Source organism: Thamnophis elegans, chromosome 5, assembly GCF_009769535.1.
Source record: "Thamnophis elegans isolate rThaEle1 chromosome 5, rThaEle1.pri, whole genome shotgun sequence".
In the NCBI taxonomy this organism is placed as follows: domain Eukaryota; kingdom Metazoa; phylum Chordata; class Lepidosauria; order Squamata; family Colubridae; genus Thamnophis; species Thamnophis elegans.
In genome coordinates, this window is record NC_045545.1 from 62692631 (window position 1) to 62823634 (window position 131004).

The window sequence follows — 131004 nt, forward strand, 5'->3', positions numbered from 1 at the left end:
CCACCATTAGGAGACCTAGGCCAAAATGGAGACAGATCATTCTGGATATTACTTATGTCTGTTGTAAAAATGTAGAAAATTTGGTCCTGGTTGCTTTTATCAGAGAATTGAAGACATTACTTGATATTCCTTATGGGTGTGGTTCTAAGAACATGAATATCTAGATTTATATTTAACTCCCCCCCACCCAACATTCATATTATTCATATGGCAACAGGTAATTAAAGCAAGTGAAAAGGCTCCACCAGTCAAGAGTAATTCATGATTATAATAAATTCATTTTGATAGAATGATACTGACACAATACAGTTTTGTGCCCTGTTGAATTAAGTTTTTTTCTAAAATGGGGAAAGGTTCATCCATAAACCAGAATTACTCACATTAAACTCTATTTAAAAAGAATCAAAATAAGTTACATTCTTTATTACTGCCCACGTTCCATTATTTTTAATACACTTAATGATAAGAAATACATTTCCCTCCGTCTACCTGGCAGCCTGTCTAACTGGAAACATGAAATATAGCTCTATTAGAGCTTCAGATTGCCTAGCCTGCAAAGCTTACTCTATGTCACATTCCAGGTTTTGCTTCTAACCCTGCCTGGATAAGCCAGCTTGTCAGGCATAGCAGGAAAATGTGAGGTTTTAACTTAGTTGTAATGTGTGCAATAATTTAGCAACCAGTTCTTAGAAACCAAACGGAACCTGCTATGTAACACACCTGAGAAGATCACCATGACAAATGTCATAATGACAAATGTCTGACACTCATTTAAAATTAGTTTTAATAAAGAAACCTCACTCAGGTTCGTGGTTGGTTTACTGCACTAAATGAATTCACTTTGATTTTTGTATCAAAGGAGATGATTACCTCCTTAATCAAAGGCATGAATAAGAGCATGCTGCCAGGACTAGTACCTTCTACATTGCCAATATTTCTGAGTCTGAAGGACCAGCAACATTCAAAAGTAAAATATAGTCACCAGGACCAGTTTTGAGAACTGTTACTTCTCTTACAGTCTCCAAATCACTAAAAGCCATTTTCAATTTTTATTTATTGTTTAGTTATCTCATTCCAGACAACACTGAACTTAAAAACAAAATTAACATAACAATAAATACAAAAAGATATACAATAAAAACAACTGTGCAAAAAGCTTGTGGCCAGGAGAAAAATGTTTAAAATCCTGCCCAATTTCTCAGAGATTACAGGAGCAAACTCATTTCAAGTAACTAAGTATGATTGTGAATCAGACAACTTAACCAGGTTAGACCAGTTAGAGTGCAATGATAAATGAATCTTAGTGACTTTATCTACTTGATACCTAAGATATTTTTAAATATTGTCATTTAATATGTAAGATGAGAAGAGCAAGTTTTCAGCAATCAGGGCTACATTTCTTTTAATTAGTCCTAAGGACTATGATGATCAAAATAATTGTTGCAGGTAAGTTGCAAGACTTGGTCACTTGTGTTTTGTGGGGAATTGAAAGATTTGATTCATTTTGTTACCCTTTTGCTATTTGAGAACAAACACAATTTGGGAAGCTTTTATTTTGAAAAGCAATAAGAGATGCCTTCTTATTTAGCTGCTTAAACTGTTTCTCTGGGGAGCACAGCAAATATACAGCCTCACACATAGCAGATTCTCAATCTTAATTGATGACTCTGTATTAGCAATTTATTTTCAATATGATTGGACTCAATAACTTATGCAATCGATGTCTTCAGGACAGAGATGAAACAATCCCTGGAAAACATGAGGAAGTTCCTTTAGGACAATATATTGTCCTATCTCTACTTTCTGACTTAGCTCTCTGGCTAAGTTTCAGCCATAGGTCAAAAGATAGTCTGGACTGGTATCTCTGGATGAAACCGTGCCAGGAGCTTGGCATCAACAGGCACAATAGAGAGCAAGATGCAATTATGGTAGGGAGAGGTAGAAGCAGATGTCAAAGCTCCACCTTGTGTTATACAGAGGAAAATGTTTGACAGTAGTTTTTTTACATCCAAGTTTTAGTTTGGCTACCAAGGACTAGTTTGGCTGATCTCAAAGCTAAATAAGGTCAGATTTTGTTACTACTTGCATACATATTAGTCAGAGACATAAAACAAACGAAGAAAGAAAGAGTATAAATCTATAATATGATCTTTGTCTGGAAGAAAAGTGCCCAAACTACTTGTATGGCCAGCTCATTTGAACCCCATGAAAATGTGAGAACTTTGCCAATTGATTGGTTTCAGCTTCTTCTCTGAACAAACTCCAGCAAATGTCAGAAGCTTTGAAGTTTCCCATGAAAAGTGAGATGTTGTGGCATCTACTCATTTTCAAATCTTATTTCTTCTCACTGTCCCATTATTCCTTGCCTTTTGTTATTCTAATTTCTCTGATCAATTTACAATTTTCAATCTATTCCATAAGCATACTTTATTTACAGTTTCTTAAATTCAGGATAATAAACATTATTTTATATTAACTTCCCTAGAGAAGAAACTTTGGGCATTTCCACTTCTTCTTATGACCTCAAAGTACTAAGCAGAAGCAACAGAAGTATGAGCCAATTGGCACTCCCATCAGCCAATCAGTAGGAAAATGCAAAATGTCATTCCATTAGTTCTTTCTTCCATAGTTTTGCCTGTTTTTGAAATTATACCCGTCCAGGTGATCACATAAAAGAACAATACAATAAATTGCTAATGTGTCCCCCATCTATGTTTTTAACTACTAAATCTTATTTTTTATTATTTTGCAAACAAACAAATAAACAAATAAAAAGCCTCAAGGATTGTCACAAGAGGAATCAAACTGGATGCAAAGCGCAATTCACCCACTTCTATTAAAAACCATTATGAATATGAGTTGTGAAGCCAAAGGACAGCATATTATTGTCACTTTTATCACATGCTTTTCACAATTATGTCAGGCGTGGGCTTTTTGCTTATTTGTTGTGGCTCTTGTTTACTACAAAGACAAACATGGGAGAACATAGCCAGGATTGTCCCAGATTTTGACTGTTCACAGTCAAAGACCTGTGAGTCTTCCTGGATACATAGAGGTGAAGACAAAGTGAATGGGGGAGAAGTTGGCAAAGTATCGTTTTCTCCTTTTCTGTAGAGGAATCTAGCTTGCTCCAAAGCCCTTATCTTAAGATGGTTAAATGATTAATCAATATATTAATTGCTGCTGCTGCTATTGAAAACAGCAAATTGTTGCTTAGGAAGCAATTGCCTTGAAAATTCCTTGAAGATAGGTTCTAACCCGTGATGCAGAACCTGTGGCACACACGCCACAGGTGGCATGCGGAGCCATATCTGAGGGTACGTGAAGAGTTGCCGTAGGTCAGATCTAGCTCACACGTGCGCACTGGCCAGCTGATTTTCAGCCTTCTGGAGGGTGGGGGAGGCCATTTTCACCTTCCCCAGGCTTCAAGAAAGCCTCCAGAGCCTGTGGACGGGGAAAAATGGGCCCAACAGACTTACCAGAAGTTTGGAAACGAACTTCTGGTAGGTCCGTTGGGTCCATTTTTTGCCTCCACAGGCTCCGGAGGCTTTCCTGAAGCATGGGGATGGCAAAAAATGGCCCAACGGGCCTACTGGAGGTCCAGAAGCTTCAATGGGCCCTGCACACATGCGCAAGGGGAGTGCAGGGTGGTGGTGTTGTGCACGCATGTGTAGGGGGAGGGCATTGCATTATGGGTGTGGTGGGCATGCACAGACACGCAACAGCACCTGCAACAGGACCTTTTGATACCCAAGCAGAAAAATGTTCGTCATCACTATTCTAAACTGAAGGTGTGTGTGTGTGTGTGTGTGTGTGTGTGTTGTGTGTGTTGTGTGTGTGTCTTGGAGGGAGGTACTGGAGTTCAGAATCCAGTGGGTTGCATGGTGCAGAACGTCAATGAAGTATAGCTTGGAGATGCCATACATAACCTGGAGAACATGTCGTACATGTTATAAAGTGTTTAGAGAGTGTTGCCTAAGAACATTCACTAATACTTTCAAATCTGGGTGATCTCTAAAAATAAGGTCCTAGACAGGATAAATGGACTTCTTCCAATAACAAAGTCATTAATAGCAGTAAAATTCCAAGGTGGAATGACTTTTTTAAAGTTATGTTCTCTTAGCAATATATGAAGAATTCCAGGAATAAAGGAAGTCTGTTCCTTTCTATTTCAGATTGTAAAATTACCCAGTAAATAGCAAATGATAAAATTAGGAAAAGAAAATAATTATAGCTTTTTTAGTTGCTTTATTTACAGACACAAATTTATTAACTTGAGTGACAGGTAATCTGTCCATTTCCATCGTGCAATGCTGGGACTGTGCAGTTATAGAGTGAGGCCTTTAGAAAGCAGCTTCTTCTGGGAAATCTAGACAACGTGGTACATTCATCTGAACCACACAGACTGGGAGAGTGGATCAAATGTATTGAATGGCTGTCTTCAGAGTCTAGACAGGAAACACATTTCACTTCCATCGGCCACCAACCACAGGCTTTCCACGGGCAGCTTTGGAGCTATTGTGAAAGGAAAAAACAAATAAGGAATTTATGTGAGGTGTTTTTTCTTTACAAACATCTTAATGAAGCAAAGGGAAGTAGGGAGAAATGGTTTAGATCTACTGTTGCTTTCAACAGAGGACACAAAGAGAGGTTCTTTTCACAAGGTTTTTTTTTTGGGGGGGAGCTCTCAGCAGAATCCTTTCATAGATTTGGCCCAGCCCAAGCTGACCAGTCTGGTTCTCAGAAGGCGGGCAAATGGCACTGAAGGAAGAGCAAGGGCACAGTAAAACACATCCTGTTTAATGCATAAGAAGATAATAGTGTGCTGAGGAAATGGAACCCTAAGGGGGAAATCAGCTTATGTCTTAAAAGCCATAACCATACCCAAAAGACTTCAAGATGATTCTCATCCTCTAATGAGCCTTGGGAACTATAATTTTATGAGGCTAATTCATTTTCAGCATTTTCACCAAATACACTTCTACACTACACTTATGGGATTTTTTTTTTACAGGAAGATGTTAAATGCTGCAGCATGGATTAATCTGTTCCTTTTGCTAAAATTGTAAGGAATGTATGTTAAAAAGTATTTTCTTTTACAATGGGTATGAGATTAAAGGAGGCTTGTACCAGTAGACATTATATATAATGTGGCCTTGCAATGAATGTTTATACTCAGTTGCAAATCAATGTTTATACTCAGTTGCTTTGTAAATTTGTGCTTTCCAGTGTGTTTTACCACTTGTTTCTGATTAAGCTAGAAAATAGGTTATTACTTCGAAATAAATCAATGCTCAATAGTTGACTGAAGGGCCAAATAGAACTAAGATTATCAATGTTGAACTCTTTTCAGGTTTAAGGCAAAAGGAGACAAGAGGGAGATAAGATAAAATGGTTTATTATTTATAAAGGGATCAGCAGTGTTCTAATAATTAACTTATTTTAATTCCGGTTTTCATAAGGTATGCTACTTTATAATTATTTCTTTACTTATTTGTACATTTATTAAAATATTTATTTCTTACCATAAAAACATATAAGCTTGCAAATAACAGGTTGCCCTGGAGATTATCTACCAACCTTACAGAATAATTTCATTTTAATAAAAGATACCAGAGGAAACCCTGTATCTTTTATTAGCTCTCCTCTTTAAAGTGTTTATTAAGTCCTCTAAAATTAAATTGGAAAAAGTGGGATATTAGCAAAATTAGAGAATAACTGGAATTAATATCCCATTATTAGTTGTTAAGAAGAATAAGTAAAAGCATAAAAGAAGTAGTGATATGAAATATTTTGATGCTGCAGCAAACAATTGGTAACTTCCTACACAGCCATGGGAAGCCTTGCTAAGTGTTGTTGTGGAGAAAAAGAGGAGGATGCTTAGTGCCTTGAGTTACTTATAAAGTAATAAAAAGGGGATTTAAAAAACTAATAAATAAACTTTTATCACAAGTCAACTGATCACCATTATCACTATGATCATATTGAAAAAAGATTGCTGGCATTATTAATTGGAAAGGAGCAAACAGGTTTTCTTTAACCAACTAAAGAATACATTTAGCTTCCTGAAATAAAGAGATCACATTGCTTCTTCCTATAACCAGGATTGCTGGTCACTATAATAAGAAGCCACTGTGTTTTCTTTTCTCACCTAGTGATCCACTTAGATCTGGTTTCCCACCTGATGCATGTTATAAGTTGATAATTATTTGTTTTCCACACCGGGAAATAGAACTTCTACAAGCAGGTTTGCCGAGAAAGCAAGCTTCATGAATTTCCATTCATTTTCAATACCCAGGATATACATCAGTGTTTCTCAAACTTGGCTGTTGGGGGGAATTCTAGAAGTTGAAGTCCACACATCTTAGAGTTGCCAAATTTGAGAGACACTGGTATAAATTGACATATATGACTGTTCCCCTGTGTATATATTCCTAAGTGAGTTGTATAACCCTGGGAACTGAAAATGGTGCCCAGCTATACCTTAGTCCTTGGTACTGGAGATTGTGGGGATTGGTCCTGAATATCTAGAGAATGTCAGGTTGAGGAAGAATACTAAATGGGATTTTGCCTATACAGTTTTAACACTGAACATTCCCTTAGGTGGATTGTTCTGTAAACAAAATTGCATGGTGTTTTGGACATAGGCCGTGCATGAGCCATTCGGAAAACATTTTAAAGAGCAAGAATGCAATGTCGCTGAAGCAACAGCTTTATCCAGCTTTAGACTGGCTGCGAAAAACCAACTAGGAAATATATAAACATTTGGTTTAATTCTTTACCCTCTCTGTCTAGCCAAAACATTTGTCTTGTTTCTCTGAAAGGGCAACAGCTGTTCCTAAATTTGAGGACAGATTAAGAATGATATTTATTACCCTGAAAAGATTCGCAGAGATTTCCCAGATTACCATTAGCCTCTAGTATGCCAGTCCTATAACCTCATCTTCTATTGCTCTGACAAAATTACCCTTTCCTCCACTTTCTATAGCAGCCCAGGCTCCCTATATCAGCTTCCAGAGCATCCTCAGATCATACTATCTAATTTGGAAGGTAGAGAGGAAATATCAGTGTTCAATGGTAGAAAACCCCTGACTCTTCCCTGATTATCCAGGAATAAAACTGAAATCAGAGCGTAAAAAGCATTGCCAAAGTTGGCCATCAATAGAGATAGATAAGAAATCAAGATTTGCTATAAAACCAAAGATAACATAGAGTGATGCTTAAAGCCATTCCTTTAAGTATTTGCACAATGCAAACTAGCACAGCAGATCAATACACCCCAAAGGGCACAACATGCTACTTACCCTTTCCTGAAATAAATGAGGAGACAAAAGAAGAAATATAGTTTAGTAGTGCTCAGTAGATTAGTCTAATCAATAAAATTTATATTTGATGAATCTAAAAAGGCCACCAGAAATCAAGACATTCCTAATCAAGATGCCATCTGTTTATGGGTTGAAATAGGAACCTAGAACTATTCCAGTCTACAAGCAGCTATATTTGTTGCTCACATCAATAAGAGAAGCAATATCCATATAAAGATAAAAGAGTTTCCACTTGGTGTAGACTTACTCCTACAAGCTATACATATAACATCAAGGAGTTTTTAGCCTCTTTGTGCCTTTATTCCCCATCTCTAAACTGAGAGTCATAGCCAAGGAAAATGGAAAGATACCAATGTTGGCTGATAGTTCATAATTGAGTAGAATAGTTCTGACATATCAGATAAGACACATAATGTTCTGGGTCTTAGAAAATGAATTATATGACCTAGGTGAGGAATGGTTTCCACTTCAAAGCTGAATTTTGACACCACATAGTGTGGTAAAACTTAACTGAAGCAAGCCATGCCATAGAAAAGTAACAGAAATGCATCTTAATTAATGCAGTTTTCTTGCACTTAGTAAGGATGTGCACTGAAAGAGTGAGAAAAATGATGTCCTGTGAGAAACTAATGATGTTCAGGGATGAAAAGTAAAATAGTTTCAGGAGGTGCGAAGGAACTTAGTGAAAACTGCAGCTGGAGAAGGAAAATTAGAAATGAACATGAAGAAATAGAGAAAAATGTAGGAGTAGGCATAAGATCTACAAATTGGATTGGGATGGGAAAGAATAAAACATAAGGAGAAGAGACCAACCTGTCTCTTCTCAGATGTATTTGACTATAATGTCTCTAATGGTTTAGTACAAGGGTGTCAAATTCAAGGCCAGTGGGCTGGATCCAGCCTAGGGGGAGCTTAGATCTGGCCCATGGCCCTGGAAACAACAATGGACCTGCCCATGGTGCCTCTGCCAGCAAAAACAGACCTTGGAAGGGCCACTGGTGGTCCTCCCGAAATCCGTTTCTGCTGATAGAGGGTTGCACGAGGCCGTTGCAGGCAAAAACGCAACTCAGGAGCCCAATTTTGCTGGCAGAGCACTCAGGCCACCACAGGTTCCCCAAGATGAGTGGCGTTGAGCTGGCCATGAGCCCCTGGCCATGCTCCCCCTGCCCTCCAGAGGTCAAACACAACCCTGATGCAGCCCTCAATGATACCAATGGTTTAGAATTTTGAGAGTTATAATCCAACTTTATTGGAGAATACCAAATTGTTTGGGAGTGGACCTAGTCAGATAATTGGGAAAGATCCACTAATGGCAAAGGTAGGATATTGTTGCTGGCCCATCAAAAATTGTTTCACTCCAGTGGGAGCCTTCTTGATCTCACTCTTTCATAAAAAATTTAATGACCCTTCTACACCCAATATGTAGAATAAATAATAATGGGAAAACAAAATTTAGAAGATGGTAGACAGAAGAGAAAGTGAGAAAGCTCAATTGAAATAAGTGGCAAAGAAATTAAATAAGAAAAGCAATAGCAGTGAATGATATAAGTTGCTAATAGTAGAAGTGCTTCATTCAAGACACCTGAATACCAAGCTACAGGAGGTGTTGTCTTCATTTATTAGCCTTGGGTTGCAACAACAGGAAAGGCAAGAAATGAAGAGCAAAGGATTAGTATAAATGAATGAAGCAGAACAGGAAAAGAAATAAAAAGAAGACAAAAAAGACAGCACACATTAAAACTGGAAAGATTTGTGAAGTGCAAAAGAAAAAAGAGAGATAAATGTGGAAGATCTACTGGGAGTGCTTGATGCTATGAAACATGATGGACCTTTTACTACATGTTCTGAGTACTTACACCTTTTGATGATCACTAATGCGGTTCCGTAGAACATTAATCTGGAAAAGAAATAAATAGGTAATGATGTTTCAAGAAGAAGAAAGCATGGGAGCTACTGTGTCAGCACAGTATGAAGCCAAGAAAAGAACACAGACCAAAGACATTGATTATCCCCAATAGTCAGGAAGGCTTGCAGGCGGTAGCAGATGTTGAAGTGAGAACCAGAAACATATTTGGTTGCTTTATGTTTATTTACCTCGGTCCTTATTTCCCTTTTTTATTATATCCGTTTAACTTTTTCTTACAATATGCCTTCTTTCAATGAAGAGGAGATTTAAATTCACTTGCCTGCTCTACTAATCTCTGAGGGCTTCATTTTTCATATTGCTTCTCCAACGTGTTTCCATTGAGATTTTTTCTAGCAACAGAATGGTAGGTGAATATTCTCCTTTCAGGAGCTTAAAAGGAAAGCTCTGCTATTTGTGGCAGGATCTGCATTTCTTGAAACTCTACTTCCCTTAGCACAGCTCCACAATATTCTTCATTTTGAACATTATGCATTTTCTCTGTACAACCATGTCCTGTTCATGGAGTCCACTCAAAGCATTCATAAATATGGGAGCAATACTAATAATGCCACAAAACTAAGTTGCATTGCTATGTGGGAAATTGAAATGTCAGCCAGTCATAATGTATGTCGATTAAGTTTCAGAATTCCAAAAAGGAGAAATTGCAAAGCAACTAAAGATACATATACAACCGGAACCAACAATTTAATGTTAGTTAACCTACAACATTTCTAATAATTTGAGATACATAATGAAGTTAACAGGAAAAGATCTTGGAACGTTCATTGCCCAAAGCAAAAGAATCATGATACTTCTATTTAGTGGTTCTCAACCTTCCCAATGCTGTGACCCTTTAATACAGTTCTTCATGTTGTGGTAACCCCCAAACATAAAATTGATGTCTCAGTTCCTAAGACCATTGAAAATATGTGTTTTCCAATGGTCTTAGGCAATCCCTGTGAAAGGGTCGTTCGACCCCCAAAGGGGTCCCGACACAAAGGTTGAGAACCACCGATTTAGGAGAAGAATCAAAGGTTGGAGTAAAAGAAAGGGAGAACTGGAAAAACAATATTTATTTAGTTAGGCTAGGCTCCTTAGTTACTGCTGCTTCTGGTACAGAATTCCAATTAGAAAAGAAAGCTTCCAAAAGATTTTTCATGTCCATAACCTTGTTGATGGCTGAAAAGACAAAAGACTGTGTGACCTCACGAGACTTAAACTTGATTATAGGAATCATTGCAAACCAAGCAGGCAAACATGCCAAAGAACAACAGAGTTATCTGAAAAGGCATTGATAGCATCCAGACTTCACAGGGACATTGGAGGACACTATTGAGAGCAGCAAGTTGCATACATAGCTCCACACCATAGATGATGTTTCCAGGAAACAGGCTATACTTACTACTTGCTTAACTCATCACAGCGTGCAGTAAGTAAGGAAATCTGGTTAGGGTTAGAGAAAGGAGAATATTATAGCCTTTCATGAATAAATTCACATTTTTTTAACTTTCACCATCTGAACCTCTGGAGAATTCAGCCATTTCTAAACATTGATTAGTTCCTATCTTTGTATCTCTCCTGAATTATTATTGCAGTTTGCTGCCTAGTTTCCTAACTCTGCATTCTGTGTTGTGGGTTAAGTCCAGAATTGCATGGTCTCTATAGGCTTGGATCTCTCCCAATTCCCCCCCACTTTGCCAATTCTTAAAGTAGCTGAATATATGGGTGTATTACTAGTTTAAACTGCTGGTGCTGACTTTCCACATCCATAAGAATGCCACTCAATCATAATTCATATTCCCACAAGCTTGGGTCACTTATGCAATCAGGATGACTTAATTTTCTCTTATCTTAGAATAGGCACCCCACATTTCAAAGCTTTCTTCCATCTAGCTCTCACTCTTTAGAATTTACTCCATCTTAAGCAATGCAATTTTTAGAGGCCTTTAAATATTTAATATATTTAAATATTTTAAGGCTTTTATGAAGCTAGAAGAACTTTTCATGACAGTACTTGTCAGTTAGTGTCAATTATGACACTATTGGGATTAGATATTGATTATATTAACACTAGTTTATGCCATGCTGTGTTTTTATTGCTGTTTTGTTTAGATCACAGATAGTATAAGTGAATATCAAACGAAAATACTATTAATAAAAATGTATGAAACTTGTATGCATCCAATTCTCAAGGCTCAAGAAATTACAATTAAACATTTAAAAAATGGCAAGCAATTTTTATTGGCAATGTAGTAAAGTGTTTCACTCTCCTCCACCAAAGGCTGAATGAAGAGCTCATTACTTCTATAAAGTATTGCAAAGGAACTATTAAAAGAAACATAAAAATGGTGATCCTGAGAAACAAATCTTAAATATTCATTTATTGATACCTGAATAACACCAATATCCATGAGGAGAAGGAGTGAGATAGCTGTTCATAAATGTTAATAGCAAATTCATTTTTACAATAGAATAGAATAACAGAGTTGGAAGGGATCTTGGAGATCTTCTAGTCCAATTCCCCTGCTTCGGCAGGAAACCCTATACCACTTCTGACAAATGGTTAGCCAACATCATCTTAAAAACTTCCAGTGTTGGAACATTCACAACTTCTGGAGCAGAAGTTGTATTCAGCAGGTTCTGAACAGTTCTAGAGAACTGGTAGTGGAAATTTTAAGTAGTTCGGAGAACTGGTAAATACCACCTCTGACTGGCCCCACCCCCATCTATTTTCTACCTCCCAAGTCCTAGCTGATCGGTAGGGAATGGGGATTTTGCAGTAACCTTCTCCTGGAATAGGGTGGGAATGCCACACCCACCAAGCCATACTACGCCCACCAAGCCATACTACGCCCACCAAGCCATGCCCACAGAACCTGTAGTTTAAAATTTTCAATCCCACCAATATTCTGGAGGCAAATTGTTTCACTGATTAATTGTTCTAACTGTCAGGAAATTTCTCCTTAGTTCTAAGTTGTTTTTCTCCTTGATTAGTTTCCATCCATTGTTTCTTGTCCTACCCTCAGGTGCTTTGGAGAATAGCTTGACTCCCTCTTCTTTGTGGCAGCCCCTGAGATATTGGAACACTGCTATCATGTCTCCCCTAGTCCTTCTTTTCATTAAATTAGACATACCCAGTTCCTGCAACCGTTCGTCATATGTTTTAGCCTCCAGTCCACTCATCAGAAGTGGCAGTGGTGGGAGAATCCGCCCACCCTCCCGGATGCTTCTGGGCATGCGCAGAAGCATTGCCCATGAGTGTGTGCACATACACGAGTGAACTGGTAGTAAACAGGTTAGCAACCCACCACTGCCCCTAATCATCTTTGTTGTTTTTCTCTGCACTCTTTCTAGAGTCTCTTTTTGATATAAATTCTTATGTAGACAAAATGGATCTATATAGGCAGAAGTTAGAAATGTCTTGAGGTTTGTAGGAAACCTCACATTTGCAAAATGGGCCTTCAGACTTGCAAGATTCTGTTAATGAAGCTTTACAATGAATTTGTTTCCTGTCTGGTCTGCCTGGGAAAGCTGACATCCATTTTGCAAGTCTGAAGGTTCAAATCTCCTACTGCCACTTTTACAGCCTGAAAAGCTAGTGAGGGCTTCTTATCCACCTCTTTCCCTGTGCATTGCACAATGTGGGCTAGGCCCTCTCTTATCTGACTGTTATCTAGGCAGCATTTTTTACCCCATTTCTCAAGGCCTTTCTCGTATCCCTATGCCTAAAATATCCTTTGCTAACCTGGGGTGCCCACATACATTGGGAATACAAATCTTAGAATTGCCCTTGCCAATGAGAAATGTTGATAAGTATAGTCCAAGATAAATAAAACTATTCAGTTCAGGGAAAGCAGGTTTAAACTATTTTTCCCACCTATTCAACTGTATCCACTTGAAGCACAGAAGTAACTTCACTCATGTAAAGAGATCTTCAGTGCTGACTTATCATGTTGGTTCCAAATGGAAATAAATCTAGATTGTCTTTCAAATGAGTCATGTCAGATTACTCATGCCCGTCTGTTCTTATTTGATGAAAAAAATATGTCATTTTGTAGTGAAAATAAATGGGGGGGGGAGTAAATACCAAGGTTGTGTTGAAAGCTTGTCCATTTTCGTTTTCAGTAGTGATTTCAGTGCAAAGAAAATATGACTAGAACACCCAAATGAGGAAAATATTCAACTTTCTCTGAGATTAATCATCACCATGATTCCTTTTGTCCATTCTGCTTCAATCCACCCACTTCCTGATTGATATTTCTTGCTCACAGAAATGTGAATAATACCAGCCAATGAAGGATTTTGTCATTTACAGTATTTCATGAAGGCATGACACAATAATATTCCTCAAAGCAAGGGAAGTTAATTGAGCATAAAAACAATTCTTTTTCTTCCTGGATCAGTTGCACAGGTGATCCCAGCCAATTAGGGATCATGTATTTAAAAGAATAACCATCTTCCCATTTAGCTCCCTTGTGTTAATTACAGAGAGGGATGGAAACACTGCTTTCTTGTTGGGGGATTGCTTTGTGGTTTTAAAAACAGTTATAAAAACTTTTACACTGTACAAATGGCAGTACTGAATCACAGGCCTGTGTTCAGCTGTACAGCAAGTTTTATTGAGACATCTGCAATCATTCACTGACAGCTCATTTCCAGGTCAAATGGAAAAATTCTTTGGGCAGATAACTATCCCAAGATAACTTTTATGGATGCATAGCTTGCATTTGTGTCCTGTAGAATGTGTACATTGTTAACAGCACAGTAGGCTATGCATTACTACAGATCTTTTAATAATGCATGCTGCTACATTGACATAACTTGACTTCAATTATGAAAATGTTCTCAAAAAATAAAAAAAGTTCTACAAAGCTCCCAAAAGTTCTAATATTTCTCCTTTAATTTCACTCAGTCTTAGAAGAAGTGACATTTGAATACCCTATATAGAATCCAAAACTGTAAAGAAATTGATATCGATGTTTAGTCTTACCTCGTATTTCTGCCTTTTAAACTTTTCCTGTAAATCAAATTTCTCAGCCTCAAGATCGTGAATGCTCTGCCACAGTTCCTTGGCCTTTTCCCTGATTTGAGAAGACATGACATTAGTAAAAGTAGTAGTCATGCTAGTTCTAAATTAAGTGAAATACATAATGGAAGCATGTTGGTCTAGATCAGTGGTTCCCAAAGTGGGCGGTACTGCCCCCTGAGGGGCAGTGGGATGACTTAGGGGGGTGCTAAGAGGCAAGCGGGCGGCAGGGGGGCGCTAAGAGGCAAGGGGGCAGCAGGGAGCGCTAAGAGGCAAAGGAGGTGTGGAGATGGCCGCCTCACAGGGCGCAATTCTGCCTGGGGCTCTGTTGACCGCCAGTCATCTGACCAGCAGGGGTGAAATTCAGTCTAACGTCCCAAAGACTGGAAGGATTTTTTGCTTGCTTTCTTGCTCAGGAGGCATACAAGGATGTCAGGTGGGGAGGGAGAAGGAGGGCAGAAAAAGAAGAGAAGAGCCTTTTGCCTACATTTCTCCTCTGATATGACTCTGTGTGTGCTGTGCATGGAGAAGAGATGCAGGACTGAACGGGGCTGTCCTTGGGCCTGCATTTCAGGGATTGGGAATTGGTGTTACATTACGCAGCAAGTCCGATGTCACTGCACAAGAGCGCTCGCCTGCCTGCCTGCCTCTCTCGCGCTTTTATTAATGGCTTTACTTCTGACTTCCTTTCCGGGACTGCGCTGTGAGCCGCCTCCACGAGGATTGCACCACAGCACGCGTGTGCAACGGAGCCACCCCCCCAATCCTTCTTGCACCCACTCCACACGGACGCACCACTCTCGCCTGCCTCTACCCCTCCCACCTTAGAAATGCAACACAGGTAAACATGTGGTGGGGGGAAGAGAGAAAGGCTAGTGCCTCTCTGCGTCCTCGCTCCTTTCATAGAGGTGGCCTTAAAAAGCGAGGAGCGGGAGGAAGGGCACTTGGGGTGGTTTCTCAAACTTTGAGTTGCAAAGTAATCTCATTGAAGGCTGAAATATAGGGGAGATTGTGGGAAAGGGATAAGCATTTCCAACATATACTGTTTTTAAAAAAGTAAATAAAAAGTGGTCTAATTACTGTCTAAAGTTGGATATTGTCACATACAGGAAAAAGCAAAGCAAAACAAAATTATGATAGAACAATGTCCCATATTAGAAGAAAATGCTGTCTAAATGTTTCAGTATGTCAAACAAGATGTTTTATAACCAAATGGAGTCAAAACACTGCAGTTTTTTTTTAATAAAGTGCCCTTCCTATCTTGATATTTATGCACAGTGAGACCTTTGTCAAAGATAAACCTGGATAATGGCATCACTCTTATGTTGTATGAGTACACATGAGCTGCAAGGCTTATATTTTGCCATAGTATCATCTACAGCTCCATAAGTACTACTAGGATTTTGACCAGCTGCTGGGCACCAATATATTGAGGAATACGGAAAGACTGATCACGTGGGGCAGTCTAATGAGCATTTCTGAAATGGCAGATACCACAGAACAAAGTCTTCTTCCTTCTCTACCCCCCACCCCATCCTGTTATTTTGAAGAAAAACAAAGCGGTGTGTGTGTGTGAATGATCAGGCATGTACTGTATTACCCAGAATTTACTGAACAGTAAAGTAGTTACTAAATTTTACTGAGTTTACTAAGTTACTAGTTACTAAGGTTCTTGAAAAATGACTATCAGACTTTGAAAAGCTGGTATCACTGGATCATGTTCAACAATTTTGTTGAATTAATGTTAACTAAAAAGGTTTTTAAATTGGATTTTGAATAAATGTGCAATTAATTGTTAGTTTTAAATTTTACTGTTACTATCTTCCTTCTGTCGTGCAAACCACCCAGTCACATGACCCCCAGCCACACCCACCAGGCCACGCCCACAGAACCAGTAGTAAAAAAAATGAATTCCACCACTGGGTGGGGGGCACTGAGGACCAGTTTGTAGCACCAAGGAGGTGGTGGACTGAAAAAGTTTGGGAACCACTGGTCTAGATGTTGCTCCCATGAACTATAGCTAGCATGGCCATTCACCATAGCAGAAGGGACGATGGAGCTTGTATTGCATTCAAATTTAATGAGTTCATATGCTGACTGGTTTTTCAGAATTCAGCCTTTTGATAAGTAGGGAACAGCCTGAACAAACCAGTGTAGCAGTATCTAAGATGGTAAACAGTATTCAGTGGTTGGTTCCTTGGGATAACCTTGTAAGAAGCACTTGCTTCCTCACATTTTCTGGCCCATATAAAAATCCAATCCTATAGAAGAAAACTTGACAACCTATTGTTTCCTTCTTTTTCATCAGTCTACACATCTGGCTCTTGTGATCTGGAAATCACAACTCCTAAAAGCCCATGTAAACCATAGAAGAATTGTAGAAGCAATTCATGCAAAAGTCCGCTTAAACCTTGAAGTCTGATGCACTTTCCAAACAGTAGACTAATTTGTACTACCTCTTTAAGAGGTAGAGAATTATTCCCTCCCCTTAATTATTATGGAAAGTACACTAAAACAAACAATCAAAAAAAAGGAAAAGAACAAAGAGAGAGAAAAATCTCTCCATCATTATTTCTGTAATGTGGTCCACCCTTGGCAGGACACAGTGTTTTCTAAAACCCTCAACCAGTCTCTTGAAGTTGTGTATTTTTCTATGTGATCTTTGCACCCTCTAGCGGTCTTTTCTTTTTAGCTCAGATGCCAGCAATACTGTACATTCTCCGGCCTGACGCCCAACCAGTCATCAGTACAATTATGTAGCACCTATTTAAGATATAATCCTGCTGGCATCTCTTAAGGCAAATTGTGGGCAGTCAAACTGACAATTCTGTTTAACAAACTGTAAACATGTCAAAACCCTGATAAGTTACACAATGAGAAAAACATTAGTATACACCAGAGGTAGTCAACCTTTTTATACTACCGCCCACTTTTGTATCTCTGTTAGTAGTAAAATTTTCTAACCACCCACCGGTTCCATAATAATGGTGATTTATAAAGTAGGGAAGTCAATTAAATTAAAAAAAGGAAAGTCTTCAGTATTGGACAAAACCCCTACAGCCCACCATGAAAGCTGGAACACCCACAAGTGGGCGGTAGGGACCAGGTTGACTACCACTGGTATACACTAACCCTGACTTGGGAAAAATTAAAGAGTCTCTTGACTTGAGCTTGACTTCTGGTTGTCTTTATGAACACATCCCTATTGTTTTCATGGCAACTACACAGAAGTAGTTTGCTACTGCTGTCTTCCAGGTTTTTTTTTTTTTACTTCCCAGTGTAAACCTCTGCCCTGGACTTCCATGATGATTTCAATCTAAATACTAACAAGATTTGATCCTATTCAGCTTTATTAAAACCAAGATTTTTTGGCCATTTGTTTAGGGAACTCTAATGTATGTATGTATGTATGTATGTATGTATGTATGTATGTATGTATATGTATGTGTGTATATATATATATGTATGTATGTTTGTGTGTGTGTGTGTGTGTATGTATATATATATATATATATATATATATATAATTTTTTTACAACCCCTGGTATGCCCAAATATGGGAGGAAGATCACTACTTCCATTCTCTGTCCTTCGGCTCGTCACAAGAGACCATCCAGACAGAAACCCAATATTTTTTTACTGTTGCCTTTTTGTTACATTTTGTTGTATTTGTGCTGTATGTATGTGTATGTGTATACATACATACATACATACATACATACATACATACATATATATATATATATATATATATATATATATATATATACACATACATACATACATACATACACACACACACATATATATATATATACATACATACACATATATATATACATATATACATATATACATATATACATATATACATATATACATATATACATATATACATATACATATACATACATACATACATACATACATACATACATACATACATACATATATATATATATATATATATATACACACATTTTAACACCAGCTTGGCTTTGTACTTTGCCTACGTTGGAGTTAAATTTGCCATACTGCAGTTAAACAATTTCTGGAAGACCATAGATTCCTCACCCCTTTTCAGAGACTGAGTGTATGTTTACTTTTATTGTGCCTCTAGAGCAGGGATGTCAAATTGGCAGATGCATCACATGCAGACCACGCCCACCCCAGTTCCACCAAGGAGGAAAAACGATATGACACATGACATCAATGTAATGCCCCAGGTTTGACACCTCTGTTTTAGAGTATTTCTTACGCCCTTTGTCCCCCAATATTCTGCAGCCATGCAAAACTGCTTGGTATGCATCAATATAACCAAAGTACATAGGATTTACAGTTATTTATCTTTGGACTAGAAAATGGTTCAGCATCAGCTCTTTTTTCGGTTGTAACATGATCATGCCATCCTCTGAGAGAGAGTGACATTAGTGACAGAAATTAGACTACATTTGCTATCTGCCCAGCCATACGTCATATCTAAGAAATAGAAGAAATGGCAGGTAAAATCCAGTTTTCATCTCATTTCTTGCTTTGCACTCCTGAAGAAAAGAAGACTCTCCAGCAATGTCTTCTGACCAAGGAATGAGCTCCCCTCTCACCTCAATTTGTCTTCATTCAAATGATCGATATTCAAGGGTTTACGGCGCTCAGTGAGGATCTTTTTCTTCTTTTCCCGCTCTGTTTGTTTCTTCCCACTTTTCTTCTCTGTCTAAAGAAACCAATTCATGAGTGACATCAGCGGCTGTCCAGTTCAGCCAAATTGCTTCTCTCCAGGGGTGAATCTGAGAAGACACCTATGCATTAAATGGCCATTTCACGGGCAAAATGTTATGTGGATTAAAACTAAAGATTAAAAAAAAGTTTCAAAGGGCAAGCATTGCAAGTGTGAAATTATTTTTATATATTAGTGCAGATCTTTCCAAGAGGAGGGAAGATGCTGAGTTCACAATTTATGAATTTTGACCTTTATTTGCTTGACAAAGCACAGCAATTCCTCCAAGCAGATCTTTTGTTTGAAGGACCAGGTAAATCAAATCCAGTTCAAAAGTTTTAAAAAAAGAAGAATTAAAATAATTGGGGAGCAGAGGCTTTGAATTTGTAGTTAGAAACTGGATAATTAAAATGTGGGTAGCAAATAGCTGAAATTTCATCATTTTATACTCAGATATAATATACTTCTGTTTAAATGACAAGTATTTGTGAAATGTGCCGTCATCCCTATAATTTAATATATACAGAGTTTATACAACTTTTTTTTTGCAATGGTCTGTTACAACAGTTATATACACACCTTCTGAAGGTAGCCTCCAAAATGAAGCATGTTGGAGAAAGCTTTTTTCTTCCTCTCATCCTCTTCAGTCCGCTTCCTGGCTTCCTCTTCCTCTTTTCGAGCTCTCTCTTCCTACCAAAAAAGGAGACATTGATTTCAGAAGAATAGAGAATGTACAATAAAGTCAAATGTGTACCCAATAGATGCCACTAAGAAGACGATAGCAAATAAATGCAGTCTAATTCTTGCCATAGCCAGAACAGTGATAATTCTGAATTAATTCTTGTTTAAGTTGTCCAACTGCACCAAAAGACAATTAGAAAAAGATTTAATAGTTACAATTGGCTTTTCTCTCTATGAATTGAATAGCATTAGATTTAAGATTCCAGTTCCCAGAAAAAGAATTGAAGGATCAGACTGGATGTACAAAACTCTTACAGAACCAAATATAAATGGGACAAGAATTGTCATGTATTTGGAAGTATAGTCAGTAATTGGTCAATTATTACCAGCTGATGAAATTTAGCACTTTATTTTTTATAAATATAGCAATTTATATTGTCAAACATCTAGCACCATCCTTTTCTCTGAATTAAAAAAAAATAAAGTGAATAGTGTATCATGTGGTATTTAATCATATCTTTATACAATAACTATGGGACAATAATTGTATCAAAGCCAGTGGTCACCTCCCAAAACAGTTCAGCTTGATGTTGAGTTAAACATTAATGTGAAAACAATTCAGTTATGTTTTGGCAAGTCAGTGTGAATGGAATATTAAGCATTAACCCAGAATGTTTGCTGACTGATATTATTGATAACTATTGAGAGTGAGAAAAGAAAATTACTTCCACTAGTAACACTTAGGAAACTACACCACAAATGTTGGATAGACTCACAGCCAGACGGGCCTGGCGTTCCTTCTCCCGCTCACTACGGATCCGTTGTTGTTCAGCTCGTTCAGCTCGTCGCTGCTCCTAAATAAAGCAAGCTTAATTTTTAATATAGCTTCCTGAACAGTGGCCCAATCGTTTAGGATTCATGTTAAAATTTTATACTGTCAATGGACAAGAACTGTTGACACTTGCAGTACAATTTTGTCAATTCAATTGAAGTGGCATAAAAGTTATTGTTGCAGATAAATCAAGACATTAATTGCAAATCATTTCTCCTAGCAATAAAGATGCTATATTATAATTAGCAATAGCAATAGCAGTTAGACTTATATACCGCTTCATAGGGCTTTCAGCCCTCTCTAAGCGGTTTACAGTCAGCATATCGCTCCCACAGTCTGGGTCCTCATTTCACCCACCTCGGAAGGATGGAAGGCTGAGTCAACCTTGAGCCAGCGAGATTAGAACTGCTGAACTGCAGATAACAGTCAGCTGAAGTGGCCTGCAGTACTGCACCCTAACCACTGCGCCACCTTGGCTCTTGGTGCCCTGAATGTACTTACTAAGGACATACATTTCTCTATTAATATTATTTCTTACTAGAAATGTATAGAATTGCTTTAGCAATAAAGATCTGCAATTTTCTTTCCCATTTAATACAGCGGTTCCCAACTTTCCTGCTCCATGAACCGGCAGTGGTGGCAGTGATGGGGGGGGAGGGGATGGTTTCACCTGTGCACCAACACTTGCACAAATGAAGCTTTGTGTACTCGCACACTCGCCTGCCGCTTGTGAGATCCAGTTCTCAATCCTTCCCTATTAAGAAGAATTGTGCCTAGAATTACATATTGTTATAATCATCCATTACAAGCTGTTAATAAACCCAGTCTTGATGCTATGTATGAACAACTGCAAAATCAGTGACTTTGATAAAACAGTTAAATAATTAGTAAGAGGGTTAGGAGAATTGGGTCTGACCATAAAGAGTGTCCAAATGAAAAGTATGAAATTCCAACATACAATTCTGTCCTTGAGGAAGATCAGCTCTTCTTCTTCCTTCTTCCGATTCTCAAAATGCGCCTCAATTAGACCTTGTAATTCATTCAGATCTTTTTCCATTCGCTTCCGGTGAATATCCTGCAGGGCAACAAGAGCATGAGCAAGATTTGGCATTGTTCTCTCAAGGACCTCTAGTGGTAAGAAAGAACTAGTTTGGGCCCTGGCAATGGCCTAAGAATACTCACATCAAAGTCTACTCTCTCTCCATCAGGGATCTTTGGAGGGACCAGATTAGGCGTGAACAACCTGAAATTAGAGGAAAACACAGATTAAAATGGGATCATACAATACCTGACCTTGATTTCATTCCGTCTCTTTCTGTATACCTACGAGTTCATTGATTCGGTTGCATTTCTTACATCCTTAGGCCAAATGTAATCCCATTGGTGTTGAGGAGTTTAATTTCCAAATTGAAATAAATTTATCCAAGACAATATAGGCAAAACTCATACACTGTAATATTGTTTTTATATTGTGTAAACTGCACATAAGGAAATAAATTCATTGTCACTTTTGAGATAAAAAAATATTTAATCTAGAAAATAGCATATCATGAAGTAGGTGAATACCTGTATAATTTACATATTGCTTGTTACAACTGATTTTTATTTTTATTTTGGAGAAGCCTTCAATTATATAATCGTCTTAACTATAAGCTACATGATACAGTTTAGATCATGTGATGTTTATCTAATTGGATGACATTGATATAGTTCTTTTTGTAAACAAGAATGATTAAAATTTAGAGTAACTTCATTGTTTCCTAAAATTCTTGTTGCATTTACTGGTAGGTTTAAAAAAAAAGTTTTAAAATCTTTCTTTAGCTGTGAGAAAATAATTTCACAGTGCCATTTAAAAGGCATTATCTTACATTTTAACCAAATGTGTCCATGACTAAAATATTTCTTAAAAACAGGAAAGTCTCAGTATCACATCCAAAATGTTAAAGGAATAAAACCATCTTATCTACAGTGGAAATCTAGAATAGGGCTAAAAATATAATAGCTGGTCTCAGAACTCCCCAAGCAAATTTTATTTTTATTAATTTATTTAAATAATGTTTATGGTCACCATTTCATTGCTGTGGTTATTTATTTACACTGATTGCCAATGTCTCTGTAATTTCAATTTATTTATTTATTGAGGGGGGAGGAAGCACCAAATGGAACGTCACAATGGTTGCCATGGCTCCACCTGTCATTCCAGTTTTATTTCTCTTTACCCGATTTAGATGAAGTATTGAGCAGCTGTAATAACTTCATATCTGGCATTGGAATACTATCCTTGTGAGGGTTTCATCTAAGGCTGCAAGCCGCAACTGCTTTCCATCTGTCTCATCCCTTCTGTAGCTGACATTTTAAAAAATTTTAGATAACTTCCAGAACTACTTAAAAAGATTGTGTATTTTGAGTTATGCAATTCATTTTTTAAAAACGTTTATTAGCTATATAACCATAATTTTATTGAAAATAAAATGAAGACACTTTCCCAAGATATATAAAATAATACAAACAAGGAAACACAACAGCAAAGAAATGCATGCAATTTTGGGTTTTAGTTGTTAGCTTTCTTGTAGTAAAACATTGGTGTAATTTTTTTTAATCAATGGTATTGAATAGTATGGGAAACTGCATTATTGAAAAGCTGATGTAGAACTGAGTCATGAAGAATCATTTAATTGAAGGTAAATGTTGTTCTCATTTAGTCTCAATTTTTATTTTTATTTATATCAGAACAATTCCTAATATTTCCTCCTAATAGAATACCTCTATCTATATATTTTTAAAAATAGAAATATCTTTTTAGTATGAGGTTTACAATTTGAATTTTTCTTTCATATGATAAAAAAGACTACTTTCTTTCATTTACATTGACTCTTTTTATTTTTTGGTCTTATCTTGTTTTATTTTCAATGTTTTATTGAACACTGTATTTTTAAACAACATAATTACTTATATAAAATACATATAAAAGCGGGGGGGGGGGATCTACTGTTTTCAGTGGAATTTATTCCCAGTTAGTATATAAGCCTACAACAGAAATATAAGGGCTTCTTCCAAAGTAGAGAATTACACCTTATTTTTATGTGAATGCTCAGAGGAGGTTTAGGTTGAAAACTGTGTTTATATTTATGAATATAAAGGACAATCACAATTTCATAGAATAAATACATTCATAGGAAATTAAGATAGCCTGATCATTTATCAAACTTTTGAAGCCTAAGTGCAACCAGAACCCTCACTGTAAGAATAAATGACTCATCTGATGACCAGAGAGAATAAGAAACAAGGATAGTTGATACCCTGACCTTAGGAGATGAAACTCACATCATTCCAGTGTTTAATGGTTATGGTTAAATTGATCTAAAGTCTATCAACTTATGGATATATTGAGAATGCAAATGAAGGTCCTGCCATTTATAGCAGAGATTAGACGAGATGATAAAAGTATTGCAAGATTGCAAGAAGGTGCACAGAATATGGAGCTAAAAAGACTTAGTAGCTTAGCTGGTGCAGACAGCTGTTGATGCTGCAATGACATCTCGATAATGGAGGATCCCAAGACAGCTGCTGCATGCAGAGCACTCTGGGATCTCCTTGTATCAGGTTGCTCCAAAGCTTAGTTAATCACCCGAGGATTTCAGGTCTAAAGGACTGTGAAATGGATTGGTTGCAGTTATACTATAAATGGGGCAATCTATGCTAAATAGGACAGATTAAAGCATCTGAGTGACATGCAGCTAAGAGAAAGCAAGCTAAGAGACAACAGGGGTAGGACAGCTGATATTTATGGCTTCCAACTTCAGTCATCATGTCTATGTCTCTATTCTGTTTTTGCCTGGGTTTTGTTCTCTGGAATGCTGCTACGGGGAGAAGTAATTAAACAATCAAACCTTAGAAACCATCTCTCTTTATTTTCTATTTTCCTTACAGGCCAACTATACCCTGAGGAGCAATGATGTAGTTGTATGGATGGCACATTAGTTTTGGCAACAATTTGAGTCCAGCTCCAACCTGAGTATTGGTCTCAGCTGAGCATGAGGATAGCCATGTTAGTTGTCCTACATGCATTGATTATGGGGGTGTCCTTGCCTGGCTGACCCACATGTATTGATTTATGAGGGGTTCCCAGAGTCTTGTGATTTTCTGCAGCATCTGGCTGCATAAATAGCCACATCAGGAGCCACTGCAACCCTCTCATTATTCGCTTAAAAGGTTACCTATAGAATGGAAGACCTGCTGCCACTACATAAAAAGTGCACAGAAGACAACAGCTCCAGTGTCAATTTTTTTTATCTTTTCCTTTTTTCACATTTTTATGAAAGAAAAAAAGAGAACAGAACCAATGGGAAAACATGGGCAGGTTATACATGTGACGTAATGGCATCTCATCTAAATCTATAAAATTCATTGAATGTTGCGAGGCAACTGTATGACAAAAATGTAGTCTAGAAACAAGTTATATTTTAATATATTTATGGTAACATAACACTCAAGGCATATGTACTTACTTGGGTTTGGGCTTTGATTCCCCTGCAATAAAAACAAGTACAAAACTATAAAACATTATAAACACCATGCTATTTCTTTTGTGGATAAGCAGTATCATACAAAAAGGACTAATAAATGCTCAACAAAATGTGGTAGTAGTATAGTGGTATAGTGGTAAGAAAAAAACCCTCACTTTTTTCTCTCCTCCCCAACCCCCTTTCATTAATTCAAGTTCTTTATTGTTTACTCCCCTTTATATTCTAGATCAAAATTTTCTATATGTCTAATCATTACTGGAGGATTTCATGGAAATTGACCTCTACTCCCATCATGACTTTGATGAGTTGAGGCTTTCACTAACTGTTAAAGTGGTCTCTGTCTCAGTAAAGAGAAGGAGAAGACAATTACCAGTCTTAACAAGAGCCATGTGACTAGCAACATTTCCCATTAACAGTAAAGGGTATATTGGTCTGTTTTGCCATATTTTGGCTAGTATACCATAATCAATTTTTACCCCAAGCATGCTGAAGCTATTGTATGCATACTAAGATCTCTGATCTAGAGGCCAACTTAATGTTGCATCCCAACTAGAAGATTACTAGTTTACAAAATAAACAATAAAAACCATGTCTCCATTCGTTGTACTTAGACTTACTGTATATACTACTTCACAGTGCTTTAAAGTCATTCTCTTGGTCCTCTTGATCCATGGATGCTAAACAAGTCTAATATGACATATGAGCTAATCTTTGCTCAGCCTAAGCTAATATAAGAGCTCTGAGAATTTCAGCCAATCACTCACTCAGACTGTTATGACATACAGGTATTTCCTATTTACTTACCTTCTTCTTGTTCTTTAGCTTGCTCTTCTGGTTCTATTTTAAAAGAGGAGTAAAGAACTTGATTAGCACTATAGCACATTGCTACACCACCACTCCCTCTGGATGCATTTTATTGCTCATAAGCTATGCCTGAAATCATTCCTAGGATGCTTTGCAGTTCATCCACTCATTCCTGAGAAAGCTCACATTACTGACATTCTGGTTTGTTTGATAATCAGAGTCAGTAGCATCTCCATTTCTAATTTATTGTAACATCAAAACTGGACTAGATTATAATGTTATGAGCACCTGCAAATATAGATATACCATCAAAGTGACTTTCAATTAATAAAATGCTACTTTTCATAAATATTTCAAAGTACTTGTTCCTTCCGGTGAAAGTGTTAGTATTCCCCTTTTAAAACCTACGTATAAAGAAAGGGGAAATAACACATAGTCAGCATAGAACATTAGATATATAGTTTATCTTTTCATGTTGTGGATATCCATACAACTATCTGTTTTAGATATAATAATTGCTAGTTTCAACAAAACCTTGATTTTCTCAAATAGCATTATGCTTCCATGCATAGGTGAAGAGACCTGGGATGGGAAAAGGGAATCAGCTAATGATTTCATTAAGCACAAATTACTTTCTTCGGTTTCTGAGCTGTCTTATAATACCCATGAAACATAAACTGGGAGAAGTAGGGACGTTAATGATTTATATATAACTGTGAAGCTTTATAAAAATGTAGTTATAGATCTCATACATCTCTGCATTGTAAAAGGGCATATTGTCATACCCATAACCCCCATCCCCAAAAAGTATCACCCCAAAACTGGTTTAGCAGAAAATCACTGCATGCCTTCTGCTATGGCTTCTTCTGCATCTTCCTTGATTTCTTCCACTTGTTCGTCGTCTTCTTCTACAAAATAGAACACCAGAATAACCACCAAATGCAAGTATACAGAGATGAACCAATAAAAAGAAATATTTGAATATATTAGTGTCAGGATATGGAAAGTTGGTGAAAGAAGAAGAGCTGAAAAAGAGAAAAGTCCCCCCCCCCAAAAAAGAGAGAGAGTGGGGAAACAGCAGTCCTGTGGTTATGTGTGACCTTTAGCTCAAATTGATGAGGTCCTTGGTCTGATTTCAATGACCGTTTTCAAGCAAGCAATTCAGACCTCTGAGAGGAGCAATATTTTTCCTCAGTATGAGGAAAGAAAGAAAAGAAAATGTTAGAAACAGAGGAGAGAGAAAGAGACAGGAGGATGTTGAAAAGGGGTGACTGAGAAAGAGGGAGCTTTGTTCAATTTGCTTCTGGTTCTACCCATCACTGATTTGTGATTCCAATAACTCCTAAAGAAATCTGCCCCTCTCCAAAATGCCCATTAGTTACATTTTGATTCAGTTATAAATGTCTTTCATGATGATTAAGGAAAGGAGACAGAATTCTGGGATGATCTGAGATTTCAATAAGGCACTCTTTAAATATCTAGGGCCTAGATATTTAGATTCTAGGCAGATTCCTCAGGATACATCTAAGTGGACACTTCCCACTTCCCCATTTCCAATGCATTCCAAAACAGAATAACTGTTAAATTAAGGAAACAAATAAAGAATAGAGCAAAACAATGTTCAGCATATTAGAACATCTACCAATACAATAAAGGAAAATTATAGGCAAGTTGTACCTTTTTAGTTAATGATTTTTTTTTAATTTAAAATAAGTTAGATATAATCAGAACTCCATAATTATAATGAATGCTGAAGAAAAATGGGCAGAAACATTTTTTTCTCCTTTTGGTAATTTTGCAGTCTTTTATTTCTGCAATATAGATCGGATGAATTAATGTATGCCAAAAATCTAGTGAAGCAAAAAAAGAGTTGCAGACAGAGAACTTTGTGTAGGAGCTTGTTCCACTATCTGACAATTCATATGGTTTGCAGCCTAAACTTATAATTTTTAGCCAGTGATTCTAAGCCTCCTTTATGGAGCAATAGAGAATAAATCCATTCAATCTTCTGTATGATAACCATGTAGATAGTGCCAAGATATCATTTAAGTTAGATCAACTTTCAGTCCTGAAATGGAATATTAGGATTTTCCAGTTCTATCTTATTACACATGAGAATGACTTTTGTTATATGGAAAATACTATTTTCCTTCCTCAGTATTACAGTTCCCATTCTTAGACCTCGTTATGTTTGTGGTTTAAGTAGTCCTACTGATATGTATATTGTATATTTCAGTTAGGTATGGTCCTTCCATACATGAATGAATAATAAATATTCCTATTGTAACATGAAGAAATACTTATAAAGTAAAATGAAAATAAAGGTTCTACTACCGTCTTCCATCTCTATCCATTCTTCCTCTTCTTAATCAAGGCAAGCAGGGTGGTGAAAGGGAATAAGTACAGAAGGTTAGCAAGGATTATAAGAAGCAGTGGTATCAAAATAAAGTATCTATAAACAACTAGGTGTTATGCTTCAGTGCTGGTTTGTTTGTTGCTGTTGCTGTTGTGCACATGACTAGAGTTTAGGTGCCAAGCATTTATGAAGCCAGGCATTAACAAGAAAATGGGATATTAAGCGCTAAACAATCTAGGATATTCACATATTCGTGTACAAACAGATATCAATATTTTGCCATCACTTGGATAGTTAGAAAACATACATGTAAAAAAGAAAACTAATTTCAGACTGAACAGAATTTCAATGTCCTTGTTTCAATTCATTTTATATAAAAGTAACAATGCATGTTTCAAAAACTCCTTGGAAGTGATTCGAATCTTTTGTGAACACAGCCCTCTCTGCTAAAGCAGTTGGATTTTTGTTCAGTATCCTGTGGAGCCTGAAATGGAGATTGGAGAGGGTCTGTGCGTGTCATGTGATTTTTAAAGGGCAACTTTTCAGATTATTGTGGGCAATATGCTGACTCTGTAAACAGCTCAGAGAGTGCGGTAAAGCATTATCGAGCCGTATATAAGTCTAGGGGCAATTGCTAGCAATTGCTATTGCTACTAAGCTAAAGGAGTCTCTTTTCAGTCATAGCCTCGTATTTCTTTTTGAAGATCGGTGCCATTTTTTGTACATCATTATTGTTGAATGAGGAGGAGGAGGGTTGCAGAAGGTGTGCTAAAAGAAAGAAGAGTGGAGTATATTTTTTTTTCAAATTTTGATGGAAAATCATAAGGACTTTAAAAACTATGGTTTCATGTTGTCATTTCCATGAATTTACTATTTTTATTTGACATTGGAAGTTATAATTTGCAATTTTGGGTTGTTTGCTATGGATCCGGTTTTAATGAATTCTGATTGGCTAATAGATACTAGCTGATCTACAAAACTATTTTAATTGCTTATTTGACCACAAGAGGGAGCTAAAGAACATCAAATACATCTAAAACTGAAAGATTGCAAAAATTATTTTTGAGGAGTAGCACTTAGCAATAGCACTTAGACTCATATACCACTTCATAGTGCCTTACAGCCCTTTCTAAGAGGTTTATAGAATCAGCATATTGCCCCCAACAATCTGTGTCTTTATTTTATCAACCCCAGAACGATGGAAGGCTCAGTCAACCTTGAGCCTGTGAGAATCAAACTGCTGGCAATCGGCAGAATTAGCCTACAATACTGCATTCTAACCACTGCGCCACCATGGGTCCTATTTAAATAAAATAATTCATTTTATAGATCAACTATGTTCCAAAGATGTCATGAAAGAGAAACAAGGCGAAGAAATTATTCAAATAATTGGAAGAAAGGTGAGTAATCCAAAGATGCAATCAAGTACAGAAAGTTATCAAAGAATTGAAGCTACTGCACAAGTATTTGACAATACATAGGTCGTAACCCTAATTTTGGAATATAGATCTGACTATATAAAGAAGGTTTAATTACAAGTCCCCAGTGCAACTATAATAAGAAGAGTTGCAAGTAAATCTACAATCCTCAGGAGAATAAGTTTGGGAATCTCCACTTCAAAATCAAAGTGGCATATTGACATTTTTTTTAAGTCATATTGGAGAATCTCTTAAGAAAAGTTTATATTTTATAAACATTCCGAAGAAGAAAAAAGTTATATTTTATCAGGATAAACTGGAGTCATAAACTTAATAAATTAATTGGAGTTAGGATAATTTTCTATTGGTTTGACATATGTAATTAAATGTAAGTTCCAATGCATTGTTTTGTGCTTATAAAGTGGGTTCTAAAATGAAATGAATATGTTATTGTTAATGTAAAAAATGTTGAAATCAAATTTGGAAAGTATTTATGTTGAAGGGGAAGAAAGGAAGAATACACACATATACAGACACCTCTCCCTCTCCCTCCCTCCTTCTCTCTCTCTCTCTCTCGCTCTCTCTCTCTCTCTCTCTTCTTTTTTTAATCCTGCTCTTTTCCCATGTTGGAGAAGGAGTGGCAGAACCTGGGGGTGGAATTAAAAGAGGGATTAGCCTAGAATCCCTACATCATCACAAGCAAGATAAATCCAACCTCCCTTTAATTCCATTAACCCTCACCTAACCCTACGCAGGTGTTAATTGTTAGTTGAATAAGGTATGATTAGCAATAAATCAGTTTAATTGAATCTTCACCTGATCATTCGTGCCTGAAACACAAACACTTATCTCAATCTTTATTTTCATTGTATTTTATGCTATAATAAACCTTAATAATACTTCCATTCAAAAAACATAGAAAGTGTCACAGCACAGGAGAGAAAACAAGTGACATGAAACAAAATACATTCAGAATACAAATGTAATACAAAAAAAAACAAGTACAAGAATCAGAAAGATATGCAATACTAATTATATTAACAAGTTAAATGCAACTTATTTCTCTTATCTGTGATAAGTTGCCTGGACTTACAGTACATTGATAAAACCTCTATGAAATATTTCCTCCAAATCTGTTTGTTTAGATTGTCAGGAAGGATTTTATAAACATATTAATAATAATGATACTTACTAACTTTTGAATGTCTATAATAATGTTATAAAACTGACAGTACTTAAGCCAGCTTGTATTTCTCTCTGCCTATGACTATCTATTTTTTTCTTCCCAGTAAAGAAAAAAAATGGCATAGTTGAATCCTTCCTTTTTTAGTAGAAATAGTATTTGTTAAAAGTACATAGATTTTTGTTCTTGCTGTACAGGAGAAATTGTGCCAAATGAACTATTGCCTTTCCTGTATCACAACACTTTTTGTTTTGTATCTTGGGAAAATCTTGTTTTGTTGTTCACTGTGTTTCTACGTTCCTTTAAGAGACATAAAACTATGACTTTTCTATTAACAACAGAAACTTACCTTGTTCAATACAGTCTTCTGCAGCAAGATAAACCAAGAAAAAAAGGAGAACAACATTAGAGCTTGTTAAGAATATCTGAAAAACCTACCCAACATGATTGTTTTCATTGTCTTACCTTCCGGTTCCCTGTAAAAGAAAAAAGGAAAAAATACTAGATTAGAATAATGCCTGAGCTTTTCTTTTCTTAAAGCAGGACAGAAAACAGTTTTCCCAAAAAGATCCTAGTCATAATCAGCTTCAAGTTAAGGAGTCATGTCAATATCTTGCTGTCAGAACAAAAAGTCTTATGACACAGAAGCACATCAGCTTATTAGTAATCAATGGGCCAAGAAGTCTTTGAACACTTCCATAGCAATTCTTGACATCACTTTATTATTTTATTTGTTAAGTAAATTTATAAGTAAATTTATATTTTTTAAGTAAATGTGTTTGTTAAGTCAATTTATACTGCCCAATGTCACTCTGCATAGTATACACTAAAAAATGAACAATAAACAAAACAAAACAAAATCCAAATTAGATAACATTGTTTGTTTGTTTGTTTGTTTATTGGATTTATATGCCGCCCTTCTCCCAAAGGACTCAGAGCGGCATACAACATAAAAAAACACGTATTACAAAAGTTAAAAAGGAAATTAAATAAAGTATCCAAAAACAAACCCAATTAATATTAACAATAAAAATTTAAAAATTAGATTAAAATTAACAATTAAATTAATCATTTATTTTATTCTGCTCAGGTCAGGCTGGCTTGTTGGAAATCGTTTTGGTGGTTTGGGTAGAGATGAAAAGTTGGGAATCATCAGCATATTGATGATACCATACTCCAAAACCACAGATGATCTTGCCCAGCGGTTTCATATATATGTTGAACAGGAAGGGTGAGAGAACTGACCCCTGGGGCACCCCATAAGTGACGCACCTTGGGGTCGATCCCTCTCCTCCAGTCAACACAAACTGCAACCAATCTGACAGATAGGAGGAGAACCACTGTAAAACAGTGCCCCCCACTCCCAACCACCCGAGTCGTCGCAGTTGGATACCATGGTCAATGGTATTGAAATTGACCAAAAGATTAATAGGACCAGGACAGAGGAACAACCCCTGTCCCGGGCCCGCCAGAGATCATCAACCAATGTGACCAATGCTGTCTCCATGCTGTACCCGGGCCTGAAACTCGACTGAAATGGATCCAGATAGGCAGCTTCATCCAGGTACTGGGGAAGCTGACATGCTACCACACTCTCAACAACTTTTGCTACAAAGCAAAGGTTGGAGACCAGACGATCGTTGGCTAAAGAATCTGGGTCCAGGGAAGGCTTCTTAAGGAAGGGCCTCACCACCACCTCCTTCAAGGCAGTGGGAAAGAACCCCTCTCTCAATGAAGTGTTGGTAATCACCTGGAGCCAGCCTCATATCACCTCCCGGGAAGCCGAAACTAACCAAGAGGGTCACGGATTCAGCACACAAGTGGCAGCACTGAGTCACCCCATAATCCTGTCCATGCCCTCAGGGGTCACAGGATCAAACTCATCCCAAGTCTCTACATGAGTCTCTACAAGATTCATCCCCATTGACTCACCCAAATCTACCCAGTCAGAGTCCAAGCCTATCCGGATCTGAGCGATTTTATCCTGCAGATACTGAACAAATTCTTCAACCCTACTCTGCAAGGGGTCTTTCCCAGTTCCTTGGTTAAGTAAGGAGCGGGTCACCCTAAACAGGGCGGCTGGGCAGTTATCTGTGGATGTAATAAGAGTGGGAAAATGTTGCCATTTTGCCGCTTTTATCACCACTATGTAGGATTTAATATGAATTCTTACAAGTGTTCAATCAGATTCGGATCAGCTGGCCCTCCAACCACTCTCTAGGCTTCTTTCTGGTGTTTCATCTCCCAGAGCTCCTTGGTAAACCAGGGAGCTACCCAGGATCAACACCAGGTCAGAGGCTGCAAAGGCACAAAGTGATCCAAGGCCCCAGTGGCCACCCTATCCCAGGCTTCCACTAGGGCTTCAGTCGAGCTGTGAGCAAGGGATTCAGGAAAAGTCCCAAGCTCCATCAGGAACCTTTCAGGGTCCATCAAGCACCTGGGGTGGAACCATCTAGTCAGTTCTGCCTCCCTGCGGCGATGGGTAGAAGTATGGAAGTCAAGCCTGACGAGGAAATGATCAGACCATGACAAGGGTTGGATAGAAATATCCCCATTAACATTAAAACATATAAGCTGTTTCTGTGAAAATAAGCCCTTGCCAGATAATAAGCCCAATTGGGCTTTTGAGTGCATGCGCTAAAATAAGCCCTCCCCAGAAATATTGCAACACAGCAGCAACCACACTTGCCGCCTCCTGCAACTCAAAAAAAAATAAGACTATGTCTTATTTTCAGGGAAACACGGTACTATATATGAAATCAGAAATATAAAATTGTAACCGAATACTTTGGGATTGATTCCTGGTTGATTTCATGATCACAGTGTCTATTTTGGGGAAGCTGGCTCGATTTATTTGTCCAGAACTCTACCTGGCAGTAACTTCTATAAACATACTTCTACTAAGGTAGATGTCCTATCTCAGAAGTTATCTCATCTCAAACCTCATCTGGACAACTTATTTCAGTTGACTCTGAAGCAAAACCAAAACCAACATCGATTTACAGGTTGTAGGTTCATTGAGATTACAATATGGGATCTTTTTTTTTTAAAGGCACACCCTGTTCTTTCTCGCTGTATTCTTGAGTGATCTTGTGAGATGTTTCTTTATGCAAATTTTGTAATTATATTATACACATACAGTCATTGTGATCATGTATGTGAGCGTTTTCAAATAGTGATTGATGCTTACTCGTAGGTACAGTTCCTAGGCCAACAAACTGCTACCAAACTTCAGCAACATCCTAGAGAATCAAATAGTGTGATTGGTATAAATTGAGGTTCAGGGGCATTAGAAGTTTCTTCTGATGTTGTATGTCTTAAAGCAACTATCTGCACTCACCCAATGGTTAAGAGAGAATGGCAAACTACGGAGAATTCTAGCAGCATCTTCTCCCACCTTTGCAGTGATAATTTAAAAATAAAAATGAAGCAAAATCTTGCAAGTGAAAGGTTAATAATGAACCGATCTGCTTATAAGTACTTTGGAGATCAAGAACTCAGTCTTTTTGTAACAAAGCCAGATTACAGCTGGTTCTTCATTGAAGAGTTACGAGACAGGATGAGGCAGATGTAGCAAGATAGTCTTGATCTCATCTCTAACACTGTGTGACTTCTGTCTGTGAAGCTTCACCACTTTAAGATAAGGTTATAGTGATTTTGGGCTTCACTATTTCATTCCTTTTTCCGAACAGAGAAACTATTTGCTAGAAAGTTAACTAGTTTACATGAATCCATGTTTAATGTTTATATTTTGGACTTCAGAGGAATAATCTTTAGCCTGGAAGTAGCATGAAGACTATTGGATATTTTAATGCATGAGTTCATGTTATGCAGCAACTGGAGATGCAGCTCAAATAACAGGAATAGGTATTGGTTGCATGGAGCCAGGAGGAGCCAGATAGTTCTGAAAGATTTTTTTCTCCCCCCAGTAGTCTGGTGAGGTTTTACAGCTGAAGTCATGACCCCGTGAGAAACTGTTCAGTGAATTGAATTGAGGGTGTACAAGAAACTGAGAAAGTGTGAAAGAATAGGAGGAACCGGGCATCCAAATGGTATGAAGAACTTCCAGAATTGCAAACATAACCAAGTGAAAAGCAGCCCAATGATATGTAGACTGCTGTGACCTTTCAGTGGTTTCTGATTATTGTATTTATAGTTTTTCCTGAAGACAAAATATTTCAAACTACTATAATCTTCCTACTTGTAAAGACTTGTAATTATTACAAAGAATCGGTATCAATTAAATTACCGTTATTTTTAGAATAAACTGGCACATATAAAGGTATATTAGGGGTATTGAATATCCCTAATTATTCCTAGTTGCAATTTAATATTAATAACTTTTGCATCAGGCTCCATGCCTTGTTACCCTCAAAAATGCCATGCCCAGTATTGCTGTGATTAACTCTATCAGTGCTGAAGTCTGTTGCTGGGATTAAGCCTCACAATCATCATGACTCAAATATGAGTTTCCCACATTCACCTGGATAGCCAGAATTGAAGAGAGTGAACTGAATGGACCATTATGTTGATTACAGTGACAGGCAATTTTTATGAACTTGTTCTTTACATGCTTTCCTTAAAGAGGTGTTTTAGAAAGAAATAAAAAAGAGGGCAAAATTTGCAAAAAGGTATGTATATTAATGAGGGACGCGGTGGCTCAGTGGCTAAGATGCTGAGGTGGTCAATCGGAAGGTCAGCAGCAGTCCCTAGTGCCGCTTAATGGAGTGAGCTCCTGTTACTTGTCCCAGCTTCTGCCAACCTAGCATTTCGAAAGCACATAAACAATGCAAGTAGAAAAATAGGGACCCCCTTGGTGGGAAGGTAACAGTGCTCCGTGCGCCTTTGGCATTTAGTCATGCTGGCCATATGACCATGGAGACGTCTTCCGGCAGTGCTGGCTCTTCAGCTTAGAAATGGAGATGAGCACTGGCTCTTAGAGTCAGAAACGACTAGCATGCATGCGTGGAGGAACGTTTACCTTTACCTATATATATTAAATTATATTTATGGGTACCTATTTAGAAATAATATATCATTTAAATGACATTGGAATATACTTTATCTTGGTGGTTATGACAGTGAAAAGGTAATGTAATGCTTGCTCAGTCTACCATCAAGAACTACTGCCGAAGAACAACTTTTCTCCCTCACAAGATTCTTTATGTTATATTCAATTTGTAATGGATAGAATACACAGACAACACTGTCAAATAGAGTCATATCATCTCTGAAATAATACATCCTAGCCAGAGGTAAAAATTAGAGATCAAGATTTAGAAGGCGGCTCAAAGCCAACCCCTAGAGCTACCAGATCCTTCTGTTCCTCCTTGTTTTTTATTCATGTTGCTGATTCTATTTCTTTTTCTCTTTCATGTGCTAGCTTCTGACAAATAAGCAGAGAAAATAGAGGGGGGGGGATAGAACTGACTTGCAAATGTTTTCCATTGTCTTTGGTACTTATCAAAGGCCCTTCAAAAGTATTGCATCAAGAACTTGGTGTCACAGTAATTAGAATGCAATATTGCAGGCTAATTCTGCTGACTGATTGCAGTTTGATTCTGACTGGCTCAAGATTGATTCAGCCTTCCATCCTTTCGAGATTGGCAAAATGAGGACCTGAATTGTTGGGGGCAATATGCTGACTCTGTAAACCATCTAGAGAGGGCTGTAAAGCACTGTGAAGTGATATATAAGTCTAAGAGGTATTGCTATTGACAACCCTAGAAACAGCGATGCTTACCATGCAAATAGCTTCCAAGAAGGGTGGTGGTGTCCTTTCACTTTTGCTGAGTCCATAGACATACAATAGCTATTTGTGTTATAAATGTTTTATTCATTTTCATTTTCAATTTTGTACATTCACTTATATACGGGATATTTGCAATAATAATAATATAATAGTAAGAAAAAAAAAAACCCAACCTAAACACAACTCATAAACCCAACCTATCGCTTTCATACACCCCTTCTTCTCCCCCTCCAACTTTCCTTTCTCCCTCCAACGATCACCCCTCCTACTTCCCTTTCCCCTCCTATCTTCCTTTCTCGCCTTCCTCACCCTCCTTCCCCTCTCATCCTCCTTACATTCCCCTCTTCCTCCCTCCTTACTTCTCCCTCTTCCTTTCCTCTACTTCTCACTATGGTGCATTTCTCTATTCCTTACGCCAAAAAGAAAAAAGAAAGGAAAAAAGCAATAAGAAAAAAAAAGAGAAAAATAAAAAGAAAAGATAAGGAACAACAGTATACAAGTGTATTCTTCTTATTCTATATATTGAAACTATATCTCCACCCACCCACCCACCCCCAATGAACCCCCCTCCCTAACCCCCTCCGACTTCCCAGGTCACACACCCGGCACAGTTCAGTACCATTCACCTTCAAAATATCTTATTAACAATAATAATGAAAATAAAATAAAAAGAACACTCCGAAAAAGAAAAAAAAAAGAAAAACAAAAAAGTAAATAAAAAAAAAATTGAAAAATCTTTTGCATTATGCTCAGCCTCCCATCATTCTTAAAATTTAAACAGTGTGAATCATTCCATTTATATTTTGTCCTCGTCCCTTACTTCTTTGATATTTACCCCCATCTTCCTGTGGACTCTCCAGATAGCCTTTCTTAACCTTATATTCAAATATTAGTTTATACAAAAATCAATTTATCTTCATACTTTCGCTACTCATCTTCCTATCCTTCGTTTCACGTCTCCATTCCTCCCAAGCCCAAATTGCATAAGATTAGGATCTCGCTCTTCACTTTAAAATCCTGAGCTTTTTATGTTATACTTCAAACATGTAAATTCGTAAAATGTGTGCCCAAAATCCATACCAGTTCATTCAATCCCAAGATCCCTTCATCAATATCCCGCTCCACCTTCCTTTCTGCCCCACTCTTCCCAACTCCATTCATCCCAAACCGCAATTCAAATAAATCTTAGTCCCCGCTTTCCTCACAGAAAACACTTCATGCGCAGTTTGGATTGAAATTCAAATAAGTCTTGTAAAAGTCCTGTATAATATCTGTCTAGAATAAGCAATGCTTCTTTCCATTCCTCATCAGTACACAGCTTTACCATTTCATACCAAACAGAAATCCTAAAGTTTTAATCAGTCCAAAAGCTTAGAAAGTATTTTAAAGACGTCGCTGGGTCTATATTCTTTACTCTTCTGCCCTTCCGGAAAGAAAAGGCAACCCTCTGCCTTATAACCACGTGTCCCGCTGCTTTGAAAATATGACTGAATCCTCAGTTTCCGCTCTTCTGCCTCTCCAGTAGGGGGAGAACAACTCCCTCCTTCTTGTAACCAAGTGACTTGCTGCTTATCTTTCCTTCACCTTGTCCTTCCACGTTTCCAAGTGAGTCAAGAAGCCCCGCCTTCAGAGTTTTATAATAAAAGTCCCGAGCTTCCGAAACAGAATTAATACGAAATCTTTGATTTTCAAATGTAACTGTGATTCCAACTGGAGCTTCCCATTTATACTTTATTTGACGATTTCTAAGTTCTTGGGTTAAAAAAGTATAACCTCTCCTTGCTTGCAGCATCTGGAGCGGGATCTCTTTAAAGACAAACAAATCATGGCCATCGATTCGGAGCCTGTTATTGTAAAATTTTTGAGTAATCGCATTTCTGGATTCTCTTGTGAAAAAGTATATAATTATGTCTCTTGGAAGCTGTCGTTGCTCTGCTACACACGAATTCTGGCGATAGATTTTTCGAATATTCCAATCAAAATTGAGTCCCGGACCTCCCACCGCTTGGCTGAAAGCTTCTACAAACGTCTGTTTCAAGTTCTCTCCTTTCTTTTCGGGCAGTCCTCTAACTCTTATTGCAGACGCCTTTCTGTTATAATTTATCATTGTAAGTTGTGTTTGAGTATCTGTAATCTCTTGTTGTAATGCTTGGATATTAGAAGTCAAATTAAAATTAGCCCCCTCCAAAGTTTCCAATTTCGTCTCCATTTCTTCAATATAATCTGTTAAAGTAGACGTGACTTCAAACATATTCGCATTTATCTGGGCAATTTTGGTCTGTATTTTATCGCATAAATCCAACACAAATTCTTTAATTTCTTTTCTAAAGTCATTAATTATTTGAAAGAGAAGCTCCTGTGTCAAAGAATCTCCAGTAGATGGCGTAGGAGACAAAGGCAGCGATTTGGTAACAAGTTCTTTAAGCACGAGGGGGGAGGATTTTTTTGCCTGTTTAGACCTGGGAGACATTATAGATAAAATCTGAGAATAGACAGATAAACAGTGTCTTCAGCTGGTCAGTTCTCCATAAATTATTTGTAGATTTTGCTCATTAATGAGTAGCGGTCTCCGGGGAAATAAAGCCAGTTAATTACGTCATCAATCACCAACACAGTAAAAACGCCATTTTGTATCCCAATTGCGCAGAGAAGTTCAAAGGAAGAACAAGGCTGGTGTTTAGATAGTTAAAAAAAAAAAACACATCACAGAAGTGAGACCCGCTCGTATTATCTTAAAAACAATTTATCATTGTCCTGAGTGTGGGAGTCGGCTGTCTAGGGCTGCAAAAAGGCAGCTGCGAAGAACTGGCTGGAGATAAGAGCTCAGTTACGCTGGATCTATTCTTTGTTCGCAGCCCAAAAAAAAAGGAAAAGGGCTGTGAACTACGAATAAATCCTAACACCTGAGCTTCTGCCTGTCCCTTTCTGCCAGAAAGGGATGATATCTATTGATCTTAATTAGATATACAGACCAGAACTCTAAGAGGGGCTCCGTTGAGCTCCTCGGCGACAGGCTCCTCCCACAGGAAGTCAGACATACAATAGCTATTGTCTTCCTCAGTCATCAATCTTTTTCTCAAAGGATTTATTATTACTCAAACTGTCTCATAATTGTAATTCCTAACCATTGTTTATAAAGGAACCAACCAAAACTGCACTCATTATTATGAGCAATAGCAAAACAATAGGATTAATGGCCTGCTGGCCTTCTAAATTTGAAAAGAATGACAAACATTTATTTTATTCATTTTTCATATTTGTGTTTCAGTCATCTCGGTCAAAGAGGGATTTGCACAACAAAAATCACTTACTCTTCATATTCTTCAATGACTTCTTCAGTGTCTGACATTTTCGTTACCTGTCATTAAAAAAGAAGCAAAATAAAGTTTCAGTAGATATGAAAATGCTGGAATATGCTCTGAGTACCATCTAGAGAGTGCTTTTAAAAACAGAGATATGGAAATTAGTGAAGCAATCTAAATTGGACGATATCTGGACCAATAGTCACCAAATGCCTGCTTGATCCAAAAATGCTATCGAATTGACTGCAAAAAGTAGGCAGATTTAACACAGTTTGAAGGAAGCCATAGTACCTCAGTGTCAAGTGGAACTTCAGTTTTTAATGCACAGTAATAAGCCAAGTGTACATAGAGGCTGTGTGCACTAATGCCGTATCAGCCATATGATACTTGAAATTGAGGAAAAGTATCCTTCATCAACCTGATGTTCTCCAGATAAGACATTTCAACTCACATAATGTCTTCCTGCTTTCTGGGAATTTTGATGTGTTTGGAGAGCACCATTTGGGAAAAGCTGAAAGCTGAGGATGCAGAATTTGAGTGAACCTGTTCAGTGATATAATAGTGACTGGGTGAGTTTCAACAATAGATAAGCATAGCTGCTTAACTTTGGTTCCAAAATAGTGAGACTGCATTCACATATGGGTCAGCTCACTAGCTAATAGTTCATCCATGTAAAAGTCTCCTGAGAAATTAATGGTCAACACTTTAGGCATAAGCTATTTTCCCAAAACTAAAAGTTCAGCATTCGTTATATGAGTTTTTTGAGGTCTTGGTGATGAAATAAGACCCTGTAAGTAGATCAAAACCAAGCCATAGAGGGCTTTATAGATTAAAACCTGGATTTTAAATTGCACCCAGAAGTAATAGGATGCCAGACCATGGCTCACAGGGCAGGTGTATCATGAGTACACCATTAAATACCTGTGATAATGCTCACTGGGTTTTGCAACAACTGAAATTTTCTGTTGATCTGTTAAGGCAGCCCCATGTAGGATGCTTTGTGGTAGTCTAACTGGGTGGTAATAAGGGCATGAGCTACAGTAATCAGATCTCCCAGTTCTGAATAAGGTTGCAACTGGGCAAAGGCCTCCTGGGCCGCAGCCTCCAACTGTGAATCCAGGAGAAACTCTAAGTTGCAGACCTGCTAATTCAGAGGCAATATAATCAGGTCCAGAACAAATCAATGGGTGTAGAAGATGTAGAAACATCAGCTCCATCTTGCAAAGGAGCAACTTAAACTTGTTCTATCCCATCCAGATCTCTTAAGCCTCCAAGTAATGGAACAAGACTTCAACAGCATCCCCAGCCTGGGGATCATAATGTACAATTCAATATAAACATCAGTATATTGATGGTATTGGTCCCCAAAGCACTAGATCCTCCCTAATGGCTTCATATGGCTGTAAATAATGAGAGACAGAGATAGAGACAGAGACAGAATGATCCTGCACCACGCATAAAGGAGAAGCCACTGTGCCAAAGTTCCCTCCCAACCAAAACCAAGTAGAGGCAACCACTAAAGAAAGAGCTAAACCACTGAAAAACAGTGCTTCAAATCCCCAATTGCCAGAGCCAATCCAAAAGGATACCCTGGTTGATGGCATCAAAGACTGTAGATGTCCTGAACAGGTCCCAATACAGTAGAGCAATTAATGCCTTCTCTGCTTCTTGTAGAATGGCTTGTTGTTGGTCCTGAACCACCATCTCAAAAATCTTTACTAAGAATGGAATGTTAGAAACCAAATGGTAGTTATCTAATACATTCAGATCTCTTAAGGAAAGGGAAGATCCACACCTCTTAAGGGCTTTCAGCATCAATCTCTCTTACAATAAAACATTCACAGCTCCCCAGATATAACAGAAACAGGATATTTGTAACCATTTGGAATCTGTTCTATCTATTCTCATCAGCAAAGTGCAACAGCTAACTAAATCTATGACTAATTCCACAGCAGTATATGTGAAAGCTAGACAAAGATAGTCTTAGGAGAAAGAAAGTCTATTTGGGGATAAGAGATGAAAGGGAAGAAGCGAGGATGTTCTCCCTAAAACCCTTGCCCAGCCAAAGGTTGTGTGTGTGTGTGTGTGTGTGTGTGAGAGAGAGAGAGAGAGAGAGAGAGAAAGAGAGAGAGAGAGAGAGTTCTTTGAATACCATTGGGAAGCAAAAAAAGGCATCTCATATTTATAAATTTTCCAACGGTATCTGATTGGCTATTATGAGAAATACAATGCCAAACTAAGATGAGCACAAGACAATTGTATTCATAAGCACAAATAAGCTGCAAGCTCAAATATTTATCTGGAATCTCAAGTTCTTAGCTGACACAACAGTTAACATCTACCATTTCTGGAATACAGAACTGTAGTCTCTATAGTTAGTAAAATGTATATAATGTCTTTGGGAAAGGAAATGGCAAAAGATATTGACAAGGAGTCAGAAAGCTAAGACTTTAGTGCAATGAAGTCAAAGAAAAGGCAAGCACCACAAATGTCTAACTAATAACTCATATAAATGTAAGTGTTGAATTTGGCTTGAGGTCTAAAAGCACTTCTTTGCTGATAATACTGATAGCAAAGCTTGTTTTTCATTTCCATTTCACATCTTGGCACCATAGTTCTTCTAAAATAAGTAGAGGAGATTAGCAGCAGAACTGATAAGAAAGAACAAGCAGAGACATCACAAATAGTCATGTCTGATATAACAAACTAAGGACACAAGTGATGTGAAAGACAACTGTTTTAAATGAGGTCAAGAAATATACTGAGAAAAATTACATTGTGGTTCAAAATTATTCTGATATGTTTCTTTCATCCTACTTATCTTACTTCCCTATTTAACAAGCATAGTAATACTTGTAACCTAACAGTTACACCCTGTAGTCTGGAGACAAAAGGAGTATTTTTTCTTCGCAGTACTGCCTGAGGCTAGAGTCTGGGGAGCTCAACCATCTTAAATTTCTAGCAACTAGTGCCAGAAACAACATTGATAAATAAGTCTGTAATCACATCTAAGCTATTATCCCAAATCAAACAGTATATTGCATACCCAATGCCATGCCAATGGAGAATCATAATTTGTTTTATTTCTAGAGGGATGTTGCTTGCACAGCTTACCACTGTCAACTCTCATATGAGAGATAATAATGTCCATTATTAGTTACTTCTCTTTTCCAAGAACAATACAATACGTTTGGAGTTCTAGCTTTATGCAGCAGAAAAAAAGAGGACTAAGGCAGAAGTCACAGTGTCACATGACATATCAGGACATTTTTTCCCCTTTGCTAAACTGGGCGTGGCCAGTACATGATGCATCCGGCCCGGGGGCCAGGAGTTTGACAGCCCTGAATTAAGATCTAAGACGTTTCTTTCTTCCCTCTAAGCTTCATACTTAAAACCAGTTACCCCAAGCTCACCTGCCTGGGTTTCCACCTGCAACAATATAAGGGCATGAACCTTGTTCTTCCTTTTCCTTGCTTCCCTGAATCTTGGCAGTTGCTTACAGTTCTGCTACAGTAGATCAACTGTGAAGCAAATCACCAAACTGAGAGGCATTTTAAGCAGGTTCTGGGGAATTCAACAAATAATTCTCATGTATCAGACCATCTGTTCTGTCCTGTAAGTCCCTGTTTCTCTTCTTACTTTGGAAAAGTGTCACAGCGTCATTTGAATTGTTCCTAACAGCTGTAAAAGAATAGAATCAAGGATGTTGCTTCACAAATTCACAAAGGCATTATGAGAGTAATAAAGGAAATAGCATTAGGAGTAGCATCCTAGTCACAGATATTGCACATGTCCACTTATTTGAAAATGGAATAATAGGTTGGCTTAGTCACTTCTAAATTTTCTCTAAATTGATTCAAAACTTTCCTTATCTAGGCATCAGTTTTCAAATAATCTGTCACTCTTAATGTACTAAAAGTAGATAGTATATTTAATACAAATTTTTGCTGGTATGTACTAACGCACTGTAGCCCTGCGATTATTTCTAATTTGAGTCCACATTGTAGTCTTTTTATGTTTTTAGGACTGTAATCATCCTGATAAGAATTTTTGATTACCTCAGGAGGACACTAGCTATATTCTTATGCAGTATTTTCATAAAAATTTGAATCCATCTATCTTAAGTAATGAAGAATTAGAACTCTATATGTGTATTTGCAAACCCCTCAGGAATTCACCAGGAAAATTAACTGAGCTTAGATTAAGAATCTCTGTCTTTGTGATAATGGCAATGTTACAAAAAGCAGTTACTGTGCAATGCAAAAGCATACTTTAAACACTATGGACTCCTGCTACTGACTTCCCTTGTTCATCTTTCAACATTCAGTGAAAATTTACTCTTTTTTGCTACCTGACTTACAAAGCAAAAGAAAGACTAATACCAGTCTAATACTATCTTCCCCCAACTTATACATGCCATGTTTTCTAAATGTGCATTTAGCAAACCATTTTACACAGACTGATATTACAAACTGAATTCCTTGTTTTGTTTTCAAGTCTAAACAGTCTTGTGGTAATATACCCTTTGCCTTCTCTTCCAAATACACACATACCGGTATATACAGAGCCACTTACACATACATACTGAAATCAATAAGGACAAACTCATATTTTTGCATTTCAAAGTAAGGGTATCCACAGAGAAATTGAGAGGGGGTAGATTTGGGGTACTGCCACACAATGTATATACTCCTCCCAATCCCAATTTAAAATAGGTTATTTTCAGATATGGTACGTGGCCTGAGTTAGTTTAAGATGGAGGAATGCAAGATATGGTTTGGGGCTCCTTACCTTTTGCCCAGAGAGCAGGTGAAAAGTCCTTTCGGTGGGAACAAATGTAGTGTCTGAGAAATGCAATTTAAAAAGAGGGAGGCTTTTAACAAGAGCACTCCACCCTTATCAGCCAGCCTGGATGCTGGATGCCTGATTGGAGGAATGCCAGCAGGGAACAGCTTGGAATGCAAAGCTTTGTTGCTATTTTGGCAGGGTCAGCTACAGCCTCTTGTGCAATTCATCTCGCCCCCGCCCTGAGCCCATATAAGCACTGGCTATTGTATGGCCTCCGAGAATTGCTATTTTAAACTTGAGATACCCAAGTGCCCAAGAGTCTGACACAAGCCAGCCAGCTGTCATTCTCGAGTGGCCTGGAACTCTGATACAGAAGGTTTGGCTCTAGGAGAGCTCGGGGTATAAATCTGAAAAGCCAGGCTGTGAGTCCTAAGGCATGCTTTTGTTCTCCATTAAATGGGACGGCTACTGATGTGTTACTGCCTGAAAGGCCTTATTGGCAAGTAAGCTATTGTCCCTTTTTTAAAACAACAACAACAACAACAACAACAACAACAAAAGTGTTGGGTGGTAGGAAACTATAAAACTTGAACCAGTCAGTTGGATTGGAAACCAAAGATTCCTTTAACTTCCTCAATTAACTCGTGACACTTGTAGCAATCTCTTATCTTTCACCTGTGTCTAAAGTTCACTAGAAAGGAAATTCAGAAGAAAAGCATTGATATTCTGAATGAGCCTTCACTATAACACAGAGGACATCGCAAACCGCTTATTATTGAAGACTAATGGAGGAGTTCCCGACTGTTACCTCTAAAGGCCTATATTGCATATAATAGAATCTGTTTGAGGGGGTCACTTGTTTCCCATGTGATCATCTAGCAGGACCTAGGAGGCAGACCTTCTCTGCCACTGCACCTACCTTTAGAACAGCACCCTCCCCCACAAAAAAATTTGTATGGCTCACAACTTGCCCACCTTCAAACAATCTTTAAAAACTGTCATCCCCCACCCCCAGGCCTTTAAGTGGAATGTGTGGACATGGCCTTTAAATTGAAATCTGCTGTGGAAAGCTGTTAATTTATTCCATTTGGCAATCAAGATACTTTTTTAAAAAACAAACTTTTGTGAAATTGCTGAAAGTCATTTTGGAGCTAGTCGGCCAGACATCTAATCAATCAATCTTCTACTACTTATGAGATCTAACTTTCTGTTTCTGTCTCAAACTTGCTGAACTGTTTAGTTTCAGTTAGTGTTCTTTGAATGTTCACCAATAGGGAATGTTTTCCCACTGACTGCTGAAAAACAACTAAAAGTTAATGGATCAAATTTGTTAAAGGTAGCTAGACCAGGGGTCAGGTTCTTAGCGCAACAGTTTTTATGAAACATTAGATAAAAAAAGCTGAAGAAGCTCCTTGGATGAGAAGCAAAATGTCTTCAAAGAAAAACCAGAATGTCTAGTTGCCTCTTGAAAAAGTACCTTTGGGGCAACCATGACCTGAATGACTGAGAATCTCCGTAAACATTAGATAAAAATATTTTCACTTGGATGGCTGAGTGAAAGTGGGTCCAGCAAGATCTCAAAATTGAATGCAAGGCTAGATAGACATTGAATCTGGTCAGATTTAACAAGAAAAAAATATCAGACAATAGATTAATACAATCGGAAGCAAAGTCTGTATATTGAAATAAATGATATTTATTATGATATTTATTATGAAAAGTGAAAGTCAAATTCAATCCCCACTACTGAATTTAAATAGTATATATGTATGGGTGACTTCTAAGTTGTTTAATTATGGCATGCTAATAGGTAGGACAGGTGTCAACCCATAGCCCTGATTCAGTTAAAATTAGCCATGACATTAGTTGCAATCAACTGTACATTTACCTGGGGATAAGACCTTTTGAATATATATAAGTATATATATGTATGCAAATCTTGCTGAAAACATGAAAATTCTTCCATTAATCCTACTGAGTTTCAGTAATAGCTAGGACTGAGCTGAAACAGAAATATATATTATAAAAATATTCTTTAAATATAGAATGCATTTTACTATACAAAATATAACTCCTTGGCATTTTTTAGGGAGGGAAGAACATTACTTTTTTCATGGTTTTTGCAAAACAAGTTCATCCATATATTCAGGTACTGTCAGGCCTGCAGTTATTCCTTTGTAGGATCTTTGGCCTGCCACACTCTTATTTCATTGTGCTGTTTCATAAGTGTAGTAGTTGGGAGGAGGAATATAAAGGAGTAGAATTGTGGAATGTGTTGTTGTCATTCTTTTCTAGAAGCCCAAGGTCATCTTTTGTCTCGGCACCTCTGCATCTGACCGCATCTCACCAGAACTAGATGGGTGGAAATGCCAGCATGGCTGAAGAAGATTGGACCATGTGATGGATTTATGGGTGTGGGGCAGAGGTGGGTTCCTACCAGTTCGCACCAGTTCGGTAGAACCGATTCGTCAAATCTACCAAACTGGTTAGAAGAGGTTCCACCAGTGGACCCAGAAAGCAGGCCACAACTGGGTGGAATTCCAGGAAGATTTTAGAATTAGGATTTCCACAGATGTGCCAACATGTCTGTCTTATTAAATTGGAACTTTAAGGATAGTTCTGCCTTGGACTCTGATTTAATTCTGTATGATATTTGGAACGCTGACCGGTACATTGCCCCATTCTTTTTCCCCACAATATGCAAATTAGAACATTCAGGTAAGTTTCTGTTACTTACAGCATTCAGGTAAATTTTTGCTTTAAACCTCCTCATGGTTCTGATCAGTTTAGGGTTAAGCACAATTTCCCCATTAAAACATCCCTCTTTTATTCAAATAAGATAATTAGATAATAACAAGCTAAGCAAGAACAGGCAAAGCTACATTTAGGCAACAATTGCAATTGCTTGGTGCAAATGTAAGTATTCATCATGGTGGAAACATAGCTGAAATATGATCCAGTAAAGAAGCCATATGCATTTCATATTTGCTAATAGAACTTAATTTTGGTGAGGACTGATGATATAACAATAAAAAGATAAAAATGGATTATAGAAATATAGTTTTTCTGTCATAGGTCAGTTTTCCCATCCATCGAATCATTTAAGTCATCAAGAGCCCCATTCAATAAAAGGCACTGTAGGCATTGTCGGCTGATAGATATCTTTGCCAGGTGGTCAGTTCTGTATACTGAGTAGAGCAATAAACAGAGGGATATAGTAGAATTCCAAGAGATCTGTGACTTTTGTTTCAATGGAGGTAAGTTTTCCTGAGAGTAGCATGTCTGGTTACATCTAGAAGATAAAAGGAAACATTTGATGAATGCACAGTTTTCTACAAGGGAGAAAGAAGGGTGATCATTGAATCTGAATATACAAAACAAACTCAGATCCTTTAGCTGAAGGTCATTCAGTGGACTTCACAATAAATAGTGATTCGGGGTTTCCCAGTTCCTAACTGAAATTCTAAAATCAACACCATATTGGATTTTTAGATACATGTTCATAATGGAAATATTAGTGAACTTGATAACACTATTCTCTTTTAAATAATGATAAATTCACACATTAATTATAGTGTTACTAGTCTGGTTTCTCAACTGCTTGAGGTGAGAGATTAGTGACACTCTTGCAGAGATTTAAGGAATTAATGGCAACTTTTTCAACCTCCAAATCTCCACCATTAAACACTGTGCTGGAATGACGATAGGGATTTTTGTAGTGTTACACTAAGAACAATGAGAAAGCAGATCAGAATACAGCCTTTGTTATAAGGCAGAATCAGAATAATAGGAGATTTATATCCATTGGTTTAATCACAAAGAGATGAATAATTATATGTATTTATGATTTTATGTAACATAACTCTATGGGATTCAATATGGTTTACAAAATAAGGAGATATTTATAATAGAATTTATACGGGCTAATAATCTACCTAAAAGGGAGCCCACATATCTTTAGGCTTCAAACACTAACTTCATTTAAAGTTGTTATCAGATATGGTATCAACATACAGTGTTGAACAACATATTCCAATTTCATAAATCAGTTAGCAATAGCAGTTAGACTTATATACCGCTTCATAGAGCTTTCAGCCCTCTCTAAGCGGTTTACAGAGTCAGCATATCACCCCCACAGTCTGGGTCCTCATTTCACCCACCTCGGAAGGATGGAAGACTAAGTCAACCTTGAGCTGGTGAGGTTAGAACCACTGAACTGCAGATAACAGTCAGCTGAAGTGGCCTGCACCCTAACCACTGCGCCACCTCGGCTCATTTCACTCCAGTTTCAGCATTTGGTGACTGCATCTTAAGTGTTAGCTTTCCAGGGCAGAAGATAATTCTAATGAATCCATATATGTCCAGTCATAGAATGTCCAATTAACATCTTGTTTCACTGTTGTTTAATCCAGAGGTCCCCAACCCTTTGGATTCCGCAGACTGGTGGTGCCAGCTTTGATGGTTTTGGAGGTGGGGAGGGAATGGTTTTGCGTGCATAACCTCAATCCCACACCTGCAGTAATGAAGCTTTGCATGCTTGTCTGCCATTTTGGTAGCCCAGTTCCCAATGGACCACACCCACTGGCAGTCTGTGGCCCAGAGCTTGGAGACTCTTGGTTTAGTAGTCCATTATTAGCAGAGTGATAATAATGTACGGATAATAAGCTAAAATATTCATAAAGCAGATTTGATATTGTTTCCACACATGTTGAGATATACTCAGGCCAAATCACTTTCATACTTGTCACATATCCGACAAGTCACTTTATGTCAACTCCTAACTCTTTTCATCCTTACCTTGGATTTCCTTCACAAACCATCAGATCAGTTTTCCAACTAACTGCCTTGTGTGGTGTTCCCAGTTCTCTGAATGTCCTGCAGAAAGATAAAACGTGGCCTCTTAAAAGATTCCCTGTGCAGATAACCCAAACTAATATATGTAGTCTCTAATTTATTCAGTGACAGTTCAAAATTATGAAGGGACAAAACAAATGGTAATTACAACCTGTTCTTGGAGTTCCAGTCACCCCGGCACCCTTGTGGACTAGTTGCTTGGTAATTGGTTCATATTTTATGACAAGTTGCCTATGTTTATCATTTACACCCTTCTCTATCAGCTTCCCCAAAAAGTTAATGCGGAAGCTGATGGGGAAGGTCATAATGTATGGGGATAGGTTTCATCCACCCATGGACACACCCTCCCCCCGTCACTCTGCATTCTAGACATGCACTGTGCCAGCCACTCATGCACCCCTGTATCCTCCCTGACCCTCCCTGGCATCCCTCACTTCCTCAAATACCCCCTCTCCCCGATTGTCTCCATGCCTCCCTCACACCCTTGCACACTCCCTTCTTCTTACTACTCTTTTCTTCCTACTCTTTTCCATATCTTCCTCACAACTTTGCACTCTCCCTCATACCCTTCCCACCTGGCAGCAAACCTGCCTTACCTCTCTGCAAGCTGCCTGGGATTTGCAACTTCTCACTAGCCTCCCCACTTATTTGGTTGTGGGAATCCAGCAGGAGTTTGTCTTGCCTAACAACTATGGGGTTTTGTTAACAAGGGCAACCAAGGATTGCAGCTCCTAAAGAGCGCAGTAACTCTTCACTCCGACATTGCTTATTAACAGAAATTCATAAATTGAGGGCTACGTCTATGGGATTTCCTGTTTAAGAGCTGGAAATCAGCTGGAGTAAATTGGAAGTCCTCTAGCTAATATAATGGGATAGTATTCTAATTCTTTAACTCTTGAGAGCAGAAAACAGACTTTCATTTTTAATGTCGGTCAGTGTGCTCACAGTAAACAAATGGCAATAAAAGTTATCTTAAATCTTAGCTTACTAAAGCCCTTCTCGTACCTTGTCTCCTTCATTCTTTTTGGATTCCTGAGTTCGACTTATCCAGAGATTTATTCGGGATGAGACTCCTCCTGGCATCCTCAAACTTTCCTAACCATAAGAGAATAGAAAGAATACTCAATTACACAGTGAGAATAATAGACAACCTATTACTCTTTATAATATTGAGAAACTTAAGGTTCAATGTGACAGATAGTTAGCAAACATGAAAATGTAAATTAAAACACACCCTTGCAAACTGGTATCAGTACAGGCCAGCAGATTTTTCTCTTGTTCTTACAAACAAGAAAGAACTTGTTTGAATTCTAAGATCTAACTAACTAACTAAGAACTACTGATCTTAAGAATATGATTTTAGAAATTTCTAAACAGATGCAACTTTCTACTTTCCCAGCAAAGAAAGGCTCTATGTTCACACCAGGGCAGATAAACCACAGAAATAAATTGTACAAAGTCATATTATGCAGTACTCTAATAAGAAAAGAAAATAATAACCATCCCTTTTCTGAATTTCACTCCTGGTGATTATGTTGATGTTCCAAGTTATTTGCATGACACTAATATGGAACAATGTTTTCTATTGTCTTTCCCGCATATAGTCCTGGACTCTGCTGTAGTCTCCCATCATAAATTAACCAGGTTTGGCTTTGTTTAATGTTTTAGACAGTTGGCAACTAGATACTGCATTTTGTTCCAATCTGTTTAGATTGTTTACCCAGAGCCCTAATCATTTATTTTAAAAAATCAAAGGAATGGTCATAGGTCTACAGACAGGCAGAGCCTCAGTTGAAGTGCATCTATGTAGCTTCGAAAACAAGAGGCAAAAAATGACACATGAGGATGTAACTTGTATAACCATTTGAACTAACGTTTATGGAGAGATGAACATTTAAAAATACTGAGTTTATTTTAAATTGAAATTCATTACATCAGAACTGGTGAAGACCAAAGGTGGGTTGTTCCTGGTTCGGCCCGGATCAGGCGAACCAGTAATAGCGGCAGCAGGAGGCTCCGCCCACCTGCCCGGGAACTCCTGCACATGCGCAAAAGCTTCTGAACATGCACAGAAGCATTACGCGCACACAGAAGCGGGAGCGTGCCCAAGCCAGTAGTAAAAAATTGGCAACCCGCCACTGGTGAAGACCACGTGAAGGAATTTAGTTCTGGTCTCAGGAAAGAGGAGAGAAAATAGAAACTGAGTTGGACTTGGAATAGTGTCCCCCCACCCCCTGACCAAGTTTGCCCTAAAAATGTATAGTGAGTGAAGGTTTTGAATTGACTTTCAAGATTTTTGTAAAAACATCCTGCAAACAGGGTTGCTAGAATCCTTGTAGTATCTATTTATTGACTTGTTGGTGGGCAACTTTAAAAATGGCCTCTTTTCTTGCAGTTCTTAATCTTTATATTGAATAGCTCATCTTGTCTAATTCACCTGACCACACCTTTCCTAGATATCTGATTCCTTCCGGCAATATGTTTCTGGGTAAGAACAGTTTTTACCTTACGGACAAGAGTGGGAAGCTCACTCTGGACAGGAATAGTGGCTTCAAAGATGCTACGTCTGCTGGCCACACCCTCCGAAGGTAGTTGGAAGTTTCTCCGAATAGGTGAAGACACTTTAATGGATCCTGACCTCTAGCAATAAGACAATACCAGAAGTTCAGCTTGCACGATCAGGAGAGAAACAATTTCTTTCTCGCTTAATAGCAGTATTATGTATTCATATTCCTCTTTCTTTGAGCTTTTAATCCACTTATATGCCAAGGAACTAGGAACTCTTCGTGGTAAAGACTTATTTGTTCCTTTTATTCACTTCATTTTGGAGATGTAGAAATGGCTGAACAACCACATTTTCTATTGCCATATTTACCTGGACAGCAGATGCATATCTCTCTAGCTTCTCCTCAAGTTTGACTGTGCTTGCTGGAAGCCTCATACTAGCACTAGTGAAGGAGATGCAAATAAAACAAAATTAATTTTCTAAGGCTCAGAAAGTATCAGTGGCTCTTACAATATTCACAGAGAACAATATTCACCAAGAAAAGCATTTATTCTGATTAAACTTGCAAAGCAATCTAATCAGAGGTATCTGCAGGATATAGTCGATCAATTTACCAGGGTGGCTGTGATCAAATGTTGGCCTGTTCTTTAAAAAATGCAAATGCATCAGACAGATAAAACTAGGCAGAGCGTCAATTGAACTGTTATGATTACCATCTTGACTTGACCATATTTTGCAGATACCCCTGAATCTATTGTGATCTATCAGTATGTCAATTATCTAATGTATCCATATCTCTGTTTTCAAACAACTAACTCTTGTAAGCCTACTGTTCATTGTCTGAGGTCAGGGAATATTCACCTTACAAGGCTGACTGTGACCTTCTATAGCAGTGAACCTTTCAGACACTAAGTGTCCAAACTGCACATATATGACCAAAATGCAAGACATGCATGCATGCATGTACAGCAGAGACCCAAAGACCAGCTGGCCAGCTGGAAATTGGGCATCCCAATATTGGCAGCTCTGCAAGAGGTGAGATCTTTTTTCTTTTGTGAGCTTCTGTTTCATCATTTGCAAACAACGATGAGAAACACCATGGAGAAATGCAGTAGAGCTGAGCTGGGGCAACAGCGTGTGTGCCCACAGAGAGGGCTCTGCATGCCACTTCTGGCATGTGTGCCATATGTTTGCCATCACAGCCCTACAGCCTGACAAAAGGTCTTCTGCCCAATTACTGCTCAAATGTTAAATTCCAGGTATGATAGACTACAACGTCAAATAAGCTTAACATTCATAGAGGCTGGAAACTATGGAACATTTAGTTCATCACATCTACACAATATCAGGTTGGAATAGTACGGAATCCCCAGCAACTTAACATTCTGAAGTTCCCATGGAGATATTGCAGCCTAGTATTGTTCCATGTCATATAATAAGATACTCTGTTTTCAATTGTTTAATATTTAGTTTGCAAGCATATTCTCACAGGACTCATAACTTAAGATGAACATTTAGCTGCTTCCAGAGTGGATCAACACAGAGAAAGAGAATAAATACATAAAAGTCTGGACGTGGGTGAGTTCTTGTCATGGTCATCAGTTATAAAATGTAGGAGTTAAGCAAGGACTTGAAGTGTTCCATCAAAATCAAAAGTATATGAGTCTCAGTGGCACAGTGGCTAAAGTGCAGTACTGCAGGCTACTTCTGCTGACTGCTGGCTGCCTGCAATTTGGCAATTCAAATCCCATCAGGCTGAAGGTTGACTCAGCCTTCCATCCTTCTGAGGTGAATAAAATTAAGACCTAGATTGTTGGGGGCAATATGCTGACTCTGTAAACCGCTTAGAGAGGGCTGTAAAGCACTACAAAGCAGTATATAAGTCTAAGTGATATTGCTATTGCTATATAACTTATATAATTTTTTCTCTGAATAAGATTCCAAATCACCCTATTATTTATATCAAAATTCTGTGTTCACTGATATAAGGGAATGTGTGGGTGAGACGAAGGCTCTAAGTACTACTTTACTACAGAAATCTTTATGGCAAGCTCCATTGTAATTTTAATTTTGAATCTAATTCACCTAATCCAATGTTAGTACTGAGTTTATAAAATGTCCAAATGTAGATAGATAAAAATCCATCAAACTGCTGAATTGATCTGAGTCTTTGATTTGACCGAATACCTTTTGATCAGAAGTTTTAAATAAAAACTGCACGGAGCCTACAGAAATATTTACAACCCAGTTTGCAGCAGACTCTGCCTCCAGTGGCCTATGCAATAAGTGCAGCTCTTAAAACTGGTAAAAGAAGCATAATGTGTGCTAAAGAATATTTAGGCATGTTCAATGTTCCCTCTAATTTTTTTTCAGTGTGAGCAGAAAAGTATAGTGTTTGAGCAGCATATTTTCATGCCTGAGCACCTGAATTTTTTTCACAGATGTCACCTAAGACAACAACGAAATCAGTATTATTTGAAACTCAAAGTTATGTTTATTCAAGGTACCCGCTTAATTAAAAGTGTTATATAATATCAGTATCACTTAACAACTCTCCTGCTTAGCAACAAAAATGTTGGCTCAGAAAGTCTGGCATTTGAAACATGCAAGTCTTAAAGCTGTTGTTACAAGATCCTTGCACCCATAACCCTTTAGGGAAAAAAAACCTCAGGGGTCTTCAAACCTGACAGCTTTAAGATTTGTGGACTTCAACTCCCAGAATTCCTCCTCCAGTCATGTTGGCTCAGAAACTCTGGCATTGAAGCATGCAAGTCTTAAAGCTGTCAAGTTACAAGATCCTTGCACCCATACCCCTTTAGGGGAAAAAAAACCAGGGGTCTTCAAACCTCACAGCTTTAAGACTTGTAGACTTCAACTCCCAGAATTCCTCCTCCAGTCATGTTGCAGCAATGTCATCTGCGTGGATCTGCTCCATCTTCGGTTTTTTTCACAGGGGGCAGGGCTGCTGCTGAAGATGCCAACAAGCCCCCGCCGCCACTAGAATAGCTGCTGCCACCTCCTCCTCCTCCTCCAACAGCACCAACACATTTGCTGCCCAGCGCTGCAGCTGCGGTGAAGCCACCAAAGTTCCCGCTGGCACCCCCGCCCATGGCAGCAGTGCCTCCCCCTCCGCTCGGAACACCTCAGCTGGGCTCCGAGTTACTCCTACCGCCGCCTCCACCTCTGTCGTGCTTTTGAGAATCCATGAGGCCTTTTTTTCCTGCTCCCGCCCCCTCCGCCGCCTTCCTATTAGCTCCCACAGCCTCATGGCTCCTCAAAAGCATGGCAGAGGAGGAAGGGGGAGGGATAACGTGGGGGCCAGCTCAGGTGCTCCACGTGGAGGGAGAGGCACAACTGCCACGGGTGGGGGTGCTGACGGGAGCTTTGGCGGCTTCACCTCAGCCACAGCGTCGGTTGGCAAATCCAGCAGTGCTGTTGGAGGAGGAGAAGGTAGCAGCAGATATTCCCCTCAGCTTCCGGAGCCTGTGACAGAAATCACTGTGCGCAGTTAGAAACGGCTGCGCGGTGTTTTCTTGCGACGTGCGCGGCTGCACAGCCACGCACCTTAGAGGGAACAGTGGGCATGTTGCAAATACAGAAGCTTCTTCCTTTAAACAAAGCACAATTGAAATTAAACAATAAAAGTAACAAAACATTTTCTATTGAAGCACATAGATCTACGTTTATCATTTGTTGTCCTTCTATCACAGGGGTGTCAAACTCGATTTCATTGAGGACCGCATCAGGGTTGTGTTTCAACTTAGGGGGCCATGGTGGAGGGGCCAGAGTAGGGATGGCTAGCTCAACGTCACTCATGTTGGGGGTGCCTATGGTGGCCCAAGTGCTCTGCCATAGAAAATGGCTCCTGAGCTCTGTTTACGGCTGCCACAGCCTCCTGCAATCCTCTGCCAGTGAAAACAAAGCTCCTGAGCTCCATTTTCTCCGGCAGAGGGTTGCAGGAGGCCATGGCAGCTGAAAATGGAGCTCAGGAGCCCGGTTCATTGGCAGAAGCATTGCAGACCAATCCTCTGTTTCCAGGGCAGCCCCATAGGCCAGATCAAAATACCCCATGGGCCGAATCCAGCTCCTGGGCCTTGATTTTGACATCCCTGTTCTATCACAAAGATAGGGCAAGAATGCATACTCTACAAAGGAATTGCAGTGTTGTATTAATATCTACTTACCTTCTGCTTAATGCATCTTCTTGTCTTTCTTTCTTGGGAGCAACCTTGAAGCAGAAGAAACAGAGGGGAAGATTCAGGCAAGAATTGTGCACGTTAAATAATTATGGGGAATAAAGGAAAATTTTAGCAAATATTGTTTCTCCCACCCAAACCCCAACTGAAAAGACTCTGTTGCAGGAGGTGCCAGAAATTTTAGCTGCAAAGAATAAATGGGTAGGTATAGGGAAGTCACATCACAACAGGGTCACAACTTCATGTGCAGGGGAGGTATGGATTAGATGTTGAAATGGCCTTCTTTGGTAAATATTTTGAAAGATTAAAAATCTCTTAAATATTAAGAATGGTCTGAAAGACTTCAGTTTCTCTGGTTTGGAAAATATTACTTGGTACTCACATTTCACATTCTACCCCTATGAAGGTATCATCCTAACCTCAGATTCTTCAAAGGAAGATGAGAGTTCTACCACTGATCCTATCCTCAACACTATATGACTACTCAGCATCAACCTGCCTGATGTCCAGAACACTTTTGAGTAGTGACCCCATATTGTCCTAAACATTGTTCCCAAAGTATGCTTATTTGAAGTTGGCCTGGAGAATAATCATGTTGGTTGTATTTAGTTTTAAGCTTAAATGTAGATAAAATACAATCAAAATCAATTTTGCTTTGGTTGTACATACTATATTTTGGAAGGTCAAAGATTAGCCCAGAGACATACAAAAGTTAGGTAACCTTACCCTCTGCAATTATCTGCACTTGATGTGTAAACATTTATCATAGTGGTAGTCGTGTAGCCTCATTGCCTTTGTGCAAGTAGAATATTGCTTGTGTCATTGCCATAGGGTCTAGATTTCATTTTTAAATACGGGACCTTTTCATAATTTGTAATAAATCCTTACCCGGAATGAGATTGTCCTTGGACTGATCCGGTTGAATGAGCTACTATAGGTAATCCGCGGTTCAGAAATTAATATAGGGGCATCAAAACCTTCTTGACCAGAGGGAGACTTTATAGTTTTAGCATTTGATTTGGGAATAGATTTTTCGGTGACCTGGAAGAGAAATATGAATCAAAGAAGCACAAGGCGGAGGAACTGAGAAATAGAAATGGCACTTAGACTTATATCCCACTTTACAGTGCTTTATAGTCTTCTCTAAGCAGTTTACAGAGTCAGCATATTGGCCCAAACAATTTGGGTCCTCATTTTACCCACCTTGGAAGGATGGAAGGCTGAGTCAATCTTGAGCCTGGTGAGATTTGAACTGCCAAACTGCAGGCAGCTGGCAGTCAGCAGAAGTAGCCTGCAGTACTGCACTCTAACCACTGTGCCATCCTGTGGCTATTCCACCACAAACATTTTTAGCAAAATTGGAAATAAATCTTTTTGAATTACTAAGCACATCTATTTACACCCTACAACATATTACCTCTTCTAGGTTTTCTGAGAAAAAGTTACTTATGTCTACTAAGGTTTCATTGCAAAGTATAGAATATGTAAATCCAGCTAGGCTATATATGTAAAAAGAAAAAAAATGAAAATAATTGTAAATTATGAAAGCAAGAAAAAGGCAAAACAACTTCAGTGTTGCAACGTGAAAAGCCTTTTTGGAAATGTTTTCTAAAAAGAAGTTGTAGCCTTTGGGGGGAGGGAGGATAGTTTTAGCATTTCTGTAAAATACTTCCATACCCTTTAAAGCTTTTTAAGGCTTTTACAAACCTCCCCAAATTGTTGTTTTATTATATGTATTGCTAAATTGTGTATTATAATTTTATCCTGTGAGCAGCAGAGAGTAACACTGTTACCTGGGTCTTCTAAATATACATGATTAATGATTAATTGTATTAAATAAGCATGCACTAATAACAGACTGGATAATTTGATTTTTGATATATTTTCCACCAGAAGTCCCCAAACTTGGCAACTACGCTGGCTGGAGAATTCTGGGAGTTGAAGTCCACAAGTCTTAAAATTGCCAAGTTTGGGGACCCCTGTCTTAAACCAATAGTAGACTGTTTTTTCTGATGCTGAGCATCCTTGCACAATCTTGATCTATGGCAACTTTCTGGCAAAATCAATAATCTTGTCATTATCTCCAAAGCGTAAATATGAGATTTTGATAATATCTGACATCCTTTAAAATCTTACAAGATTTTGAGATTGGATTTCTCTAACATAGGGGTAATAAGAAAGCTTCTTGTGACTTTAAGATGCTCTGTGTTACTTAATCCTGCCTTAGGCCATGTCTGCTCAGCTATTTCTTGATCCTTTAACCCTGCTGCTGAATGAAGCTGCCAACTTTGATATGAGTAATAATTCCATGTATCCAATTTACTCCCTATCTAATTTGCATCTTTGCCCAATTAACTTTTCATCAAACTTTCTCTGTCCTCATAAAATACCAAGACTAAGTACCTGTGGTGCCTCAGAAGCAGGTGTGGTTACAGCAGGATCAGTAAACTTTCTAGCTCTTGGCTGAATTTTCACCTCAAGCCGGCTGATGCTTTTACGTTCGCAAGAAATTCGTTGAGGGCTCCTGGGAAGCCACCTCATTCTGGGTCACAACCAGTCTCTGAGATTCACATATGCTTGGGACCTTCTCCTCCTCACTGAAGACCTGATCCTCATCTGTTTTGAGGTCCTTCTCCTGCTTCAGGGCTTCATGTTGCTCCAGTGTGATCTCCTCTTTTTTTGGACTCTGGATGTGATGGCTTTCTTCTATAGCATCCTTTTGCTGAATTAGGGTTTCACATTTTTCTGCTCTTCCCTCTTCTTTGGATGATTCTGGAGGAGATGCAGGATTCTCTTCAGGAGGTTCCTTTTCAAATTTCTTAATACTCACTAGTATTTTCTTGTCTTGTTTTATGTTATTTAAAAACTCTGCTCTCCTCCTCACTCTTCTGCCTTCCAGTTTATTTACTGAAACTGGTTCAGTCTTCTCGTTTTTCAGTGCTGAATTTTCCAAGTTAAGCAGCTTTGCCTCTAAGGAATTATTAACCCTAGGAAAAAGGAGGAAACATATGAACAGCACTAGATGGCACTAGAGGTTAAATTTTAGAAGAATTCATGATTCACACAGTTTACACAGGAATGAGATTTACAAACCAGGTTTTAAATAATTTAATAGGTCCTTCAGGGCTTTAATAGAGGTAGGATTGTATTCATATGACTTGATTATTTTGGAAATTTGAAGCATCTATTTTTATATAACAAAGATTAATAGAGATTAAATTAATAGAGGTATAGAGTCAAGATCACGTGACGTTCAAGGTTTACAAAGTCTTGGTAAGACCACTTGGACTACTGCATCCAGTTCTGATCACCACAATACAAAAAAGTTGTTGAGACTCTAGAAAGAGTGTAGAGAAGAGCAAAAAAAATGATTAGGGATCTGGAGGCTAAAACATATGAAGAACATTTACAGGAATTGGGTATGTCTAGTCTAATGAAGGACAGCACTGATACTTCGGCTTAGAAATGGAGATGAGAACCACCCCTAGAGCCGGAAATGACTAGCATACATGTGTGGGGGAACCTTTACCTTAGTCTAAAGAAAAGAAGGACTAGGAAGGACATAATAGCACTGTTCCAATATCTGAGGGGCTTCTACAAAAATGAAGGGTCAAATTATTTTCCAAAGCACCAAAGGCAAGGCAAGAACAATGGTTGGAAGCTAACCAAGGAAAGAAGCAATCTAGAACTAAAAAGAAATTCTTAATGACAAAAGTAATTAAGCAATGGAACAGCTTGCCTTCAGAAGTTGTGGGTGCTCCATCACTGGAGGCTTTCAAAAGAGACTGAACAACCATTTGTCTGACATAATATAGGGTCTCCTGCTTGAGCAGGGGATTGGCCTAGAAAACCTCCAAGGTCCCTTCCAACTCTGTTGTTTTATGTTCTATGTTCTAGATCAATGTTTCTCACCTTGGCGACTTTATGTCCTGTGGACTTCAACTCCCAGAATCCCCAGCCAGCACAGATTGAGAAACACTGTTCTAGATGATGACAAGTTCAGATTTTGTTTTCAAAGTTGATACAGAAATGTTAAGTAAAGAAAATTTCTATCTTTATCTTCTTTGTAGACAGCTTGCATGTACTGTACACATCATGCAAAGAGAAACATAAAATGAAGGTCCATGACTGGAATGAAAAAGGTGCTGTTGAAAGTGACCAGGGAATAATTCTCCTACCAGAGTCATGATGGAATGCTTTCTAATTGGAACAAAGCCTAAGTAATACTGCTTCATAAAACAATAATAACTAGAATGAGGCAAATGAGGTTCACATTTCATTTTTAAATGCACATGGCGCCAAGATGTTTTTTTATCATTTCTGCAACTTTTAAAAAAGCAACGCACAGGCACTCTATAAGCTTCCTCTCTGCACCTCCTGAAGCATAACAGTATGACCATCATTCTAAAAAGTGCTGATGAAGGAAAGATCTTTTGCTGCCAAAAAAAAAAAAAAAAAAGCTGAGTGTGGAGTGTTTTAAGGATTGTAAAAAACTGAAAGGGATCTCTAACTACTGTGTGAACTGTTTAAAAAGAACTATGGTCTCTATTATCCCCCTGTGATCTGGCAAATATTACTGTGAAATTTCTGAGTTTTCTTCATATAATATGAATTTGGCAAGAGAGCCATAACTAAATTATGCCAACCTCTTCAATTTAAATTTCTGGCTAAATAAATAAATAAATAAAGTCAAATGATTGGAAAGTTTTGTATTGAAATTCTTGATAGTCACCAACAACCAACAGCAAGTATTCGTAGTTAGACAATCTATTCTGTACTCAATATAATGATCTTAGTTGATGTGGCATCATAGAACAGAAAAAAGATCAAATAATCCTGTCCTGCATTAATATATACATTCTCTCTAGTCCTTCACAAATTATCTATCAACATAGATTGGAATCTACTCCTCCATTCATGAAAGTTAAAGGAATTTGTCAATTCCCATTCTGTCTTCACCTCTCTGTACACATACACATTATTCCCCAAAGAAACTCAAGAGTTTTGAAGAGGCCTGTAGGGTTAGAAAAGGGAAAAGATATGGAAACATGAATTTGAGTTTTCTTATGGGGAGGGTGGAGTGTTAGGTCCAAAGCATAATCTGGTTCCATTTAATCTATACCTATCTCCCTAAATCTCAATCCCCATTCTTCGTAAAATAATATTAATTCAAACAAACAGAAAGTCATTGTCTCTTTTCAAAATCATTAGAACTGGCTTCAATTTCCAAGCAATTTGCACAAGCAAATAAGTCTGCTCCACAACAGCCCAACCTTCAAATACAAATACCTGTTTGATGTCGGACGGGTCGCATTCTGTACTTTGCTGGTGGGTTCCTCCGCCTTTGTTTCAGAGGTGGAACTCAGTTGCCTATGTCTTCGCCTGCGCTCTCTCTCCTGCTCCTCTCCATCCTCAACAGACCATTGTTGAGCCAGGCTGGAGGGGGAAAAAATGGGGGATGGGGACCAATAAAAGTATAGGAAGAAAAGAGGCTATCAGAACACAATGATTTTATCACACTTCATGAAACTATGCAACATCGACACTCACTCGGTGGTGGGATTCAACCGGTGAAACAACCAATTCACTGAGTGCATGCTTTGCACACACACGTGCCAAACGTGTGCTCTGCGCGTGCACAATGCATTTGAAACAGCTCTAAAACTTACCTTCTACTGCAGCCCTGGTGAGGCGCACCAATCAGCTCTCCCGTGCCTATCAACTGGGCTTCAAACAAAAATCTAAGACAGACTAGCGCAGTGGTGGGTGGGCAGGTCAACTGATTGCCGGAACTACCGGTTTGCGTAAACCAGTCCAAACCGGATGAATCCCACCACTGCACTAACTCATCCAGAGCTTATATGTATCTGAAATAAGATGAGCTGATCATCTTTCAGGACTTTCCTCCAATCCTAGGGATTGTTTTTAAAAGTCTTGATGTACAAGTGTGTAGTGTGTTTATGTTTGTTTTCACCTAAAATATTGGAGAAGAAAAAACCAAGGCCAGTAATGACATATTATAACCTTTCAATTGTCTTAAGTAGGTATCAGAACAGACTCTTATGAAAAGTACCTGTTTATCTTCCGTATGCATTTGAAATTGTGTCTTTAAGTAGAGAATGTCATTTTTAAACCTGTGCCAAGGCTTGTTTGTATAAGGAAATTGTACATCAGTCTAAAGAACCACAACTACAAGAAAGGAAATTGGGATGCATGAATAACTTAGAATAGCTGAGCCCCCGCCATATACTATTGTGATACCAGCTTTCTGAATACTCTGAGTGCAACAGAACCAATGCAGGAGATGAGTGAAAATGAAGAATCCTATATTTATCCAGGCTGAGGATACTGTGTTGTTTTTATCCTATGAGTTCAAAGATGAGCCTCTACCAAAACCTCCAGCTTCACAGATGTATTAGACTGAGAAATCAGAGGAGTAACTTTAAATACTTCAATCAGAGTCTTCAGAAAGGGTGGAGTTGATTGTACTACCAATTGTGACTTTCAGCATAAAACATCAGCTGGATTTAGCTAATTGCTCCTGTTGTTTTTACAATAGGGAAGTAAGAACAGGGGTGGGTTGCTGCTGGCATTACTGCCAGTTCAGTGCGTCAAAAATTTTGTGTGTGCACGCATTTGCAAATAAAAAGGTCTGCGCATGCACAAAACCTTAAAAAAATGGGGAAAATTGCTCTGGAAATTGCTCTGCCCATGCGCAGAACCAAAAAACAAGAGGGCAGCCCAATAGAACTGGTTTGGGGGTGTGACAGGCCTGGGTCGCTGCCGGTTCCAGTGACCCAGGCCACCAAGTTACTACTGGTTTGGCCAAACCAGTCTGAACCAGTAGGAATCCACCTCTGGGTAAGAAGCTTACTTGGAATGATCCATATTTCTGGTTTTCTCTATCCTTTACCTCTGAGGATAATTTTCTTGATTTAGTCTGATGCAGCTGCAGTGCTTTGATTAGATTCTATCTCTTTGAACCAACTTCATCTGCTGCCTAGACTTGACTTTCTCCATCAAACCAGGCCTAATCAGATGCCACTGGCTACAGAGGAAGACATACACCTAGTTTTTATCTCATATTTCACCAACCTACCCCCAAATTCTCATGTTTTGCTGGATATCTGACTCATAATTAACATAAAGAAAATAATACCAAATATCTCAAACATGTTGTCTCAGAGCATACTCCCATCTGATGATTTTCTTAATGGGAAGGTATTGCAATACCTCCATGTATGGATGGGACTTTAGAAGCATTTCCTGCTCTTCTTGTTTATGTGTTAGCACACTATCAGTGGTCTGACATGTTAGTCCCAGAAAACCTGTTAGCACACTATCAGTGGTCTGACATGTTAGTCCCAGGAAAACCATGATAATGACATTGTGTAGATTTATTACAGCAATACTGTATGGCAGTACTGTATGGCAGTAGCTTATTCTTCAGTCACCTACAATAAGGGAGGGAGGGAAGGCCAAGCAATGCTAACCTGAGCATGGGCATCAGTTGTCATCATAAGCACATCTGATACTGTGGCAGCAGTGCAAAAGCAGTCCAGGTTTTTCATATGTTTGGTAGCTCTTCTATCTCTGATGAAGGTCCAAGTCTAATCCATGGCATTGGAGCCGCCTAGTTTCTTGGCATTCATGAAAGTTGCCATTCAGGGATTGCTATCACAAGGTTGCTAGTTAATCATTATCACAGCAGATATTCCTCTGCATTTTTACTTTCAGTAAAAAGCTTAGCCATTATGTTTTTCACTCAAAGAAATGGCTATATAAATGCAGAATCAAAGGAGATAGACATAGGAGAAATATTTTTAAGGGAGTGGAAAAGGGCATGTTGAAACCTCTGGCACTGAACTTTAAATCATATTAGCACTGCTGGTGGCAATTCAAGATATGGCACCAACCTGCTCTCAATATACAGTACTTGAGGTTCTCTGTCATTTATGACTCATAGATTTTCCTCTTTCATTATTTTTGAATCAACAAAAGACAGCCCCACCCTCCTTTACAATAATCCTATTTTTCAAGTACTGTATTGCCTTACTAGTGTGATGTCATGATCTGATCAAACTGATTACCATTGTTTCAAATAGCTCTAACCTTTGTTTGTTCTCCTTTTTCCCCCATTGTCCACCTTCTTCTGAAATTATTCTAGGTAATGCTTAGATGTGTTGAGCTGAAAAACAGTGTTACTGGCTTGACTAAGTTATCCATCACTGCAGTTGGAGAGTCTGATCTCCAAATTGCACAGAACCCAGCTGTGTTTTTTTGATACTGTTTTCTGACAGATTCTTTCACACTCAGGTTTCTTTTCGCTGTCATCGCCTGGATTAAAAGAAACCTTGCCACCGGCAGATCTGTATTTAATACATTTCTAAGAGTGCTGTGCACAAGAAACCACTTAGGCTACTGACATCAGTGTGGAGCCTGAATGAGTAATCAAAGTCCAACAAATAGCATTCCTGTTACATCATTATGTATGCTTAAAATCAAGCAACATGTTGGTTAATTGGCATTGTTTGCACTGTCAGCAATTCCCTCTAGTGTCCTTCAAGCAAGTTCTCATATTCTTCTTCTTAATTGTTATTTGGTAATTGGGAAGACTTAGCACTGTGCAGAGCATTAAAAAAAGACAGAGGCAATTGAATGTTAGCTAATATCAAAATTACAAGCAATTCAACTAATAAAAGATAGATCCCAGGCAGAGGTGGGCTACACCAGTTTAACCATCAGCTTGGTGATCACACGTGCCTAATGCGCTTGTGTGCAGCATTCAAAATACAGCCATTTGAAGCTCAGCTGCTTACCTTCTAAGGCAGCCCCAGTAAGTAGAACAGCAGAGAGGCAGCAATCAGCTGTGCTGTGTGAATCAGCTGAACCAGAAAGAAGGAATATAGGACAGGATAGGGCGGAGGTGGGTGGGCAGGGCCAGCTGATCATCGGAACTACCAGTTCGCCCGAACCGGTCTGAACCGGCAGCGGCCCACCACTGATCCCAGGACTAAAATATATGGTTTCTATGAAGATTTTGATCCCAGGCATGTCTAAGTAGGAAAGGGGAATGCTGCTGTTGGGAATGTAATGGCTGTTTCCATTAATGTTAATAATACAGAACTAAGTAGACAATAGGCTCCTTACTCCAGTGCTGAATTGAAATGCTGTTTGCTCATTCCTGACAGGATAGAAACCTGTTCTGGAATAAAATCTACCATATCCATGGCCAATCCTTACTGCACCTCTGTTTCAAATCACTGCAATCAAGATATTCCCAAGTGCAGAGGTGGGTTCCTACCAGTTCGCACCAGTTCGGTAGAACCGGTTCGTCAAATCTACCGAACCGGTTAGAAGAGGTTCCACCAGAAAGCAGGCCACACCTACAGAAGAGGTTCCAAAAATTTTGGAAACCCACCACTGACACACACACACACACACACACACACACACAAAAAACACACAGACTCACACAGAGAGAGAAAGAGAAAGAAAGGATGAAAGAAATAAAGAAAAAAAGAAAGAAAAAGTGAGAGAGAGATGAAAGAAAAAAAGGAAAAGGGGACAGAGAGACAAAAGGAAGGAAGGAGAGAGAGAGAGAAAAAAAACACATACATGGTCGGCAAGCCTCTCCCACCAGGTCACATGGCCAGCAAGCCACTCCCACAAAGGAGGCCACACCCACCGAGTAGGTTCAAAAATTTTTTGAAACCCACCACTGCCCAAGTGTAACAGAGTTAATAGAATTTGAGACCATCCTTGGATAGTCCTGGAAACAGGAGGGCAATTCCATTTTTGCTCCAGTACAGCTAAGGATGAATTAATATTGTATCACTCATGGATTATGGATGAGATGAAGGCAATATCATGGGAACATGACATAAAATAAAATGGCCAGGGCATGTACACATTTCTACTGTGATTAGGTACAAGTAAGGAAGCCCCAATGATTTACCATTTGTCCTCATACATTTCATAGTCCTGAATTGTTTCTTGCATAGCAGTGATCAATTTACATTTCAGTTGCTGACGGTCAAATGTGGCTAATCTGGGAGAAATCCAGGTTTGAGTCCCTGCTTTGCCATGAAATCCACAGAGTAACCGAGCCAGATGCTATCATCCAGCCTAAGCTATCTCATAAAGCTGCTGCAATAATAAAACTTTCAGGAAAACTCTAATACATCTCTTTGAAAAATATAATATAAATGCAACAAATAATAGTAGTACTAAATTAGATTAACCCAACAGTATATTGCCTTCCTCTGGTTTGGGATTTATATAATGGTAGGTTAGAGTCTGGTTTGTACTGTGACCTCTATCAGCAAAGAGTGAAAATCCTAATACTTTCCTAATCATTATTAAAAGCATTCACCTCCCACTATGGGCAATTAAGTAAATCAAAGCAAAAAACAAGTGTGACAAGGCTGTTGACCTTTCCTTTGGTTTGCTTTTTCTTTTTTCTGGATACAAGAAAGTGACAGAATCACAAGCAGAGTGTACCTCCACCAATCCATAAAATCCATCCATACATAACTAAGTTTGTGCATATGCCCACAGACCTGCTGCTTGTAAACTATGCCTGTACATGTTCTAGGTGCTTCCCAAGTTCCATTTCAAACTCATCTGCTGATATGATTCCAGTGAAATGAGTTTGGTTTGGGAGGAGCTTTGGGTCAAAGTCCATCCTCTTCACGGAATAATCCTGGATAAATCATCTCCCAGCAAGTGGCAGGTTCTTCTTAGGATAAATGAAGCTTCAGACTTCAACCTGCATATCTCCTATCTCTACCCACCACCTTTTTAAAAAATAATGTTAAATAAAGCCATATCCTTTTATATTATCAATGTTTATATTTACAGGGAACACCTTTATGAAAATTAATATATCACTCTTATTACAGCTGTTGTAAAAATGAAGATATATCACACAACCCACACTATGAATTTTCATCTGGAGTCTTCCTTCCTTCCCTTTTTCCTTCCTTCCCTCCTTCCTTTCACAAAGTAACATGATGAAATAATTCAGGCTAATTAATGTGGAGGAGTGCTGCATTTCTTGCTCCCATCCCACACAGCTCCTTCACTACAGTAGCCTTTCCAAATTAAAATGTATCTTCCCAAATCTCCAAGCAACCAGCAAAATAGCAGTTAGTTAATCACAGAACTTCACCTGGACTGGAATAGGGTGGGGTGGGGGGGTGGGGACAGGATATGCATGTAAGCAACTAGGAGAGTTTAGAAAGTCCTCCAAAAACCCTCTTAGCAGAAAAAGTGGCATATTTTGCATATAGAAGATCCTAATTCAATGTTCAGTATCACTAGAAGGCTGAAATAACATTGCCTGAAGCTTTGGAGAACGGCTGCTGATCAGTTGCATTTGACTTGGGTTTTCTGTGTTACAAGATCTATCATTTTCTGCCTGCTCACCTGATTGCCAAGTCCTTCGCTCAGAAAATCTATGCATTCAGCTGGTTATTCTGACAGCCTGTCTAGGTCGTCAAGTACCACTTACAAATATTACATACAAACCAAAATGTAGCCTGATTAGGGCGGGAGGGATGCATTAGTCCTTCCAGGAAATAATTAATAGGAAGAACAAAATACTCTAATATAGACTTTTTCCCTGTATACATATTCCCCTGGTGATTAGGAAATGTTCATTAATTATTGCTAAAGAGTTGCAATGCTATTCCACAAATAGTCACAGCTCATTAATTCTCCAAAGGATATTAAGTTCCATAATAGGGAATCCTTTTTTAACACAAGGGACATAAATAGTGGAAACTGTGCCTGAAGGCAGAGGTTGATGCCATTACCAACAAAAGAGAGGTCAGCTCCCTTTCTCTTTGTTTTTCTACCACCCCTCCTTTTTCCCCATAAAGACATTTTTTTCTTCCTTCCTCTCTTCCTTTTCCTCCCCACCCCAGCCCCATATGAACTGAGCTTTTGAAATTATGCTAAAATCTCTGTTATATACCATGGTTTCATTGATGCTCATGGTAATAATTCTGCATTTCACTGAATTTGTATCAGAAAAGTTGCACAGACTATTAGTTAAGGAAAAGAATTAGAATAATTTGTAATAATTAAGCAAATTTCCTGATTAGAACACTGTAGAAATCAATAATACCAGAAGTGCTGAGTTACATAAATAATAATCCTGTGTGGTCCAAAGATCAAAGACCTATGAAACAAGGACTCATTGGTAATCTTAGGCAACTACTGTTTGTAGTCTTAACTGCCAGGATTAAGATAAATTGTTAAGAGAGAAGACAAATGAATACTGCAGCAAATAATAACATTTTCCATCTTTCATTTTTGAAAACTTGACCTGCTAGAGGGGATAGATGGGCAGAGTGGACACATGTGGCAATAATAACAAGGGCTTAAAAAGAAAACACTTTTCTGTAAAAATAAGACCATGAAAAGAAAAAAAATTACTAAATATTGAGAAGATGGGATATGAAACTTTGGGAGTAACAGAAGTTATTAGCATCTTGTAGCTATCTAACTCAGTGTAGTTTGTACTGTTTAACCTCTCAACTCTGCCTGTAGTTGCTACAGATTAAATCTGGAACTTTGTGCAGGAATAACAAATATCACAATAGCCACTCACACATGGCTGCTCTTTTCATTCCTTCCAAAATACTGTTTGATGCCAGGACAAGCATCTGGCATTCTAAGAGAGGCCTCTTGCTTGTCCCTCTTCTTCCCTCCCTATATATCATGTTTCACCTTGCTTTCTCATTTAGGGCATTGCAAGAACAGTCCACAAGACTAACTCTGCAAAATGTAGATTTCCATCAAGGAGGAAGACCACTGTTGGCACAGATCCCAGCCATCTAAATGTGCACTTATTTCTAAAGCACATATAGCTCCAAGTCTTCACCACTTCCAGGCAAAATTCGGGAGAGGGGGGAGGATTCTATTTTTTAAGGATCAGAACAGGACTCAATCACCAATCAGAGTAGGGAATAGGATAAGATATTTTATTCATTAATCTGCTCATTTAATTACATGCCATCTGAAATAACCCTGGGCAACATTTAAATAAAAACCAATTCATTAAAAGAAAAACACAACAATAAATTTGTATTTATACAAATACGATTTGTATAAATGATGACTACTCCTATGTTACTAAAAAGAGGAAATGTATCTCCAGAAAAGATGGCTGAAGATACAGTTTTGCATAAGCTAGTAGTACATGAATACAGATAGATTCTTAAATATTAAGAGAATGCATAGTAGGGAAGCCTGTGATCCAATCATGTGCAACTATGCAGCCAGATGCTATGTGATGATGGAAGGTTTTAGGACCCCTGCTTCCCTCTGGTCTGTTCATTCACTGGATCTTCATTAAGTTCTACAGTATTATTTCTAGAACTCTGATAAGTTACTGAATCACAAACCATGATCCCTGAAAATTCTCCTTCTTCTTGCCTTAAACAGTTTTTCCTCACAGGCTTTAACTTGTCTCTTTTATGCCTCCACTCCCTTTCTAACAGACACAATAAAAATATAAGTGATAGTTGCATTGAAAAACTTTGAAAAGTAGTATTTCTCTGCCAACATCATCTTGTGATAAAGATAGGGCTTACAATCTATCTTGCATATCAATTTATTGCATACATCAGATTAAATCAACAAATTTTAACCTGGTACATGTCTCAAAATTACTATCCAGCAGCAAAACCACCCGCCCTTTTTTTTTTTAAAGGCTGCCCTACCCTTTATGCAGATAATAGCAGCCCTTCAGTTCCTGGAAAAATAAGGGTACTCTAAGTCATTTCTTAATTGAAATTCCACAGGTCTTTATGTCATTCCTTTACATTTAATCATCAAGGAACAAGAAGTGTTGGAATTCCAGGGAAAGAAATGTTCTGGCAAGAAATACCATGAAACAATAACTTTACTATTGTAATATCAATTTCAATCCTTAATACAATTTTATATTATAAAAAAGTATTTAAAAATGAATGACCAGAAGAAATGATAGGAAGCAGGTAGCAGTGCCTAGACATTTTTGGCTGATCCCCCAATACTTTAACAGAATTGGAACTGGACCTACTTGGATGGGAGACCACCAGAAGATACAAGGCATAAGTAAACTAGAGAGAAGTTGAAAACAATCTCAGAAGGCAGTAGCAAATCATGTGCATGTTATTGTTAAGAAATCTACATGTTTATGCTCATACAGTTACAGAATATAAGCTCAATTTTGGGGGAATACTTATTTTGACAGGAAAATGATTAATGCTTTCAAGGTTTCCAAAAGAGAATAAAGGAGAAATCATCAGAGCAACCCCAGTTCAATAGTTCAGCAATGATATTTAGGCAGACATAGATGGTAGAGATACATAAGTAGCTATAGGAAAGCAGAATATGCAAACAGGCTAAGATATTTGAAGAAAGATTTTAATATTTTATGTATACTTTAATCACAATTATTCCTTTCAGATCTATTCCAAACTAGCAAAATATTCTGCCATTGAATGAAATTAATTAAATGTGGATAAAGGATATTAAGTCTTATTAACTAATGTTACTCTAATGTTGACATCATCAAAACACAACTGAGTTTTGCTTGCAAATCAGTTTCTCTGTTTACAGTATAATTAATCATATAAAGCTGATCTCTATATTATGGATTTTGGAGGGTGGGGGATTTATATAGTTCTTTTCAGAAGTTTAATGAATTCCTTTACTGTTTAATCAAAATCGAGGGGGGGAGGAATAAAAATACAGAGAAATGTATATTTAATTTTGTGCTTGTTTTAAAATAGCACAATTTAAAATTTGAAAGGGAAGCCAACAAAGTGGGATCTTGACTCAGCTACAGTCATTGACAAAGATTTAGAGATTCCTTCTGATAAACATGATCATCATATATGCTGCATAGAAAGAGCATGTGATTACAATAGTACTAAAAAAATGATGTTAGACTTCATCATCTCTTACCCCAACCCCAAAGATCAGTAAATGTTGGCAAATATTTCTTAACTTGGCCCAATCAGTATACTTAGTTCCACACCTCAAACAAGCTAATAATAATTAGAAATATACACTCTATTCACTATCCACAGTTGCCTTTGAATTTTCATCAAATTTAGTAGGTTTTCATTGCTCCATCGGTTAATTGTTTTTATTTTTTGCAGCACAGAAATAGCTTTTGTCCACCACCAACAAAAAGTTGGTAGATAATGTTGTATCTACCAACTTTTTCTGAAAGAGTCTCATTTGCAATTTCAGGATGTCTAGAATATCAAGCAAGACAGATCCTGCTATATTTGTAATCCATCACACTCAAGAGTCCCTAACCAAATAGGTCAAGTATTTCCTCCTAAATATTATACTTTACAATGTCTTGAAGGAAGACAGTAGTCAAGGAAGAAGAAAAATATAACAACCAAACAGAGAAGTTACACAATCCTTGTAGCTATGATAATAGCATATATTTTGCTGATATGCCAATAAATGCAAACCAGTAATACTGAAAGCATTAATTACTATAATATAATGACAGTAGAATAATGTATGAACTTCCTAAATATCTGGTTTAAAAATGTAAATTTAAAATAGATGTTAATTATAGTTGTTGTTTCTTTAAGACAGAATATACAGTGCCACTGACACTGGTGGGAGCAAATCAACCATCAGAAATTAGCATGTGTAACCATCATGAGTAATTATTAGCCCAAACTTGAAATAAAAACATGCACTGAAGCTGTTTGGAGAACATTGGGAATGTATAGGTTTCAAGTATGTGGAAGTCTATATTCAGCTCATTTGGAGAGCAAAAATCAAAGTGCAGTTGATTTCATCATGAAACCAATTGGTTAGCTTCCATGGAAATCAAATAATATGGGGGGTCAAATGAATCTAGCATGGTTCAGGGGATGAGGATTTACAAAGTGCCTCCATTTCACATTCTTCAAAGAATTGTAAAATTAGACAATCAACACTTGATTGGAACGTGATCTCCCAGGAGAGTCCATGCAAGGTGCTTTCCTTGGGAATCAGATCTGTTTGTTCAAGGCCTTTGAGTGTCATCTCAAGGGACAGAAAGGCTGGGACACTATAAAGGATTGTGTCCATAAACTACTTTATGATACCAGCAAAGGATTATCTTCTCATATTAACTTTTAAGGGAAAGACCTTCTCCCATGCTAACCTGCTGAAGACAGGAGAGGTGCCTTCTCTATAGACATGCTTTAAGTGGCCCTGGGCAACTTGTATTATTGAACCTGAGTTCTCGAGTTTCAAGCTAAGTAAGACAAGCCCCGAATAGCTGTCAAAGAGGACCTAGGGAACTTTGTTTCCAGTGGCTCCTCTCATGTTCAGCCTACCTCTTTGCTCACTGCATCCATCCCTATTGTGATAAAGTTGTTATTTCTAAAAACATAGAGCCATGTGGAATTGTTGTATAATTGTTATACCACTTCCTATCTCTAATATATATGTGTGAATGAGCCATCATGCATTCATTCTATTAACATTGTAATACTGCAACACCACAAAGTTGCCAGTATTTTTCCCAAGCTCCCAGTATTTTTCAGCCAACATGATGGTTCTCATGCTCAGGCTACCATAAGGATAAGTGATAATTACCTAATGAGCCACGATAGAAGAAATCTCTATCTCCTCACATTATTTCAAAATACAGCAAGCACCCAAACAACAACAACATGTTCATTCTAGAAGGCTGAGGTCTTCTCAAGCTGATATCTTCCAGATGTAATGAAACTGCTGTTATCAAAATCTGGGCACTTGCATTTTCACCAAATCCGGAGAGTATCAGACTGGGGAAAACTGTTGCATGAAAGTACACTGAAGTCAATGAAACCAAGCTGCACTATTAGGTAATCAATCAGTCCTTTAATAATGGCTATATTTGAAGAGGGACTCTAAAACGAGATTGGCGGAAAGTCTTTTTCATCATTTTAAAGAAGAGGAGTGAGCTAGCACCGGACATCCACACTTTGCAAGAAATGGTTAGGACTTCGAAAGAAATCTAACTGCTCCTCTATTACATAGAATCGCCTTCTTAATTGATCAATATATGTTAAACCAGCTAATGAATTCCGTTTTGCAACCCTGCCCTGTTCGTTGTAGTCTGTTCCCACAGGGAGTTGCCGCTCCCGGGAGGGGGGGGCAACCCCCAAATGGGTTCACGCGAACCAGCCTCAAGGAATCCATCCCCCCAGAGACGACCCAGCCTTTGGGCACATTCGAGGGGTCGCACAAGAGCTCCGGGGGGGGGGGAGCTAAGGCACTCTCAAGGTTTTACTTTTCCTCTTCTAGTAAAGAGCAGTAAAAAGAAAGAATTATTTCCTAGGTCTGGAATAGACCAATGGTAGAAAGTACTACAACTCCCAACAGCTGTAGCGCGCTTGGAATCAGTCCTAAGGGCGCTCGTAGTCCCGAAAGTTGGCACCAAGAAACAAAGCTGGGGGAGGCTTCTGTGCCCGCCGCGATGCCCTCCGTCTCCCTCCAGATCCGGGAGAGGGAGGGAGAAGAGGAGGCTGCTTCAAACCCACCTGGACAGCGCGGACCAGTTCTTTCGGTTGAAGGACATGCTGCTTGCCGTCTCTCTCCGACGGGCTTGGACCGTGGCGGATGCTGATCTTGTCTACCTGATTTATTTCAGGGAAAACTCTGCTTGGCTCCCGGGTAGCAGCGAGAAGCCCTTCGAAGCTCCCCTCACGAGAGATGCAAGCTGGCTGGCAGGCTGGCTAGTTCGCTTGCTTCCTCTGCGCCTCGCAGCGCACCTTTACCCTGCGATGCCACCCGTCTACTGCTGGGTTGCTTGCATCACATGGTCTCTTATCTACCTTGACAGGCTGGAACTGTAATTTGTCTATTAGCAGCACCTTGCAAAAGGCACCCTGCGAGGGTGGGACGTGACCCAGCCTGCGCACAAAGGCAGCCATTCTTTTGTGCCCGGATTGGGGACGGATTTGAATTTAGCTCCGCTTTCGGGCCCAGGCGCCCTGGATTTTCGGGGGCAACTCCCTGCTTTAGAACCTGTTTTTCCTGCCTCGGGTTTCTCCACGACTGTACAGGCAGAAGTGGCGAGCTGGGGAGAGGAAAAAAGAAGAAAAAAAATCCCTAGCTAGTTAACCCTATCTCAATCGCAGCTACCCACGTGCAAGTAAGTCAATTTGGTGTCGTTTTCAGGGGGCTCGGTTTCTCAGGCCCCTTCCTCTCCTGCTGACAAGGAGATGATGAACCACTGCTGCTACATTGGCAATTTGGAGATCTGTTTCCCCCTCACCTGGTGTCAAATAATGGCCACTAATTCAGAAAGGTCCACTGCAGATCAGATATTTGCTCCTGCCTCCTTCCTAAAAATCAGAGGGTTGATCCTGTTTTGCCCAAGTTAGGCTTGAAAGCAGGGATTCTACTTTCAGACAGGATCTTTCCTGGTGCTGGGGATGGAAGAGAGACTTTCTGCAAACAAAGCATCTGTTCTTGAATGGGAGAAGAGACTGCACATCTCAACACTGTTTCACCTTGACTTCCAAAAATTGCAACTAGAAGAACAGTCCAAGAAAATAAGCATTCACACAAATTGCTTCAGGAAAGGGAAGCCAGAGATGGAGTTAATGTCAGCCGTTTCAGGTTTGCAGTTCTTTCTGAAGCACATCTACAGTGTCTCTGAGCCTTCACTGGTGAGCCTGACAAAAATACAGGGAGGATATATTCAGATTGTGGTTGCTTAATAGCTTTTCAGGATCAGAGCAGGCATCAATCAACAACAAGAATAGGGAATATAATCAGATATTTATTGCCAATATAACCACTTATACTTCATCAGAAAGAGAAAATGTAGTTCCAGAAAGGATGGCAGAAAAAATAAGACATTGCATTTTAAAAGTCCTCACTTTTTTCCCCCTTTGACTATTGGGAGTTAGAACAATTAATCAGTGGAACAGCTTGCCTCCAGAAGTTGTGAATGCCCCAACACTGAAAGTCTTTAAGAAGATATTGGATAGCCATTTGTCTGAAATGGTATAAGATTTCCTGCCTAGGCAGGGGGTTGAACTAGAAGATCTCCAACTCCTTCCAATTCTGGTATTGTATTGTATTGTATTGTATTGTATTGTATTGTATTGTATTGTATTGTATTGTATTGAATCTTACTGGCAAGAGGTTCTGTATTGTCCCCATGATGTATCAGATCACCTTGTCATTAGAGAAGGTGGAAACAACTCCTAAATCTTTTCTATAATGAGCTGCTACACTCCCACCCCAACATCTCTTTATTGTCCTGGAAGGGAATTGTTGAGTCAAGCTAACACTCAATTAGAAGAAGCCCCACTCACATGGGAAGATCACATTGAATGGATTACAAAAATATTGCAGTCAAACAACTACATAGGCTTAACAGCCAAAAGCAGATAGTGCTGTAAGATGACACAAGTGATACTGAGCTCTGGTTTTCATTCCCTTCGTGGCAGCTGCAAGGAGAAGAGGGGGAAGGGGTGGCAAATGATGACACATGCATCATGCTCTCCTTATATCATTATGTTAATGAAGTGAGTTAAGTATTTGTGTTAGGCATTACACAAGCACTAGGTTGTATCGTTGCATGATTCCATGATGTTACATGTTTTCAGCATATCAACCCAACCATGGCAACAATCTAATTATTTAAACTCTGCAAAACAATGAATGAATCCTAATCAGTGACTTCACACTATAATTTCCCAACATATCCTGTAACAATTCAATTACAGCTGGAATTCAGGCAACAACTGGAATCGCATCTCCATTATTTATGTTTATTTCCTCATAAATTGTATTGCTAGGGAACACTCATGCCCATAGTTCTAAAAATACTGTTGTATCTCCATCTATCCATCCAGGTTTCCTGCTGAAGGCTTATTCCATCCTCAGATGCACAGAGAAAAGTGACTATGTATGGATAACCTGAGATTTGAAAAGAGGAACCTATGAGTTCCTGAGAAACTCATATATATTTTTCTTTTCTACCTAAGCTAACTAAATATGATGTGAAGGAATATCACCTGAGGCAAGGCAATCCTGTCTTAGTACTTAAAATACAAGTGTCTAGTACTATATCTTGCACATATATGTGTGCATGCATAAAATGATCTGTGTCTCTTTTCTGAAAGAATCCATGGATGTCAAACATTTTTAGCAAAAATTGGCAAAAGAAAGAGAGCAAGACCAAGGAAAGCCTATATCTGGTTTTCCTCATCAGCAAAATGCAAGCTGTGCTTGTTTCATTTCCATTGCTGATTAAATAATTCTTGGCATTCATTTGTTTGTCCTAAATCTGAGGTGTACAATCATTTAGCCAACCAGGCCACAGTAGGTTTTATAATTGCAAATTGGCTTCTGGATAGGGTTTGCCATACCTCTTGATTGGGATCAGTATTTTTTTTTAAAAAAATATTTTTTTATTCAATGCTTTTTAAAACTTAAAATCACAATTACATTTTTACAGCTTTCCGTTATCAGTATTTTTTTTCTGATTTCAATTTTTTCCATTCTAAGGCCTATTGTTTTATACATATACCTTCTTATTTCATAATTACTCATTTACATAATATATACAACATTTACACTTATGTTACTCTCTAAGTATATACCATTTCCTTTTATTATTTTCTGTCTCCCACCACCACCTCTAGGTTTGTAATTGGAAAGAAAGGGTAGATTATATTTTTTGTGTTCTTAAAACGTATTAACTCTCATTTAGCGTTTGTTTCAGGGGTGGGTTCCTGCCAGTTCTAACCTCTTCTATAGAACAGGTTCCACAAATCTACAGTGCCGTTTAGAACTGGTTCCAGCTCCCTCCCCCCGCCCATCCACACATCATCAAGATGAAGAGCGAGAGGAGGAATTCTGGGAGTTGAAGTCCACAAGTCTTAAGCTGTCAAGTTTGAACACCCTGGGGGTGTTAGGGATGCAAGGGTCTTGTAACTTGACAGCTTTAAGACTTGCATGCTTCAAATGTCAGAGTTTCTGAGACAACATTTTGGTTGCTAAGCAAGAGCGTTGTTAAGTGAGTTTCACCACATTTTACATGCCCACCCAGCCAAATGGCTGGCAAGCCACTTCCACCTGGTCACATGGCCAGCAAGCCACTCGCACAAAGCAGGCCACACCTACATAAGAGGTTCTAAAAAATTTTGAAACTCATCACTGGTTTGTTTCATAGTTTTTATAACTATGTTACTACTGTTTTTCAGCAGTTGTGACTTGAGAGGACTGTGAGGACCACTGGGCTTTACACATTGCTGTGGGTCTTGCCTTTCCATCTCAGCTTCAATCAAAGTGCATTATAGATGATGTTAAAGTAGAAAGGAATATAGGTAGCCCTACACTTACAACCATTCATTTGAAGTTACAATGGCCTTATAAAAAGGTGATTTATGACAGGTCTCAACACTTATGATTGTTTCATCATCTCCATGATCATGTGATCAAAATTCAATTGCTTGGTAACCAGCACATATTTATGATAGTTGCAGAGTCCTGAGATCAACATTCCAAGTTGGCTTCCAACAAGCAAACTCAATGAGGGAAGCCAGATTTGTTTAATGACCACATGATTCACATCACAGCTGTAGTGATCCTCTTAACAACCATGGTGGAAAGTTCATAAAATCAGGTGTAAATTTGTTAAGCATCATGCTAGCAACAGAAATTCTGCTTCTGATTGTACTTAAAAATTGAGGATTACCTGTATCAGAAGATATATAGGAAGCTTTAGTCCCCTTAACTTTTTATACTTATGCTTATAACATTCCCCACCCCCAGAAGATTACTAGCAGGAGCACAATTTTCTTAATATCCTAAGAAATCTGGAGCCCCAACTAGACTTAATCAAGACCTATTTTCATCTACCCTGATAGCCAAAGCAATAGGTGAATCCATGTCCCAGATGATATTTTCTGCCATTTTATTGTATGAATTGATTATCCAGTGTGGTTCCCAGCAAAATCTTCCCTGTCAGGGATGAAGCTGCAGGGGTCTGGCTCAGGAACTCCTGTGAACCAGCCAGATTTCCCTTTCGCAATATATTCCTTGCTGTTACCTCCCTTATTTTTCTTTCCTGCATTTAATTTTCTTATCCAATAAACCTGAGTGACTGGTTGGTTTGGAAGCAATCTCCCATCCCTTGGGCAGAAAAGGAAGGGGATTTTTCTTGTTGTTGACAGTTGAATGCAGACGGTTAACATAGCATTACTTTAATGAAAGGTTCCTACCTGCAATTAACCTGGGAAATAATAAATCAGTCAAAAGCCCTTCTCCTCCATTTTTAACCAGCGCTTTTTTTTTTTTGTAATCGGCTTTTAGCAATGTTTCATGAATGAAGAAACGTCAGTGCCTATGTAAGAATCCTTCAGAATATTTCTCCCAGGGAAGAGAATAGTAAACACCTTGTGCCATCATATGCCCACCATTAGCAGGAGTAAAACAACAGATCCTGGAATGAAGGTCTTAATCCAGGAAGTTTGAAAGTCATTGCCATAGGATATAGCTAATGATCCAGCTGAGATCTTAGCAGATCTTTAAAAGGAAATAGACCATTGTATGGATAAATAGGAACAGCTACAGACTGTGTAGACAGTTTTAAGGACAAAAAGGTTCATTCTTCAGGGATTAGCTATAATAACACCAATTCAGAGAAACAACTATCTCAGTTCCTTGTTATTTTACCAGATGGCCTGATGGATCCTCCCTCCTTATGGAGGCCATCAAACCAATTAAGAAAGAACTGTTCTTGGGGTGGAGATATCATTTTGACCCACCTGAAAAGCCTATTTTCACCACAGTAAGAACCATAAAGTGCTAAGTACTATAATTAGTTTTAAATAAATAATCCAAAATGTAAACAAATAAGAAAAGTCACCTAAGTGAGTTGGCAGCATTCCCTTGGTCCCATAGTCTCTATTAAGAATATATTGCAATATTCCATACAGTAACCTAATTCCTACCAAAATTTGCATTTTGCTAACTTAAAAGATTGGTGGATTAAGTGAATTGGTGTTGAATTGTGAGTCAAATTAGATGCAATATTATTTGTGCAATTTTCAGTTATTAAATGATATTAATAACATGTTATACAATATCTTTTTCTCATAGATAACAACTCATTCATAGTTAGGTTAATTAGGGGAACGCTTCATTATTTATGCTTGAGTCTATTCTCAAGTTCAAAATAAGAATAAACCAGTAGTAAACAACATGCAGAATATCCAGATTCCTTCCCTAGTATTTCTTGTTGAATCAAGGACAGAAGAAATGTGTCACACCTATTTTGTTGAATTGCAGCTCCTAACAATGGCCCCTTGGTGAAAATTTCATGATATATGGTTGGCCATATGTAGCCCGTTCCATTGCTAAATGGCCAGACAGTAGGCTATGATAGAAGCAGCAGAGAACAATTAACAGTACAGTTGTGGATTACACCAACTATTTGATTTAAGATAAGGTTACTAAAGATATCCATGTAGCAATCACAATCCTACAATGGTGCAGGAATCCCTAACATTTTTACTGATTGGCACATTTGCAATTTTGATAACATGGTGTGTGAATTTTCACACAAAATCTACTGGGAAAGTTTAACTATTTCTGAAATGATTATCATGGGAGACATAACTAGTTCCCATTTACTTCCCCTAGAGTAAAGATCATTATTGCAAGGATGGAAGGAACATACTATATAAGTGACGCAACTGCCTGCTGCAGTATTGGTAATTTATTCCTTTGGCTCTGGGTCCCAGACTTCATCCTTAGGCTGATCTCTAGTTGCCAGTATGATCCCAAAATTCCTTCCTTGCTTTCATTTTCCTGTGGATAGAAAATTCTTCCCTATCATTTTGTCTCAGCATTGCATTCTGATGTTTGCCTTTCATCATGATTTCATTACCATAAATGGTAATGTGATAATGTTAGATTGAAATATCACATTATGGTTATATTGCCGTATATGTCTTATGACTGAGCCAATAAGGAAGAATAGCTTCCAAGAAACCATTTGCATACATTTACAACCAGCAGTTATTTTAACGTTTGGTTAACCTGACAGTGGTGATGAAAAATCAGAAATCTGGTAGCCCTTTTCCAACTAACACTAGCTTCCACGTGCCTTCAATGTGTTGGCTATCTGTTAAAGCCCTTTGTGACATGGGTCCAGATTATCTGAAGAACTGTTTTGTCCCAATGGGACCAGCCTGCCCCACTCCTGGCAAAAAGAGTACCCACTGCAGTTCCCCTCAATCAAGGAATTTTGGCTGGCAGTGTCTAGGACAGTGTTTCTCAACCTTGGCAACTTGAAGATGTCCGGACTTCAACTCCCAGAATTCCCCAGCCAGCATTCGCTGGCTGGGGAATTCTGGGAGTTGAAGTCCGGACATCTTCAAGTTGCCAAGGTTGAGAAACACTGGTCTAGGAGAACAATCTGCCATGTTCCCCATGTTTGGAATATCTTGCCACCAGAGTTGAGATCCACTCCCACCCTTCTGACCTTTAAGAAGGGCCTCTGCCAATTGGCATGGATGATGGAGAAGCCATAGGCTGGAGTTGGTTGGTTTAGCAACAGAGAAAGTACCTCCTCCGCTCCACTCTGAGCTTTGCTAAGTTTACATTTAATCCTTTGCAATCTGTTTGGTTTTATATTTAGAATTGTTTTTATATTTCTACATGTACTATGTTATAGCAACAGCAATAGCAGTTAGACTTATATAGCAATAGCAGTAGACTTATATACCGCTTCATAGGGCTTTCAGCCCTCTCTAAGCGGTTTACAGAGAGTCAGCATATTGCCCCCAACAATCTGGGTCCTCATTTTACCCACCTCGGAAGGATGGAAGGCTGAGTCAACCCTGAGCCGGTGAGATTTGAACAGCCGAACTGCAGAACTGCAGTCAGCTGAAGTAGCCTGCATTGCTGCATTTAACCACTGCGCCACCTCAGCTCTTATAAACTGCCCAGAGTCACAGCATATAAATTTAATAAATAAATAAATAACACATTTTATTAAAAAGCATATGTTTTCCTGAACCGTAGTTCACCGCATCAGATAAGTGATATGATGAGAAGAAAAGTTACACAGATGCAGTTACATGTGAAGCAGATGACACGTGCATCCTTAAGTAGCAATTATAATATATTAAAACTTGTCTTTTTAAGACCTGAGACAGTCTAAAATATTTTGAAATATGTGAGTTAGGCAGTTTCTTCCTCTATGATGCTGGTATAATTTTGTTGTTCTAGTGTGAATTAGAGTTTATGGCCTAATTTGGGGGAGAGGGTACATTATGCTGTATAATGTCTTTGTCTTTGTTTGTTTTTCTTTATAGTAGATGTAAATGGAGTTATGGTGTTTCTAGAACAACAGCATAGCAAACCTATGATACGTATTATGATAATAGCTTTGAACTCACATTTCATGTATATGTATAAAAACATAATGACTTTTTTCCGGTATTTGGAATCTTAGAAGTCAAATTCTGAATCTAGTCTAGTCTTGTTAGTCTAGTTAGTCTAGTCTAGTCTAGTCTAGTTTAGATTAGTTTAGTTTAGTTTAGTTGTTTAGTTTAGTCCTATTTAAGATTCCCAGCTTGAACTTTGTTGTATCCAGGGTGAAAAGTTGCATTTACAAATCTGCTTATGAAAAATGGTCATAAATTCCAAAAGAAATTACGCCTGGCATCATCAATTGAAAAATGCATACAGTAAGAAATCTTTCATTTTAGAGTTATTTCTTAGCATAGTCTTCTTTAGCTTATTGCTCTCTAAATATATGGATTTTAGTTCCCCAAATTGCAGCCAAAGTACCATTTGAAATATATAAAGGTCCCTAACACAAGCTGAGACTGAAGCAAACCTAATGTGTTAATAAAACTGAGCATGAAAAATGCTAATTGAAAAAAAATAGTTCTTGAAACGATGGATAGTTTGATAGCTGTTACCTATTTCTATCTATTTGTCCAGCATTAACTCAGCAAAGATATTTCTATGTGACCAAGTAGAAATTGGCTAGACATCTCTCTTTATGGCTGTAGACTTCAGAATGAAGAGAGTAGGAAAAGTAGTATAAATTTGTGTTTTGTGTTTTTCTAGTATCCCAATTTGTGTTTCCTCCCAGCTGACCAATAAAAGAATGCAAAAAATGCAATTCAATCAGAGTTTGCCTCAGGCTCATTTCCAGAATACAGGCCGTACACCAGTCCTTATCCCAACCAGCTGCCATTGTTCTGTTGCATTTTTTTTTTAAAGGGAGGATTGTGGAAAGAAGGTGAAATGCTTGCAGCCAGACATTTTTCCCAATAGCTGTAATTAGGAAAATAAAGTTGTTGGTTGCTGTAATGCTTCAATAAAGGACCAAGGTCTAAAATAGCAATCTCTGCCTTTAGATAGGCACCATTAACATGAACATGAAGATTTCTTGTGGGGAGGCAAGGAAAAGGTTTGGAACAAAGCAACCCCCTTGCTATTACTACCACAGGTCCCATCCAGGGGTGGGATTCAATTTTTTTAGCAACCGGTTCTTTGCCCAATTGCTGGGTGGGCATGGCCATAATGGGAGTAGCCTACTCAGCCTCCTGCACCAAGGTGGGGGGTGTTCACCCTTCTCAGGCTCTGGAGGCTTTTCTCGAGCTCCGGGAGGGCAAAATGGCCTCCCCCAGGCTCCGAAGGCCTTCCAAAGACCGGAAACAGCCCTGTTTCTGGACTTCCGGGACTTCCAGGAGGCCTGTTTTTTGCCCTCCCAGAGCCTCCATGTGGGCCTTGCACTTACCTGGCATACAAAATGGGCCACATGGAGAGTCCTGGGAGGGGTGGAGTGGGGTTGGCGTGCCAGCCATTCTTTGCAGCTACCGGTTCACCGAACCAGATATAAAATTAGCATCCAGGTTCCCAAAACCTGCCCAAATCGGCTGAATCCCATCCGTGGTCCCCATCCTATTCATGTTGCAATTGTACAAAATCATCGCTACCAAACTGGGGTTTTTACACGGGAAGAGAAGAGAAAATGGGATTTTGATAGTTTCAGACCCAGCTCCCTTTGCTTCAATTGTTCTGCTTGTCAAAATCTTTGCAAAGACTTACAGTGACAAAACTACAATCCCAGCAGCAGTTTTAAAACAGAATCAATCACTGGAGCAATATGCATACAGATAAGCAAGCAAACCAAAGCCCCTGAAGGATAACTTTCAGGAGGAATCTGAAAAAATTGTTGAGATTTTTACACTTTTAAGAAATTATGACTACAATGCTTAATCAACCGAACAATGGAAGTGGAGTAATGCTGGACCTCTTGTCAATGGGAAAATCACAATCTCTGTTGTCCTTCATCCAAGTCATGATGGTGCAGTGGATACAATGCAATATTGCAGGCTAACTCTGCCCACAGCCAGGAATTCAATCCTGACTTGCTCAAGGTTGACTCAGCCTTCCACCTCTCCAAGGTCAGTAAAATAAAGACCCAGATTGTTGAGGGTGTTATGCTGACATTTGTAAGTTGCTCAGAGAGTGCTGTAAAGCATTAGGGAGCAGCATATAAATCTAAGTTCTATTGCTATTGCTATAATGGGAGGTGGAAAGATCAGATACGCTACAGTTGTGTTGAAAAAAAAACAGCCCAACCATAGGCGTCGGCAGGGATCAAAAGACATGGAAGATAATTTCAATATATGATTACTGTGGCAAGGTTATATGCCCAGAGATAGAAAGAGTCAACATTATCCAATGTGGAGAAATGGTAAGTAAATGATAAGAAGCAATGGGTGGAAACTAATCAAGGAGAGAAGCAACTTAGAACTGAGGAGAAGTCTCCTGACAGTTACAACAATCAGTCAGTGGAACAGCCTGCCTCCATAAGTTGTGAAAGCCCCAACACTGGAAGTCTTTAAGAAGATGTTGGATAGCCATTTGTCTGAAATGGTATAGGGTTTCCTGCCTAGGGGGTTGGACAATTAGACCTCCAAGGTCCCTTCCAACTCTGCTATTGTATTATTAAGTGAAATTGCCAGATCTTGCTGAAATGGCTAAATTACCGTCTCTGATTACAGAAAAGACACTTATCTATATTTATTAGTGACTGGAAGCCTCTTACACACTTGTTGCGTAAAAAATGGGGGGGGGAATGAACTTGTGGTTTATGGTTTGATAATTAGACAGGATGATTATAGAAAGAAGAGTCAAGGTGGCTCAGTGATTAGGGTGCAGTACTGCAGGCCACTTCAGCTGACTGTTATCTGCAGTTCAGCGGTTCTAATCTCACCGGCTCAAGGTTGACTCAGCCTTCCATTCTTCCGAGGTGGGTGAAATGAGGACCCAGACTGTGGGGACGATATGCTGACTCTGTAAACCGCTTAGAGAGGGCTGAAAGCCCTATGAAGCAGTATATAAGTCTAACTACTATTGCTATAAGAGTGATATGGTGAAGATTTAGAGAAAGATTAAAATACATTGTACTTACAGCTACTGTGAAGAATATCAGAAGCCATATATATGTATATTTCAATAAAAATACATTGCCAGTTATAGAGATGGTGAAAGTGGTGGCTTAATCATGCAGTTGTGACCACTATCTTGACTTTTGGAAAATCTGCCATGCCCTGCAGATGCCTCTGATCCCAGGTACTAAATGTAGATGTTAGTGTGGGAATACAGCTCTGGAACAGATTCAGGAATAATGAAGAATTTTTGAGGTTCCTGTGCTTCTTAAAGAATGAAAATAAATGTACAAAACAGGATAGAGGGTGGTAAATTAAGATACATTAAAAATAACTAAGACAAGCCTATTGGCTCTACTATGTGCCAAGACACGGTCATGGAGAACTGCTAATTAAATATGTAGTTGATCAATTAACCCTCCAAACTTATTCTGATGTGATATGGTTATGAGAGAGCAAAGCAACTGTCTGAAAGTCAGACATCTCTTCTTAACCAGCCAAGGCAAAAGGCTTTAGAAACAGAAATGAAACTAATGAAGGGATAAGAGTCAAACTGGGGAATAAGAAAGTAAATGGAGTAAACAGCAATGGTTTTTTTTAAACATACAGGATACATAGATTAATGTTTTTAGATTGCTTTTTCTGTACTGTGGTAAGGGTCTGCTAAAACCTAATGTTTTCTTTTGAGATTCATTTCCCCAACTACATGAGCTATGGTGGTGCAGTGGTTAGAATGCAGTATTACAGGCTACTTCTGCTGCCTGCTGCCTGCCAGCATTTTGGCAGTTTGAGTCTCACTGGCTCATGCTTGACTCAGCCTTCCATCCTTCTGAGGTTGGTGAAATGAGGACCCAGATTGTTGGTGGGGGGCAATATGCTGACTTGTAAACAGCTTAGAGAGGGCTGTAAAGCATTGTATAGTAGTATATAAGTCTAAGGGCTATTGCTTTTGCTGCATCATAAAATACATAATACCTGATTTGACATACCTTGTCAAATCTATCAGAAACATTTTGCTTAACTAAGTAATCTTAGACTATTTACAAATTCTCTACTGTAATATGGTTCCTATGTTTCTGAGCTTTTTACTCATCTGACATGCCTTATAGAACCACAGTGCCACAAAACACAAGATGGAAGTGCAGCAAAAGGTGATTAAATGAATTTTTATCCCCTTGCAATGCTTTTAATATACAGCGTGCAATTCTACTGAAATCATTTTTTTTAATTCATCACATTTCTGTACCTTCCATCTCAAAAGCTATGCCGCTGAAGTGAAATGATTTCTTTATTTTTAGTAAATAAGTGAAACCATGTTCTGTCCTCAAACTTTTTAACCATGCAGTCTAAGTACTATGTTGTTTGTTTGCATGAAAAGGTTTAATTAGCAGGCCATTTACCTGTTTCAAGGAGGGCACTCACTAACTCCCTGTGGGGTCAGAGCATAGGTAATATTTAACTTTATCTCTGTTCTGTTTCTGGTACTTTAGCCTGGCAATAAGCAACGTAAAACAACTGTGTGTGTGGTGTGTTTACACAAGTTGTACTTCTGACCTAAGTAAAACTGGAGGTCATATAATCTGCTTCTTTTATGATGTCTATTCATAAAGCAATATAGTCCACTACTTAGTCCTCTAGAGCAAAAATTAAAAAGTGCCATGCTTTGCGACCTTAAGGCACAATAGGGACACACCAGAACCGATGATCTTTAGTTTGCTTCCCCTCCAGATAGCCTCCATCTTTACAGATCTCAAGATAGCAATTGATAAAAGAACATTCATATTATAAAATGAATGTCACAGAGCATGGCTACGCTTTAAGAGATTTCCCAGCCTAGAAATTCTTGGGGTTTCGCTTCCAACATATCTCAAGGCTGCCAGCTTGTGGAAGGCTCTCTTAATTGCAGTTTTGGAGACAGATGCCATCCACCATGCAGCATTATATTCTACCACTCCTCTTCCTCGGTTCATTTATCTCAGCTCTATGTTTCTTATCCAAGGACCAAGGACTTTCTCAGGCCTTCAGGACTATCTGAAATAAGGCTCCTTAAATCATGGAATCCCATGGATGGAATCCCCTCCGCAGGGGATGTACTTCCAGGGACAATATAAATTGTCCCCTCCGCAGGGGATGTACTTCCAGGGACAATATAAATTTATATTCCAGGCATATAAATCCAAAAAACAAACATAAACAAACAAACAAACATCAAAATGTATGGATATTCAAGTATATTGCCATAATTACTTTAATATTAACAATAAACTCTCTTCTGCAATTCTTTTGTTTAGACTGCAATATCGATTTTAGAATAGAATAGAATAAAAAAAATTTGGCCAAGTGTGAATGGACACACAAGGCATTTGTCTTTTCTTTTCCTCATCTTGTTTTAATTATCTATTTATTTACTGCCATAATGAAATCTGGCCTAGATATTGCTTAAATAATTAATGAAATTTGTTTTATAAAAATAAACCTCACATGGTTTTCTCTTTCTTGTTTCTCCTGTGTCCCTTTCCACTCCTTTTCCTCTCTCTATCTCTTCTTCCTTCTCCTTCAAGTCCTTCTTCTATCACTGACTGACATACACACATTTTCTTCAATAGGGTGTCATCGGTACATTTATACAGTGGTGGGATTAAAAAAAATTTACTACCAATTCTGTGGGCATGGTTTGGTGGGTGTGGCATGAATTGGTGGGCATGGCCTGGTGGACATGGCAGGGGAAGGTTACTGCAGAATCCTCATTCCCTCCCAATCAGATGGAATTTGGGAGGCAGAGAATAGATGGGGGCGTGGCCAGTCAGAGGTGGTATTTACCAGTTCTCTGAACTACTCAAAATTTCCACTACCAAATACCATCCCAAAGAAACATAAACTGAGATCGGAAAGAGACACCTACAACAATAGAAAAGAAATGGAGAGAGGAGGAGAGAATGAAAGGAAGACAGGGGAAAGAAGAAAGAGGTAAGGAGTGGAGGATGGAAGGGAGAGGAAGAGAAGGAGAGAGGGTAGGAAGGGGAAGAGTAGGAGTAGGAGAAAAGTAAGGGAAGAAGGAGGGGGGAGAAGAAAAGGAAGGAAAAAAGTAGAGAAGGGAGGGAGGGAGAAAAGAAAGGGAAAATAAGGTAGTATTACAACAGGAGAAAGGGTTAGGGTTAATAAAGCAACCCAAACTGTATATTATAACCTATTAAATGAAATAATAAATGTATAAGAAAGACAAATGTAAAGAAGAATAATAATAATTATGTGAATGTATACTTAATATGGTATGTAAGGGAACAAAAAATTTAAAAAATTCTGGAGGAAAAAATTCCGCTACCAGTTCTCCAGACCCTGCTGAATTTATATCAATGTTGAACTAGCTTGACCTGAAACTATCAAAGTGATACCAATCAGAAGAACTAGATTCATGGCACATTGGAATGCTGAGGAGCATCACTTTATCACTTACTGACTAATACAATGTACAAATAGGAAATCTGCTGCACTGCACCTTGTCTTTTGGGGAATAGTAAGATGTGTGATAAGATATGCATTTTACATCATATCCCAACAAGATGGGGAAATATCCAATCTTTTTATTTGCAGGTATGAGTAAAAAAAAAAGCCAGTAAGTTTCAGAACTATTCAATAGAACATTTCATCTTTTAAAGATATTTGCATCCTACTGCTAATACCTCAAGGTAAACAAATTTGGGGCTTTCTGATTTACTTTCAGATAAACATACTATCATGTCAACAATTATGCAATCTTTCTTCCCTCTTTTCTATTAAATGACATCCAATGTATAACTTGTCCATTAGATGTTAATCTTCTCCAAAACACCAAGTTATGATGAAAGAAAACCATTTTTTTTATTAATAGAAAACTATTTGCACAAATCTTGCACACAGTTTTCTAAATGTTGCATAGGAGATGCAGTAAAACTGAGAGTAATCCATGGAAAAACAGGGTTAGAGGGTTTTTTTCCCTAATGTGCACAAGAAATGTAGCATTTGTATATAAATATGATATACAAATACTACTTTCATACCACACACTGAGTAGGCTGGCAGAGAACAATTTGGTTCCTGTAGGGTGAATGAATCCATTTGTTCTGATCACAAAGTAAGCAAGTAAAAATATGATTGGATAGTAGAGGAAATGTTGGAGTACTAGATGGGACCCAATTGCTTATTTGTGCTTGGCCAAATCATGGACCCCAAAGGCATTAGTCATACTGAAAACAGTTCAAAGTCCTTCTAATCATAACTTCTTTGGAGGATAATATGCTGTTGAGCATAACTGAAACAATTAGCCATGTTAATTTAAACAGTAAAAGGAATTTCACTTTCCTTTTGAAATGAGCTATGGTGGTGTTGTGGTTAGAGTGCAGGCTACTTCAGCTGACTGCTAGCTGCAGTTTGGCAGTTCAAATCTCACCAGCTCAAGGTTGACTCAGCCTTCCATCTTTTCGAGGTGAGTAAAATGAGGACCCACATTGTTGGGGGCAATGTGCTGACTCTGTAAACTGCTTAGAGAGGGCTGTAAAAGCACTATGAAGCGGTATATAAGTCTAAGTGCTATTTCTAAATTGGAAAGAAAAAGGTAGTAGAGCCATTCTGCAGTAATAGAGGGAAAAGAAAAATAGAGGAAGATGAAAAAAGCATGCTAGATGAGAAAATGCTGGGGGGCAAGAAAGATATGTGACTATGTTTGACAAAAATAACAGAGTGAACTCCGGCAATTGGAGTGATGGTTCCCAAAGGGCATCTTGCCTACAGCTGCTTTAACACTGACAATACAGCTGGGCTTCACCCACCCCATCACCACTTTTTCTGACATCTGTCATGTGCTGGAAAGTATCCTAGATATTCTTCTCAGGAAGATTTTTTTGCTCAGTTTAGAAGACAATCTTCCATACTTTTGTACTCTAGGTCTGCAAGACCAGCAGTAGTCCAACTCTGCTCTAAGGCATGAAAAAGGACCACCATGAAGATAGAGCTTATCCATGCTTCCCCGTGGTCTTCTTTGCTATTCTGTTCTTTGCTGTTCTGTGTGTCTTGAGGGGTCACTGTATAGCAGCGTTTTTCAAGCTTGGCAACTTTAAAGCTAGCTTGGAATTAAATTAAATTTAATTAATTAATTAATTAATTCAGTTTGTAAAACATGTACAAGATAACAGGTATGAGTATAAACATGGACAAAGGAAATGAGTACAAATAGATGGGGACAGTAGGACAGGGATGGTAGGCATGCTGGTGTGCTTATTCATGCCCCCTTGATGGGCCTCATAGGAATGGGGTGATGTCCATGGTAGATAGTTTAAAATTGAACCTGTGGGGATTAGAGGATGTAACAATGGAGTCAGGTAGAGCATCCCAGGCATTGACCACTCTGTTGCTGAAGCTGTATTCTCCGCAATCAGGTTTGAAGTGATTTACCTTGAGTTTTTATCTATTGTTTCCCCATGTATTATTGAGGTTGAAGCTGAAGAAGTCATTGACAGGTAGGATGTTGTAGCAAACAATTTTGTGTACTGTGCTTAGGTCAGACCATAAGCGGCGTAGTTCTATCTTGTCTAAGGCCAAATTTCTGAGCCTGGTGGCATAAGGGATTCTATTGTGAGCAGAGGAGTGGAGGACTCTTCTTGTGAAATACCTCTGAACCCGCTCAATTGTATTAATGTCCAATATACAGTATGGATTCCAGACAGATGAGCTGAATTCAAGAATTGGTCTGGCAAAGATTTTGTATGCCCTAGTTAGCAGTACAATGTTACCAGAAGGCACTGTGCCTTCTTCTTTTTCTTGGGGTTTGAAACCCACACATCCTAAATTGCTGAGTTTGTAAAATGCTGCTATAAAATCTCTGATAGGATCCCTTGATCTCCATGTCTTAAGTGCATATATTTGAAATAAATGCATGTCCTTTCCAAATTTACTTGTACTATCATTTCAGTTTCTCGTGTCTCATTCTTGGAATTACAACTTCCAGAATTCTCAGCTGGCTTGGCTAAAATGAAAGTTTGAATAGCTGTAAATTTTCTAATACCATTAGTTGGAAATACAGTGCAAACAGAAGAGAATAATATGGCTTGTAAACCAAAGTAACTACTGGCACATGTTATACTGGCATTCCTGCTGAATGAGGTACAAGCACTTTTTTTTCTACAAAGTACAAAGAACTCTGTGAACTTAGTTACTGGTAAACTTCAGCCCAATAGGCAAAGGCTGATCTACTGTGGTTTGTGGCAAAGTGCCCAGATGAAGTAAAAGCTGCGTAGGACCAATTAAGAGCAAACTTTTTCTGAGCCTAGGCCTCAAAATGATCTGCTCTGAGACTAGAAACCTTTGTTTACTAAACAAGACATGCAATAATAGAAGGTGTAAATTAGCACAGGACTTAAATGCCTAGATACAATAAAATCAAAACTGCAACTGGCCCAGCTTTGAAGAACCCAGAGGTCATCATGCTATACTGGTGCTAGGTGAACAGAGCAGGCTCCCAGTTTCTTTTCAGATGCAATTCAAAGTGCTGGTTATAGCAATAGCACTTAAACTTATATACCCCTTCAAAATGCTTTACAGCCAGAGGGCTGTAAAGTGGTTTATAGAGTCAGCATGTTGCCCCTAACAATCTGGGTCCTCATTTTACCCACCTTGGAAGGATGGAAGGATGAGTCAACCTTGACCCTGGTGGTATTTGAACTGCCAAATTGCAGGCAGCCGGCAGGCAGCAGGAGTAGCCTGTAGTGCTGGACTCTAACCACTGCACCACTGAGGCCCATGGGTCATCTTTACAGTCAGATAAGGTACTTCAAGTCATTCCCTAAAATATTTCTGGAAGGATTTTGGAAGCTCACCTCTGAAACTGTTGCTGCCCATTGGAATACGCTACCCTCAAGATCTGGCAGACTCCCCCCCCCCCAACCTCCTTACCCTCCAAAAGTCCATAAGGGGCTGGCTCTTCCTGCAAGCTTGGTGAAGATGAATGCTCATGTAAGGGAAGTTTTGTTTTAGGGCATCAGAAATGGTTTCAAATGTGGGTTTATAACTATTTTATCTGTTATTATGTCCTTATAAACCACCCAGGATGTATGTAAGATAAGTGACCATCTAATTTTTTTTAGCTTAAAAAAATAAGTCTAAATGTTGAGGAACTGATAAATCAGATTTAGTTATTCTATTGATTCATTTGAGAGCTATTCCTGTTTCCCCAAAAATAAGACCTATCCCAAAATAAGCCCTAGAATGTTTTGCGTGTGTGCCTAATATAAACCCTATTCCCCCTTCCAAATAAGCCCTACTTACAAGCCTGCACAACCAACCACCTGCCCAGTCTGTCTGGTTGCTCATGGTGCTGGGCCCATCAGATGAGGGGGTGGTGGAGCTGCCCCATATGCCCAGTACTGGCCTATCTCAGGGCCCCCACAGCCAGGCCTTCATACCCTGACACTGATCTCAGCGGCAGCACTGCCAGGATGTGCAGCATCAGCCCATGTGGCTGCTGGCCCACTTCTTCTGCTTGCTCATGGCCACAATGGAACAGGAGTCTGAGTAGTGTGCTGGTGCCATACTACTCAGTGAGGCAGGTATTGGGGCATGTATGGCCTGGCTGTGGGGACTCCTGAGGTAAGCCAGTGTGGGGTGTGTGGGGCAGTTCCCACCGCTTGGCCTCCTGCCCCACTGCAAGCAAACCGAAGAAGTGGTCCTCCTGTACACGGGGGAAAATAAGACACTCCCTGAAAATAAGCCCTAGTGCTTATTTGGGGCCCAAAAGAAAATAAGACCCAGTCTTATTTTCAGGAAAATCCGATATTAAAAAGCAGTCAATTTCAAATTTTAAAAAGTAGTGACATCAGTGGAAAAATAGAGTGCTGTGTCATTTTTCAGGAGGATCTTTAAAAAACAAAAAACACACTTGTATTCACCTGGCTAGACAAAAAAAATAGGCAGGGTGATTTGGTTTTTTAATCTTTTCCTCCCATTGACTCTAATTGTAGGTAGAGGAGAACACAAATCTTACATAATTCTCTCACAATTATTTGCCCAAAAGTTCTTCTTCCACTTACCCCATCCTCATAAAACTGCTTTTAAATATTGTCAGATAATTTTGTTATGCCTCAGGGAAAAATAGGTTACATTTTAATTAAATTTGTTGTTCAATTTTAAAGAAAATTATGATCCTGCCCAAATTGATTAAGATCAAGAGTTTAAGGTGTTGGAGAGGGGAGTTATGTCTATATACAGTAATTCTCCTTCTCAGTTTAACTTGCGTCAGAGGTTGATTATTGTAGTAATAAAATGAAGGAGGATTTTTGTGTAAGTTTCCTTAAGCTAAAAGTCCCAATGGTAGTGCAACAAAATTAGAAATGCTTGAGCAAACATATTTGTTTCTGCTTTTTATTTTGTATGAAATGTCAATTAATACTCTCTAGATCAAGGGTCTCAAACTCAAGGCTTGGGGACCAGATGTGGCCCATGGAATGCTTATATCTGGCCCCCGGGGATGCACTAGAAACAGTGAAGGACTGGCCCGTGTTGCCAGAAAAAGCAGAACTCCATTTTTGCTGGCAGATGGTTGCAGGAGACCGTTACAGCCAAAAACAAAGCTCGGGAGTCCGCTTTCACTGGTAGAGCACCCGGACCGCCATAGGCACCCCCAACATGAGTGATGTCGAGCTGGCCACACCTACCCTGGCCACACCCACTCCAGCTCCCCAAGATCAAACACAACCCTGATGTGGCCCGCAATGAAATCAAATTTGATACCCCTGCTCTAGATGATAAGATTTGTAGTATATAGTAATGAGTCTGGCTTTCAAAGGAAGCCTTGTAATGTTTAATCCTGGACTGCCAGATGAGCAAGACTTTTCTAACAAAAGATGATGCCATCACCATTTTAAGATCTGTTGATGCTGCATTGATTTGGCAATAAACAAAATGTTACAGGAATTTTGTTCCAGCAACTAGAATAATTCAACATACAGAACCTATGTGGTGATGCCATCAACTGGTAACAAATGGAATTGCATATACTTCATTCCTTACATTGTATATCAATTTGAAATGAACTTTTCAAAGGAGACCAGACTTGAGATCTGATTTTTTTTTTTAAGATGGTAGACACATTTTGTATTTTGAGAAGCTGCTATGGCTCCTGTTGTAAACTGGATCCAGAGGAAGGCTTGCCCAATCACAAGCTGGCTGTCGCAGGGATATAACTAGTTGCTAGACTACAACTTTCCAGTACACTATTTGCCAACTCTTCTAGTTCCTCTTTCAGAAAAAATGTTTCCTAATATACCTGCTTACTTTGTCTTTTTTCAGGGCAGATAGTACACTTATAAAAATGCACTGAACTATAGCCAGAGTTTACTTACACAGCAAGAAACCTGCAAGATTGGACTGAAAGAGAATGGCTGTACCAAGCTCACTAAATCAAGCTTCATGGCTGAGGGAGGACTAGAACCTGGATCTTCCTACTCCTACTGCAACACATTAACCATTACACCACAATGGCACTTTGAATCTATAAGGTCCATGCAGGAGTTTTGTGGGGGGGGGGGGGATGATTTTTGTGGAGCAATGTTGAATTTCAGGATTTAATGACTATGGCTAAACAGCAGTTTCCAGCCATTTCATCAGCAACCATGGCTGGCATCTTTAAAGGCAACCATACACCACAAGCAAACCGAATAGGGATTGATGGGCTGTTATCTTTAAAGCCAAGTGACCTGATGTCTGATTGGTTTTTAGCCAAATTGGTTTGTTTTCGGTGCAGGCTAGTAAAGGCTAATCTCAGATTAGTTCTTCATTTGTTCCCAATCTTAACGGGGAGGAGGGTTGTGCTGTTGGATCCTGATTGTTCATGCTGGCTTCTGACTAATCATAATCTGCTGTGTCTCTTGTGGTAGACAGCCACAGATGCCAGGAAAACATCAGGATATTCTATTGTCAAGACCACGATCACATAGAAGAAGGATAACCATATATTCTATTTCATAGGCCTGTCCACTTGAAATATATCGTAGGCCAAATAATTCAGGTGGGAAGAAATCTTAATGTGTCAGACAACATTGTGTACGACTTGGTGGAAATATTGTTTCTTATATGTCTAATAGAAATGCCAACTGTAGCATGAACTGTAGAGCTAAACCAAACCCTATTGATTTTACAAAGCTACTATGAGAACTGGCGATGTGGAAATAACAATGGATAACATACAGGTCATGAACCTCCACCACAATTAAACTTCATATCACAGGCAATAATGCAGTCTATCCACCCTCATTTGGAAACTCCCAAAGAAAGACAGAATCTGAATGTTTGTTCTTGATGCTACTCATTTTTTTTCTTTAATGGAATACAGAGACAGTATAGTCAAATATCCAAGGCTGTATTTCATGGAACAAATGTTGAAAGATTTTCTTGATGAATAAAGTAGGCACTAAAGCCTCTGTAGTTCCAGTCCGGGCTGCCTTTCAGTCAGTAAGTGATGGCATTTCTTGAGCAAAGATCTGATCTGAGGTGATGTCAGATAAAGGACCAGCTTTCTTTCTGCATTTCAAATGCCATCAACTCAGAATTCCCATCTTTTCTGTAGGGCAGAGATGGTACTGTACTGAAAGATTGTGGCAATAAATATTGTGCTAGCAAGAAGGGAAGTGTTCCTGTTGGCCTGATGGCATGAAGCATGTTGTGATGGCATGAATTGCAGTACAGGTAGTCCTCGACCTATGATCAAAATTAAGCCCAAATTTTGTGTTGCTAAGCAAGGCAGTTGTTGAGTGAGTTTTGCCCTTTTTACAACTTTTCTTGCTACAGTTGTTGAATGAATCACTGCAGTTGTTAGGTCAGTAACTCAGTTGCTAAGTGAATCTGGGTTCCCCATTGACTTGGTTTGTCAGAAGATTGCAAAAGCTGATCACATGATCCTGGGACATTGCAACTGTCAGAAATATATGCCAGCATCTGGATTTTGATCACATGATCACAGGGATGCTACAACAGTCGTAAGTGTAAAAAAATGGTCATACGTCACTATTTTTCAGTGCCATTGTAGCTTCAAAGGGTCATTAAATGAATGATTGTATCCTCCCTAGTATCCAAAAATGCTGTGGAACACTAGATAATGCAGAAAAATGGTGAGACATAGGAAGCACCAAGAAGAAGAAAAAAAAGTGATTCATGTAGGTATTCTGGAAGGGCTCTTCATGTTTCTGTGAAAGAAATATGACCTGAAATAGATAGAAAATGCAGAATAAAAGTTAATTATATTACAGGACTCTAGGAAAAACATCTACAATAATACATCTGTGCTATAAACAACAACAACCACATGCTGTCATAGTCAAGGCTGTGACTTGTAAGGACCAGAGTTAAGTAACAAAAACAAAATTATTTCCATGGTTGAAATAAAGAGTTGGGAACCATGAGTAATATTCATAATACAGAGTGCTAGTTTCTGCAGTGGGTCTAGTAACACGCAATTTTCTATAAGCATCTGTTATTGCTAGTTTTGTTATGCTATGCCATAATACAAATGCCAAGGCATTTTACACCATAAAGTACATGAATGCACATTAATTAAGACATCAGAATAAGTAACTGCAACCAGATTGTATAGCAATGCAGAAAGCACTGAACATGCAAGATGCACGCAATCTTTATCATTTGAAACCAGCGAGGACCAGACAGAAGGGGAGCAGTCAGAAATTAATGGAAAGTATGTTCTTTAAAATTACCTAATATGTTATGCTTCACTGTATCTTCCTAAGAATAAACTAAATTGTGTGCTTATTAACGGTTCCACAAAATCAGCTATTCACATTTAAGTCATTGGATAAATTAGAAAAGGTTAGCACTACAATCAGGCTTAAATTTGTAAGGTTACAACTTTGCCTTGCCCAAACCAATGGTCAATTATTTAGCCTTGTAGTGGAGCTTGCCAATAGATAGTTTTACTCTGCAAAAATGAAAGAGAAGATTTGCAAGGGCTGGCTTCTGAATTGTACACTTCCATTTTGTATATCTCTAAAGAAAGGTGCATAGGAGTGAACTGCATTTCTAATTTGTGATTAGAAATTACAGTAAATTGTTGGAGAAATGGCTAGGGTTAGGACTAGAAATCAAAAAATTACTTTGCTCTGCTAGATTTGGTTGAGATTTGGCTCATTGTTTCTAGCACTACATGGAAACCAAAACATAAACAAGAATGCAGATTTGTGCCCAAGACAAAGTACATATTTCAGAAAAGTTATTTCATGCTGTTGTCTCTGACATTCAGCCACTATGCCATAATTGAAATGTCCAAACTTGAACCAGCAAGTCGAAGTTTTAATGGCTCATTTGTGCTCAGAAGATATACCTCTTATTTCCAAAGTTCTGAGATTATCATTCTTTTTAAATTAAAGTAAGGTAAATTAAGGTAAGCTGCAAAACTACAATGCATCTCATAGAAAATCCAATATGAGATAAATAAATTAAAGTCTTCTTCAATTAACTCTGATTCATGATGACTTCAGGAAAACATTCCTCTAGTATTCTTGGCATCAACAGAGAAGTAATTTGCCATTGCTTTGGAGAGGATTTGTTCTTTATTTTAAAGTCTGGTTTATGCTGGTATTTCTTGGTGATTTCCCAGGTGTGATTCTGTTTAGATTTTTAACCAATCTCACACAATTGCTGCCTGGGCAGAAAATATGTTATTTCATCCAAAGAACTATTTCAGGTAAATAGATAAGGCTGATTAGTGCCTAATGTTTTATACTGAATTGGCCATTAAAACAGTTGTATCCAAGATCTTGACATTGGAAGTGTTAATCAAGCAACATAACCCCTTTGAGGTTGGGACCTTTAGCAATGCTGATAAAATATTCTAAAAGGATGCCATTGGGCAAAAGGGTATACTTCTCATTGTCCTGTTGGTGATTTGGCAGCATCAAACATCTTCTTCCTGCCTTCCATTCCTGACATGGCCTCCACATTCTTACGCCAGTCACTCACTTCTACTGGACGTTCCTGTGAAGGAAACCGAGAAGTTAATCCTTACCTGAGGAGAACTTAAGCAAAGGGCTAATTTGTAGAAGTAGAGATGAAGATATACATATCTGCATATGCCATATGAACAGAAAGCTGAGGAGTACATTGTATGGGTGTCACGTGGCTAAACTTTTATAACATAGCTAATATAGGAAGGGTTCCATAAGTGTATATGGTAGTGGCAAGTTTCCTGGCATATATTAGTATATGCAGAAAATAGAATCTAGACAGATTGAGCACCAATAAACTCTTCAACAATTACCCCACATTAACATTGTTATTTTAAAAAAGCAGTCTTTGGCATTCAGGGGAGCTAAGATGAATACACTAACAAAGATTTAAAGGAGAGAATCAAAGCATCTTCTAATTTAAATCTAAACTGTACTGTTTAATCACTGGAATATATGCCTGTGTTATATATGCTATTCTAGCTCTATCTGGAATTTACCACATACTAACATTTTTTCAGATCTGAATGACTATGTGTAATGAAGAAAAAGGCCTGGATCATTAACCTGTTATTTCCTTCATCAATAGCCTTGCAAAACTGGCGATGTGCATTTCCTTATTATGGATTATTCTCCATTAATCGTTGATGTTGGGAAAGCATGGACAAATTCACCCATAAAGGTCTACACACTGACTTTTCATCCAAGGAAATCAATACAATCAATAGAACTGTTGATCTCTATTGTTGCATTATGTTATACATGACAGGTTGCTGAAATGTTTTCTGTGTATTGAGTGACTAGTATCCTAGAATGGCATTTGCAATGATATAATTTGTATCATCACTTAGTCCTATGTATAGCTCACAATGTTTGATATGCTAAAATCTATTGGGGGGTGGTGCTTGATGTCGCAACGACACGACATGCAATCTTGGGTCTCCAGGATTGCTGTCGATATCTCTGTTTCTGGACGGTCCTTTGGACCTAAAACTGTTCTGAAGGAACAGTGATAGAGAAGAGCATGTCCTGCTGATGTCAGGGGCATTGCAAAGCCCCTGATAGATCCAGGAAAAAGCTTTTTTTGCTAGCTACAAGAGAAGCAACCAAATGGCTGCCAAAGGTTGGGACAAGTCCCTGAACAGAAGCTGTGCAGGAGTGTTAAATTGGTGAGAATTTTTTTTATTATTATTAAAGAAAGGAAAACCAAAAATAATTGGAATTTAAAATAAAATTGAAGACAGAATGAAAACAAGCAGCAAATCAACTCTGGTCTAAGATGATCATGTTATTTTTTCTACCTTAACTTTATTTGTTTTCTATGGATGGACTCTTTACAAATGCCTCTTACTTTTAAACTGGACTGGTCTCTTTTTATTCCTTCTTCCTCTATACTTTCTCCATTTTTGGTATTTGTGGATTAAAAGCTTCTCTGGTAAGGCTGGGACACAGTATAATTTTTATAGGTTTTTTTTTCCTCTTGGACAGAGAGGCAGAAACAGATGGAAAAGAGGTAACACTGCCATCTAGTGGCTAGAGGCTTGGCAATATCTGATAAAGCCATAAGCTTTGTTTACTGAAAGGCTCAGTGGAAAATGTTTTGTTGATTCAGGGTGTTCCTTTGAAGGAAAGAGAAAGCTATGATTTGAAAAAACTCCACTGAATTTGTTTGACCTAAAAAATCTCACATGTTTTGGCAGTATTTATAACCTGGGAAATGGCACAACATGAAGAAGAAAAGGCACTAACTTTGCAAAGAATCTTCTTAGAAATTCAAAAAGTTTTAATAATTACAGAGAGAATTGAAAAGAGATTTGAAATTATAGATCAAAATACAAAAAGTATGGGGACAGCGATGAAGTTTGAGGACAGAGCTGAAAAAATAACAGAGACATATGAAAGTGGTAAGAAAATTGTTGACACTGACAGCAAACTGAGAGTGGAGGGAAATGACAGGTGTGAAATACTGAAAGGAGAAATTGATGAACCGGATCTTCATTTCGGATGTCAGAAAATAGATGAAGAAAGGAGAGAAAATTTGGCAGAAATAATGAGAGTAATCTCGGCAAAAGCACTAATGATAACAAAAGTGAAGCTGATAAACAGAGCAGATAAAGGGTTTTGAATTCTTATAATGAACAACAAGTTCTTAAGAGAAGTCCACATAAGACTTATCAAGAAAACATTTAGATACAGACTTTACAAATGGCAAGATCTATTGGACTACACTATCTATGGAAGGATACAGGATGATGAAATGAAATGGTCACAATAAATTTTAGTTAAATATAGTTAAATTTTGAGTGCTATGTACAACGTAATAATAGCTGTAGTCAAATAAATGATTAATAATGATAAAACATTTATGTATACTAGATTGATAATATGAAATCTTATACAAACTGTAAGTGAGGATTATGGAGATGATGTTGAAAAGCCTTTTTATAAAAGATAAACAATTCTATATGGAATAGAATAGAAAGACATAATATCATTGGATGATTTCAGGATAATGTAATAAAACGTTATAAATTTACTTCAAGTTTAATTATGTTGAAAGGATGTAATAATAGCTGGGCTTAATCGATGCTTAATAAGTATAACAATTTGTATACATGTATATTAGTTTGATGGAACTAATAATGGAGAAAAAACATGGAATTGGAAACTATTAGAGAATGTTATTAATGCTAAAATGATTGAATGACTTAGAATAGAAAGAAGCATAATAACAATGTATACAAAGATATCTTGATGTCAATATGTGAATTTTGATAAAATTCAAGTGACGACCACGGAAAGGACACAGAAAGACTTTGTAACCAATCGACACACTGTGTGTAATTGAAGAGGCTTTTATGTTATATGTGTTGTGTGTTTGTGTTTGTCTGAAAATAAAATTTTTATTTAAAAAAATCTATCTATAGATATAATAACTCTTTCTTTAATACACTTGATAGTAATGCATTTCTTAATTTGTGGCTTGTTTGAGCTCTTTTTTATTGTTATCTTTAAGAGTTATAGATACTTCAATGGCCCATATGACCTTTTCTTTATTTTTTCATAAGTACCAAATTCAGTTGTTTCTTATATACAAATGTACCTTACAGGCAGTCCTCAATATATCACAAAAACTGAAACCAGAATTTTAATTGCTAAACAAGGTGGTTGTTAAGTGAGTCATGCTTGGCTTTAGAACCATTTCCATGGTTGTTAAGTGAATCATTGCAGTTGTTAAATAAATCATGTTCTTCCATTGACTTTGCTGGCTGGGAAAGTTGCAAATGGCGATCCTGTGACTCAGGGATGCAGAATTGTTGCAAATATATGCCATTTGCCCAACACCCCAATTTTGATCACATACTGTGGGGATGCTGCAATGGTCATAAGTGCAAGGACTGGTCATAATCACTTTGTTCAGTGCTGTTGTAACTTTGAGTAGTCATTAAATAATGGTTGCAAGTTGTGGACAAGAAAATTCCAGTCTAGAAGATGCAATATAATATAGTGGTTTTCTTCCATGCCAAAATCCTGACTGCTATTAGCAGTGTATAAGAATTGCAAATCAGATGGATGAACTTACAATTTTACTTTAATGAGTGGGCTCTTCAACCATTTTCACAATTCTTAATCCTTCATGGGAGAAGCTGTCTTAATTTAGTTCCTGTTCTATAGCACCTTCTATAATCTTCAATCTATTTAAGAATGTTCATTTACAAGCTATTAAGATAGGGAACAGGGGGTTGTTGCTCCCGGCATTACTGCCAGTTTGGTGTGCACAAAAATTGTGCACAAAAATAGGTCTGCGCATGTGCAAAACATTTAAAAAAGAAAAAAAAATTAAATGTGTGTAATTATAATTGTTCTGCGCAAGCGCAGAACCGAAAATCAAGATGGCGGCCCCGTGGCAGAACTGGTTTGGGGGCGTGGTAGGCCTGGGTTGCTGTGCTGGTTCTAGCAACCCAGGCTGCCAAACCACTACCAGTTCAGCCGAACCGGTCCAAACCGGTATGAACCCATCTCTGTAAGGAACATCTATTTATTGATTTATTTATGATTAAATTTATATACCACCCATCTTGCCAATAGATGCACTATGGAAGAATATTGATCAAGAGAAAACATAAGAACACGTTTCTTCACGATGACATCAAAGAAACACAAATACATGGGACGCTGAGCAAACGGGATACACGGGTACCGTACAGAGGTGGGTTCCTACCAGTTCGCACCTATTCGGTAGAACGGTTTGTCAAATCTACCAAAACCGGTTAGAAGAGGTTCCACCAGCGGACCCGGAAAGTAGGCCACACCTACAGAAGAGGTTCCAAAAAATTTTGAAACCCACCATGGTCCTTGGATATGATTATTCTACACTATCATGCTATATTATAAAACTCAGTGCCTCTGTGAAGATAAGGATGACTACTGCATTTGTGGTGCAATCAGAACATTGCGTGTGTTGAAGTTTTTTAACGCAAACCAAAGATGCCTTTAAAAACAAGTTTACATCATATTCTTATGCATGCCAGTGTTGTGTGTGAGGTCATTTAAGGTGGTTCTGACAAGTGTCATCGGCATCTTCATATCCGGTCACATGGGTGGCAAGCCACTCCCATCCGGTCTCATGGGCAGCAAGCCACTCCCACAAAGGAGGCCACACCCACATAGTAGGTTCAAACAATTTTTGAAACCCACCACTGGTACCTAGGTGGGATTTCCAGCGACTGACCTTTTCCGTGTCCTCCTTCTTGACAGACTTGAGGTTGGCTCTCAGGTCCATAGATACTTTGTGCTTCGAGCCAAGCAGAGCTCTTAGCATGGCATCTGCAGACACGCGAACCCGGCGCAAGGGAGGACGCTTGAATTTTCCCCTAAGGTCAAGCACCTTCAGTTTCAGGTCTTTAATCTGCAACAAGGGGCAAAATAGATGGCCATATATCATAAGAAGTATCAGGACAAAAAAAAGCCTTGCTCTTCCCAGGAAAAAGGTAGTGGGAGCCTAGCCCACTCACTAGGTTACAAGAAGGAATACTTTGAGGGGTCTTGCGCTAAAAGCAGGGGTGGGCTTCAAAAAATTCAGCAACTGGTTCTCTGCCTGGTGGCTAGGTGGGTGTGGCCATTGTAGGCATGGCCTAATCAGCCTCCTGCACTATGGGAGGGGGGCAATTTTGCCTTCCCCAGGCTCCGGAGCAGAGGTGGTATTCAGCAGGTTCTGACCAGTTCTGGAGAACCGGTAGCAGAAATTTTGAGTAGTTTGGAGAACTGGTAAATACCACCTCTGACTGGCCGCATCCCCATCTATTCTCTGCCTCCCGAGTTGCAGCTGATTGGGAGAGAATGGGGATTTTACAGTATCCTTCCCATGGAGTGGGGTGGGAATTGAGATTTTATATTATCCTTCTCCTGCCATGCCCACCAAGCCACACCCACAGAATTGATAGTAAAAAAATTTGAATCCCACCATTGCTACGAGCATTTGACAGGGTAAAAACTGCCTCCCCCGGGCTCCAGAGGCTTTTTGGGAGGCTCATTTTCCGGCTCCCCGAGTCTCTGCACCCTGCACTTACCTCGCATCCAAAACTGGCCACTTGGAGACTCCTGGGAGGGAAGAGGAGGGGCGGGGAAGGGTGGGTGGGGCTAGCCAAGGGTGGGGTTTGGAGGTTCTCCAAACCGCCCATAATGTTAGCTATGGGTTCTCCCGAAGCTGAGTGAATCCACAGCATCCTGCCCCTGGTTAAAAGATATTCTGCATTCTGTGTTAGGTATGTTAGCTACCTTGAGTTATTTATAAAAATAATAAAGGTGGAATATAAATAATATAAATATTCAGTAGCCTCTGAAAAATTGTCACAGAAGCCTTGATTTATAAATCTCAGTTCCCTTGCTTTCAGTCTGCACACATTTCATCAATTCCACTGATAAAGAGGAAATTAGCATCTCTACTAAAGCAAAAAAAAGAGAGATAAGGTTATACAGAACCTTATAGCCTGGAACCCATATTTAAAAATAATAATCCATAGCTCTTATGGAAAATCCTGGAGATATTCAATATTCCTATTTGCAATTTAAGACCAGGAAATGCTCCATTCCGGTTTAGGTTTAGGTTTAGGTTTATTGGTTTTGTATGCCGCCCACTCCCGAAGGACTCCGGGCGGCTCACAATAAACAGGGGAGGGAATAAATAAGACAATACAAACAATTTTAAAATCCACAACAGTCACAATTAAGACGGGGCTGGGTGCTTTAACAGCCCCCAGCCTGCCGGAACAGCCAGGACTTAGTAGCTTTACGGAAGGCCGGGAGGGTAGTAAGGGTCCGGATCTCCACAGGGAGCTCGTTCCAGAGGGCCAGAGCAGCAACAGAGAAGGACCTCCCCCGGGGGGTCGCCAGCCGGCATTGGCTGGCAGATGGAACCTGGAGAAGCCAAGCCTGTGCGACCGAATTGGTCTTTGGGAGGTAATTGGCAGGACCCAGGTCCGATGCCATATAGGGCTTTATAAGTAACAACTAGCACCTTGAACTGAGTCTGGAGACCAATGGGCAGCCAGTGCAGCTCGCGGAGGATAGGTGTAATGTGGATGTACCTAGGTGCACCCACAATCGCTCGCGCGGCTGCATTCTGGACTAGCTGAAGTCTTCAAACACTTTTCAAGGGCAGCCCATGTAAAGCGCATTACAGTAGTCCAGTCTTGAGGTCACGAGGGCGTGAGTGACTATCTGAAATGCATCCCGGTCCAGATAGGGTCACAATTGGTGCACCACGCGAACCTGGGCAAAGACCCCCCTGGTCACAGTCGATAACTGGTGATCTAAAGTCAGCTGTGGATCCAGGAGGACTCCCAAATTGCGAACCCTCTCTGAGGGGCGTATAATTTAACCCCCCAGATTGAGAGATGGAGTAATTAGCCAATCTTTGGGAGGGAACATCAATAGCCGTTCGGTCTTGTCGGGATTGAGTGCAAACTTGTTCATTCCCATCCAGACCCTGATAGCCTCCAGGCACTGGCCCATCACTTCTACTGCTTCACTGAGTTGGCACGGGGCGGACAGATACAATTGTGTATCGTCCGCGTATTGGTGGTATTTAATCCCGTGCCGCCATACTATCTCACCCAGCGGCTTCATGTAGATGTTAAATAGGAGGGGGGACACGACCGAGCCCTGTGGCACCCCATAATTGAGGGGCCTCGGGGTCAACCTCTGTCCTCCGACCAACACCAACTGCGACCTGTCCGAGAGGCAGGAGGAGAACCACCAAAAAACTGTGCCCCACTCCCACCTCTTGTAACTGTCGCAGAAGGATACCATGGTCGATGGTATCGAAGGCTGCTGAGAGGTCAATGAGCACTAGGATAGAGGACTGACCCCTATCCCTGGCTCACCAGAGATCATCGATCAGCGCGACCAAAGCAGTTTTCGTGCTGTAGCCAGGCCTGAAACTGGACTGAAAGGGATCCAGATAATCGGTTTCATCCAAGGGCCGTCGGAGTTGAGAGGCCACCACTTTCTCAACAACCTTCCCTACAAAGGGGAGGTTGGAGACTGGATGATAGTTGCTCAAAATGGCTGGGTCTAGAGACGGTTTCTTCAGGAGGGGTCTCACCACCGCATCCTTTAAGAGGAGTGGGAAGGATCCCTCCTGGAGAGTGGTGTTAATTATCGTCTGGATCCAGCCGCGTGTTACCTCCCTGCTGGTCGAAACCAGCCAGGAAGGGCACAGGTCCAGTATACAAGTGGAGGCGCTCACCGCTCCCATGGCCTTGTCCACTTCCTCAGGCATGACAAGTTGAAACTCAATCCATAAACTCTGCTTAAGACCTTCCCCCGGTACCTCGGCTGGTACCATGCAATTAGAGTCCAGGTCTGTCCGAATCCGAGCGACTTTATCCGTTAAATACTGAACAAATTCCTCAGCTCTACCTTGCAAAGGTTCATCCGTGTCCCTCCCTTTCAGGAGGGAGTGGGTTATGGGTTATCCTAAACAAGGCGGCTGGGCGCGATTCAGCAGACGCTTATGCCAATAGTCCGGAATCCACTTTAGAAAAAAAGAATGGATAAACTAATTCAGGATCTTTAAGACTGCCTCTTAAAGCTATCACCTAATCTGTACTGGACATTTTCTTATAGACAATGATAGTTTACCATTTTTGGTATTCATGTATTATTTTTACCTGAGAATTTAAATAAGAGCCATTCTCTGTCTTCTTACCTCCCGTGTATTATGGGTACACTTTGCTTCTATGTCATATCTCTCTTCATCCACAATGTCTACTTTCTCATGAAGCTCCCGGCACAGATCCTGTGCAAGTAAAAGGGGGGAAATGTTAAGGGATATTTTCTCTAGGCCTCAGATCGGGTGATTTCTAACTGATATTTCATTGGGGGAATATATAGGATCATATACATTGATTAGGTATTGTTCCAATGCTAGACATTGTCTGTCCCAATATTCTTTTGGGCCGAACTTCAGAACTGAGAAGATCTTACATCAGTAACATTTGATATCAGATAACGACATCCTGTTCAGTGATTCCAAAAGACCTCACAGCCAGATACAAGACATTCATAGATGGTCGAGCTCTAAAAGTAACTTTACTCTTTGTGGCAATTTAGGACACATTTAATACATACATACATACATACATACCAGAGGTGGGTTCCTACCAGTTCGCACCAGTTCGGTAGAACCGGTTCGTCAAATCTACCGAACCGGTTAGAAGAGGTCCCACCAGAAAGTAGGCCACACCTACAGAAGAGGTTCCAAATTTTTTTGAAACCCACCACTGAGACACACACACACACACACACACACAGACTCACACAGACAGAGAAAGAGAAAGAAAGGAAGAAATAAATAAAGAAAAAAGAAAGAAAAAGTGAGAGAGTGATGAAAGAAAAAAGGAAAAAGGGACAGAGAGACAAAAGGAAGGAGAGAGAGAGAGAGAGAGAGAGAGAGAACACATGGCTGGCAAGCCACTCCCACCAGGTCACATGGCCAGCAAGCCACTCCCACAAAGGAGGCCACACCCACAGAGTAGGTTCGAAAAAATTTTGAAACCCACCACTGATACATACATACATACATACATACATACATACACACACACACACACACACACACACACACACAAAGAGAGAGAATTACAAAGCTGTTGTACAGATTATATTCAGAAACAAAAATGTAATGTTGAAGTATTAAGCACCATTGTTTCTTACAACCTGAAAATAATGAAATGAAGGGGAAAGCATGACCCTTGATCAATCTGGTACCCCCTAATCATCGGAGAGGGGGGGTACTTTAAATTAGACAACCATCTCAAGTTTAAAAATTTCTATTTCAGTTGTAGTATATAAATATTTTAATAAATCAAATTAAATATGGAAATAATGCAGATGTTACCATAATATATATTATATTTTAACTCTTGTTTTAATACTGCTATTGAATGATAGCACAGAAGTTACTACAGTATTTTGCTCTACTAATATGAGAATCTTGAATTGTGGCGATGATAAATCTGTCAATGTCAGTCAAACATTCTCATTTATCTAACCTTCAAAAGTGACATTTTTGGATAATTTTCTCCCCAGTTTCTTGAAGCATCTTTTACATCTAGTTTAGACAATAAGCCATCTGGGCCAATCACTCTGTCTCACCTCACTTCACAAGGTTGTTGTGGGGGGGAAAAAGTCACCTGGAGCTATTTATAAAAAAATAAAGATAGGATTTTTAAAAAAATTAAAAACCCCAATGATATAGAGCCGAGGTGGCGCAGTGATTAGGGTGCAGTACTGCAGGCCACTTCAGCTGACTGTTATCTGCAGTTCAGCGGTTCTAATCTTACCAGCTCAAAGTTGACTCAGCCTTCTATCCTTCCGAGGTCGGTGAAATGAGGACCCAGACTGTGGGGGCGATATGCTGACTCTGTAAACTGCTTAGAGAGGACTGAAAGCCCTATGAAGCGGTATATAAGTCTAACTGCTATTGCTATATAAGTCTAACTGCTATATGTATTATTCCACCTTCTGGGAAGGGAAAAGATGGAATGCACTGAAGTTCTGAATTAAACTTCCTAATTCAGCTCCTTAGAGTCCTGTGTAACTCAACATGTCCACTTATGCATGCCCTTTGTTCCCTAAAACAAGAATCTACCTGGAGTTGGGAGCAGGAAAGCCCACTGGTATGCAGAGACGGTATCCTTTCTGCCAAATATCTCTCCTTCTCTCCTTGTTTGTCCACTTGATCTTGTTCCCATTCTTCTTTGGCTTTAGCCAGCATCAAACTCTAGGGAAAAAAATAGGGAAACAATTGAAATTTTCCCTATGGGGAAATTTCAGACCCCATGGATCTGAAATATCAGCTGCAAGAAAGGTTTTTAAATATCTCCTATGTATAATGCACAAGGCAGAAGCCTTCATCCAGTTCTCCAACCTACTGCTTCCAAATGAGCAGCAGATAAAATTGGGAAGGCTATCCCAAATTTACATAGAAGTCTGTATGGTTCCATGCAGAGTATCTTGCTTTAATTAATGCATGATAACTTTCATTGTCATGACTCACCTTTAGAAGGAGTTTGCGTGACGCTGTGATCTTGGGCTTCCTCTAAAGAGCAAAAAATAAAAGAAATCAAGGGCACCATTTTAACAACATAGTGATAATTATGTATTCATGCCAGCAAATGTTTAGAAAAACAAATCTTGGAACTGTACTTACCTCCCTATAGAAATTCATTTGGGAGAAGGAAGAAAGAGGGAGAGGAAAAAAAGTAGAAAGAACAGAATGAATATATGAAATGTAATACTCTGCTCAAGATACTGAAAACATGAGTGAATTAAAACATTTTCTCAGGTTGGACTCCATGGTGATTCTGTTTGCCTTTTGAGGTGGACCAGACTTGAATACCAAAGTTATGATTATTAAAACTACTTTTATTATAACAAATATGAATGTGCCTCCCCCTCCCTTGCTTTATGTCAGAGTCACCTGAATCATGAGATGTGTGAGAAATAAATGTGATTGATAAAACAAAATATTGAATAGAACTGGGTAGGGTCAAATCTCGTATGCGTTCTCAAATTTCATTCCTGCTTTGGCTGAGATTTCTGCTATCTGACCATTGCTTTGGCTGTGGTTTTTCTCCTCTTCTTTAAGATTATTCTCCCATCCTATTGCAGATCTGCATTGATCAGGATGGATTTCCTATCTGGGGTTGTCTTATTAGCTCTTCTGTTAGCCTTGTTAAAATGTCTCCTTAAAAGTCATAAGCCTCTGTTACTAAAAATCACAATGATCTCATTTTGCTGGGTTCTTTAATAGAGCCATCCTAAAACATGTGCTCCCCTCATGCCTTGAATTACAATTTTCAGAATTCCCAGGCAAGGTAGTCAATAATTCTGTAGACCAAAAACACCCGGGGAGCAGCAGGAAAACAAAGTGTGCCCTAGCCTTCTAAGTTCCTGGGGTGGGTTTCAACCGGTTCGCGGCGGTCCCCGCGAACCGGTTGGTCGGCGAACCCGGAAGTAAGTAACTTCCGGGAACAGCGAAGGGCCCACCCGCCCGCCTGCGCTCCTTACTGGTCTTTGAAGGCTTCTGCGCTTCCACGCAGGCGCATGGCACATACAGCGCCTGCGCGATTCTCCGCAAGCAGCTGGATGGCACATACAGCACCTGTGCGAGTCTCCGCGAGCAGCTTGAGCATCGCGCAGGCACTAAGACGCATGTGTGAACTGCGCGTGTGCACGAGGACGCCGCCGGCCCCATTCCAACCGAACCGGTTGGAACGGGATTAGCAACCCACCCCTGCTTCTAACCCTAATGATGTGATCCAATAACATGGGCTAAGAATAGAGGTTCCATTCAGATGATATTCCTTCTCTGTTTATTAAAGCAAGACATTTTTTGGGTCTGCCCAATATAGTCAAACACACAAGATGCTCATTTAAAACTAAGCAAGCTTGGAATTTCAGGGAAATGAAGCTGCTAGTTTTGTAATGTATTTGTTAAGAATGGTGAGTGAACACAACCAGAATCTGACTAAAAATGTTGTTTAAGATTTCATTACAATTTTGTGTATCTGTCACTGTTGCATATCCTATAGGACTTTCCATAAAATGGAAACATTTATATAATACTGAACCTTAGACTCAGACATTAAGAATTATTTCCACACTTATCATATCTACATGTGGATTCACATTTGAATAATTGACTGGTGAGTTGCCAGCTTTTGAGTATGAAGTAATTACATTCCTTAAACAAGACGATAGCTATCCTGAGATACAAAATATTTTTATCAACTCCTCACCCTACTCATTTATGGAATTCATCGCTGCATTGTAAAATCATTGAGGATTTTTTCTGCCATCTAGTGATTGCTTCGCAGAACCATTTTATAAACCTAACCAAAATGTATTTGATCTCAAAATGATCCAGTCTGCCTGTAAATATTGATAATAATCAACAGAATTCAGCATCTATTTTCAGACAGTGATGTTTATTGGAATGTTGGTGGGTGATTTATAATTTCATCACCAATATTCAGTGTTGAATCAAAACCGTTTGGAAAATTTCTACTTTCCACTTTAGCTTTTCTATAACAAAATCATTGCTGAGAAATATGTATTTGAAAATTCACCGCTTTTCATTTTCATATGTTTAGTTTTAGTTTTTATAGGAAAACCATCAAAGACAACCGAATGAGTTTCTAATTTAGAGATCTTTTTCATTTAAACCTTAAATCTGAATGTCACACTTCTCATATCAAAACTAAACCTAGAAGTTGCTACATGTGTAAATATTAGTTTGAGAGCTATTGTTTATACAAGGAACCATGTTAAAATTGTCCTGCAATCATCAATTTGGAAGAAAATCCCATTTAACTTAAAGGGACTGTCTAACTTCTGAGTAGGCATATACACTTGCTGTAAAATATAACCAGTATCCAAGACATGATTTGGATCTTTGAAATCAGCAGCTCTTTATTAAGTTCTGTTCTCAACATGTAGGCAGAGAGTGAGATGGAGGAGAGGTGGGGAAACCTGTATATTACATTGTTAAGTATCTTATTTATTTATTTCACATAGAAGATAAATGGAAGAACAACACAGTTTGAGATTTTTCAGCCACAATCTCATAGCAAGCCTAGTTCTATTCGAAGTATCGTATCTCATAATGCAATAATTCTGGGGTCAAATTCAGAAGATGAATCTGAACCATGTGTGAATGAAGGATATCTCAGCTAATCGGGAAAATAAAATATTTACTCACATTTCAGGCATTGTGGAAACAAATGTTGTGCCTATAAATCAAAATAAAGCAACAAGTTACAAGGAATGAAACAATCCCAGCATTTCAAAATGAATGCAAAAAATGATGCATAATATAAGCAGACTCCATTTATTCTTTGTCATATTCCTTTTATATTTCTTTATCCCAACATTCCAGGAGGTTAGAAAAGTGATACTGAATAATATTATTTCCCAGCAATGATGAACTTGATATGTTTTTCTCCCCAGGGGGAGAATGCAACTCTAATGGAGCAGAAAATGCCAGCTAAAAATAATTCTTATGACAATGAACAGCAATGGGTTATTGTATTGTTATTCCTAGATAAAATCAAATATACTTAAAATCAAGTGCAGTTATATGAACCATTCTGTGTATGCATCTACAATATAAGAGCTTTGCAAATATTATCAATTCCATTCTCAGCTTATCGATATTCTCTACATAGGTTCACTTAGAAATAAAGCCACTGAATCCTATATAAAGACCTGGATGTAGATTATAACTTCAGGCAATAGCTCTGGACACAAAGTGTAGAAAGCACAAAGTGAATTTCCGGATTTTACTTCTGAGGAACAAACACAGGACTGGACACAGGTGCATAAGTAGAGCTTAATTCTCAGATGGATCCCCCAATGTTGAGACAGCTCAGAAGCCAAGTCCCTCCTCTGTGATGAGAATTGACAGAAGAATGGAAGGAAAAGAATCCCATGGCCACCTATTCCCACCTGCTGCCTTACTCACAACAGCCAGCAGGAGCAGGCAAGAATTGTTTCTGATGTCCTCAGTATTTCTCCTTCTCTATTGACTTCTTAAAGGGATATGGTGGCTCAGTGGCTAAGACACTGAGCTTGTGGAACAGAAAGGTACACAGTTTGGCGGTTCAAGTCCCTAGTGCAGAGTGAGCTCTCATTATTTGTCCCAACTTCTGCCAATCTAGCAGTGTGAAAGCGTGTCAAAATGCAAGTAGAAAAATAGGGAACACTTTGGTGGGAAGGTAACAGCGTTCCGTACGCCTTCGGTGTTTAGTTATGCCAGCCACATGACCATGGAGACGTTTTCAGACAGTGCTGGATTCAGCTTTGAAATGGAGATGAGCTCCGCTCCCTAGAGTCGGGAATGACTATTGTATTGTATTGTATTGTATTTATTAAGTTTGTATGCCGCCCTACTCCTGAGAGACTCAGGGCGGCTCACAATAAAAAGGGATACAAAAACTAAAAATAAAACAACAGTTTAAAATTCTGCAACAGCCATACCTCGAATGGGGCTGGATACTTCAACAGCCCCAGGCCTGCCGGAACAGCCAGGTCTTAACTGCTTTGTGGAAGGTCAGGAGGGTAGTAAGGGTCCGGATCTCAACGGGGAGATCGTTCCAGAGGGCCGGAGCAGCCACAGAGAAGGCCCTCCCCCGAGGAGTTGCCAGCCAACATTGGCTGGGAGATGGAATTCGGAGGAGGCCTAGTCTGTGGGATCTAATAGGTCGTTGGGAGGTGACTGGCAGGAGGCGGCCTCTCAAGTACTCAGGTCCGATACCATGTAGGGCTTTAAAAGTAACGACTAGCACCTTGAAGCGTGTCCGGAGACCAATAGGCAGCCAGTGCAGCTCGCGGAGGATAGGTGTGATGTGGGTGTACCTAGGTGCACCCACAATCACTCGCGCGGTTGCATTCTGGACTAACTGAAGTCTTCAAACACTCTTCAAGGGCAGCCCCATGTAGTCCGCATTACAGTAATCCAGTCTTGAGGTCACGAGGGCATGAGTGGCTATCTGAAGTGCCTCCCGGTCCAGGTAGGGTCACAATTGGTGCACCAGGCGAACCTGGGCAAAGGCCCCCCTGGTCACAGCCGACAAATGGTGTTCTAGAGTCAGCTGTGGATCAAGGAGGACTCCCAAATTGCGAACCCTCTCTGAGGGGCGTATAATTTCACCCCCCAGACTGAGAGATGGAAAGGTTAGCCAATCTTTGGGAGGGAGCATCAATAGCCACCTGGTCTTGTCGGGATTGAGTGCAAGCTTGTTCATCCCCATCCAGACCCTGACAGCCTCCAGGCACTGGCACATCGCTTCTACCGCTTCACTGAGTTGGCACGGGGTGGACAGATACAATTGTGTATCATCCGCGTATTGATGGTATTTGATCCCATGCCGGCGTATGATCTCACCCAGCGGCTAGCACATATGTGGGAGAGGAATCTTTACCTTTACCTTATTGACTTCTTGCATTCAAACGCTGCCCTCAAACCCTTCTGAACATCTTTATTTTTAGGTGGGAGTGGGTGGGCTTAGCATCTTTGAACCGCATAAATGTCTTTGCTACCATCTAACAAGATTGAGCATTTCCCACATCTCTACTGCTATCTGCTGGCTAACTAGGTTTTTGTCCCCTGGCCACCATCACTGTAGCTCCACAATCAAATTTGTTAATGGGGTGGGGCAGGGGATAAGCGGCAAGGGGACCCAAAGTGTCTGCCTTCTCTAACTGCCCTATCCTTATTGCACTACTTTCTCTGTTGTCAGTCTTGTGTTATGACTGCAGAAAGTACTGGACAATATGAAAGCTCTCAAATGTAGAAACCTCAGACACTTGTCTGCAGACTCTCGGGTCCTGAATCCCTGAAGACTGCACAGTAATGATTGGAATATTTATCAAGAGATTTAGAAATAATACTCAAACATAATAAGATAGTAAAAAATATTATGGTAGATTGTAAAATGCCTGGATGGCTTTTTTTCAAGCTTTGTACAGACATTTGCAGTTTGAATAATTTGAATAATTTGATAAATAGATCTTATCCTATGGTTTCTGAAATCAAATCCTGTTCTTCAGCAAAGAGTCTTGAATCAAAGTCAAATAGTGTGATTTTCATTTTTTTTTCAATATAATTCATCCATGTTAGCTTCAAATATTGCAGCATTTTCCAATAACAAATGTAAAAGCTGAAAACTCTATATCTATAATTCAAAACATAAGCTTTCATTTTTAACAGATGCAAATTTTTCACATATATATATATATATATATATATATATATATATATATATATATATATATATATATATATATATATATGATTATTCTTCAGGCAATCACTGGAAATTTCTTTTCTACAATGCTTATATAGAGTATACAAAATCTAAAAAAATGATTCTAAATAGAGTATTCTTATTCTTTAAAAGTAGGGTTTCTTTTTTTTGTGTGTGCTACTGAAAACATTCAGAAATAAATTTCTCAAACCCTATAGTATTCCTACTTAGGTAAATTACCTTGGACTTTACTTTTTCTTAATCTACTTGGGAAAGAAGGACATTTGTTTGACCATCATTATAAAGTTAAGAAAATGCAAGAAACTACAAAACACTGAGAAGACAGCTCAGCACATAAGGTTAAAGACAAGCAAAAATGGGCTCATAGTAATTCTGATACAGAAAATAAGTCGTTGTAGCATTTACCAGCTGAGCAGGATCTGGAATTTTGTGTGGGAGAAAATGAATGTTTAGGCATGCCAAATTCTCAGGGGGCTTGCTTCATATATTTCTATTGTAATTATATATGATCTATTATTCACATCTGCTCCCAAGGGCTTTTCATAAACACTTTTCTTGAAATAGAATGATTCACAGCTGAAACTACCCTTAAGCTCCTCACTAATCTGTCTATTTTATGTATATAAGATATTAAATAATAATTAGAAAAAAAGCATCTCAGTTTCCCTGGGCTGGCCTAGCAAATATAATTGTTTTATCATGCAAAAGAAGTCGTATGAGTAAGAAGAGGACTCACTGAGGTAATGATCAGCCAGCTGATCCTCTTATTTGGCCTGATCAAAATAAAGTAATGAAGTTATAATTATTTTTTCCTGCTTGAGTCTAAATCATCACAGTTCCTTTGATACACAATTACCTCAAGGCTAAGTCTTTGATCAAGCATCTTACCCTAGTGCAGTCCAGGCAGGAGAGAGATGACGGTTGGAGAATGGAAAGGCTCAGACTGTGAACGACAGAGAAAAGGATGGGACTAATAAATTGAAGCTTGACTACAACTGGTCAGTAAAAATAGAACCGAGACAAATACCCTTCTGGTATGCCTGCTTCCATACTGTGAAATGTCTACCCACAGACCACACACCCTTACTATCTAGTCCTTGTGAATTGCACACTTATGCATCTTGTGCATTACTTTTCCAATACTCTTGGAAGAATATACATCCAAGATTTGTGTGTGTGTGTGTGTGTGTGTGTGTCATACATTTGGTTGCACCATGTTCAATTTCAGTGAAGCTGTGGTGAAATTGCACACCTATTTCTATTCATGCCTCCAAGAGCTAACATTGTTACTGTTCTTGTTATTTTGTTGAATTGGGAGGGGCTGGAAAATAAGCCAAAAGCAGTGAAACAAAGCATCTAGCAAGCCAAGAACAAAATCTCTTGGTGCTGGCCTGAATCCAGGTTGAATTTAGGTGGATTGTAGCAGAGCCAAAATCTGGTGATTCATTGGCATTTCAGACCTTGGAAAACAGTACTGGATAATACTATCATTCAATGACTAAGTACATGCCTTTTAGAGGCTCAAGTTCTCAAATCAGGTAGTTTCCAGCATCATCATCAAAGAAGGGTCAAGCAGAGGATATCCAGAAACACACCAGCCGTGGTGGATAGTTCAAGATTTAAAAGTCAAAAAGTTAAAGCTGTATTGCAGCTTCTTTTGTTCTAGTACAGCATCAGCTGGTGCAGAAGCTGATCCCTGTCCTGCTTTTCTTTGACCCAGTTTTTCTCTTTGAGCCATAACCATAGATAGAACTTCAAATTACTAGACTATTATGGAAAATGTAGGCAAGTTACACACTTCCTCTATTCAGCTCAACTAACACAGAGTGGGGCCAGCACAATGTTGTGTGATTGAAGTGAAGGCCTAATAATGCTTTTTAATTAATGGGGCCAGAGCAATACATGTGTGGTTGAGTTTAAGGTCTAATAATGTTTTTGAAATTAAGCAATAGGTAGCTTTGATGGTAATTTATCAATCATCTCCTATTTTATTTCACCCTTATCATCCCAGGCACAGAAATAACTATGATTAAAGACATACATGCCAATTCCTTCATCTATTTCATGTTTAACTATGAGGGAGCTAAAGGGTCTTTTGCAACTTAATAAAAGCATAATTACTCCAAAGTATAGAGTGCAACGCACCCCCCTTCTACAAGACATATATATGCATGTGTGCATGCAGTCATGTATGTATTTGACCAAGTAGCTGAGGCACAGGCTGCCAAGAATAAATACAAGGCTCGGTGCAACAGCCCAGCATGACGTCCCTTAGGAAGGCCACAAATATTGAACATGTATTCACACAAACCAGATTGAACCTGGCTCATAACCCTACCAATTCATCTCCATCTAATAATGGCTTAGGCCCAGGGTACCTGCGAGACCACCTATGCCACCGGTAGCTTCCCACCGTCCAGTGCGATCCCACAGAGTTGGCCTCCTCAGGGTGCCATCAGCCAGACAGTGTCGGCTTAGTGACCCCCAAGGGGAGAGCCTTCTCTGTGGGAGTGCCTTTCCCTCTGGAATGAGCTGCCCCCGGAGCTTCGCATAATCCCCAACCTCCGGTCCTTCCGACGCACCCTAAAAAGTTGGCTTTTCCAAACAAGCCAGCCTGACCTGAACAAATAAATAAATGATTGGTTAAATTATTAATTTAATCTAAATTTTAAAATGTTTTGTTAATATTAATTGGGTTTGTTTTTGGATACTGTATCTAATTTCCTTTTTAACTTTTGTAATATGTTTTTTAATGTTGTACACCACCCTGAGTCTTTTTGGGAGAAGGGCGGCATATAAATCCAATAAACAAACAAACAAACAATAGCCCCACATATGGCTATTCTATGAATTAGGAAGAATTCCTGAAAACAATAAAGCCATACAGCAATTGCTTAGGTAGGACATTTGTAAGAGCTGAAAATTACAAAGGATCCCCCCTCCCTCTGGACTATCTTTTATAACATTTCCAGCCAATGTAGCAGTTGAAATAAGGTGTTTGAAAGGGATAAAATTAAATTTTAATAAATAGAGTACAATGGCCAATTAGATTTAGCTGCCCCAAAGAAATGCCATGTAAGGAGAGGGAAATAGAGGTAACAACTTGCCTATATTTGCGTGCTTTGATTCATATGCATAGATATAAATTTAAAAATAGGATGATTTTAAATGGAAATGTAGTACATACTATACAGTGGGGAAAAATCTGGCCGCTTTGAAACAGAGATTTTGAAACAGAGATTCATCATGGATGACCCTCACTCTGTCAAGGAGCTGGGAGTATTCATTTCTAATGATTTAAGCGAGCTTCTCTTCCGGTAATATTGTATTGCAAACTATGGTATATAAACCTTTACTAGACCTATTCTCAAATACAGCTCATCGGTCTGGACCAGCCACTGCATATCAGACATTAATACAATTGAACAAGTCCAGAGATATTTCACAAGAAGAATCCTCTACTTGCAACAGAATCCCTTACGCCGCCAGGCTTGAAGTTTCGGACTTCGACAACTTAGAACTACGCGCTTTCAGTCTGACCTGAGCATAATACACAAAATTATCTGCTACTACAACGTCCTACCTGTCAATGACTACTTCAGCTTCAACACAACAATACACGAGCACACAATAGATACAAACTTAAGATAAACCACTCCAAAATCGATTGCAGAAAATATGACTTCAGCAACAGAGTGGTCAGTGCCTGAAATGCACTACCTGACTATTGTTACATCCTCAATCCCCCATAACTTTTAACTTAAACTGTCTACTGTTGACTTCACCCCAATCCTAAGAGGTCTGTAAGGGGGCGTGCATGAGCGCACTAACATACCTACCGTCCCTGTCCAACTGTCCGCACTTATTCATATTCATTTCCTGTATTCATAATCACATTTATACTTATATCTGTTATCTTATACATGCTTGACAAAATAAATAAAATTAAACAAAGAATATCTTCAAAGAAAGGGCTATCAAGGAGGACCTATGGGGCATCCCAGAGGAAAGATCTTACCAACTGTTGTTGTGGTTGTTGTTGTTGCAAAATTATCTTTGGATGGATAGATATAGGCAGAATATAGGAGCACACATTGTGGCCAATCAGGCTGATAACATGTAAGGCAAATCTACAGCCAGAGCTGATAAAAATGGATGAGAACTGTGATTAAAGAATTGCACAGAGACTGGGATGATCAGAAATGGAGCAACCCATGATTTTATCTCGAATCTATATAAAAACCAAAGAAAAAACCAGTATTGACTGAAGGAGATGGCCTTTGTTAGCTATCCCCTCTTTCGTTTCTGAAATAAGTGGATTTCACCCCCCTCTCTGACACCCATGAGCTTTTCTTGCACCTGTTCATCCATATATTTTTAGAGAAGAAGTTATGAGAACACAGTTCTATAGTCTGGCAAGGACAATGCCTGGCATTTTAATCCTTGCTGCTATTATGGTGCAGGCAGAGAATACAAGCAGGAGCTTCAATTTTAATGACTGACAGAAGGAACAGGCATAGGGTTTCTCCTGCTCCACTGCCATGATGTGCATCAAAAAGATCAACAAGGCAAACACTTTCTGTATTTATAACAATTTTAAAAGTCATCTATCCTAAAGAGCTCAGGGCAGGAAACATGTTCTGCTCCCGATTTACATATCCTCAAAACAACTGTGTTTCTTTGTGTGTGTTTGTGTGAGAGGGAGAGGGAGGGAGAGAGGGGGGAGGGAGAAAGGGACGTGCGCACACGCACACACAAACCAAAATGGGACAGAGATTTGGTTCTTTGAGCCAGGACTCCTAGTCTAGACAAAGTAGCTCCTAGTCTCCAAAATTGAGCTGGGCAGATCTTCAGGATCCAGGAGGGCTCCTTGGTTTACTGAGGAACTCCGGGAGATGAAGCGCCAAAAGAGATGCCTAGAGCGCTGCTGGAGGGCCAGTAACTCTGAGTCAGACCGAGCACTGATGTGAGCCTTTATCAGGACCTATCTCGTGGCAATACGGGCAGCGAAATGTGCGCATTTTGCCGCTCTTATTGCATCCGCTGAATCGCGCCCAGCCGCCTTGTTTAAAATAACCCGCACCCTCCTGAAAGGGAGGGAGGCGGACGACCCTTTACAAGGTAGAGCTGAGGAATTTGTTCAGTTTCTAATGGATAAAGTCGCTCGGATTCGGACAGATCTGGACTCTAATTGCACGGTACCAGCCGAGGTACCAAGGAAAAGTCTTGAGTGGATTTTATGGAACGAGTTTCAACTTGTCGCTCCTGAGGAAGTGGACAAGGCCATGGGAGCAGTGAGTGCCTCCACTTGTATACTGGACCCGTGCCCCTCCTGGCTGGTCTCGACCAGCAGGGAGGTGACACATGGCTGGATCCAGAGGATAGTTAATACCTCTCTCCAGGAGGGATCCTTCCCGCTCCTCTTAAAGGATGCGGTGGTGAGACCCCTCCTGAAGAAGCCCTCTCTGGACCTAGCCATTTTAAGTAACTATCATCCAGTCTCCAACCTCCCCTTCGTAGGGAAGGTTGTTGAGAAGTGGTAGCCTTTCAACTCCGGCGGTCCTTGGATGAAACCGATTAACTGGATTCCTTTCAGTCCGGTTTCAGGCCTGGTTACAGCACGGAAACTGCTTTGGTCGCACTGATCGATGATCTCTGGCGAGCCAGGGATAGGGGTGACTCCTCTATCCTAGTGCTCCTTGACCTCTCAGCGGCCTTCGATACCATCGACCATGGTATCCTTCTGCGGCGGTTCGCGAAGTGGGAGTGGGAGGCACCGTCCTACGGTGGTTCTCCTCCTACCTCTCGGACAGGTCGCAGTCGGTGTTGGTCGGAGGGCAGAGGTCGACCTCTAGGCCCCTCAACTATGGGGTGCTGCAGGGTTCAGTCCTGTCCCCCCTCCTATTTAACATCTACATGAAGCCCCTGGGTGAGATCATACGACGGCATGGGATTAAATACCACCAATATGCGGACAACACACAACTGTATCTGTCCGCCCCGTGCCAACTCAGTGAAGCGGTAGAAGTGATGTGCAGTGCCTGGAGGCTGTTAGGGTCTGGATGGGAACGAACAAGCTTGTCACCTCAAGACTGGATTACCTGTAACGCGCTCTACATGGGGCTGCCCTTGAAGAGTGTCAAAGACTTCAGTTAGTCCCAGAATGCAGCCGCGCGAGCGATGTGGGTGCACCTAGGTACACCCATGTTCACCTATCCTCCGCGAGCTGCACTGGGCTGCCCATTGGTCTCCGGACACACTTCAAGGTGCTAGTCGTTACTTTTAAAGCCCTGCATGGCATCGGACCTGGGTACCTGAGAGGACTGCCTCCTGCCAATTACCTCCCAAAGACCAATCGATCGCACAGACTTGGCCTCCTCCGGATTCCATCTGCCAGCCAATGCCAGCTGGTGGACCCCCCCCGGAGAAGGGCATTCTCTGTTTCAGCTCCGGCCCTCTGGAAACAACCTCCCCGTTGAGATCCGGACCCTTACTACCCTCCCGGCCCTTCCGTAAAGCTTTAATTGTGAATGTTGTTGTATTTTAAATTTTGTATTGTCTTATTTATTCCCCTTCCCCTTTTATTGTAAGCTGCCCAGAGTCCTTCGGGAGTGGGCGGCATACAAAACCAATAAACTCAAACTCAAAAAACCAATAAACTCAAACTCAAAAAACCAATAAACTCAAGGTAAGCTTTGGTTTAACAAGGGTTCAAACAAAGCATCCTCCTGAGGCTGTTTTACAAACCAACTGAATTTTCTTATGTCAAAAGCATAGCCCAGCCGTGTTGCAAAAGCAAATTCTAGAGAAGCTAAAATGAGACAGTGAGGTGAGATGAAGAACTTTTTCAAGACAAATCAAATTACTGCTTCACTTGATAAGGTTGATAACATCATCTTCACAGCACAAATGCAAATTATACATTACCATTGAGTAATCATAATTGTGCGTACACAGAATTGAGGTTAAGAAAACTTGCATTAGGTCCTGAACGGAATCAATGGGACTTAAGTTTACCCAATAAACAATTTAGGTCAATACTATGTTAACCTAATAGCAATAGGAATAGCACCTAGATTTATAATCTTTTCTAGTGCTTTACAGCACTCTCTGAGCGGTTTGCAGAGTTGACATGTTGCCCCAACAATATAGATCCTCATTTTACAAGGATGGAGGATGGAAGGCTGAGTCAACCTTGAGCTGTCAGGATCAAACTCCTGGCAGTGAGCAAAGTCAACCTGCACTATTGCATTTCTAGCCCCTGTGCCCCCACAACTTAACACTTAATCTGAGAAGAATATATTTGATTTGAAGACTGTAGGCAGGAGAACTTTGGTTGGCTTTTCGTTTGGGCCCGTTTGTTGATGTAAGAGAACATAGTTATATTGATTTGTGTCCTCATTGTCACCTGACTGCATTACAGTCATATACTTTATATGCGGCAGTTGAAGAATATTCAGAAACTATAACTGCCCTTTCTTTCTTACAGACTCCTGATTGAGAGGACATATAGAACTCACAATTCTATAAGCCTTGTACCAGTTACCAAATAAGTTCCGAGTACAATTTAAAGAGCATGTATCGCCCCATAAAGCCCTTCATGACTTGGCTCCTTGGTATTTACAGGATTGCCTTCTTCTCTCTATCGGTACATGACCCACATATCAGATCTTACAAGAAATAGTCATCACTGATTCCACATTTCCAGGAGGCGAGGCAAAGACACTGATGGCACAGCTTCTCTGTAGCAGTGTTACTGCTTCGAAATGGCATCCCATTGGAGAACAAACTCAGCCCATCACTCCTGCCCTTTATTCCAGAAAGTATTTTCATGATGTGGCTAAATCAATGACTTGCCCCATTTCTATTATTTATTCTGTGTGTCACATGGGGTATTCTGTGTAGTTGTTCAAACTACACTGTATTCTTTTAAGCTCCTGAGAATATGGCAGGGCATGAGTCTAATAAGTATTTACTTGAGATTCCAACACTTCTTTACATCCAACATAATACGTAAGAGAGGGTGAGGAGGACCTTTCTCAAAAAAGGTATGTCTTATTTACACTCTATCCCTTTCCCAACCTGATCAGCTCTTCTCTGGAGATTGATAGTTATAGTTACAGGAGACCTCACGTTAGAGTTGCCACATTCTATTCCATAAGATACTCTCTTCCTTTACCTTTCAAAAAGAAATTGTATTTCATATAATGAAAATAGTAAATATTTTGAATGAGATATTTTAAAATTTCTCTTCCTCCAACACATTGAACTAAGTGTCAGGGTTCCAAGTAACCCCCCCCAAAAGAACTAGAGTTTCCTCAAAGTTTCATTTTATTAGAGATGTCATATTAGCATATCTGGAAAAACCCGCATCTGAAAGTTTCCAGGTTTTCCCCACCCAAAAGAAAGTTCAAGTCCCTGCCCAGCACCCACATGTCCATCCAATAGTCCAATCAGGACCACCAAACAGGGAGATGCATCCCAGTCACCTCATTGCAGCTGCAGGGCCAGATGACCTTAACTTTCTGAGAAAGAATGTTATTATTGCTATATATCACTCACACTCTGTATAATCCTCCCTCCTATTTTTCCCACAGTAGAAAATGTGGCAGGCCTGAACTCCAAAAGGTAAAAGATCTGACACTAGGAACTATTTATTGAATGTTTGTTTTGTTCTGTGCTTTTGAGTCAATATTGAACCCTGATGACTGCCTGGACCCTGAAGTTTTTCTTGGCCCAGTTTCAGAACTGATTTGTTAATGCTTTCTTTCTGGGGTTGAGACAGAGTACTTGGGCTCAAGGTCACCCAGCTGGCTTTATACTTAAGGCAGGACTAGAACTCATAGTCTCTGATTTTTACTCTGGTGCTTTAACCACTACACCAAATTGGCTCTTCTACCTGCCAGACACATCCTTGTCCAGGATCCTGAAAAGATACAGAAGCCTGAAAAAAGTTGTGGCTGCTTTAATAAGGTAGTGGACTAGCATTTCTATACATCCTGAGGCACATCTTCTGAATCATTTTTGAAGCATGCACAGTACTGTATATATTTAAAAAGAGCTGAGGTGGCGCAGTGATTAGGGTGCAGTACTGCAGGCCACTTCAGCTGACTGTTGTCTGCAGTTCGGCGGTTCAAATCTCACCGGCTCAATGTTGATTTTGTAGATTTTTTGTAGATTTTATTAATATTTGTAGGCCGCCCTTTTCCCTGAGGGGACTCAGGGCGGCTCACATAAAATCGGGGAAGGGGAATACAGACATTAAGATAAGACATATAATAAAATAGTAAACAACATACATTCATCATTCGGGAGGGGAACTATCCTTGTCCCCAGGCCTGACGGGCGAGCCAGTTCTTCAAGGCTGTGCGGAAGGCCTGGACGGTGGCGAGGGTGCGAATCTCTACGGGGAGCTCGTTCCAAAGGGTCGGGGCTACTACTGAGAAGGCCCTCCTCCTTGTAGTTGCCAGCCGACACTGGCTGGCCGATGGTATACGGAGGAGGCCTAATCTATGTAATCTTATTGGTCGCAGGGATGTAATTGGCAGAAGGCGGTCTCTCAAGTATCCAGATCCACTGCCATGTAGGGCTTTATGGGTGACTAATAGCACCTTGAAGCGCATCCGGAGATCGACAGGTAGCCAGCGTAGCTCGCGGAGGATAGGTGTTATGCGGGTGAACCGAGGTGCACCCACAATCACTCGCGCGGCCGCATTCTGTACTAGCTGAAGTCGCCGGATGCTCTTCAAGGGCAGCCCCATGTAGAGCACGTTGCAGTATTCCAGCCTAGAGGTTGACTCAGCCTTCCATCCTTCCGAGGTGGGTGAAATGAGGACCCAGACTGTGGGGGTGATATGCTGACTCTGTAAACCGCTTAGAGAGGGCTGAAAGCCCTATGAAGCGGTATATAAGTCTAACTGCTATTGCTGTTGCTATTGCTATTTCATAGGAATATACATAGTAATACTGGAAAGAAAAAAATGTTTTGATAATCATGATAATATTGCACAAAGCATTTATGAAGAATCCCTACTTCACTATCCACACCAACTCTCAGTAGGAGATCTGCCATACTTCTATTTGTACTACAGTATCTTCAGATCACCCCAAGCATCTTTTTGTCTTTCCCTCACATCCGCCTCCTTGACCGCCATGTCACTGATAGGGTGATATGATTTCTCCCCAGCAGAGCTGCACCCACTCTAGAGGACAAGAAACTATCCAGATTTTCTGGGAATGGAGTGAGGTCCATTTCACAACAGGAAACACAAACTGGTCAGAGGCGGGTGCGGCAGACAAATGTTAAGGAACATGTTTTGAGCCATGTCTGAATGTGCAAAAATCAAACCACTCATTCTAGCCTCGCCCAGGTTATTAGGAGCTAATTTTAGGGGTGTGAATGGAGAGCAACATTGGCAGTACTTTACAAGTAGTCCTCAGCTTATGACTATGGCTTAATGACTAAGTTATGATGGACTTTTAACAAGCTATTTTGACCCATCCTTCAAACTATGACTATTGCCTCCATGGTCACATGACCACAATTTGAAACATTTTTGCCATTTCTCAGTAGGAAAACAGCAAAATATGTCCATTGGATATGTTGGATTTAATCACATGGTTCTCTTAAAAATCACATGGCTTGCTTAACAACCGCAGTGACTCACTTTATGACCATCATAAAATGTCTGTAAAATTGAATCTGCTGACAGTGGTGCCTTGACTTACACTGCAATACTTACAACCCAATTCTAGTGCTCATACATCTAGAACTACGATACCTGAATAGCTACTTCTGGGTGATTGATGGGAGGAATATCAAGCTGAGGAGATGGGGGTTTTTCCCCCTAAATATGATCAAACTCAGTAAAACTAATGATAGCAGTTTAACTCAGCTTAATTATTAAGTCATCCACCCAGCTTTGTTGAAAGGTCAAAATTAGTCATGAACCTATTTGTTCTTTCAAATTCTTCCCTGGGATAATCTAAAATTATCAGACTAGCTAGGCAAAACAGTTAATTAAATAGAGCAAAAAAAAGCTGTCATGTAGACTTGTTGATCTCTAACTTTATTAAATAATTTAAAAGCACACCTTGTAGGTGTAGATAAGCGTGGGAACGTCAAAACACCTGGATATTTCTTTAATTGCTGAGTTACTACTTTAGCCAAGCTATTCAAGGTGTACTTCAAACTGACCGATTCTAAATTTGGATGGGAAGAGTTCCATGTTTTTTAATTAACCTTAAATTAGAATAAAATATTTCTACATTTATGTATTTAATTAACCTATGCAACTTTTTAGAAATTATGCAAATTACTTTTCTCTTTGTCTTTTTTTGCTGGTGCATTTCCTTTCTAGGGAAAGCAGAAAGAAGTGTTACATAGCATCCATTACAAAAACTTCAAACTTATATGTGCGAAGTCAGCAATTAGGACCCAAATACAATACTGATATAAATTAACAGTGGGCATTCTTCAACTGAAACATTTAATGGAGATATCTACATGGATGGTGGGCCTCACCACTCAATCCAATATAGAATAACTAACACAAAGGACAATACTGCCATACATCAAAAACATCTCAGAAACCACCGACAGACCATTACAACCACATGGAATCAGGTTAGCACACAAACCAACTAAAATGCTCCAAAACATCTTAAGTAAACCAAAAGACTCAGCAGCCCTAGAAGAAAAAACAGGAGTCATCCAGAACATACAGTGTAAAGACTGCAACAGCCACTACATAGGACAAATGGCAGAAGACTAGCAGAACAATCCATGAAGATCAACTAGTAGTCAGAAGACATGATGAAAACTCTTTAATTTCATAACATACAGTATGAATAGATTTAACCTTGGTTACAACTGGGAAACTGTCACCATCCTAGACCAAGCCAAGTCCAAAAATTCTAGACAATTCCTGAAAGCCTGTGACTCTGACAAATTGGACACCCAGACAAAAACAACATTTACATACTGTGCAGAAGAGACACTCAACAAGTCAAAAAGACCCCGCCATCAATCAACACCCACTTGAGCATAGATTAACATCAGGATTAACATCAGACCAACAACCAAGGATTAAATAATACCCCAATCAAGGAACTGTGAAACTGCCTAACAGTAAACAGCCCAACCAAAGAATCTCCAAGATCATTCCCATCAACACTGACAAGCCACTAAAATATACATTGAGAGCAAATCCCATTCCTTACTAGCATTGGTGATGTTACCTAATTTGAGTAATGGGAATGTCTGCAAGAAAAAGACCAAGCTCAGAGAGCACCAAGGACCCCTCATACTTAAGCAAGCCATGTTTTACCAATGTATATGGATGTAATAATATGGCTACAATTCTCAGGTAGGAAAGCCGGATTTGGGTGGCCAAATTTAACCAGTAAAAATTATTGGTGACCTCCTGGCGTGCATGTTCTTTCACTGGTAACTAACTTTGTAATGCTGGTCCCTTCTGCTCTTGTTTCTTATATTATTAGGAAATAATGCCAGGAATAAAACAGAGACTAATTTTGTTAAAGCAGCCATAAAGCCTCATCCTATCATTTGAGTCACCCAAAATATCAGGCTCCAAATTCCTTTGCTAGGGCCTGTGAATAGCATGAAGTTGGAACTATTTCCTGCTTTACTTTTGATAAAATTATGCCCTCTAAAAGTTTGCAGAGAAGAGACTCAAAACTGCCAAAGGCCATGTTGGTCAGTTCCAGGAATGTGTGTGCTGGAGTCCACACATTGAATCAGAGAAGAAGAGCGTACAGGCCATGCCTGAGTTTATAGCTTGGCACTTTTGAGAGCCATGTCCAAATTCGCCCTTCACCCAGGATAATGTCTCTGTCACTTCCCTCCAGACAAAGGATCTCCTTTAGCCATCTCTCCTCATCCATTTCTCTCCTACTGACCTTTAAAAAAGTAATAGCTACCAACAGGAGTCCTGCGTGGTTCATCTTTAGAAACAACAGCTGAGCTTTTGTTTTCTTTAGAGATAATTCCTCCAATCACCCCCCTCCCCAACACACAGAGGCTGCTGCTCTTTACCAGCTATGAAATGTCAAAAGAGAGTGGAATTTAGGCCAGTCCTCAGCAGCTGCTGCCAGAAGACTCTATTCATGAAGAAAATCATGAATACTGGGGGTGTTGGGAAAGGGAGGAGGGCCTTGCTTGTTCCGGGCAGCTGAGAGATTTAGAAAGCAGGGCGGTAATGAAATGGACTTGCCAGAGAAAGAAGGGAAAGCAGTGGCATGGGGGGAAGGGCCCAAAATGTCAGAATGGTGACTGCAATCGCATAATTGAAGCTGCTACCTTGACTTTTGGGATTCTCCCTTGGAAGAAGTGTAATTTGGGGGGAGGGGGGAATCCCCAACAGTTTAATATACCAGGGTGGGTTCCAGCAGGCACTACTGCCGGTTCGCATGCGCAGAACTGAAAAACAAGATGGCGGTGCCTATGGCGCTGCCTGGAGAACTGGTTCAGGGGTGTGGCAGGCCTGAGTTGCTGCCGGTTCCAGTGACCCAGGCTGCCAAACCACTATCGGTTCGGTCAAACCAGTCCAAACTGGTAGGAACCCACCACTGTAACATAACTCGTTTCCATTTCTTTCTTGTGGCAGGAAATTGAAAGAAAATCTACCAGCAATTGTTGGTGATTTATTAATGGAAATTTGCTGTATGGTACTATTTTGCAGGAGATGGGAACATTCTGGAGAGGAACTATAGACTGAGGCGCCTATCCATGTTCCAAGCAAAAGAAAATCATTGTTAAGCTTCTCTTCAAAACAACAAAATCTGATTTCATCTGCCTACAAACTGAATCTGTGAGTCTCTGTATTAATTCACCCAGGCAATGCCAGCTTCTCTACTTTCTAGTACAGGGGTCCCCAACCCCTGGGTTGTGGCCCACCTCTGGGCCTTGAGCTGTTTGGAACTGGACTGCAGAAATGATAGGCAAGTATCCCCACTTGCTCAAACAGTGGGTAAGTGCACGTATGTGCAATGCATGCTCCATTTGTGTGAGTGGCAGGTGTGTGTGCCCATTGCTTGCACAAATGGAGCTGTTTGTGTGCATGTGCTTGCCTGCCACTTATACAGAACCATTCCTTCTTTTCCTTTTTCCAAAGCTGAATGATGGTTCTACATTTAGGCAACAAAAACGAAATGCACAGGTACAGTATAGGTGATACCTTGCTCAACAGTAGTAATTGTGAAAGGGATCTTGGAGTCCTAGTGGACAACCATTTAAATATGAGCCAGCAGTGTTCAGCAGTTGCCAAAAAAGCCAACACAGTTCTAGGCTGCATAAACAGAGGGATAGAATCAAGATCACGTGAAGTGTTAATACCACTTTATAATGCCTTGATAAGGCCACACTGGAATACTGCATTCAGTTTTGGTCACCAAAACTGTGGAAAAGATGTGGAGACTCTAGAAAGAGTGCAGATAACAGCAACAAAGATGATTAGGGGACTGGAGACTAAAACATATGAAGAACGGTTGCAGGAACTGGGTATGTCTAGTTTAATAGAAAGAAGGACTAGGGGAGACATGATAGCAGTGTTCCAATATCTCAGGGGTTGCCACAAAGAAGAGGGAGTCAAACTATTCTCCAAGGCATCTGAGGGTAGAACAAGAAGCAATGGGCGGAAACTAATCAAGGAGAGAAGCAACTTAGAACTGAGGAGAAATTTCCTGACAGTTAGAACAATTAATCAGTGGAACAGCTTGCCTCCAGAGGTTGTGAATGCCCCAACACTGGAAGTCTTTAAGAAGATGTTGGATAGCCATTTGTCTGAAACGGTATAGGGTTTCCTGCCTAGGCAGGGGGTTGGACTAGAAGACCTCCAAGGTCCTTTCCAACTCTGCTATTGTATTGTATTGTATTGTATTGTATTGTATTGTATTGTACTGTATTGTATTGTATTGTATTCAGGATGGTTTTTAGCTCTGTGATAAATCGTGTGCTTTGCGCACAAAGATCCCAGTTTTACGCCTTCGGTATCTCTTGGCATTTGCTTTTATTCAGTGCAGAACTGACAATATTGAGTTAGATGGATGCCTGATCTGATAGCACTAATTTTATCCTGTGTTGGGTTTCTGATAATGTTGGTTTTCTTATTGCAACTGTTTATTCCACATTAATAATAAACTATAAATTTTGAACCCTTAAATGTCTTCCCTATGTAATCATTTGACCTCAGATACTACTAACAATGCTAAATATAAATAATCCATGCAGACTTCAGTTCCGCATGGTTTTGCAAACCTGAGGACAGTTTTGCTGTCCTCTAGAGACAAGATTGTCTCTAGAGGACAGGAAAGAGCAGGAAAAATACAGCAGGATATACATGGTGTAAAAATAGAAAATCTTTCATTCCTAAATGTCATATATGACATCTACCTTTCTCTTGATTAACAGCTTAAGAAAAGGAAGGTAGACAGAATCAACTCCTCTAAAGACAAAGAGCAGCTAAGGGAGCATCTGCCAGTTGGGATGCAGCCCAGAGGAATGTCTCTCCTTGGGGCACGGAGTGTTCTCATCCCAGAAGAAACAGAAGCAGCTGCAGGATTCTTGACCAAAAGCCAAGGAAAGTAAAATGGCTTTGTCTTCCTCGGCAACCTTTGTCTCCGGTTTCATTCCTGCAGCATGGTAACATAGCTACTTCTGGAGGTCTGATTGCTACCCAGTCCATAAACGATCCTCTGCCCTTCACCTTTCTGTTCAACATTGTTGTTCTGTGAAAATCTCTAGAGAATATCAACAGCTCTGGAAGTTAAGAAAAAGTCATATGCTCTGATTTATAGTATAAAGATAAAGGTTCCCCTTGCACATATGTGCTAGTCGTTCCCGACTCTAGGGGGTGGTGCTCATTCTGTTTCAAAGCTGAAGAGCCAGCGCTGTTCAAAAACGTCTTCATGGTCATGTGGCCAGCATGACTAAATGCCAAAGGCGCACAGAACGCTGTTACCTTCCCACCAAAGATGGCTCCTATTTTTCTACTTGCATTTTTACATGCTTTCGAACTGCTAGGTTGGCAGAAGCTTGAACAAGTAATGGGAGCTCACTCCATTACGCGGCATTAGGGATTCGAACTGTTGAACTGCTGACCTTCTGATCGACAAGCTCAGTGTCTTAGCCACGGAGCCACCACATCCCTTCTGATACATAGTATACTACAGGCAATACTGGTTGATTTTTTGCAGAATCTGTATTTCTCCTTTTTACCAACAAATGGCATTATTCTATTTATATATGTTTATTTGCTTTTATGTCAATTTTCATACCTCAAGGAAAATTTGAAAGCATGGATGATTTCTTTGTTGTATACAGTTTCCCTGTTAGACGCAAAAGACAGAGAAAATGCGCTTCATAAGTTGAACCTGGCTTTTCTCACCCTTTGCCAGAACCACTAGAAATGTTAATTTTCATCATGTGTTTCTCAAATAAGTTCCAATGTTCTCAAGTTCAGCTCAACTGCATTTCTCAGGTGCAAGCTGGCTTGAGTTGGTCTACGATAATTATGCTAATTAGTATTTTCTGTAAAATCATGATAGCATTTCATATTAGCAATTTATGGCATTGTTGAGCACCACTATGCATTCAATTATAAAAAGGTTTGCCAGGTGCATGTGGATAACTTATCCTGCCTACCTGTAACTTTTTAAATCAGCTGAGTCTATTCCCAGCTTCAGGTAGAAGTATATTACCAAGGAGGTTTCCAATCAGTAATGTATTGATGGGTGTATGCTTTAGGCTACTAGTTTGGAAAAGACAAAAAATTCATTTCAATGCATTTGTCCATATGATGAAGGAGGCTAAACTTCTTGATTTCGGTTAGGTTATATTGTTGCTAAAATCTTTCTACAGCATTGTTTTCTTCTCATTGTGAGACTCCAGTTCTAGGCACTATCGGCTTGGAATAAGCCATGCCAAAGGCAGGAATTTTTCTCCCGAGAAGTCATACATTACAAAAATATCACATCCTAACTGATCAAAGCCTTTCCAGCTCTCTGTTGCCCAGATGGGTTAAGAAGAAAGAAAGAAACAAAAGAATTGCTTGC

The 131004-nt window shown here is 39.3% G+C and overlaps 3 protein-coding genes across 6 annotated transcripts; all 3 read right to left on the reverse strand.

Annotated features, from left to right (window-relative positions):
• Window positions 1–4228: 4228 nt before the first annotated feature.
• On the reverse strand, window positions 4229–44758 carry TNNT2 (troponin T2, cardiac type). Of its 3 annotated transcripts, XM_032218963.1 has the most exons (16): window positions 44617–44758; window positions 39835–39881; window positions 31237–31247; window positions 31121–31138; window positions 26663–26722; window positions 25815–25847; window positions 24993–25014; window positions 21667–21727; window positions 21443–21559; window positions 20429–20506; window positions 19551–19661; window positions 18859–18968; window positions 14222–14312; window positions 9182–9222; window positions 7305–7310; window positions 4229–4515 (listed from the first exon to the last, which is right to left on the reverse strand). In XM_032218963.1, exons 2-16 carry the CDS (start codon window positions 39870–39872, stop codon window positions 4467–4469), a joined length of 846 nt encoding a protein of 281 aa, XP_032074854.1. In that variant the 5' UTR covers window positions 39873–39881; window positions 44617–44758; the 3' UTR covers window positions 4229–4466. The 3 variants fall into 3 exon arrangements, with proteins under 3 accessions (XP_032074854.1, XP_032074855.1, XP_032074856.1); XM_032218964.1 differs by lacking the exon at window positions 7305–7310; XM_032218965.1 differs by lacking the exons at window positions 31121–31138; window positions 31237–31247; window positions 39835–39881; window positions 44617–44758 and adding an exon at window positions 28149–28233.
• Window positions 44759–47347: 2589 nt separating this feature from the next.
• Window positions 47348–73966, reverse strand: LAD1 (ladinin 1). The gene is given in 11 exon segments (XM_032217480.1): window positions 47348–47905; window positions 49411–49488; window positions 50473–50562; window positions 51973–52107; window positions 52343–52415; window positions 56158–56201; window positions 57058–57210; window positions 58573–58689; window positions 58691–59156; window positions 61459–61605; window positions 73713–73966. Coding segments are annotated over 10 exon segments (1302 nt in total). The 5' UTR covers window positions 73751–73966; the 3' UTR covers window positions 47348–47905; window positions 49411–49449.
• A 21662-nt stretch (window positions 73967–95628) lies between these two features.
• TNNI1 (troponin I1, slow skeletal type) lies at window positions 95629–110896 on the reverse strand. Of its 2 annotated transcripts, XM_032217339.1 has the most exons (8): window positions 110865–110896; window positions 108312–108315; window positions 108159–108200; window positions 107751–107882; window positions 105807–105896; window positions 102327–102503; window positions 97515–97625; window positions 95629–95842 (listed from the first exon to the last, which is right to left on the reverse strand). In XM_032217339.1, the coding sequence occupies exons 1-7, from the start codon at window positions 110873–110875 to the stop codon at window positions 97518–97520; spliced, it is 564 nt and encodes a 187-aa protein (XP_032073230.1). In that variant the 5' UTR covers window positions 110876–110896; the 3' UTR covers window positions 95629–95842; window positions 97515–97517. The 2 variants fall into 2 exon arrangements, with proteins under 2 accessions (XP_032073230.1, XP_032073229.1); XM_032217338.1 differs by having other exon boundaries at window positions 95629–97625.
• Window positions 110897–131004: the final 20108 nt, after the last annotated feature.

Excerpts from the sequence above, each read along its gene's own strand:
- TNNT2 (XM_032218963.1), bottom strand. The coding sequence starts at position 39,872 with ATGTCAGACACTGAAGAAGTCATTGAAGAATATGAAGA. Across the intron at positions 25,015-25,814 it reads AGCTAAAGAACAAGAAGAAG|GGGAATCAAAGCCCAAACCC; the intron begins GTAAGTAAATAG and ends TTTTTATTGCAG. Across the intron at positions 20,507-21,442 it reads TCTTCCTCAAGGACAGAATT|GAGCAGCGACGAGCTGAACG; the intron begins GTATGTTGGAAT and ends TGCTTTATTTAG.
- TNNI1 (XM_032217339.1), bottom strand. Across the intron at positions 107,883-108,158 it reads CACGCAAACTCCTTCTAAAG|AGTTTGATGCTGGCTAAAGC; the intron begins GTGAGTCATGAC and ends TTTTTTCCCTAG. Across the intron at positions 97,626-102,326 it reads AGAAGGAGGACACGGAAAAG|GAACGTCCAGTAGAAGTGAG; the intron begins GTCAGTCGCTGG and ends TTTCCTTCACAG.